This window comes from Haemaphysalis longicornis, unplaced genomic scaffold (assembly GCF_048455015.1).
Source record: "Haemaphysalis longicornis isolate Haplotype H1 unplaced genomic scaffold, Haemaphysalis longicornis Haplotype H1 scaffold_2, whole genome shotgun sequence".
Classification (NCBI taxonomy): domain Eukaryota; kingdom Metazoa; phylum Arthropoda; class Arachnida; order Ixodida; family Ixodidae; genus Haemaphysalis; species Haemaphysalis longicornis.
The window spans coordinates 55,615,063-55,733,225 of NW_027526295.1; the positions used below are offsets into that span (position 1 = coordinate 55,615,063).

The 118,163-nt window shown below is 45.7% G+C and overlaps 1 protein-coding gene, 1 long non-coding RNA gene and 1 pseudogene across 2 annotated transcripts; all 3 read right to left on the minus strand.

The window, feature by feature from the left end:
* Positions 1-41,536: 41,536 nt before the first annotated feature.
* Positions 41,537-47,374, minus strand: LOC144167120 (uncharacterized). The gene is made up of 3 exons (XR_013321850.1): positions 47,182-47,374; positions 46,494-46,580; positions 41,537-41,753 (listed from the first exon to the last, which is right to left on the minus strand). It is a non-coding gene; the product is annotated as an uncharacterized LOC144167120 (long non-coding RNA).
* Positions 47,375-49,900: 2,526 nt separating this feature from the next.
* LOC144167982 (ATP-dependent DNA helicase Pif1-like) lies at positions 49,901-53,543 on the minus strand (annotated as a pseudogene).
* Positions 53,544-60,231: 6,688 nt separating this feature from the next.
* On the minus strand, positions 60,232-93,902 carry LOC144167121 (uncharacterized). Its single transcript, XM_077696496.1, has 6 exons — positions 93,714-93,902; positions 91,677-91,779; positions 89,557-89,698; positions 87,341-87,483; positions 72,043-72,157; positions 60,232-61,480 (listed from the first exon to the last, which is right to left on the minus strand). The coding sequence occupies exons 2-6, from the start codon at positions 91,741-91,743 to the stop codon at positions 61,249-61,251; spliced, it is 699 nt and encodes a 232-aa protein (XP_077552622.1). The 5' UTR covers positions 91,744-91,779; positions 93,714-93,902; the 3' UTR covers positions 60,232-61,248.
* Between the last annotated feature and the right edge of the window lie 24,261 nt (positions 93,903-118,163).

Here is a 118,163-nt window from a genome sequence, read left to right on the forward strand (position 1 = left end):
ATCGTATCGCTTGTTAGTTCCTGATGAGGGCACTAAAAATTTTCTTCGAGCTCGCAATAAAACAAGCAAAAGGTTTTTTATACAGCGCCTACTTTTTTCTGTACAGATTTGTTGATATTTCTTTTCTGCCGAGTCTGTTTACTTTGAGTGTTTGGGGGAAAAGAAAAAAATATTTTAGCAACGCGAGTCGTGCACAACTACGACCGTTTCGGGCCCCTGAATTGAAAGTTGCCACGTCTTCGTCTAGTTTAAGTTTGAAGTTTGGTTCAGCGTGCGAAAAAGTAAAGAAAGGAGAATTCTGGAGGGAACGGTGATTGCTTTGTAGGTCACTAAACAATATCTTCGGGGAAAGGTGCAAGCTTATGTCCTGAGGCACTTCTATATAATGCAACGGACGTTTCAATGCGAACACGATAAGTGCTTCATTACGAGAAGAAACCTGCGCGCGGCGTCGGCGTGACAAAGAAATGGTCGTGAAATGGCCGACAGTGCAAGGATAATAGAAATAAAGGAAAAAACTTCAATTTTTCGGAATCTGACACTAACACGCCTCATGTGCAGAGGGGCCAATCCGTGGTCGCAGCTACCAAATGGCGGACCTAGTTAATCCGTTGTGGAGTTTGATTAAAAAACGTGCGAAACAGTCTTGCGTAGTCACCAGTTACTAGTAACGCGTTACCGGTAACTAGTTACTTTTTTCAGTAACTTGTAACTGTAACACTGTTCCTTTTTTGTGGAGTAACTGTAACGAGAAATATCGTTACAGTTACTTTATTTCTATGAAAAAAATATCCAACAGCAACACTCATTAACGGCCGACGTACAGTTTGCGCGTTTCACTTTTTCGGCCTTTTTTCCGCAGAACCTTCGTCTACTTCATCTATGCCAGCTCACTCCCTTCGCATGGGTGAAAAACATCTGGACTAGAAATGTATAGGCGTGCACGTGTGTGTGCTGTCTCACGCTGTCTACTAAGGGCTCGAAGTTTTTAAGTCTAAGCTGTAGTATTTCCCTCAGCAGCGCGACATCGCTCTCACCCAGGCCATAAATAACGCTGCGACACGCGTCTAAGCGCACGTGGATGCATGTTGACGCGCAAGAGCCTATTCGCAGCGAGCTCGACATGTAGGTGGCGACACCGTCGCGCTGCTAGTGTGGATGCTCCGCTGAGCGGCCCGTAAGAATGCACACTGTGGGCGCGCTTCGTGCTTTTTTCTCGCAGTATGTGCGCACGAAAGGCGCAAACAAGAGTGGTATGCTGTAGTTCGGTTCCTCAACGTTCAATGTATAGCATGGAAGCGGCAGTCAGTTTTCATTACTACGCCAAAAAAAGCGACGGCTCATCGGGAATCTCAGAATTGCCGTAATTGTGACAATGAACTTGTACGCTGTGGCTCGTAGCAACCTCGATATTTCCAGACTATGGCTTTGAGCCTTCAATAAAAGCATAAATAGAAACAAATCAGGAATCCTCGATCTCTGAAACTCAGTTTACAACGGCAATCTCAATCGCTTTCACTGGTAGCATAACGCATTCTTGCATTTGTGGGATGCCCTGAAATGGTAACACTACTTAACTGCCCCGAAATTCTTTCTAAGAGCTTACGATATTTTTTGTGTGTTCAAAAGGCAACATAAAATTACTGAATTTTGATCAGCGCAGAGATATAAATGTAACCAACGGGTCTTTTAAATTAAATTTTAGCGACTCTGAAGGAAGGTTTGATGAATAACAGTTTCACATCACTTATTTACGGCTTTCGTCGCGGGTGAACTTGCGAATTGAATTATCAACGCACACAGTACAATCAACATCTCATGTTTAGCTAGGTTTTAGCAAAGTGACAAGCAGGTTTACAGTGTGCAAACCAAGCTTCTGGGATCTCACAGTGAGCACAAGTTTTCTGTTACGGCTGCTCTTTTGACCATTTGCGTTCCTTTTAAAATCTAACAGGTGCCTGCAACAGCGACATGTGTTTGCATTCTTGCGTATAACGTCGCTTGCGAACCCTAAAGATGGCAATAAATGATCGAAGTTGCGCTGTTGCAGATGTAGTAAAACATTTCCTTTTTATTTCTCGTTGCGAATCAGCGCAACGGGTTCCCGGTAACTACTTTGTTTTGCAAACTGAATATCGCCTTTGTCTTGGCATTTAATTCTTGAGGATTGGTTATAAAATGAAATTCTGTGCATTTCCTTTTTTTTTTGGGAAGAGGGGGGGGGGGGTCCTGCCAACGTTGCAAGAGCAGAGAGAAGACAACGCATGTAACGCGAAAAGCCAAACTATGGTTATCAGTATTACTTACAATGGAAACTACACTGGGCGTTGTGTTCTGTAGCGGTGAAACAGCAGTACTTTAACACGTATTTTCAAAACTAATTAAGCCCCCTTTGGTCCGAGATTGTCCAGGAATTGTGGCTCGCCTTTTTCAAAAATGTATTGAAAGCAAGCATTGTGGGAAAAAAATTTAAAAAAATCAACGAGTCAAGGCACACGCTCCTCACACATGTGGGCAACAACGTGCATTATATTACACGTTTTCTCCTCTTTCTTTAAACTTAGGTCCAACTTAAGAGGTTAAGACGTGACCATATTAGGCATTTGGTTATGCTGAGTGAGAATTCTGGACAAGGTGATTCATGTCGGATTTGAAAATGATATATATGAAAATGACACACGAAATGCCACACGACAGACGCAAACTCACAACTTCTTAATTTTACCGAAAAATCCCCCTAAATACTCTTGCGCATCCATAGAAACGTATTTTAAATAATACGTAAAATTAGCAACTCGATACAGTTGAATAAATGTTTATTCCTCCTCCTCTGTATAAACAACGACTGTCCAAAAATGGTATTTATTTTAGAAAAGGTACGGTAAGGACACGATCACACAGGCGCTTGCTGGTGTAAAATACGTGTCCGGTAATGTATGGGCGATAGCTTAGGGGTCGTGTGCAGTGTAAATGTTTTTGTTTGTTTCTTCTTTCTGTAAGGACACAGCGCAGTTTTACAAGGGTGTGGAATTTGCACGCGTATGCACAGGTCTTGTCGCTTCTTACCCGTTTCGCGTACTAAACTTTTATCCTTTAAATAATCACCACGCCACCTTCAATAAGCACCCTTCGACGTTCCCGAAACGGCAGACGACTGCACTCAGCAATAGGAAAAGTGCAATGTGTGTAAGCAATGTTCACACTCAAGCGGTGACCACGGCGAAGATGTTTCGTGGAATTAAGCCAGCGCATTAACCCTCAACGGCCACTGATTATTGCGTTTCTAGAGGAAATGCGCAAGCAGAGGTAACTATGTCATTGCTTACTGCCAAACGAGCACACATATTGGTTGTTTTGTCGTGTGCAGCACGCGTCTTGCGCCGCACGCAATGTGAAAAAGCAGACGACGCGAGAGCGCCATCCACACTAGGAGCGGTTCGTCCCGCCGCCGCCAGGGGCCGACTCTGTTCGCGCTCGGGGCGAATAGGACGACGCGCGGCTGCACCATTTTCGCCTCCTCTGGGGCGCAGTAAAAGTGTTTGACACAAAGGCGAACACGAAAACAAACACCGACAAACGCCGTACAACGCACCTTTGCACTTCCGTGGAAGCCTGGAAAACTCCGGTCAGGGCATCGCTTTCTCATTAGCGACGTGGAGCCCCGTTTGTGGGGTCATAAAACGCCGCGGGAAGTCTCTCGGCGGCCTCAGGCTCATCCACCCCTGTGCGCACTGTAGAGTGTTCGATTCACAAGTCGCTGTTGCTTGCGACTATTGTGCTCTTTAGAGACGCCTGGCCGTATTTGGGACCACGCGTTTGGGACCCCTTGTATAGAGGCTTCATCGAGCTGTCAACAGTACTCGAAGGAGGTCGAGGAAGTAATCAATTTCGCGCCCCCCCCCCACACTTACGACGACCCCAAAGATGGCGGCCCCCGAGTGCCCTCACACCAGCCAGCATCTTGGACGGCAGACGTCTGACCACACGGCCACTGCACGAAGAAATGTTCTTGGAAAGCCTCGCGACTTCGTTTCGAGGGCTGTGGCCGAAACGAAAACAGTAGCTACATCTGATTCTGAATTTTGGGCGCAAGGAATACTTGGGCGAGGCTCGTTCGGCCTACGCCTTAAAGCAAATGAAGGGATGGGTCCCTGCGACCGGCGACGTGATTGCTGTGGAAGGCTGGGATTGTGAGAGCAGTGTTTCCCGGTCGAGGCGGCGAAATCCGCCTTTGTGAGGACAGGGGGGAGGAGGAGGAAGGGGAAACAGTAAAGCGTTCATTTCAGTTTCTATTCCTTTAGGAAATATCTTGCCTCATTCCGGGGATGGGGGTGGCTGGGGGTTGGGGCGGAAGAACAACTCCGAGGGCCCACAGAGAAACGTCGCTTCGGCAATGGCTCAAATTGGTCTCCGTCTCCAACCACAAGCACGAAATAAAAAGTTAACGAAGCGCATTTTCTGAGTATCTTTGAAAAACACCTCGACAACCGATGTACTCCCACGTCCGTTTCCCCAATCCTCCAAGGGCCTTCCGTCGATCCTCCACCTTCGCCCCCTTTTTCGCATACTCTCTAACTACGCGGGGCGGACAATAGACGGCATTGTTGGCGAAAATAAATTAAGTTCACATTGAAAGATTGTTTTGGCTGTGTTGTCATCCAGCTCAGTATAGTATAAGTTCGGCCTCTCTGATTCCAATTTAGAAAAACAACTAATTCTGTGCTACAATGATGTTTGCAAATGAATTACTTACAGCGAGAGTGCAGCAACCAAAAAATAAAGTTCCTTGTGATGGATAGCAAAACTTCCGTAATAAAAAAAATGAGGCGTACACAACTATTGTTGGTTTGGGCATGAGAGGGCATCATTTTAGGTGCCCCTCGTGTAGTCTTTACTACGTGTAATTTTTACTACCTGCATGCCATTGTGCGTTTCTGTTAAATAAGCCAAATCTTTTCAGTAACGGAAAAGTTACGACGTTACTTTTTTGCAGTAACTGCAACTGTAACTGGTTACTTTTGGAAAATTCGAAACTGTAACCGTAACAGAGTTACTTTTTTTGGGTTAGGTAACTGTAACTGTAACACTGTTGCTTTTTTTCGTTAACGTGCCCATGACTGGTGCAAATGCATGTAGTGAGGTGGCCAAAAAGAGAAACGGTGTGCACGCCAATTGCACAACTCTGCAAGCACGTTGACCTTATTATCGTAGAGGTAACAAGAGGGCGGTCAGCCATGCCTTTAATACATTTACCACATAGAAGACGAAAGCGAGGCAAATGGTGACGGATAATGACCGCGCCAATTTGCGAAGCACGCCGGAAGTAATGGCGCAATTGTCGTGAAACTCATTTTGACATCAAGTAGCTGCACAAGGACCTTATGAATGTTGAGCAAGTTTATAGGTTTTGGAAGACGGAAGAAGAAAACGTGGCGCAAATTAGACGTGGACGAAGAAAGCAAGGTAAGACATATACGTATATGCCTTACCTTTTTTAATCGTCTCCGTCTAGTTTGCGTGCGCCATGTTTTCTTCTTTCTTAAACTATGTACCAACTATCTCAGCAACAAGTTTTGGGAAGACGACTTATAGCTTGTACGAGAAGCTAATCTAGTGTCCCAATTCACATGCATGACTATCATAATTTCCCAATCATCGCCTTGCTTGCGGCTTTCGAGTGGTTACCTGGGCCTATGAGCACGAATAAATCGTTATTGGAACCATAGCTACCCCTCACTCTCCATTCCACACCTCACTGGGTTTGTTTAGGCGAGTTGAACTACAGTAAAAATTGTTAAGTTGCGTCTCCTTTCCGCTGTCGGTTCTGGCACAAAACGTCGTCTCACTGATACCATCCATAAGCAAATAAAACCGTCGGCTTTCCACATGTCTATACGTTCAAACCTTTGTGTTTGCAGAGGAGTGTTATCTTCCGCTCGTATCGGAGTACTGGCGACTTCGACTGCCATTGTAAATTATTATGTCGAAGTGTGAGTACCCAAATACCACGTGCTTGCACGAAACCGTGCCGAACGGTGGCCTCTGCCGCTTTAAAACTGCAGAAATTTTCGATTTCTTTGGTTGAACGCTCGGTTGAATTTTTTAGAACACTCAAATCTCCATCTGCTATGTTTCCGCAGCTTTGTTGTCTGCTGGAGTAATATTTCGTCACAAAAGTCACAGCCCCTTTATCAAGAGAAAGCTGGTTAAAACGTGACGCTTGCCCCCATGCAACCTGAGTCCAAGCACAAAATGTAAACAACTTCGACCGTGTCGGAATGGGTGAATCTGATAGGCGTCGGCTTCATAACGCGAGGGACCCATGTTCCTTTCCCACCATGGGAGGTGTAGTTTGCTTGAGGTGCTCGATGTGGCTTCGCTTATCATCATCATCATTTTGGGTAACCCACTGTGCAAAGTTGGTTTTCCTGCAGTGCGTTTTTCGTGGCATCGAACGCCATAAGAAAGACATACAAAGCTTCGCTTAAAAATGGCAGCGCAGTTTCGGCATTCGGCAGAAAGCAAGCTTATTGTAACTTTTGGAAGCGCTGCGGCTGATTGCTAACCAAGGCTCTATAGCCGTGCTGCATTGCACATGAAATGTTCTGGGCAGCTCTTGACTCATATAGTACCTTGTATGCCTCTTTACCGCGGAAACCGTTTTCGTTGGGGACATGCAATAGTAATGACAAAATTTTATTTGTGAGTTAAGCTTCGCAACAAACGAAGGAACCAATTACTGTGATGACACTTAGTCGGCAAGAAGTAGGGGCTTTAAAATCTTCCCCAAAAAAAACTAATTCACCAGTAGACGTCCACTCATGCGCACCTTTAGCTAAATCTGCACTGTTTCTGTTTATCTTCTCGCACTTCGACACTTAGAGCGGGCACAGCAGCTTTTTCATAGCGATGCATTACTGAGCATCTCAACCTGAGTCAATAGCATACAGCTGGTGCACGTGAAAAAACTGTGCTTGTGTATTGGAAGGTAATTTCTTCCGAATCGCTTCTCTTGAAGGACACCTGCTGGTCGTAGCACTCCCCGCCATAGAGAGACTAGTGATGGAAGTCCAGTACATAAGCAACCACTCAGTATTCTCGTTTACGGTGTACAGTACATTGAAAGCTCGTTCATTCGGATCGGTTGGGAGTAAAAAAAAATGTATCCAAATGTGGAATTATCGAAAGGACGACAAAAACAGCACACTTGCAATTCTTTTGTGAGTACAATTACTTCGCGAAGAAAGTCAGTAATGCTAATTCGTCTCTTGGCGGATACCTGGGCTTAAAGAACAAGTTTTGGGATGTGCGACAATCCGTGCAGAGCAAGAGTATTCCTGAACAGCGAGATCATCTGCCGCCTCTTACGCAGTACGACCGGCCGCGACTGTTTACAGTAGGGGTGTTTACAGGCCGCAACGTGCGGTGGCGTCCTACCTCCCGCAAGGGGGCAGAGAAGCGGGGGAGCGAAGGACGGCGTGCTGCGGCTCACTTTGCGAAGGCGTGTTGGTCCGAATTGAGCGGTGTGCCCGAAAATTTCCGCCGAAATGACGAAGATTCGTGGCCTTAGGGCACTGTGCATTTTTAAAAAGAGGGAGTAGGAGCCCCGAATTATCCGAATTTCCGAAGTAACGAGGGCCGATTTAAAGTGATTTCACTGTAAGGCGTTTTCGGTAGGGTATCCACGTATGGTGACAAAAGCGCCCGCATCATGAACTGTTTCAAAGAATATTACAGTCTCCTCAAAAAGGGCTTTGCAGTGACGTTTGATCGAACATGACCTAGGCTAACCAACGCAATGTTACCGACCGGAGAGTTCACCTTTGTGGGGGTCAGTTTCATCAATATTACCTACCCAAGTTCCGATCGGGCTACGTGTATTGATTTTTTGGTTAGCCTTCGCATGTTTTCTTTATGCTTCTAAATTATCACTGTGAACAAACCGATAAATATGATTTTCGATATGTCGACCTACTGCTTCCTAATTTTTTGTCAATATTCAAAATACCAAGCAGCTCCCTCTGAAGGAGAGAATGTGTTTACCGCCGATGGTGTTGTCACGGATAGACGAAGGGTTACAAGCTTGCGCTCGTGCTTATCCAATTCCGGAAGGGCTTGACCACACGATAAAGGCAGCGTTATCACTGAATGACCTTCGTACTGTTGCTTCTGGATGAATAAAACTTATTAATACTATTGCATTTACAGGGAACTGGCACAGGTATTGTTGGCGTATGAAAGTGGCCGACGAGACATGGAACCCCATTCGGTATACAATGACGCGAACACCGGGTGGTTATCTGCATAGAGAAAACTTCATAGCGCGTGGGGACGAGAAAAAGGACCGAAAGCAACCACCACGGAGCGCTGAGCGCTCCATGGTGTCTGTTCTCTTTTTTGCTCTTCGTCCGCTGGCGCTATGAATTGTTCTGGAATGCAACACCAACTCGCCCAGGAATCCGTTCTCGTATCTGCATACAGCCGCAGAAAATAAATCGGGTGCACTATATCAGATTTTGCTGCTTTAGGGTTCTTGTTTAACTCCTTACGAACGCCCACAATTAAAAAAAGGAGTTTAGGTCGAAACAAACCTCGTGAAATCAAGTGCCTTTAAAATTAATTCATTCATAGGCGTTCAGAGTGGGCTACTGCTAGTCAAAAAAAAAAAACATTGATGCACGTAAAAGTGCCTAACGAATAAAACCTTCAGCGTATTTAACTGAATAAACACCTGCCGAATAGAGGTTGGCAGTGTTCCAGAAACTAAAATTTACTTGTTGTTTCTAATCATTGCACGAAATGCCTGAAAGCAACTGACTGCTGTCTGGCTAAGATTGGCCCGGCAAACTGAACTATTTTAATCGTCAGTCAACCTGCTTACAAGCTCTTATCATTGCGCTGTGAATAGTTCGATCGTCACACTTGGACAACTTTAACAACCAATTTATACCAATTCAAAAAGCTTCTCCAAACGAGGCGGACAAAGCTAGTTGTAGAAGGCCCTCTATTTGTACCTACAAACCATAAGGAGTGTAATTTTTAGCCGCTGGCATACTTGTAGCGGAGCGATAGTGTGCCGAACCTGATGATTAAAACGGGTAGTCACAAATAGGGCTGTGCGGATAGGCAATACTGTCAATTATGAGCGGGTAAAACGAAGCGTATATATCGAAAGCGGCTGCCTGGTGCGATTCTGGAGAAGCATGATCATTTTATTGCAGTAGTTATCATAGCGAGTAAATGTTTTTATTAGAGTGAATTGGGACAATCTCTCTGGGCTTCCGGTTGTGATAATTAGGTTCTAAGAATAGCAGGAAATCAGTTGCTTCTTTTTATATCGTATGCAATCAGTTTTATGGAAACAGCACAAATTCGCTCAATTAAATCAATACATAATTCTCGGAGCAACATTCTGGTACTCAAGGAGCAACAAGAAACACGTGCTTTCTTTTCTTAAGCTGCCTGCGGCTTTATAACACAGTTTGTCGAACCGGAAAAATGTACGGGTTCGGTTACGATTCCGTTTCTGATAAATTCATTTACTTGCGGTTCAGTCCCGATTAGACTAAATGGCGTTCCGAGCCGGTTCGCGCAGTGGTTCGATGAGCTGAATTATCAGCCATGGGAAAAATGTTTCCAAGTTTAAAGCGACCGGGTAAAGAAAATACAAACAAAAAATTAAAACACTGCTTTTTCCTATAACAGTGGCGCGATTTAAAAAAAAAAACTTAAAGCAACTGGGCCAGACATTAGGGAAAACAGACGTAGTGATAATTCACCGCCCACTTTCTTGACCGGCCCCTTTATCCCACAACGAACTATTTTGGTTTTTTTTTTTCATGCCCGTTGACATAAAGTCAACGGGCTTGAAAGAGGCGGACACACTGCGTTTTACAGAGGTTTCGTTAAAAACTTCGAACTTCCCGCGAATCGTACAACGCGTCTGTGACCCGAGGTGGCTTTGAAATTGTTTCAGAAAGCGAAAGCATTTTTTTTTCCTTGTCAATTACCTTCAGATATTTTTTCCCTGTGGACAATGAGCTACATCAAAATCCCCCTTCCCCAAAATTAAAAATGGTGAATGAGCGCACGTGTCGCACTTCTCAAAAAAAAAACCAAAATAGTTCGTTGTGGGATAAAGGGGCCGGTCAAGAAAGTGGGCGGTGAAATTGAGGCCTTTGTGATTTCCCGACTGGCTTACACCCTTCCATATGCCATACTCAATAAGACTGAAACAGCTAAATTGGACGCATTAATCAGAAAGGCATATAAGCAGGCTCTGGGCCTCCCAGTAAGCACCTCGAATGAAAAACGTTTAAAACTGGGTATTCACAACACCGTGGCTGAAATCATCGAGGCTCATCTATCAAACCAGCGACAAAGATTGGGGTCAAGTATTACTGGGAGAAGCCTCTTAGGCAGACTAGGAATGACGTCCCCTGAAGAGGTACAGTATCGGGATATGCCAATCGAACTGCGAGAGAAGATTGCAGTAGCGCCAATACCGCGCAACATGCATCCAGTACATCATGCAGGCAGAAGAGAGGCAAGAGCTCGTGCAATCGGAAGGGTCAATGACAACAGGGCCAGCACGGTCTATACTGATGTGGCTGACTACGCCAGAAGGAGATCGATGACTGCTGTTGTGACAACCGCAACGTCGCATATTACCAGCATTACCCTACCCTGCACGACCACTGACCAAGCAGAAGAGGCTGCCATTGCCCTGGCCATCTCTCAGACCACCGCAGATACAGTTGTCACAGACTCCCAACAGGCATGCCGAAATTACCTGCATGGAAGAATATCCAAATGGGCCTTAAATATTCTTCTTCAACGTCCGCTTCACCGACGAGTCAAAATACTCTGGACTCCAGCCCATTCGATCCTCCAGGGCAACAACACCGCCCATAATACTGCCCGAGAGCTATCCCGCCGGGCACCACGAGGGATAGAGGCTGCGAGCCCATTGCTCACCTACCACGAGATCAGCCAGCATTACAGGCTCGAGCGCAGGATTTTCCCCCCGGCCCACGAATCCTTAACGAAAGCCCAGGAAAGAATACTTAGGCTGCTTCAAACGAATACGTTTCCCCACTTGACGAAATTGCGCCTAATGTACCCGACCCAGTACTCCTCTCTGTGTCAGTTTTGTGGCGAACCTGGCACGCTCTACCATATGGTGTGGGGTTGTCAGAAAAACGCCAAGTTGGACAGAATTCCTCGCTCGTCTTATGAGCAGTGGGAGAGCGTGTTGTCCAGTTCCAGTCCGGAAGAACAGCTTCGGTTGGTTGACAGGGCTGTCGCAGCTGGCACCACGAATGGGGTCCTGAAATGAGGACACCACTCCACATTTTTTTTTTTCTTTTTTTTGCTAATAAAGAAGTTTATTCTCTCTGTAAAACGCAACCTGTTCTAGCGATGGCGGCAGATGTTTTCTGTCGAGACTTTGCACATTTTGAAATGAGTTAGTGCATGTATTTTTGGCTTATAGAAAGAATGTTCTGCAATAAAAAATTACCTACATCTCATTTTCAACGATCGCCAAAATGTCAGGTCCTGTTTTTCATCAGCTGAACAAGCTAGAGGGCTCAATTTGTTTATTACTATTCGTCATCATTTTCTATTTTTCATGCAAATTTTACGTATTGTAACAAAAATGGTTCGATTGAAAAAATGAATTGCACTGCAGATAATCCTGGAATATGGCTCTAAATTGAAAGACAATATAAAAAGTCCCTCTTAGATTTTCTTTTCAAACTTTCACGAATCGAAGCAAAGGCTGTTATTTATCACAGGCTTCAAAAATATGTTCAATTATTTGTGTAACTCTGTAGCTACAAAGCACGAAAAATGGCCTTGCTTGCTGTATTGCGGTGACATACTCAAATGATTTGTAACAAACTTCTGACGTCAACGTAGCAAGAGAAATAGCTGGTACAAACCTCTCCGCTCCAGGTGCACTGAGAAACTAATATGTTAGGCATTGTAAGCAGCGATGGCAAGTTTAGTTATATGAGAGGAGGGACGTCAGAAAAAACAAATCTACTTCTTCGTTTTGGGTTTATCAGATGGCTGCAGACAGAGAAAGATAGCACACACTATTCGTGTTTGAACCGTTCGCGGAGTAATTTAAGCGTAGTAATGGACCTCGTCTTTTTGTTTTCCCGCGGAAACACACTCATAAAAAAAGACTGCCTTGTTTGATGCTCCGAAGTCGAGACGCACCGTATATTTCAGGAACGAATAAAAATTTTGGCCGGCAGTGAACGTTTAAAGAAAGTTAAACTATCGACAGTCAGTTATTTTCGTTTTTCGTCCATATCTGAGAAATGTCCGCCGGGGTCGTTGATGGAACATGCATCCTTTCCAGCAATTTAGCCACTAAGTCACTCCTGCGGATACCCATTCGTCAAGCATTTAAGATTTCCAGGTGAGCGATCTAATTAAGGAAGGAATGAAATACAACATAGATGCGCGTTCAAGGCGTGGACCTTTGCCGTTGTGCAGTACAGCAATTATGCAGCCTGAATGCTCCTGTACAATCGCAGTGAAAGAAGGGAAAGCTGGTGTTTCATATCGTGTGCAGGAGGCCCAAAGTGTGTAATTTCTTTTGATGAGCCTTCAACTCTGCACACGCGACCAGCAGCAACTTACGATTGCAACATCCGCTGTTGCGACCCCGTATGGAAAGTTGATGGCGTTGCAATTGTCTGGAAGCATAGAAGTACGGGAAAGGTTACGTAGTGGGTTTTACGTGGAAGAGAAACGCGCGAAGAAAATTTACTGGGCATTATACTAATAACAGCTGGTTGAATCGTTTGGTCCCGAACCGGGAACTGTTATATATTTTTTAGGTTCAGTAACGGTTCGGCATAAAATACAGTGCGGCAGGCGCAATAAATAACGCTTCAGGTTCGAATTCAGTTCAGGCAAGCATACCGGTTCCGTTCCGGTTTTTGGTTCGGTTCGGTTCCTGTTCCACACCCTGATATAAAGATTTTTATTAATTGTTGCTTCTCATTAACATCATTTAGTTTTCGCAGTTTTATTAGGTACGTATTGTACCCCAAGAATAATAACATCACTTATTAGTGAGAACTAGGCATGCATTTCGCCTATATCCGTCTGGAATTTTCTTTGTGGTGTTGAAGCATATTCATAAGCGCACGGGACCACGTTTTAGCCCCTTTGCTGCTCTTGTATCCTCAAAAGTGTTGTAGGTTGTTCTCAGGCTCAAGAAGGAAAGGGATCTCGCGTTTTATATATTTAAAATGTATGAGCAAAAATCGAGACGTTGTTTTCTAACGGCACGTCGCACGGACACCCTCATGTCTTCCGTTCGAAGCCGCTCACATTCTTTCATTCGTAATTAACTGTGGTGATTGACGTTAATGTGGTTTGTCGGAGGGGGAGAAGAGAACGTTTTGGAACAGTGCCAAGAACGGCGATAGCAATTTCGGACGAAGCAGCCTGTGGCCTTGAAGCTTGACAGTCGAGACAGCAGCCTTTTCCAGGCGTCAAGTCCGGTAGGCCAATCTATCGCATCACTTCAACCATGTTTCGTGTATCTTCTCCTATCGCCAGGTTACATATATATAGCAAAAACAACTTAGGTGCCTTTAAGTTATTTTTATCGTTGTAGTTTTATGCAAGCTGGGTCGTTTTCATATGCGAGATCTTACTTTTTATTATGGTATTTGAAGTATATTGTCCCTAAAAATTACCGCTTGTTGCTGAACCAGAAAGCACTCCTGTGAACACCATCACAATGCCATAAAATTCAAATACCCACGCTAAAGTTTATCGTCTTTTTTACCCGCTATATATTTTTTCAACTGCTGGTTTATATTTAGGAATGAACTTAAATCTCTGTATTGGGCTGGCCTTTTGATGAATACTTTGCAGCATCTCTCCTGGAAACTTTCTAATTTTTGTAGGATCTGTCTTTCGTGAGCAGCCGCTCGAGCGCTAAAGCATGTTGTTTTGGTAGACGGTAATGAAGGTGTTCATTATAGAAGTTTCGTGCCGACATGCGAACGAAGAACCTCTTCATCTCATCCGGGCATCCAGCAGACATTGTGTCACTCAAGCTGTCACTTAACGACACCGTCGTAGGAAGGGTCCGTTTTCCTGCCAGGCTCAGTCGACAGGCGACATGCCTCGGCATTCTTACAGTTCTGGAACTTGCTCGCAGTAGTTCCGTCAACTGGAGAACTCTAATACCTTTCACGTCAGCGTCGGCAACTTGCTGTTTAGTCTAAGAGCTACCAGTTTTCGCTATGTTTTATTCTCCTTGCCTCCGACAGAAGCGCAGTTTTGCTTCGACCAGCGACAAAGAGCGTATCCTGATCCCGCAAATGACAGCGGCCCCATAAATTTCTACTATAGAATAAAAATACTGAGTAGCTGCTAACTTTGGTTTTGTGGTAAACCTCAGAGGAAAAAAGTTGCTGAAAAAAGAGTGGGGCCTCTCTAATTAAAGAAAATGTATTGCAGAGTTAGCGACGTACAGACCTATGCAAACAAAAAATTCCCTCAGCTTTTTTTTTATTAGCGGACATTTTGAGATGTAAGCCCCTATGAAACCTTTGTTTTGTTTTTGAACGTGCTGAAATGTCGGTCTTCTCACATAAAAGTGAACTTGCTCGCGAACGTTCAGCTTAGTTGTGTAATAACCACAGATACTATTGCAAGGAAACGCTCTCACATAGTTTAATAATTAGACTGTGGAAAGCTTCAGACGTTAATATATTTGAGCTGTCAAGCCCACCATTACTCCAATGACGTGTCACAGTACCGAGTCAAAATATCGACTACATCGACTCTAGTATACCGGCCCCTCCTCTACAAGTGGCCGTGATTGTGGCCGCTATGAGTCACTCTATTGGTACAAGCTAAAATTAGTGAAATTCCTCTCCCCTTACATCGTGAGATCAGTAGCTCCATTGCCGTGTGTTAAGCAACTGTTAAATATTTGCGGTCTTTTACAGGTCCCAATTTACAGAGCACGAGGGTCCTTTTTTGACTTCTCGCAAGCCCATTGACAGGATATACCACCTGTGAAATACCTATGAAATACAGCAAAAACGGTTACAGAAACAGCACAGAGATCTAAACGGGGTCTTATTGAATCGTGATTTTGCGTCAGAGCCGCAGAGAAAACGCAATTAGATAAACTGGGAAAGGCGTGGATGGGCAGTAAATACTAACTGGTGTAATTGTATCCGGGACACGATATGCACTGCAAGCGTCGCACTTACGCAGATATCAGTTTCTAATCGCCATAATTATGATTGTCATAAACGGCCTTACTTTACGAATGGCCCACATCTTTCACCTAAGAAGCGTGTGTTCCATAATTCAAAACGCTAGTTCCTCACCTATAAAGCGTCCGTCCTGTCATCGTTCTTTCTCCTGTTCTTTAACCTCGTTCAAGTTTCCATTCGAGAAGATTGTCATTACACCAAATTCGTTTCGTATATGTCTTCTCCGCCATAGTACTTTGGTTATTTACTCATACTTTGGGGGATAGATAGGTCGAATATTTCATTGTTTTAAAGTAGTTGCGAAGTATGCGCGCCCGTACAAATTATATGCCGAATTTGTCTTTTGTGATCGAGACTAGCGCAGACAGCTTGTCGAACAAAATAGCATTGACTAAAATCCTAGCGAATTCTATTACCTGCGTTAACTTCCAAATCTGCATGTCTTGTTAACGTTCCATTCGATCTCTTCGGAGTCATCTTTAGCACCATGAGCGAGCTTTCTGAGCACAGTTATGGAAGAATTGGTTTTTATGTTTTGTTACGCGTTCCCCAGACACACTGAAATAAAAATTCAAATACCCTCCGCCTAATGACGACGATGGTTGAAACGTGAAGCTTCCTTGCGAGCAAAAAATCAAATGGCGAATATCCGAAATGAAAGCCGAGGCAAACAAAGTCAAAGTGTCAACGATCAAAGGTCAAACTGCCTGCGAGTCAAAGTCCAAACTCAGACGACATCAAACAAATCGTTCGCGAGGAAGCTGAACTCTGCCCTTCTCGTTCAATGTAAAGCGTTAAAGTTCGCTATTAAATAAAAACTGCTTCGACCATATCGGAATGGTGCAATAGAATAGACGTCGGCTTCATAACGCGAGGAGTTCGATTATTTCTTTTCTAGTCATTTATGTTTTTGCCACCACCATCATCATCATGAAAATGTGCACTTCCATTGTGTAAAGTTGACTTCCGTGGGGTGCGTTTCAGACAACGACACATCTATCATGAGACCAAACGGTACTTGCTGTAACCACAGAGTTCACTAATATCAAGTGGCTCAGATATCATTAATTCGCTTCTGTCCGTGACTTTTCACATTATCAAGTCTTCCCCGTAGCCGGAAATTTCAGGGGTCGCTCACTGGGTTAGCCTGTTGTCAGGATCATTGCCTGTCTTCGTTTGCGCTCAGTTATGTGTTTCTACCCACCCAGGTGTGGTTGCGTGCAGTTTTGACATAGCCAGAAGAACAAACCCATCACCCACTGGAAAACAGGAAAACATGCTGTGTAAACACAAACTTTTTTTTTACCTCATACAAAGCTGCATCTCGGAGAGAACACATGCGTGGGGCCACTCCTTCCAAGCACGGTCGGCGTTCAATGGATATGCTCAAATAGGTAACAAAATAACTTGCCCAATTTGTGCACCCTCTATATATTCGAACTTGATATCAAGTGCCTATCATTTGTCACTTGGCGCATTACAAGGGCGAAAACGTAATCACTAGTCATGTATACGTTACGAAAAAGTAAGTAAATCCTGTGATTCCGTATGGGTTCGTAGCGTAAGAGAGTGCAGGGCTCGTTACTTTGACAACCAAGTATCCAGCTGCAGCTGCTGGCAGATTGTTTTACAATGAGGCCTGCACTTCATTTACAGTGTAGCTTCCTCAGAGTTGTTATTGAGTCTCCTTGGTCTTTGGACGTAGAAAAGTAAAAAGCACTGCTGGAGCCGCAGACATCACGTGGATGATATTGCCAGCGAAACTACGACGTAGTTTGTCGTGATGTTTTGCGCTTCAGGTGACTGCCTCGTACTGTAGGCCGCTTCGTGAAATGTCACTTTCTTATTTTTTCGGCCCTCTGCTGCAAAGAAAGAGAGTGGTAGGCTACCGGAGGAAAAAGTGCTTCTGCAGCGAAGCAGGACGCGGTTCGTATAATCTGAGAAAATAGCGCGTTATTGACCGGGTTGGTTGTTTTGTAGCTTTTAATGTTCTTAACGCCGTATGCGGCATTTCAGATTCTATAATTTCATCTACTCGCTTCCGGTAAATCCGGCTGCATGTGGCGTATAGCAGTGACTATAAAAATATAAGAGGAACGACTCACATGCAAACAGGCCCGTTTCTCCTGTTTTTAATGAAACTAGGGTGCTGTGCGTTGCGTTATAGGGCGTCCCGTATGACCTTCTGCTCTCACATGGCAAGTTGGAGGCGTATTCTGGCGGAGGCTCTATCGCCTAGTGCAAAAGCAAGGCGGGGCACGTGGCCACCCACACAAAATTTTCGACCTTCGATCGGAGAGGGGGGAAGGAGAGTAGAGGGGAGTAAAGCCACTGATTGGACTTATCTTTTTCGAGCAATGGTTTAATAACCATAACCTGAAGCCGAACGTGGCGTGTGACGTTTCTGAGTACAAGATTAGGGATTAATTGGCGCCCTCGCACGCGGGCCTTAACATGCGAAGGAACCTCCTACACTCCGGCATTGTTGTTCTCAGCCGCCACTCAAACCAGCAATACAACCTGCGGCCTCATGCTACCTAACGCAACGCATTGAACCACTGTAGCAGGCGCGCACAAAACAGTGGCGCTATAAAGATTGGTCATTTTTCGCGTGTAGGTTTATAGCTAGAAAACTGAAATTGTTTTATTTATTAAAATGCTAATATAAATACTACTTTGGGATTGTAAGATGGGCGACAGTGGAGATCGCTAGCTTTATTGGCGATTATGAGAAGGATGAAGCAGCTCGAGCGAGCCGCCCGCGTGATGATTGGCACTGATGATGACGACGTCATCGGTGCAGCAGAGATGATGATACCAAAGTTCCTACCACTACAATAAAATTATAAAACAAGTGTTATAGCTGTATAAAAGAATTTATGCGGTTGGGAGGTTCAGCCGAAAAAACCTGCATTTTTACTAAGTGAAGGGTAAATATTGACCGAAACAAACAAGACGTATTTTGTCGGCGACAGTAAGCTACAGCGAATTGACTGGCATTAGTTTAAAGAGAATCGACAACTTTCAAAATAAGGCACAAACGTACAAGCTTTGAAGAAACATAGAGGATAAATGGAGGAAATCCGCCGCCTCGGATTTTACCTTCCGCACATCCGACGCCGCGTCCCCCGAACAAGTAGAAACAACTCTTCCAGCCGCCGCGAGGGGGAGCAACTGAAACGTTGTGGGGGCAAAGCGTGCTGTTAGCCTTTCCGTTGGTCCCATTCACGTCCACGGTGCAGTGTTTGGTCCTTTAAGTCTTCGCATGGCCTTAGCGTGCTTGGTCGTTTGGGTGAGTAAGCGTTCTTCGCGAGGCACTAATGGTGCAGTTGGTCTTACTTTTCACCAATTTGGCTGAGTGTACGGTCACGGTTAAAGTTGAGGAAACTTCATGGTTAGCATTAGGGCGTTGCAGGCAACGCCCTGCTGATTGCGCGTCAAGGTGCTCGTACCGGTGGGCGACTGTAAACCTAAGAGGGACGTTTGGAGTGAGCTCGGGCTGTTGCATTCCCGCGCCGCTCCTCCCGCTGCTGCGCATCAACCATTGCGGAAGCCAGACATTCGCTGGAACCAGATTGCGTGCCCATGTGCGTGCAAGCGCGTCATTTCCTCTGCACACCCAGCGCTATCTGCGGCTTCGCTTGGATCACTACTTGTATGCTTTTATGTAGCTGCTAAAAGAGCCCCGCTATTCTGCCTAAGTAGCGAGCAGAAACGCGGGTTTTGTAACGAACGCGCGGGTTCGAGCCCCAGCAATGTGAACATATTTTTCAAGACCAGTGATTTTTTTTGTTTAAAGCATTCGCCAATCCTAATTCTCTGCAATTATATGCTTAGTGAAAATTTACTAACCTTTTGCACCGCGCCGATGTGCCTGGCTTCTACCTATCTTGGAACGGTATATTGCTTCAATGAAAGATACGGGTGGGTAAACGTATGTTCCTACACAAATGGGTCATAGAAGTCCCCCGACACCGCCAAGACGTTGCTCATAACGCTCTCGCTCTGAGAGATGAAATCGATTTTATCCCGAGGGTCTATTTAGGAAGTGTGCAGAGTATTTAGGTGCTCATGAAGGTCAAAATCAATTATCACAGTCAACCATAGTTGCTGAATAGGGACGGATCTGAGTACCGGGAAAAGGTGACTTCAGCGCAAAATACCATAGGCAGGGAGCAAGCGTTCAGACTACCCCATAACAACGAATTCACGAGGCAAACTGGATATATAAAGGTAACGACGAAATTCTGAATGAAAACTGAACTGCGAATAGCATGAACTTACAAACAGCTGTAGAACCAACCGAACGCAAAAAAACTGTGTTATACAAAAACTTCATTAACGATTATCCTCATTAAAGAAGGGGGAGCAGCAAAACTGTGTCTACCTTCAATTTACGTAAATTTACCTCAGCTGTGTTTTACCTCAATTGACGCATCTACGCACGAAAAGAAGCACGCTTGTTTCTTATTTGCAATTGACGGTACTCCCTAGTTAATGGGCGGAATAAAGCTTGGAACAATTACACTTTTATACTACGAGTCAAACATGGGGCGTTCAGTTTTCCTCTCGTAGAAGCCCACGTGTTAAGAGCAGACGGCAATTACGCAATATTTACAACTTACCCGCAAACTGAAGAAAAGTAGACGTAAGTAGGCGTGCTGTTAAGTCACCTTAGTAGCTAATTGTTTTATAATTTACGTCAGGATAGTTTTGTAAAACAAGAATTACAGCCGTTTTCCACAACTATATTCCCTACATAGACGGCCAAGTATCGAAAGCATACGGGCATCCTGTGTTTTTTAGCTTCACTCTGAGATAAGTTACAATGAGAAGAAATAAAGCTTGTCGTATTCATACCGTAGTCTTAGCGAAAAATTTAAGTAAATTTATTTTTTGTATAGTTTTGACAAAAGAAGTGTTACGTCCGTTTCGCCTGTCTATACGCCGATGTTTCCGCGCACGCTATGTAAAACCAAGACGTATACAGCTTCGCTGTTAAACATTTTTTTCTGAAGCCGTCCTACAGCGCGAGCTTTACGAAAGAGGCGGCATGCTGCGACGCTCCTCTATTGAAACAACTAGGAATCTTACTGCTTTGTAGGTGTTCCAATGCGCGAGCTTACACTTACCAGTATTTAAAGCTGCTATTCCACGCCAGTGCACTACAGAGAAAGGGAGGGGAAGAACAGGCAGCAAAATTAACTGTCGCCAGAAACTCTCCATTGCAAGGGGAAAGGAAGCATCGGCACAACGCTGGGGGAGACAAGTCGATCTTATCCATGTGAAAACATGCAGGAGGATAGTAAAGGAAAAGCGTCTCAAGTATACGAAAGCAATGCGGAAGCATAGTTTCGGAGGCGTTGAAATGAACTTTCCCGTTAGGGCATTCACAATTCATTAAAAGTTGCCAGGCGTTATGAGATTTTTCCTGTTTCTTCCTGTGTGCAAACTCCGTGTGTTGGTTCTTTTATAAAGGCACGCTTTATGGTTGTGATTGAATTCACGCAAGCCCTGATACATTCGTCTACTCTGCGTGTATGCCGACGTTCTCCTTTTTTTCTTTTTTTTCGGTCTTGACAATAGAGCCGTATAGCCTTTTCATTTATGTAAACCCACATATGCGTTTTTTCCCATCGCCCCTTTCCGCCCAGCCGTCGTCTAGTCCAAGTGTTGTGTCCATATGGTTTCTATTTGCCCCGTGTAAATGTACGCTCTGTTATCGGTTTTATAGTTAAATCTGTTATGGCTCACATCGAATTTCTTGTGTACCTCTGAAATTTGTAATTGATGCGGGGAAACCTTTATTTGGGGTTTTCAATACCTGCCAACAGAAATTTGCACCACATGTTTCCCCCAGACGCTTATCTTTGAGCCAAAGGGGAACCTTTTGGCTCTACATAGGAACCTTTACTTTTGGGGGAAAACTTTTTAGCTATTGCTCTTCGCGGTGACAACTTTATTGGGTGTGCTCGTTGTTGCCACTTCTAATATGTTGGCACACAGCTCGTTCTTCTGGTCCCTATACTCGTCCATGCTTTCCCATCTCGGTTACATGAAATCCGCCTCGATTCATCAAACACTGGTATGTGCTCCAATCAAGCCACTGACTACCTACAAACGATGGCGCTGATGAACATATTGTATAGTGTTGCTCAGGTAGTGTACGTGAACTCAGCTATGTCACCGCTGTGCTCTGTAAAGCAATCATGCGACTCAGACCCGCCCCAATGCCCTAGACCGAGTAATTACGCAGCCCACAATGAAATTTCGTGCAATGCGCACGTCAAGCCCATTATGTGCCCTAAAATTTGGTCCACAATGTAGCACAATGCAATGGAAGCATTCCGGCCTTCATTTGACATTGTTACAGGGCCGACGACACTTTTAAGGCAAACGGCGTGAACGTTGGGGCCATTTGCGAATTTGCCCTGTCATTGGTAGAGGTCGGACTCTCGAGCGCACCACTGGAAGCCGACCACCGGATTGGCTTGGAAATTTCAGTGCTCTCCGAAGATTTCATGTGGCTGCATCGTTGGAGTGCACGCCAGTACTCTTGGAAGCGTGTCTCGGCACACTCACGGCTGCGCGAGGTCTCGCGCATCAGCGTTTGCTGCCGAGTACGCAATTTAAATAGTTATCTGAATCGTGCCACATAGTTCCTTAACCTTCTTCTGCATTCCTCGGGACGAGATCTTTGATCAACTCGGAATGTTGCCACTGCGCAAAATGTGCCTTCGAGCTCCCTTCTCAGCATTGCTCTTTCTTTGTCAGCACCCAATTTTTTTTTTTCGAATTTACCTATTGGGTATTGGTTTCTGTAACGGGGATTTTTGCCGCACCTATTACACAGTTTTTCTTACAAACTGGACTGGTGAAACATGGCTACATGTTGAGTTATTTATCCCAATCACCAACTGCTGCAAATTACCGTAAGGGTAAAAGCTCGTTGGATGTTTGCACAAATTTTCCTTGTGTTTATATTTCGTCTGTAAGATAATTTTGTTACTGGATGAAACAAATAAATGGGCTGAACACCAAAGAATGTGCTTACTCGACCAATTCCCACCGGTGCATACCCGTCATAGTTTTTATGCCACCACCATCGTCATCACGGCGCAGCATCGCAGCCAACGTGACCTGCGTTCCTTGTAAATCTGAGCGAACGCCACGGGCAAGCCACTTCAAGCCGATGGATTTTATCAGCCTCGACGTATAGGGTGCCACTTGGGCGCCGCATCCACATTCGACCAGATATAACAGTGCTGTCCTCGGGCGATCACCTACCAACGTGAGCCGTAGCTATTGCTGCCTTGATACTCGACGCGGCCTGCCAGGTGTTAATCATGCTCCCACCCAAGGATATACGGCGGCCGCTGCCATTTCCCAGTGGCTTTCAGGTTTGGCTCCTTTCTGAAGCAGGCCGCCACGTCAGTCCTATGCACCAGGGAATGCAACCACGAAAGGAATGTTCAAGCCCCACCGTGTCTTCAAATATCTCCACGGCGTGGGCCCTTAGGCATGGTTCACATCTCGTGGCTCACAATCCTAAGTTGAAACGACTTTAGGTTCCGCAGGGTGCAGCTGCCCTTGTGCCCAAAGCGAACACTCCGTGCGAGACGCCCCACCCGTCTGACTCATGATATCTTTTCCGATTAAAGAACGCCTGTTTTGGTTTCAGCGCTTAAAAAATCCTGTCCTATGTGAATAATAGCGAGACCTAAGCTAGTAAATACTGTGAGGACGAGCTTCGCCCTGGCCAATGGGAAGGTCCCATCTCAAGGACAATCGGATAGATCAGGCTTGGCTTTATTCGCCAACGAGCCGCCTGTCAAGCACAGGCAGCTGCAGAACATGGCAGCGGCACTATGTGTACGTTTTCTTTCGCGAAGAGTTTTCCGTTTACGCTATAACAATTCCTTTTCGCGCTGCATCAATTACATACCAACCCCTGTATTCAAACATCAAACTTATCTTATCCCTTAAGGACGCCTTTCGTATGTTCTCAAACGGGACCCGGATGACAAAAGGCCACCGCGCGTTTCAGAAGCCTGCCTTGAGGCGCCCTTACAAAATTCGCCCTTTTCGGATCATGCCAAGCTCCTGCGAACGAGGCTAGCCCGCGGCGCGCCAATCCATGAGCAGATTGTGGCCGGGACTTGACTCTTGCACCAATGGGGAAGGATGCTTCCGTGACGCCATCTTCGAAGCAGTCGGTAAGTCGGCTCCGTCGGTGGGCAGCCCCCGTAGAGAACTTTAGGCTTAACATCGCAGCCGATATTTGACGGCCGCTTGCCCTATACTGCCGCGCACGACCATCCTTTGTGTAAATTTTCACCGCAATATCCTCCCTCTTCTCGCATAAGTAACTTGGTTTGCCCGAAAGGTTGCATTCTGGCAAGCGACAAAAAACTGTTGCCGTACCTGCCCGCGTCGTTGTATGCGCGGAGGCAGCGCCATGGTATCGATGCTGGCCCCATCACGCGCCGGCAAGGCCGGTGGGCGGGTTGCGTACGGGCGGCAGGCGTTTACATGGAACATTTTTGCTCGCATAGAGCGCTTCATTCCTTACCGCTTTATCAATTTCTCCCGAAAGACGCGTGAAATGTAACACCTCAGCTAAAATATCGTCGTATTCTGCGTTGTTGGCCGGGAAAAGGCGCCCTTGCAGCATACGTTCAGTTGTTCAAACGCGTAAGTAGTCGACAAGCGTCGTGATGCCAAAGTGATACTTAAAGGGAAGCTGTAGCACTTTCCAAAAAAAAAAAAATAGTTATAAGCACGTTTATACAGTTTCTTGCGCGCTGACTCCGAATATCACATTGAATTTTATCGTACGTGAGTTCAACCAGCATTTATCTTGCAAAACGCGCGGTTCCGTTAGAAAGACGCGCGCTTTTGGCCTTTGACGCCTCTGATTGGTTGCGCCCGTCACGACGTCAAAGGAGGACACCCTTCGGCAGAGCGGGTTCTCGGAAGCATTGGGAACGATCGCATATAAGCGGCGCTTGGCTTTTCGGCTATTTAGCTTGGAGTTTAATGTTCGCACATGACTGGAAGTTTATTTCCCAACTTCCCGTGCTGTTGGTTCAAGTATCTTGGAGCTTAAATTTGCTTTACAGGACCGAGAACCCCAAAGCAGTGACTGTGGCGTCGTCTAGAGGGTTCCGTCAAAAAATATCTGAATTAGGCAACCAGTATAAGGGGTTTCTATTCCGGATGTTAATATTAGGTACTGTCTGCAATGTTCGTTACTATATACGAAACCATTTATGCCCAATATTAAGCGGCGTTTTACAAACAATCTACAAGAGAAAAGCACGTACGTGCACTGCGCGAAAAAATAGCGTTCACGCGCTGTAAACGTATATGCGAGACATATGTTGCCGGTACACGCATAAACCAACAAGGGGACTCTGCTTCCGAATTTCCTTTGTTCATTGTCGCCCACCCAACTCCCCTTACACATCCCCATAGACACACCCACACACACGCGCGCCATTTGGGGAGCGGCGCTAAGGCGCCTCCGCGATCGCCAGCGGTACTTCGATGAGTGGCGTCTTACTGCTTGACTAGCATTTATTCTGAAAACACTAGCATACTGGTGCCTCCGCAGCATTATCGGCTCTAGTAGGGATTGATTTTCGCGTGTGCGTTGCGCATTCTGCCACAATATTACGGCCACCTCGTTATAATTAATAGACCAGTCAGACAAGGCAGTTACGTTGTAGTTACGTTACTTTATGTAACAATCACCAAACATTTGTGATAATAAATCGTTGTCCTGTGTCAGCATTTTTAGATTCAAGCATTTACCGCGCTATTCGTAGAAAAGCCGTCTATTTACTCTTCCCTCTTACGTTTTTTCTGTCATTGTTATATATATCAAAGACTATCGCTAGAGCACAGTTTAGGTTCAGCGGCGACAAGTGCTTGCCAGGTTATAATATGCAGGCACACGCAATCTTGGGCAAAGAATTTGGCCCCGCAGTAACACAAATTATGGTACTGTGGTGGTTCGGAGCGGTGGTTTTTCATTCCAGACAAATATTACCTTATCGTGGCATGTATACTTGCAAAATAACTAATGTGGTGGTCTTGGTTCTTTTACTTTGTAAGAATACTGTTTATCTATTATCCGGGAGAGAACTTCTATCAGGATTGGCCCCTTGTTTTTGTTTCACCAAAAATTGGGTTTTTGAACACTGTTCTAAGCACATAGACAAAGAAAACCTACGCGTTTAACGAAACAGGTATTTCCTGAACAAATGTGACTTTATTTCTTGAACGTAACGAAACATCCCCAGCCGAAGTACAGCAGTATTTACCATCCTTCTTAAATCTAGCATCTAATTTACCATTCATGACCGTCGCATCAAAAAATTAAAAAAAAAATAGGAAAAACGCATTGGACCGTTTTACAAAGTATCTAACGTAGTGTACTATATTCTATGTCATCAAGCACAGCCGCCTCGCCTGTCGCTTCCGTATGTTATAAAGCATCCCGGCGTGGTATTGTCCTGCTTAGAAACGTGGCAGGGTAACGTGTGCCTCGTTTGGCGTTCGTTCATACTTTTTGAACACGAAAATTGTGCAAAAAAGTGCTATCAACAACAACAATAACAACAAGAATCATTCTTCCTGCGGCGGCCTCGACAGGAAACGCAGCGAAAAGAGCATGCCAGAGGCAGCCGATCCGGCCGTAAATCCAGATATGACGTCTTCGGGCCGGTTTTCGCCTAAGCTCTACGGTCTTCCGGTATCGCGCGCCGAGATGGGGGCGGGGCATCGGGCCACTTTTGTTTGCGCATTGCCCCGCTTCGATTGCATGTATTGAGAAAATATTTCGTACACGAGAAATATTCAATGTGTACTTGCTGCTAGTCAACGTTTCTTTTGATTCTAAAACCTCTTCACCTTCATTTTAAGTTAGGTATGTGAATAGGGGGGTACTTTTGTTTTCGATGAACTCAACAGCGGCTGACATTCCAAGTTTATATGTTTTTTGGAAGCATTTGTCAACAACAAAACACTGTTCGATAAATTAATAAAACTGGTAAATAACTGTTTACGTTCATGGCACCTGCAATCAGAAGCACAGAAGAATCCGGCAAGGTTTGCTTCCCTTTATTCAAAGGACGCAACAGTTGCCTACACAAGGATTGCAAGTCCATCTTCATTTTGTTTGGTCGAGGTAAGCAATTCCCAGTCTTCATCCGTACATTCTATGGCGTGTGAAAAGTACCTACGCACACCTACTTTTGCAACACGCTGTACACACATCTCTGAAGTCTGGCATTAGTGGATAGCAACCGCAGTTCATTTATACCCGTATATTTACAAATGTCCACTTTCACTGATGAGCACTCCCTTATAACTCCCCCGCATGTCACGCGAACGGTTCGGTCGGCTGGGTTGTCAAGGAGAGCCCAAAAAAACGCATTTGTAAAGAACCCTCGTGTATTTACAGGCAAATTACCAAGCAAGGCGCAGTAAAAGTATCTGCGAGGTATGTTGTTTACTCATTCAAATTCGATATTTGCCTCTTCTAAAACGTGCCGGTACTCTGGTATGGCTGTCAACGGTCGAGTATGTGAAAATCCTTCTCCGCCAACATGTAACCAAGTTTGTTTACTCGCACCTCCACGTGTAATTGCGTTCTTGCTAGTAGGGAGGATATACTTACACTCATTTGGTTCGTTTCGCCGCTCACGCAAGGGACCAGGTCAAGAAAATGCTCTTCGCCCCCATCCGAGAACAGGTATTTCTCCTGCCCACGCACACATTCGATGCTTCAACCCGAGCATCGCGAGGAACTTTTGTTGTCATTGCAAAATACGCACTGTAGAAATACCGAATCAGCTGCGGCGCTTGGAGGAAAGGCACACTTAACGCCGCTAATGATTTGAATTAACGTAGATCGAGAAACGTGCTTTTGCTGTGCGAGTGTGCATCCTTGTTTCTGGTAGCATAATTGAAGAAGTAGCAGTGGCTTTAATTCGAAACGGCGCCTGTCACTATTGCACTATTGCCACACGTAGCCTTACAGCAGTACCTGGGCAACATGCAGACTCAAGCCCGATTGGTACTCTGCTCGTTAACTTGTAGACGAGGCGACATTGGTGATTTTCTGAGACTATACTTTTATTTGCTACTCAACACGCACGTATGTCTTCCATGGCAATCTGAAATTCCCCAAAGGCGCCCCCCTGGGCATCAATCAGGTTCATACAGATTTCATTGGGAGCGTTATGCATCAAGTACTAGTACTAGTTGTTTTGAAAAGCGAAAAAGACCAGTTATTGACACACCTTTCGACAAAAGAGAGCGTCAGAAAAAGTAAACCAGCCCGCAATCTCTAGAAGCAATCTGAAAGAGGCTGAATGCCGCAATCAGCGCAGCACCCAAGACCAGATAGCGACGGCCTCGTTGTGAAGGGGACGAACATTTTGCGGCGCTGTGACATTCGCCAAAACGGGAGCAGAGCCAGCCGCGGTGAACCCGGCCGGAGCAAACACTTTGCAGTTCAAACACTCGCCGTACCGATGTATAAATAAGATGAATCAATACCCAGCCTTCATGGCTACATTACACACTAAACTTTTTTACACCCTTTTTGGCCGAAAAGGGTGTAAAAACCTTGTCCCATGGCTAACACCTTTAAAAGGTGTTTTCGCAAAAAAAGGGTGTACGGACGAAAAACGGGTGTAAGAACAAAAAAAAGGTATTGAGGATGCTCAACACCCTTATAACGTGGTGAGGACGCTCAACACCCTAAATAAAGGGTGTTGAGCATCCTCAAACCGTTATTTAAAGGTGATGGCATGCGCAGTACCATCGGGTTGCGCATGTCATCACCATAGCCTTGGAGGCTTGCGACCTATCACCATGGTGTCCTAATGCAATTCATGGCGACAGGTGTATGTCTGGAGGCTCTGTAAGTAAATGAAATGCAACAATTTATGACTAATGGCACAATTTTAAGTTATATATAAAGTGATCCCTCGTGGCATCAAACTCGGATATCTTGAAATATCGGTTAACTTGACATGACACACAAAAAAAAAACGTAGTAGTCTGAACCAAAAAAGAAGAAATAATAGAACTTCACAATTTCATGCACGTGACGATCACAACATTGGTGCACTAGAGGGACCACTGAAAACCGTTATCAGTGTGCTCACTACACATTAGCATTCAAGTGATACAACTAGACAGAACTGGACCCACACTACAATTGCAATCATGTTTTCTGGTGGTAGCTTCCAAAAACAATATCCCATGTGATGTGCACCCGTAGAGAACTTGTATTGGTATTTGTCGTCACAACTTTTTTAAAAGGCAGACAATCACATTTATAAGTTCTATTGACCATAAATTGCAAAATTTCTTTGTGTCAAAAATCTTGAGACTCACGCCGAATGAAACCACGTTTTCCGAACAAACTTTTACAATCGACAGTAAATGTTGCAACACAAAAAAAGAAACAAGAATGTTTGCAAAGTTCTGTGCATGAATCCTGAGACTAAAACTAATTCACAACCATAAACTATGATTGAGGTGTCTATTAATAAACATTTTGGCAACTTCCCTTAAAACTTTACAGCCAAGCACATACCAAATATTAAGATACAAGCAATTATGAACTTCCTTCCCTCCGAATGCAATGAGGTGGACACAGCAGTCTGAATTATAAAGAACATTTATCTTTGACCCATCCTATAGCCGGTATTCATTCAAAAGTTTAGCTGTCAATTTCTTCGTTTGGCAACACTGAAATAGCCACGAACATGGCTGATCGCGTGGCTCGTGCCACTGCGGCCGCACGCCGAAGAAAAATATAACACCGACGTGCGTCGCCTGCTCCGTTTCAACTGATTCTCAACAGTGGTGTCATCAAAGTTGTTATTAAAAGCACTCGCGTTGGAGTCAAGGCATTACTTTGCGTTCGGCGGGCTAGAGCTTGGAATGTCCAAACCATATCATGCGCTTAGCACGGACAAGTACCACCAGAATCCAAGCACACCCTTTAGGGTGCTTGGATTCTTTCTCCGCAGGAGCACCCTTTTCTGCCCAAAATATCATAGGTAGGAGCTTTTCCTGCAAAAGCACCCACCTAAAGGGGTACAAAAAGGGTGCATCATCCTCGGTTCACAAATGGCGCTGCAGGTGTGCAGCCACATATGGCACAGTATGACACACAATTACGGTATGAAACATTCGTGCTTTCCAAGCTCCGTTCTATGAGACATTCCATTAAAGCTCAATGTCAGCTGATAATTTACTTGAACTTTTTGACCCACCGATTTTTGAAACATCCATTTATAAAGTCTAATATTACAGCCAAATCGCAGTACAGAAGTTGTATCATTAGAGGATGTTGATTATTCGAAACGGTGTTAAAAATTCAATTTTATGTTCATTTTGCTAAACTGCAGCGCACATCCTTCGAGCTTCACTGCACAGCATAAACGTGTTATGCAGTGAAAGCAAGTAGGCGTGCAACAGATCAACTGCACAAAAGTTCTTCGAACCTTAAAACCCTTGGCTTCTCAGCATTGCATCAAACTTCCAATCACGGTAGCTACTCGCAATGTTTAGTGCCTTATTCTTGAGCTGAACAGAAAAGCTCAATATTAAGGCAGACCAAATACAATATGTATACTTCCCTACTTACTGTGGCTTTATTCTACCCATAAAAGTTGGGTCCCCACTGCCACTTATTTTATTTTACATTATTCTTTTTGCTTCATGAAAAATGACCCCACATAGTAATACCAAGAACTGTAAACATCACAGAACAATGCATATGAGTTCCCTGGTTGAAATGTGATGACATTGTTGTTATAGCAGTATTTTATCATGAGTCTAGCTTGTGCATGGTGCATTGCATTATGTCCCTGCTGGTGGATGTGGGGTCATTTTTCGATGCTGCAAATGAAAAGCCAACAGCCAGTGCCCATTAGTTTCGTGTAGTATTACGAGGTGCGTCATGGGAACCATCAAACCCGTCTATAGCCCTTTTTAGAGTTGACTAGAAGTAAAATCAGCAATATTATCGATAAAACGTTTAGCATCTTTTTATTAGTAGCTTTAGTGTTGCTACTTTCCATAGTTAGGTTTTTTTCTGCTTTTCTTAATGACATTTTTGTTTCGCTGAGAAGGTGCATAACCAATGAAAGCTTTTCTGTAAACCTTTGGTAGCTATGCAATTGTTAGAAAATATTTTACTAAATAAGGCAGCTTAAACTTAGAATACTTGCATTTAGAAACATTAAAATCAATTTAAATTGATCATACATTTCTGGCTGTTTTTACACAAAGCTGCACATGGGATATTAAGTGCACCACGAGGAGGGCTCTGGATTAGCTTTGGCAACTTTGGGATATTTATTGTGGACTTAAATCTCCACACATGGGCATTTTCACTTTCTGCCTCCACCAGGAAAATGGCCACCAATTTAGAGAGCTATTCTTACTAGTATTTGATGTACATTTTAAAATAATCTCAAGTATTATAGCCACAAAATTATTCTCTACAACAGCACCCAGCGGGTGCTGTTATAGAGAGATTGTGCACTACACCAGACAATGTACTACACTGTCGAGAGCTTTGACATCTACAAAGCAAGCTAATACTGGTAAAAAGTTTCATACCATAATTACTGTGTGTTCAAAGCTCACGTGTGAAGTACAGATACTGGTGCTTCAGCAAGAACCGAGGATGAGCACCCTTCCTGGTTCTGAAAAAAAAATAAACATGGAAAAATGCTTTAAGCAGGATTAAGAAACAGGGTTGAAAGAAAGTGAGCAAGCAATTCTTTCAAAATATGCAAAGCAATGCAAACAAATATTTATTTCAACTTCATGTCTACAAAAGACAATCTCATTAGGTCTTGGGTAAAAAAAAGAGCAGAGAGCACTTATATAAATGCTACAGGGAACCTTCAAGCCAAAAATTGCTTGAGCACTTAAACTGATCACTGTTCAACAAATTCATGAAAATTGAATGGATGAAAAACCAGCGGTAAACACAGGACACAGTTAAAAGAGAACAACGGGACAAGCTTATCCCGTCGTTCTCTTCCGTACCCTGTGTTTTCCGCTGGTTTTTCATCCATTCAAACATGTACCAACTAGCACAGTCCGATGCCTTGGTATCATAAAAAGACGAATTGTCACTCCTTACAGACAGTTAAAAAAAAAAAGTATAAAGCAGGTGACAAAATTAAAATGACAGCATATTGGTTAACTTTTAATTTTAAGTGATAATATAAAAAATAATAGCATGAATGAAAGTGAGCAGCAACCAAAGGACCATGATGCTAGGCCGACATTCCACTTTGAAGCAAAATATCCGCTTTCAACGCTACATAGGCCAAACATGCAATGAGGCAACCATTTAGGCCCACAAAAACATACCATATACTTTAAAAAAGCTACAATTTAGTTGAGAAAAACTGACCACAACAAATTGGAATTGACAACTAGAAACAGTTGTCACACCCAAGCAAGCCGGCGAAAGATGAACAGATATCTAGCTGTTCTACCCCCTATTTGTGCCCTAGCCTCTGATCCGCTGCCGCAAGCAAAAAAATTGTTTATATGTAGAACTACAGTCTACGCTCGTTACAGCGGATCCGGCAACAACAGACTTTCAGTTACAACAGACCATTTCTGTTGGTTTGTCTGGTACCCATGCATTTTAAATGGAGTCCACTCCGCTCACAACGGACCCGGCTAGAGCAGGCTATCGGCTACAACAGACTTAATTTTAGGCGAAAATTGTTTCGACTGAACGTTTATAGCGGACTTCCGCGGGGACGGCGCCCGGTGTGCTTTTTCATTTATTTTCGCAAGAAAACTATTATGTCTGGCAACATTGCTGGCAGCCGGGTCGTTGGCGCAGCCAAGCCAAGCCAGTGGCTTTTTTTTTTTGTGCGACCAGCGGCATGAGCGGCAGGGTAGCTGATTTCACTGTCGGGTACATTAATCGTAATTAACGCTGTTGAACACGAGGAAAAACAGGGTGACATCGCCAGAAGTACAAGCCTGTCTAAGCACAGTGTCCGCTGTACCGTCAAGAACAAGGCCGCTGCCGATAAACGCGACTCCGGTGAGATTGAACACAGGGCAATCGAATACTCGAAGTGGTGCACTCGGAGGCAAGTCTGCCCTTGTCAGTTTTTTTATGTAATAAAAAACTCGGGTTCAGTGAAGTTCGGCTTTTATTATTCCCACGCATGCACCGTTCCCGTTCCGTTCGGTGAAAAAGGTAAGAAATGCCTCAAGTAGGGGTTGTTCCCCATCCATTGTGTGCAATCTGCCGGTAACCGTGCGCAGTCCAACTGGTCTAACTTTCGATTTTACAGCTGACCGTCATCAGATTATTTCATTACATCTGTTTCAATGACCAGAATAAAATTGCTAAAAATGTGGAATCTGCCTTGAGGGAACGTCAGGCAGCGATCCGATTTGTTTGACGAACGGTTTCCGGAAAACCTGCCTCGTCGTGAGGGGATTTAAAAGAGCCTCGCCAATGCTGATGGGCACGACTGATGTTTTATAGCTGGTTTTTAATTGCGCCTAGTTATATTCTTGCGTTATTTGCTCAGCTCATCTTGCGTCTTTACACGCTTGACCACATGCGCTAGGCCTTTTCGAAGTGCCGGTGCTAAGTTTTGAAAACGGTGTTTACGCGATTCTTTGCCCTCGCGCGAACACTGTGCAGAGGTGCTGCAGGCATGTAGAAAGAACAAAGTGTATGTACTATGCATGCAATATCGGTCAAAGTACCCACTGTAGGGCTCATAGCCCCCCCCCCCCCCCCTTCACGTCGGATACTGCATACTTCGGCTACAGCGGACGTTTTTTTCTGGATTCAGAGGGTCCGTTGTAACTGGCGTAGACTGTATTACTCTTGGTCAAACATAGACAGTTCTAATGACGGAGCCAAGTAGGTTCCGAAACGGGGAACGCTTTGGATAAAGTCCTTGGTTAGAGTATTATATTTGTTTCCATCAAACACAAAAAAATGCATGGTAAAGCGCTGACATTAACTTTGTCTACTGCGGTTCCTTCATGGTGACATCACTACAGCAACCAAAAATACAATACAGTGCATTAAAGGGGCCATTGGGACAACATAGAATTTCGTTTCCTGTTTTATTAGTGCCCCCACCACTTGACCGGCGGCAAATGATGCTGCATTAACTGAGAAATTAATTTAGGTTAAAAGTCTGATTCTGCCACCATATCGTGTGTTTTTGGGATGTCAGCAATGAAGCCATAAGTGCTTGTAATCAAACAAACTACTGCGTCACTCGGGTCTGCAGCCTTGCTAGCCATCAGTCCTCCCAGTTGGAGCTACCATACTCATCCACGAACCGTTGTTTGCCATTGCTTTGTTTTTGACTGCGTCTGCACCTGGCAGGTTTTCGTTACTCTAGAAAGTAATGGTTTTGTGAAACATGGGGTATCCTCGACAAACAGGGTCACGTAAGACAACATCGCCTATGCCAATCGGCCAGTGCCGTGCAAGCCAACTCCAAAGCGGCGGAGTGCTGTCCAGCTAAAACAAGCATAGTGCACGCCGTACCAACAGCAGTGCACATCGATACTTGTTTGTTTACGCGTATTTTCGTAACTTTCATTGTTTACTGCACCATTTTTACGGCTGTAAAATGAATATGCATTACATTTAAGCGCAAATAGCTCATTCGGCATGTTTATAAGGCCTGCCCCATTTGCGGTTGCTTTTGCTGGCCTCAGCCAATCGTACAGCTGGGGACATATGCTGGGGACATATGACATCATAGATACTGCTGTGGGAAATGAGCTAGTGGGTCGCATGGCCATTCCCTTTTTCCTAATTATATAGCTTATTCGAGTGAAGTGCGCGTTAAAAATGGTGTCAGTATGATTCTAACGAGGCAATCTGTCGAATGAACGAAACTTGTGTGTTGTCTGCATGGCCCCTCTAAGCAAAAGCAAGGCAGCCAATTTTTTTTATTTAGGCTGCCTTCATGCACACATTACTGCTCTATTACTGCCAGAAACTCATTACGGGACTCCTGATATATTTACAGTTGCAATAAAAATCAGAAATAGAACGAAAAATCATTGGACACTCCACAATGTCCTAAAAACAAAGGAATAATGTGCGAGTGAGCTACCTAAAACACTGCGACAGAAGGTCATATTCATCAAGGCAACTAATAAAAACCATGGCTAGTGCATAGCCACCACACAGCTCATTTGTTAAGAGCTTATGTGCGTCCCCACAAGTTGGCTGTGTAAACCCACTGACACCTAACAGAGTCCAAGGTTCGACGAAAACTCGTCAGGGGAGGGTGAGTTATTGATGAAATACAAGCAGGCACTCGCCTGGTCAAAAACAAATAAACAAATAAAGACGTTTTGGGGCCCCTACTGGTCCCTTCATCACAATGAAACGGGGTGAAAGGTCGCGATTATTTATAGGTTCGGTGGCGCAGAGTGTGCATGTATATCTCGGGGAGATTACCCCGCGACCGGTTAATCACGCTTTTAGTTGGTTGAATATGCACTGATTCTAAAAGTAGTCGTGTCGACAGGCGCTTCTCTGATGTGATTATAGTTGCGGAATCCAAATCGATGACGTGGTCAGTAGCCAGGTGATGATCCGCCAAGGCATTTCAGCTTGCATTGCCTTTTTTTGACATCGTTCTGGTGCTATTGAATTCTTTTAAAAATTTTCAGTTTCACCTATGTAGGATTAGGAACGAAATAGGACGCCGACCAGTCCAAACAAAACGTACTGACGTTTCGGCTTCCAGCATGGAAGCCTTGTTCACAATAAATGCATCACCAGAAGTGGGTCGTTTAAGTGGGCTTGAATAATGGCTGCAAAGAGCGTGCGTAGATCGGGTTTAGATTTCAGTCGTTACGATGGACTGTGTTAGATGTGGTCTGAATGATTAGTGATTCCAGATGTAGCCGTGATGCGGTCACTTTTTCTGTAGCGACGATTCTTGCATTGTCCCAATCAATCTTGTGCTCACTCACGACGGCGTGTTTGGCTAAAGCATTGTTGCGGATGCTTTTATTCTTTGCGTGACGTGCATGCTGCTGCAGACGATTCTTATAATTTCCTGATTCCCCGATATACACGCCGCTGCAGTCTGCATAAGGTATCTCATATACCACACCGGGGAAGCGCTCCTTGGGCAAGCGGTCCTTGACTCTCACGAGCTCATGGCGCATCTTTTTGGCTGGAACGTGGGCCACCTGCACGTCATATTCCCGTAGGACACGTGCCAAACATTCACTTGTTCCTGGAAAGTAGGGCACAGGAGCTTGCTTCATCGGGGCAGGAGGCACGTCCAGTTGTCCCCGTCGGGTCAGTTGGCTTTCCGTTGCATTTATAAAGTGCCTCGGGTAACCGCAGCTAGCCAGGTCGTCCCACCCCTTTGCCGTGTCCATCGCCGCATCCTCGGGCTTCGAGCACAATCTTTTCGCACGCTGCAGTAGCGTGCTAACAACAGCCCTCTTGTGGGAAGCGGGGTGCACGGAGTTGAAGTTCAGGTAGCGGCCTGTGTGCGTTTCCTTGCGGTATACGCTGAAACGTAGCCTCTGGCCCTGCCGAGACACGAGGACGTCCAGGAAGGGAAGTTTGCCATCGGCCTCCTCTTCTGACGTGAACTGAATGGCACGTTCCATACTGTTGAGGTGGGCCAGCAAGCTGTTCGCCGCGTTTTTCTGAACGACGCAGAAACAATCGTCGACATAACGCAAGAACACTTTTGGTTGAGGGGCAAAGGAGGCTAGCACGCGTGCTTCCAGAGCTTCCATGGTCAGGTTCGCCGCCGTGACCGAAATAGCGGCACCCATTGGAGTCCCCTGCCTTTGCTTGTAAAAATGGCCCATAAAGACGAAGTACATATTGTTCAGGCAAAAATCTAGAAGCCTGCGTAGTTCTGGCACATCCATCGGTGATCTCCCGGGCAACGTCTCATCAGCCTCGAGAGCAGCGGTGCATACGTTGACAGCCAGGTCAATCGGAACGCTCGTGAAAAGGGACTTCACGTCGAAGGACACCATCAAGTCGTCTTTCTCGATCACGGTGTTGCGAGTCTTCTCAACAAAATCGAAAGAATAACGAACGTGAGTGGTCCCTTTACCGACAAGCGGAGCCATAACTTGGTGCAGGAACTTCGACAGGTGGCCCTCGTTCCAGCCAAAAAGATGCGCCATGAGCTCGTGAGAGTCAAGGACCGCTTGCCCAAGGAGCGCTTCCCCGGTGTGGTATACGAGATACCTTGTGCAGACTGCAGCGGCGTGTATATCAGGGAATCAGGAAATTATAAGAATCGTCTGCAGCAGCATGCACGTCACGTAAAGAATAAAAGCATCCGCAACAATGCTTTAGCCGAACACGCCGTCGTGAATGACCACAAAATTGATTGGGACAATGCAAGAATCGTCCCTACAGAAAAAGTGACCGCATCACGGCTACATTTGGAATCGCTAATCATTCAGACCACATCTAACACGGTCAATCGTAACGACTGAAATCTAAACCCGATCTACGCACGCTCTTTGCAGCCATTATTCAAGCCCACTTAAACGACCCACTTCTGGTGATGCATTTATTGTGAACAAGGCTTCCGTGCTGGAAGCCAAAACGTCAGTACGTTTTGTTTGGACTGGTCGGCGTCTCTTTTTCGTTCCTAATGTACCCTTCCGGCCAGACAGGATTCCGCCGTCATGATCTCGATTTTACCTATGTAGGATGCGTTGCAATCCTTGCATGGAATTTTGTAGGCAACTCTGGGAATCTTGATTTTTCTAAAGGGTCTTTCACGCATACCAGCTTCTGATTAAGCCTGTTCGTTGGCACGTGTGCAATTTTAACGCCATATGTGCCAAACACCCTTGCAAGAGCTTCACTGATGCCTTGCGTGTAGGGGACGGCAGCGCGGTTTTGCCTGTATTCTTCAGGAACCCTTTCGGGGGAGGCAACTGAAGCCCGCAATTGTTGCGTCCTCACAAGCTTTGAAGGGTAGCCGTTGCTTCGAAGGCCCTTCCTTACCACGGCTAGCTCTTGCTTGCACAGACCAGGCTCAGAGCAGATTCGTGATGCGCGTGAGAAGAGTGCAGCGGCGACAGAGCGTTTTTGGCATGCGCAGAGTCGAACCCCAGGTATACCCGTGTGGGTCGAGGAAGGCGATCTGTCCATTATTTTCTTGTTCCGTGGTGAACTGGATGCTTGGAAAACAAGTGTTTAGATGCTCAAATAAAGGCATTACGTCTCGGCGGTGGATCACACAAAAACAGTCGTCTACGTAGCAGACAAAGATCTTGGGGCCGTCTTGTACGAGCATAGCGCAGAATTTTCTATAGCCTCTAAGGCAATATTCGCACAGACTACTGAAATGGAAGCGCACATCGCTGTTCGAAACCGCTGCTTGTAATAGTGTCCGCTGAAAACAAAATATGTGTTCTGCAGGCCAAATTCCAGGAGACGATATAAGTCTTGCGTCTCAATTGTCGACCACGAAGGCCGAGATACATCGTTCTCGAGTAGATCCTTGAAACTCCGGACCGCGTAATTTTGCCTGGAATTTGGCCTGCAGAACACGTTTTGTTTTCAATGTACAATGTTACAAGCAGCAGTTTGGAACAGTGATGGGAGCTTCCGTTTCAGCAGTCTGTGCGAATATTGCCTTAGAGGCTCTAGAAAATTCTGCGCTATGCTTGTACAAGACGGCCGCAAGATTTTTGTCTGCTACGTAGACGACTGTTTTTGTGTGATCCACCGCCGAGACGTAATGCCTTTAATTGAGCATCTAAACTCTTGTGTTCCAAGCATCCAGTTTACCATGGAACAGGAAAATAATGGACAGATCGCCTTCCTCGACGTACTTCTGAAACGGTCGGCCAAAGGATTTACAACCAGTGTCTATCGAAAGCCGACCCACACGGGTAGATACCTGGGGTTCGACTATAGGTCAAAAACGCTCCGCCACCGCTGCACTCTTCTCACGCGCATCACGAATCTGCTCTGAGCCTGGTCTACGCAAGCAAGAGCTAGCCGTGGTAAGGAAGGACCTTCGCAGCAACGGCTACCTTTCAAAGCTTGTGAGGACGCAACAATTGCGGGCTTCAGTTGCTCCTCCGAAAGGGTTCGTCAAGAAGACAGGCAAAAACGCACTGCCGTCCCCTACACGCAAGGCATCAGTGAAGCTCTTGCAAGGGTGTTTGGCACATATGGCATTAAAATTGCACACGTGCCAACGAACAGGCTTAAGCAGAAGCTGGTATGCGTGAAGGACCCTTTAGAAAAATCAAGATTCCCCGGAGTTGCCTACAAAATTCCATGCAAGGATTGCAACGCATCCTACATAGGTGAAACTGGAAAATTTTAAAAGAAGAATTCAATAGCACCAGAACGATGTCAAAAAAGGCAATGCAAGCTGAAATGCCTTGGCGGATCATCACCTGGCTACTGACCATGTCATCGATTGGGATTCCGCATGCATAATCGCATCAGAGAAGCGCCTGTCGACACGACTGTTGTAAATAAATGAGATTGGCGCAGGCAGAGGGCGATAGGTGGGGAAAAGAAGAAGACAAAGCTGCGCCCACTGCCTCGCTCACAGTTTGTTCCATCGCTTACGAGAACGGGTGCTGGGTCGTGCTTCTCTCTTGGATCCTCCATATGCTGGTGCCGTGAAACCCGGGATTCGAGGCACGAGCGGACCTGACTTTGACGGCGCAGCGGCTGCGAGGCTCGCGGGGCCTGGAACCTTCGCGCGATTTGATCCAGGAGGCCTTGCCCTCGACCGCTGCCAATGATGGCTCGTGCCCAAGCCGACCCTTGTTTTTCTCCGCCACCCCTTCCATTGGAACGCCTGAAACTACGCCGCAGGCTCCTGCGAGAGAAAATCACAGGGCTCATTACGGCAATCGACGCCCTTCTCCAGGACCCGGCTACGCACGTGACCGATCTGACCGCCAACATATACCACTTCCACGACACGCCGAGCGAGATACGGGCCCTCGATGCTGCAATTCAAGGAAACCTGACCGGCGACAAGCTGAAGGAAGACATTGCCGTATCCCAGCATTTTGACGACAAAATGCGCTCGTGTAAAACGCGCGTGCTGCTCCACCCGGTTGGCAAAGCCGCTGTGAATTCAGCCGCCGGTGGCTACGTCCGAACCACCTGGAGGAGTGACAATCGAGAGCGCATGGGTGTTCCCATCGTACCGCAAAACACCCACTTTGTCTCTCTTCCGATGGTTCAGCCAGAGACGCGCCAACAGCAGCTCGAGCCCACCATACACGACGAACACGCAGCCAACATAAGTTCATCCATTTGGATGGCGCCTGGTGACTCTGCTGTCAACGCCACTCACAGTGAGTCTCCAGTAACGAAACCGTGCATATTGGAAGCAGAGGACCTCACCCAGCGCCAAATGACTGTCCCGATCTGCCCTCAGAGTACCAGCCTCACCGTCTTCCCCGACAGTGAGAGCACGCTGCTTTCGAGCGACTGGAATGAGGCGCTGGGTGACGATAAGGCAGACGCGTTCCTGCCGTCCCCTTGGAGAACTGACAGCCACACCCTCACCCCTTTTCGTGAGGCATATCCGCGTACGCACCAAATCAAGGAGCTCAGTGATTCTGGCGAGAGCAAGCACAGGGGGATTCCTTTCCAGCCCAAGATATCGTCGCCTGGTGACACGACCCTCATCATGCACCTAGATGACGCTCCTAAAGATCGTAAAACCACCCGTTTGGAGTCGCGAAGGAAGGAATTGAATCGATGCCCACCAACCAGAAGGAAGATGAGTAGCCACGCCTTGGGTCGTGTGGCGGATAACCGCGAACGCATCCCAGATAGCCACCGGATATTTCACCGCGTCTGCACATACCTGCCCCGGCCGGCATCCCACTTCCGAATCTGGCGCCTCCCCCGATGGTGTCGAATACGGCACAGCGCGAAATCACCATCAGTTCAACTACACAGCTTGAGAACCGGAGATGGCAGGCAGACCGACACCAAGAGTTATACTAGACTCCTTCTGTTTGTCACAGCCACAGTCGCTTGCCCACCGACCAAGCAGTGCACCTTCTGGAACGGGCTCGTTATCAAGAATCACATCAAGCCACCCAAACTGATCGGATTCCCTTACGACCCCGGCGGTTATCCCAAGACCTACGGTGCGAAGCGCGTGATCCTGATGTACAGGGAACATCACAGCAACTGGAGGACGCAACATCAGATGAGAATCATCGCTCAAAGTGCCGCCCGTGCGAGCAGTCCGACATCATTTATTTTCGCCTGATCACTGGGACAATATTCAGGCGCAGCATTAGAAGGCTCAGCTTGAAAGCCAGTCCTTGCCTTTCTGGCCGGGGGGGAGTGTGTTGTAAATAAATGAGATTGGCGCAGGCAGAGGGCGATAGGTGGGGAAAAGAAGAAGACAAAGCTGCGCCCACTGCCTCGCTCACAGTTTGTTCCATCGCTTACGAGAACGGGTGCTGGGTCGTGCTTCTCTCTTGGATCCTCCATAACGACTACTTTTAGAATCAGTGCATATTCAACCAACTAAAAACACGATTAACCGGTCGCGGGGTAATCTCCCCAAGATATACATGCGCACTCTGCGACACCGAACCTATAAATAATCGCTACCTTTCACCCCCCTTTCATTGTGATCAAGGGACCAGTAGGGGCCCCAAAACGTCTTTATTTGTTTATTTGTTTTTGACCAGGCGAGTGCCTGCTTGTATTTCATCAACACCGAACTAACCCGCCTGAATCACCACTTTATAGACATTGAGCAATTCTTTGAATTGGTTTATTGTAGCAAGCTGTCTTGTTTATTTCCTTATTTTTTGGCATTTCCTGTCTCATTTGAAATTGGGAGACCAGATAGCTTTTACTACGGGTCATGCACTGGTGAGAACAAATAATTGATTTCACTTTAAACAATTTTCAGTTCCGTTTTATTGCTCACCAGCCAATGACCTGAAATATCAGAGGCTCTTAAAACATATGCTGGCATTTTTTTCCTGCACTGTAGTACAACTAATCATGACTTTTATTATATTTTGTTCACAAATTGTAATATTTAGAAAGTATTCCGCTGAATGAAAATGTTATTTCAGAAGCATGCGCAATCAACAAGGCCTCAATGACTCTCACCACATGGTTCACTTGTTTCTGTCACAAATAACCTTATTGCAGCCACATTCCACCCAAGACGAAGGTAACATACCCTCTGGGATGATGAATATTTAAAATGCCTTACAAGTAAGTGCTCAGCACATGAAATTGTGGCATTAAAATTAAAACAGAAGATCCCTCTGCGGCATCCTTCACTTGGGGCAGCGCTTGATCACAAACTTCGAGAAGCTGAAAAATGCTCCATGCGCCGCTCCAGCCAGCAGAAACAATGCAGGACGCAAGTTGGTAGGTGGACCGTTGGCATCCTGCGATTGTGAAGATTTTTATTTAGTAGATGCTCTTCTTTTTGTACCACTGTTTATTTCTCCTTTAACAAGCAGCTGAACTCCTGCAGGTTCTACGAATCATACAAGCATAATAAAATGCAGCAATGCCGAGCAATTGGCAGGGTTACCTCAATTTTTCTTTTCTAGGAATGAAAACAATGCAGGTAATCTATGCACAACTACAATCAAACCTTTCAATTTTTACCTACTTCACTCCTAACAAGCACACATACACGTTAGACATGTGAGCAAGCTGCTAAATTAATGCCCACAAACTTAATCAGGCATCAGAAATCGGCAGAGAACGACGTATCACCTTTAAATGGCACTTTTTTCGTTCAAAACACGTAAATGGGTGAGAAAGATACATAATTATGAGTTGGTACCCTCATCTGGTATGGTTTTCAGGCAATGCTTACATCTCACTTCAGTACCTTCAGGTGGTGGAGATCTTCGAAAACTCATTGCGGGCAAGTGGGTTGTGTTCAAGCTCTCGTATCTTGCCAGCATATGCTGGATTCCAGCATTCCCAAATCAACGTGACGACCCGAATGTGGTGGATGCAAGAAAGAATAAGCACACGCCAAGGGCGTAGCCGAAGGTAGGGTAAGGGGAGGGGGGTGCGGTGCCCCTCCCATAATGTTTTATGCCAAGGCTGGGGTGCAGTTTAAGCAGCCTGAAAAACCGCCTAAAGTCACCTGCAGGCGCGGAACCTGCAGTTTTAAGGACATTCTTGCTGATATAAAGCTGACAACAAGGGCAATGTCAACGTCTGATCCATGCGCCCGTTCCAGATGCTGTACCTGTCGATATATACAGCCCGGCTGCATTTCGCGCCGGATACACCGACAAGCACCGGGAACCTGCCGCGAGCCGATCGAAACAGCCCCACTGTTTCACTGGCGGAACAGCATGGCCGGGGAATGGCAAAACAGCAGGAAAAGCCTCATATAGGCTTACATGTGGTCGGGAGCGTGTCATTCCTTATCTTTACACTGATACAAAGTATAATCACATGACAGAGCATGTCGCTGTATTTTGTTCACTCAACTATCAATCCTTGATATGTTTATTTTTCTACCGACATCGCATTTCATTGACTATCGCAGTTCCATAATTTCTGCTGCATAAAAAGCATTGCTCTGCCCATCTTGTATTTCCTCCACATCAACAAAACTACACAATTCTCCTTATTGCGGAGCTTTGTTTTTTTGGCACTATTCCACTGTTTCCTTGACCTCCCTTTAGAATCAGCATTCTGTATTTGCTTAACCGGAATTTTACTGAAGCCATGTCTGTTTCAATTTAACAGATAGAAATAACGAAATTTAATAAGAAACGTGCAACAAGCTCAACATTCAACAGCAGTGCAATAAGGTGTTCCGCTTAGCGCAAGTTCACTACTCACGTTACTAGCACAAAAAATAACAAAAGGCGATTACTTAAAGGAGCCATGAAGAGAAAACAAAAGTTTGTTTTATTCGAAAGATTAGGTGTTTCATAGTACCCCAAGCGCTTTTCCGGAAGCAAATGATGCTTTATTCACTGAGAAATAAGGCAATTTAAGCCAAAATTTTAAATCTCCCGCTAAAATTGCACATTTCGTCATGTGAACAATGGCGTCATACGAGCCGGTCCATGAAACATATACTTAATGTAGACTCCATATAGCACCCACACGTGGGAGTCGACAGAGACGGCGGCCATTTTAAAAATACTAGTAAAACCTAGTGCACCCGCAGCCCTAGTCATGGAATCGCCTGATCCGGAGAACAAAACTCTCGCCGAGGAGCTCGGGCTTGCATTTAACAACCTTACACCACTTGAACGCTCAATGCTTCTAAGTGCACGAGCGGCAAGAGTTGTGGGATACGCGGTGGACGGGAAAGCGACCATTCCGCGATAGCCACAACAGACGAACGCCCAGCCGTCGGCACCGCTGCCTCGTCAGCCCCGTCGCGACGGATGAATACAGACTGGTACGTATGTGCCGTATTTTCAATTTTAGTAGCAGTATCGCTTATGCCAGTTGGCCGGTGTCGTGCATGGAAAGCCGTTCGCTCGAGCTCTCTGCTCCGACCAGAAAGATTTGAGCGTCAATGCGCGGTGTGTACGGCAATTTTTTCCCCAAGGTCAGAGCGCTTTGGCGGCGATTTGACGAAGTCGGCGACGAGCGCCAGCATGTCCGGGTCCCTGCCGTAATCACTTCCTCGGAAATGAAGCGAGCACACTCGTACTTCCTTTAGCTCTCTTTCTCATCCGTTTGCAAAGTTCACAAAACATAGCCACTTGCTTCGCCGAGATTTGTCGTTGGGCAGCACATGAAAGGAGATCTCACCGGCGGGGATGTCGCACTCCCTCGACGATTTGCCCGTACTACATGGGCATTTCAATACACAGCAACGAAATTTCATTGTAAAGTGCTCGAACAAACTGAAGTTTTCAGTGGTTGTAAACTGTAAACGAGCTCGTAACGACAGCAGCAAGCCAACACGACCTCCATACCGAAACCTGTGCGACGACTGGCACTATCTCGTTGCTGCTGTGTGTTCCTTACTCCCCTTGTTTCTATTTTTACCTTTCCTAGTTGGCGATATGACGGCCAACCTCCTGTGAAGGAATTACGATACCAAGCAAGGTCACGGCTGTGCGTGCTGGGACGGTTCGTTGGCCCCGAAGAGCCTTGAACCCGAAAATTCGTCTGCGCGATGGTGGCGACGGCGAGATGTCGAGTTCGGCTGGCGGTAGTTTTGTACGCATTGGCATACACGCTTGCGTGTTCGTTCGGAACTTCAACCATTTACTCCACCGTTCTTTGTCATAAAAAGACTGTGCAGTATGTTTCACGGGCATTTAGCTCGCTATGCAAACTGTAAGCCCTGCCTAACATGCGTTTGCTTTTGCCGGCCTCCGCAAATTGCAGAGCATTCTCGAGTGACATCATAGGTTTGTTGCGGAAAATGAGCTGGTGGGTCGCGTGATCATTTCCTTTTTTCCTAATTATGTAGCTTATTTGAGCGAAGTTTGTGTTATAAGTGGTGTCGTTATGGTTCTAACGAGGCAATCTTTCGAATGAACCAAACTTGTGTTTTCTCTTCATGGCTCCTTTAAGGACGAAGACGCACGTTTGCTAGCTTCACCGCCATAATATACGAACGCGCCGCATGTACAGTCCACTGCGATTCGAAGGTTGTCGCGGGAAAGCTACTCTTTCAAACGAAGCAGAAAGAACACCAGCTTTAGCAAATATTCCATGCAAGTTTCGTTATCGTCGGCATAGATAAAGGGCAACCAAGTCCAAGTCTGGGCTTGATAACAACGAATGTACAGCTTGAAACCCAAAGGGTGGCAAGTCAGTCGTGCGGGCCATTGTTGTATCATGGAACAGCCAACAAGGGAGCAAAGAGTGCGAAATCTCGATTTTCATGGTTCCGAAACGAAACCATGGGCTGGTGGCCTGCTTGGCCGCTCGATGCTGGCGCGATAACCTTCAAATCGTGCTCGACTGTACTTCATAGCTGACAAGAAAACTTAATAGTCCCTTTTCTAAAGGAAAATCTAAAACACGAGAATCTTGATAGTAAACACCCAGTGTTGGCCTGCACTTCCGCCCGACGAACTTCAGGGACCGCGCGTCACTCACGAGTGCACTCATGATCACGCTCACGAGCGTGGGTCCGCCTAACCACCTGCTCTGCGGACGAATGAATCGCCCGTGGTGTGCCCACAGACCAGCGAACGGCAATTTCGGTGATCATCATGATCATCACCATCTAAGCTCATTAAGGTGGGCTTTACAGTTAGCATTGAGCATACACAAATCGCATGTTAAAGTCAGTTATTTCAAGCTTCGTTTCCAAAACAACGCGCAAGATGCCTTGCCTACATATTTCCCCGTCCCATCTTTTGGTCGACCACGGCCCCCCTCCACCCCCTCCCCCCCGAAAAAAATTCCTGGCTACGCGCCTGGCACATGCCCAATCAGGAGTACGTTCAGCATGCACGTCGGTTGTTTAAAAAAAAAGGGTGTAATGTATTGCTCAGAAGACTCAATGCTTGCACGCATCTTGGAGCAGCAACGGCCTTAGCAGATGTGTTTGAGTGGTTTTCCTCTCTCATAACATCCACAGTGCTTTCAGGAAAAGCCCCAGGCCTTGCAATTAGCATGTTCCAGTTCAGAATAATGCAGCTGATACTTTACACTTTCAAATCTTTTTCTTTGTGGAAGGATGTTTCTTTATTGGCAGTACAGCACTAGCGTGCGTAAATCGCAGCCTTCAGAACCCCAATCAGGCCTCTGTAAATGGTACAGGCAGTTACATTAACTATTTGAAAAAGTGGACTGCAAGGACTGTCAATTGACATGGTAAACATCCAGAAAATAGCTGAAAACAGAACTGGTAAGGCTTTATCGAAGACTAAACTACAAAGGTAATAACATTTTTGTGTCACCACCTAAGAAATATGGCTTCATCGTAAACATGACTAACACCAGGAAATTCGTATACATGGTGATTAACTGCTATGCCCACATTATGATTTTGGATGAAACTGAGTTTTCCGAAATTAACAATAAAGGTTGCCATTTAGCAGCTACATATTAGGTTATGCATGAAACACCAATAATTGTTACGGGGGCGAGAACTTGTACATTCAAGTGATCGAACATTATTCAAGTATGGTAGCCCACTGTGCTACCAAAACTGTTTGAAAACTTACGTTCTGGCGGCCAAACACTGTTGACAATGGTTGTGGCTCTTGTCCGGTTGAATGGAGGGACGTGATGTGCTCAGACCGCCCAGAGGTCTAAAACAGGATGACACATGATTACCACTCAGGCAAGAATGGAAATTATTGGGTGCACGAATGTTACAACTCGGGCAACACAACATTCAGCCAAAATCAATACCCGCGTACAGCGGCACCGTACACATGGTGAGGTGGCTCGCCGCAAACGCAACGAAGCTTGCGAGGCGCGCACATTCGCTCGCAAACGATTTTCCCTCGCCATTTACAACACGGCACAAACGACAGCGGTGATTAACGAAGCCGTAAACGCTGCGCCGCACAAGTAGCCGCCCGTGTTCTGATAAACTACGCGTAAGACGTGGTTCGCAGTGGTGAACTCTGAAGCTGTTCAATATAGTGGTGCGGAATGGGAAACGTTACTGAGTTACTGAGCGCCACTGCGTTACAGAGCGCCAGTGCGTTCAGCGCTCAATGCAAGCACCACAATGTTATTTCGCACATCGCCTTTCTAGAGACAAGCCCTCTAGGTTCAACCTAGCCAGTTCAGTTAAACAATTCACACACGCGGGCTCCTGTTAACGAATCCTTAAAGCGGCGATGACAGCTACAAACGACATCCAGTGACAAGAAAGGCGGCAAATGTGACGAGACAGCTTACCTGACAGAGACCACGCAGAGGAGCGAGCGACGTTCAGGGGCAAGCGCCAAACTTAATTAGCCGTCTTCAGGTGGCAAAGTTGTTCTCAAATACTTCATCGCGAAGTCGAACCCGACAGGCATCACCGAAGACGACGAGGTGTCCAATTAATCATAATAACTGCGCTTGTTTAACCGCACGGTCGCACACCACAGTAAACGATCTATGAAAGACGGGTCACGGGGTATCTGTTCCGGGATCCGGCCACGCCGCCGCGCGCCGTACTCAGGGTATCGGCCGTTGGCAGGGAGTTGCGTAAAGAAATTAAAACGACAATAAATAATTGCATCTTTTACTGAATATAACATAATCTTTAAGTTTATTATTTATTGTGTGTATTATAATAAAGAAGCTTAGATATTTAAAGTTTACAAACACAAAACGCGAACTGAAGCTTTTGGCGCTCGATTTGAACGTTAAAAAAAGCAGCCGATAGTAAGATAACACTGCGCAATGAAATTTGGCAGTGTTCTAGTGTAAGTAATCGTATTATTATTTGGCGTCTGTTTATTTAGCGCCCGATTTCATGCCCCCTCCCTCCCCAACTTTTGTTTTCTTTTGATATCTGCCTTGTTCTCCAAAGTTGTTTCTGCAGGAGAAACTAGGTGGTCTGTTTGTTGCATTTGTACACAATATTTACGGTCGCTAACAATAAGAATGGAATAAAATTGTAATTGCTAGTACGTTATAACTCCACTGAGCGACGAGAATGACTGTTGTCAGAGGGGGCTATGATTGTGCTGGTGGGGCAGGAGAAGAACAGGGAACGACGGAATGATGATACAGATGTCACAGTTCAAGGTTGTGCTGTGCTCCGTGGAAGGCTGCAGAAAACAAAAAGTGGGAGGGGTAGTGTTATTCTGTCGATGTCGTAATAAGCAAGGGCTGATATTTTTTCCTGTTTCAACGTCGGTGCTGCCGCTGCTTTTTATTGAATTTGGCAGCTTTTTTTTTTTTTGCTTCTGAACATTTTTGACGAGGCTGGGAGGATGGTGCAATGGGGTGTCTTTTTGAAATTATATTGCATGCATGGCCTCAATCAATGAAGAGCTGAACACCTTTTCCTCACCCTTTCAACACCCTTCCAAAAAAAAGGGTGTTGAGGTTGGTCAACACCCTTTTTTTCACGCGAAAAGGGTGGAGAGCTACGAAAAAGGGTGTGGAGATTCAAGAAAAATGGTGTAAGGGCCTCCCAACACCCTTTTTTCAATTATTGTACACCTTTTTTGGCCAAAAGGGTGTAAAAAAGTTTAGTGTGTATGTATGCACCCGTTTCGGTCCCTGGAAGTTTCTTCTCGTGCTGCTGAACTATACACGCGGTTTTTTATTTCCAAGAATGGATTCCATGAAAAGGGAGTCATGGCCTCCGGATGACCTTTCAAGGAGTGTTTGCTTTGTGCCAAGCAGCCCGATGCACGCAATCGTAAGAGCTCGGATGCTTCAGTATTGAACTGCATTCCCATGGTTCAGGGAGACGGTGTTCTGCTTGATGCAGCACCATCTCGACAAGTACGGCGAGCTTTCAATAAATGCCAGTGAGTATTTCGATATATGGGTGGAAGAACGAAATCCGGGCTTCTAGTTGCACTACCAGGCAGGTTTGCTACAGCCTACAAGGGATTCCTCAATGATAAAGAGCAAGCGCTCGGGATTGCCGATAAAGATTAAGTTTATTTGCCCATTTATATATTGACTAGCGGTAGTACCCGGCGATGCCCGGGAGTGCCCAGACATTTAGTCAGTCAGTCAGTCGGGCCCATGTCTTTATAGCCATAAATTGCGACAGTATGCCGCGTTGCCCGGATAGGGCAATATACTAATGGGTATATTTCATGTTGAATGAATTTTTATTCGCTTTTTGAGGTTTTATTGTTAGTTTTTAAAATACCCTATTACATCTATTTACACTAGTATGATAACGAAATCTGTCATTTTCTCCAATGTGGCCTATCTTGCCTATTCCATGGCTGGTGCCGTGAGATACTGGGGAATAAACGCTCACACCATGAAAAAGTAAATTTATTGCAATTTAATATCAACAACAAAAATATCAAAATCATAGGATTCTATGTACATTGTTGAACAAATACGTAAGAGCATAGAATTGAATTGCACGAGACCGTTTCCGTGACATCGCCACAGGTGTTCCAAAAAACGAAAGAAAGCAAACAACGGCACACACACATCACGAATCTGTGTGCTAATTACGCATAGAGAAATAGTTTGCCAGAAAGAGAGCTACACCTTTGTGCTGAAACAGTAGGTGCAGTCACTAAAACGTCAAAACACTTCAGAGTGAATTTTTAACACCGCCGCATAAAAGACAACACCCAAGATAACGTATGGACGGCTTGTCCTACTGTATAACACCGGTAAAACGGGTATTCACCAACGTTGGTAACTCTAGGCAGTGTAACAAAATTATACTGTGAAGTAATCAGTCGAAACCACATTTCTCAGGACATGCGTAAACTTCTACAAAGAACGAAAATCGACACAAAAACGAACAGAATGAAAACCGGTTTTGTGGGCGGCTCCGGGAGCGGAAACATGTTTCACAAACTATGAGTCAAGACTACATATACAAAAAAGGAAAATTGTACATGAAACGTACTTTTTCGATCTTAGTTACTACAGAGGATGTAGAATAATCATGTAGCGTCTCTTTTAGTCCCCATGGTCACTTCAGCACTTCTTTGTACACCACGTTTGCAGTTTTCCCTTCGGGTGCGAGTATCACAAGGCTGCTGGGTGAGCTCATTCGGGAGCAAGCCACATAGAACTGCCCATGAGAGAAGCAGTCATCTGTTAAGTCAATACCTGCTACCTTGAGAGACTGCCCCTGGGATTTGTTGATGGTCATAGCAAAGCAGAGCTTTACTGGAAACTGCAACCTCTTAAACTGGAAGGGGTACTCCGATGGTATCAGCGGTATGCGTGGTATGAAGACGGACTCCCCTCGAGCACAGCCGGTTAACACTGTGGCCTCGATTACGTTCCTGTAGAGGGCCGTCACTTTCAGCCTTGTACCATTGCACAGTTTATTTAGGAGAATTAAGGTTTCGTAGCAGCATGACTGGAGCTCCAACTTTGAGAATGAGCCTGTGGTCAGGGATCCCAGGAGGAGTAAGCGTGTTCAGGAACTCTACGGGGTAGTGAACCGCATCTTCTATTTGAATCAAAGAATCCACAGATCTGAACTCCATTTGTGGCCCTGCGAATGACTTTAGCAAGGTATCATTAATGAGGGCAGCCCTGTTGTTCTTGGGGGTGAGAATTGCGCGCTCGCACAGCCAGTCCATGGATTTCATGGTTATGTCTGCGATATCCGGGTATATCTTGGCCGTGAGCTGTGCTACGGTCGTCACCACTGAGGCGAGACCTACAGGAATTTGAACCTTACCACCGGATTTGGGGTACTCGCCGTCCCCTATTCTTAGTAACAGTTTGAAAAATGCATCAGCGGAGGCACCCCCGTTCAAGTGGACCCGCACATTTTTCTTGAGAGACAGTTTGCAGATGAGGGGCCATAGATAGGATGTCCTTATACATGCCTTCACCTGGTCCGCTCGAGTACCTCTTGGCACTACAGGAAGAGTCTGGCGAAAGTCTCCAGCCAGCAGCATAGTCACTCCGCCCATCAATCCATCATTCTCCCTGATGTCTTTGAGGGTTCTGCTCAGAGCTTCAAAACCTCCCTTATGCGCCATTGTGCTCTCATCCCAGACAATGAGCTTGCAATCTCGTAGCACTTGGCTCATGCTGCTGTGTTTCGATATGTAGCATAGAGGGGTTTCTACTTTGGTGAGGTTGAATGGGAGTTTGAATGCCGAATGGGCCGTCTTGCCGCCTTCCAGCAGTGTTGAAGCTATGCCGGACGATGCAGCAGCCAATGCGATTCCACCACCACTCCGTACCTTCGCCAGGAGCAAGTTGATGAGGAAGACTTTCCCAGTGCCACCAGGAGCATCCAAGACAAACACCTTCCCAGCAGCTGACTGCACGCTGGACAGAATCTGTTGGTAGACAGAGAGCTGCTCGTTCGTCAGTAAACGTTCGTTGCCTGACACTACCAGAGCCAAACCATTTGTGTCGTAGCTTGTCTCCCTGAGGTACTCTTTGTTTTTTAAGAAGTCTTCACCCCTTGTTGGATTAGGCAAGCCGTAAAGTGGCAGGCCCTGTCCTCCAAATTCCAGCACTGCGTCCTCGATGAGCCCAAGGCACCGGTTGTACACCTCGTCCATCACCTGCCTTGACCTGCACTGCACGTCCCTCTGCACCTGCCGCGCAATGTCCTCCGAGAGATTGTCTTTGTACTTTTGCCAAAGACTGAGTGGATCGGAGAGCTGGCAGAAAACCAACATCACAGTGAACAGCTCCCTCAACTTGAAAGGTGAGTCACACAGGGCAGCTTCCTGTAAAGTCAAGTCCCAATTTCCGTCCTCTTCAAGCAAGCCTCGTGCCTTGCATGCAGACTGGAATGTGGGATGGAGCACACCATCTACAGTCTTCAGATCTGCGAAATACGTGGGACCCCGCACCTCATGTAGGAGCAGGCTAAGATGATAACACTCTCTGTTGTATGGATGGACGGTGTACACTCTTCCCAGCGTGTTATCTTTCTTCACTCCTTCCCAACCGGCAACGTTCTTTCCCTGCTTCCTTCTCATGAACTTGGAGTTTTTCAACACAAAGTAAGAAGGGACCTCACAGTACAGTAAAGTTTTTGCAAAGGTGTCAGTTTTGCACAACTCAAAGAAAGACAACAGCGTTGTCTTCGGATGGTTACTAATTTTCTGCGCCAGATTATGGGAGTTGAAATACACACGCTGAGCATTCTCGAGGTGAACAGCGAGATGGAAGACAGAAGGAAGCCTCTCATGTATAGGGCATGCCAAGATTCTCCAAACCGCCTCCGAGGAGCTGATATACCGGCCACTCTCACACAATGTGACCTCATCCCGGTCATTTCCTAATGCAAAGGATGCTTGATCACTGCCTTTATTCACATACTTACAAACGTACTTGATAGACTTGACAGAGTTACAGTACTCCACATTGATGTGAGCATTGAAAGTACGTGACAGGACGGGGTTATAGGGCACCACCCACCGGTTGTCAAGTTCCATTCCTTTAATTTCGACGGTGAATGCACCGTCAGACGGGGTCCTTCTTCTGTACTGCGGGTACCCATCTTCTCCTGTCTGGGTGTCGTTAATAAATGGTCGGGGGTACCTCTTGCTGCAGCTTCCTCGCTTCATGCATGGAGATTCTTTGTTGATGGTGTCGCACGGGCCATGGATCATATTGGCTTTGACGATGTCATAGAGAAGGGGGTCTTGGTCAGGGTCAGGTATTTCAGCCGAAATTACCTGGTCAATTATTTCAGGAGAGATCCGGTGCTCCAGCCAGAGCAAAATGTGCACATGAGGAAGACCCCGCTTTTGCCACTCGACATAGAACATGAAGCACTGCAATGTCGCAAATAAAGCACCCTTTTGCAAGAGAGACATCATTTTTTTCACCTTCAGATGGAACACCCTGGCTACGATGTCGTGTCTGTCGTGAGACCTCTGGCCGGGTAGCAGTGCATCAGTGATGTCCTTCCATCGAGGGTTGCAGGTGAAAGTTATAAAGAGATCGGGACGTCCGTAGTGACGAACATATGTCATAGCATCTTGAGTCCGCTCATGCATGTAGCGAGGTCCACCAGTGAAGCTTGCGGGGAGAACCACCAAGTGGCCGAGCTGAGAAGCGCCTGCATCTTTTATTCCAACGGCGTCTTTTAGGTTAATGTAGCTGTCAGCCCTCAGCTGCGCCTGATTGTTCCTGATGAACATTAGCCTTTCAGACTCGATTTTAGCGTACATATACACCAAGTACTGACTGAAGAGCGACCGGAATTGCACCAGATGGTTTACCTCCGCTTGCCTGAACATGATTCGGTAGGAGTAGAAGCTCGCGGCAGAAACTGTCGTTTTTAGGGGCAACTTGGTCTTGGGGTCACGCTGGTGTAGGTCAATGGGTACCTCCCCACGACAAAAGAGTAGTGGGTACTGAAGGGCGTCATATGCTCTGTGAATTTCACTAATACGGAGCAGGGTGTTGTCGTGGCTGTGCAGCACGATGTCGCGGTGCTGAAATTGTTGACCAACCATGACCAGAGCCACCTCATTCGCCGTGGGTACGTGGAAGCGACCTTTGTGAGCGCCTGCGGGTTTGGTGTGTTCCAAAATTACGACGTCGAACGACTTACACGTCGGAGGCACTTTTTCCATGGTGGTCTTGAAGTCCTTGACGTAGCTGTTGACGTCGTGCAGCATTTTTTGCAGCTCTTTCACCAAAGGCTTTTTTACATCTGGAAAGTTGGCACATCTTAACCGCACTTCCCTATCGCCCTCGTCAACGAAATATATTTGCAAGAATTGCGCTTCTCGTTCAGGTTGCGGCAGAAGTCCTCCCACCAAGTGATATACTTGCCCCTGAACTTTGAATGTGGGCATGAAGCAATCTTCAGCAATCTGCTTGGCACCGAACGACGTCATTTGGAAGCACCCATTGTACTTCCGCACACGGTCTATGAAATGGCCATGTTGCGGGCGGGTGCTCATCAAGAGGCTGTTGAGAGGCTAGGGTAGGGGCTGAAAGAGCGGAAGCTGCACTTGGCCAGCGCTGCAGCACATGCTTAGGGCCTCATCCTTCCACTTGAATGCATTGCAAAAGTGGCACTTGTGGATCATGCTGCCTAAGGCTACTGTGCGTCCACCTCATAAGCCAGGTGGGGATCATAAGCCATGCCTGAGAAAGCTTTGACCTTCCACGGAAGCCCTCGCCCTTCCACTCGTCTTCCGGGATGTCTTTGCTCATACCGTGATTTGGCTGCTATCACCATCGCTGACTCATTTACTTGGTAGGAAGCCACCGATGCCCTGTGTAACTGAGGGTGATCTCGTTGGTACGTGGCCGCTGTTACTCTGTGTACCTCAGGGTGATCTCGTTGGCACGTGGCTGTTGCTCGTCTGTGTACTTCGGGATGATGTTGCTGGTACCTTTGCGCAGCAGAACGGTGCACCGCGGGATTACTTTGGGTATATTTTGTAGCCGCTTCTTTAAGTTGCTTTGTTCTTTGACGGTCAGTGTACCTGAGACGGCGTTTGCCCCTTGTACGACGTTTAGCCGGAGCTTTCTTGGGAGTGGAGGCAACAGATGGCTGTAATAGCATCAAGGGGCGGTCCGGCTCGGAATGGGGGGTCAGAGAAAGCACCTGCATAGGTTCTTGTGGTACGTACACATCAAAATGGCCGCTAGAGAGGTCCTACGTAAAACGTAGCCTTCTAACTGGGTGGTCTTCCACACCGAAACGCGCATACAGGTCACCATTACGGTAAACCTCAAACACGAAAGCGAAGAGTTCGCTAGCTGCCATCAGCTCACACAAACCACCATAAGTTGAGGCACGAGACATGTCAGCGAAGTACTCAGCTGAGCTGCTGTAGTTATCCCCTGAACTGTCATGTGACATAACAGAAAACTTCTCCCAGTTGTTCACCACGTGCCTGACGATTAACTCACGCACTTCTTGCGCCAATAGTTCCGCGTCATACATAAGGTAGGAAAGAGACCAGAACAGACAGGCTCCATCCCCTTTGATGGGAATGATGGAGTGCAGCACCTTCATACCATTAACGTTCAAAAATTGAAATTCCATTGTACGCAACACGTGAAATGCCGGGTGAAATGAAAATGTTGCAGCACGTGAAATCCGGAAAAATTATAAAACCACTGCAGACATGCAAAATTTTCAATGGAAGTGGTGAGCATGAGCCATTTTCCACACTAAGAAGCAAAAAGGAAACCCAAAGAATCAAAAGAACAAAATAACCGAAAGGTTTAAGGGGCATGGTTAGATATAAATAAAAAAAAAACATGTTGCTTGCTACCACGGATACATTTTTGCCATGCCAGGGCGCGCGTCAGACGGAAGATGCAAAATGGCGCATAACGGCAAGAAACAGAATGCACGTGAGAAAGGATCAAGCGCGGCTGCAGTAAAATATGGTGGAAAATTTGAAAAGTAACACTGCTTAAGAATCAGTTCATCTCTGGCATGCGAGGACAAGTAGATCACAAAGCCATTACCACGTAGATGTCACCAATCCCGGCTTCTTTGGAACATGTTGGCACCCTGGGTGCACGACGGGCACCTTCCGAGACGAAAGCTGCCGACCACAACGTCTCCTAGACACCGCGTGGCGTCCACACACAGCTGAATCACGTGGAACCGTAGATAGATTTTCTTTGAAAGTGCAGAAGCCGCGAAGAAGGCACAGTTGGAAAGGACGTTTGCAGCACTCAGTGGGCGGCGATCACACGAGTGAATTAAACAGACATCATTCAACGACAGCCACTGAACGAAAAAAAGCAGACGCACATGGCGAGCGAGCACTTGTTACATGCGTTTCTTCCGCCATTCGCTCATCGTGGTGCGCGTAAGGCACAGTAGCGTCGTGCGGTGGCCATGAGTGTCAATTGTAGGTGCGATAGAAAAGCATGGATCTGCGTTGTTTGATTAAAATAATATGGATTCCTAAAGGAGGCGTGTGGTTGCTGAAAGCTTAAAGAGATTGTGCGCGGCAATAAATAACATGGGTGCCTACGGTAGGCATGTCGTTGAAGAAAGATTTAAGAGATGGCGCGCGGGTTTCTAACGCGCGAAAATTCAACTGAATGCGACTTCCGGAGCGGTAGTATATAAAAAAGACTGCTGGTCTGGTAATATGAGTGTTAAGGCAAAACGTCCAAATTGGTTCTTGTGAAATGTATGCGCAGTGTTTATAAGAGAAAGGGAAGCGTCTAAAAAACGCATACACGCGCGTAAAAGCCACCTGCGTACAGGAGGCCAGAAAAGCTCTAAAACCGGAAGGGACAGGAGCAGACACTGTACCAATGAGCCTTAGCGCTTCTTAGCGGTCACCTCTTCTCTTTTACATTTATGATATATGACACCGGCTCCTACTGGAGGTGCGTAGTTGCCGAAGGTGCGTAGTTTACCCGCCGCGGTGGCTTAGTGGCTAAGGCGTTGCGCTGCTGAGCACGAGGTCGCGGCTTCGGTTCCCGGCCGCGGCGGCCGCTTTTCTGATGGAGGCGAAAAGCAAAAACGCCCGTGTGTTCGAGATTTCGGCGCACGTTAAAGATCCCCAGGTGGTCAAAATTATTCCGGAGCCCTCCACTAAGGCGCGCTTCATCGCCTACGTTGCGTCGGCGCGTTAAACCCTACAATCAATCAATCAGTTGCCGAAGATGCCTACAGATGGCGAGCGCTATGCGAACGCGGGAAAACTCAAGTGGAGTTTACGTGCAAAGGCATGCAAATTGAAAAATCTCGCTGTCCTTCTTGTCCGCATGTTAAGGCAAAATCCTGAAGTAGGTTTTTGAGCAAATAAATGGGCAGCATTTTCAAGAAAAAACGAATCATAGATATCAACTGGCTGCGTAGTTATTTGCGAATATGTAACAACACAGTCCTTTCCAGAAATCCTGCTTACCGGTATTGGGAGGGTGTCATTGAAAAATGTTGTATAACAGTGTTGAGATACGTCAGTAAGTTGCCTATCTCAATAAAAACCAGTTCGATATCTGAGATGGCGGGCGGTAAAAAAATTAATATGTGAAAAACTATTTTACCGCTTTTTACCGCTTTTCACTGCCTCCATGGTGGAATTTTTAAAATTTTAAGAAATATTGACCTCCAACACCGTAATCAGAATGTGCCCTTGCAATCTGTAGCCGTTTGAAAAAGCAGTTTCACTAGACGTGTACAGAACCTGTCAGGCCTTTTTGGCTCATCAGCCGTGTCATGTGTAAAAAACAAATTGACCCCTTTAGCGGTGTCGCAGAGCGAAATCCTTAAAAATGGTTCGGTATATTTGTATGAGTAACATATTCTAGCAAAAATCAGGTGGGTTACTGAATCGGTGAAAGATTTATTCGAGAATCTTTAGGAACACCGTTTTAGTTCCGGAATACGGTATCACCTCGCTGGTGTAGGTTAGGGCGAATTCCAAAAACTACTTTTTCGGTATTCTTAAGGGCTACTTATATCAGCAAAAAGCGCTTCGATATGTGGATGGGTGACCGAGAAAATCACGAATTCGCGAAACCACAATTTCGCCCTTTTCTTCAGCTAGGAGGGCAATTTCTGAAAAACCCGCCTAGTGAGCACCTACTCAATGACGCAAATAAACTCGTGAAATTTCAAGTCTCTAGGTCTAACAGTTTTGGCTGGGCGTTGATGAGTCAGTCAGTCAGTCAGTCGGGCACTTCTCTTTATAGGTAGAGATTGCGCCGTAAGCATTTTACTTTGGCCGGGTGGCTGAATCTAGTTGCAGACAGACAGACGGACAGACAGACATACATACAGACAAACCAAAATTTCTATCGTCTTTAAAATGCGCCCGCACAAGAAAGAAAGTGGCGCCTTCGAAATGACGCAGAAAGGCACTAGCAGCGCAAGAAAAAAATGACGCGTCCCAATTGACGCGTCCCAACAGTTCCAGCATACGAACTTGAAGCAAAACAAACAGTACAAAACTCCGGTTCGTGCAGTTTTAGGCAGAGGGCGCGCAGGCACTGCAAAGGCGGGAAATTGGAATTGCCTATTCATCAAAAGAGCAGTGAGGCAGGACAGCAAAGAGCGTAATGGGTGGCAGCAGTCAGCGGATAACGGCGCCACAACCGATTCTGGCAAATCACTGCTCTTTACTTCCGGCAGTTTTCACATTAAGTGGAACGGCTTCAAGTTTTTTAAATGCAGAGCATTTCAGTAACTCAGGATGTCACCCGCGTTTACGTCCGTAGTCGTAGTCCGCACCCCTCCCCTTACACTATATAAGAGGAAATACTATCCGGCACCAGGTTTCGATCCCTCGACCCTGCGGGCGGAACGCAATGTACATGGTGCTCTAACCACTGCGCCACAAAGCCGACACAGAATGGGACGCTACGGACGCGCCTTATATCGTTGACTCATTCAAATTACTGCTGACGAGCGCTCTCTCGTCAGCAGTTGCACAAGTGCAACAACATTAACGTAACGCAAACTACTTAACGTCGTGCGCCCCCGGAAATGCTCTACATTTCATCGTGCCCCTCGCGAGGGGGATGTTTCGCACTTGATCGCACTACCGCTGCTCTCTGCGCATGCGCCCCGTCGCTATAGCAACGGAGGCGCGTCGTCTGCTTCCAGGACGCCGCGGCGCCAAATTGAAACGGGTGGTGAGCGGTGGTGCCGCACGCCGCTCGTCGAAACGCGCCGTCGGAAGCGAGAAACGTCGTCGCCACATCTGCGATCGAGATAAATAAATGCAAACGTAAAGCGCCAGACATTCGGCGCATTTACCTCATCCTAGCCACGAACAGCTGATCCGACAATTCGTGTCCTGATATGCGCTGGCTTTGGCTAGGCTAATCGGCGCTAGCATACGAGTTTTTCTTTTTAAATGAGTACCTGTTCACTACATTCGTCCTGAAATCTTGGCGCAAGCCCTGGCATCGTATCATTATACTTTACATTACCATTTTGCGGCATGAGAGGTATTGCACTCCAGTTTCTACGGAGCCATGTGTCTAATCTCAAGCAGTTGGCGGTTCTTCAAAACATGTTTTCAGATACTAAATGTGCAAAATTTGGTGTGCAACAGGGATCAATATTAGGACGGGTGTTATTACTTGTGTGGGTCAATGACATTTTCTGTCCCATGAGCAGCGAAAATTGTGCTGTACGCACACGAAACGAATATCTTCTTTTCATCACTGAACTTATCATATTTTGTTCCATAACAAATTAATGGCCCTACAGCCCATCGCGATGGCGTAGTTGCAATCTGGTTCAGCTTAACATTAATAAAACAAAGTATGTAGTTATCTGCTGTATTAATAGAGCTGTTACTCTTACTGATACTCTTACACCGTAGTTAAATAGCACGTGAGTAGAACAGGTTATCGACCGCAGCGTAAAGCCATATACATATAAATTTATTTGCACAAAATGCAATCAGAGCAAATAGCCTTTTACTGGACAATAAATTAAGAAAAATTGCGAAATAACGCCAGGAAGATTGTGTATATATATAGAAAGTAGAAAGTTACAATAGGGTGTTCCCTGGGGAGCGCCAGTGGTGAGAAGCTAAGGCGCTGGCTACGGAAATGTTCTTTGTTACACGTCACAGAACTCTTAGACGAGGCATAAGCATGCAAAGATAAAAAAAAGAGAGCCATTCCACTTTGAGAACGTGGACGGCCAGCGGAACTGTAAATGGTGTACCGATGACCATCCATTCAAGAGGCAACGAGTAGAATGTGCCGAGCTCCTTGCTCAGCACTATTTGCTTTCTGGCTGCATTCACACGCATTGATAATTTGATCGTGGATCTTCACTAGTTGTAGCTGCCCCTTGCCGCGGTAGACATTACGTTGATTTCCGCTCCAGCGCTCCTGACTGACACGTTGCTGAGTTGTCGAAGTAATACTTGGCCTTCCCAGAACGTCAGCGCAACGCGCATTGAATTCCCTGCTGGGCAGCTCAGAGAGATTGCCTATTTTTCTCCGATGAGTCGGCGCACGTCGTCAAAGAATTGTCACAATAATTTCACTAGTTGAGTCTGAATCTCTTTAAATGAGACAAGTTATGATTATCCAGTAAAGCATATAAGAGGTTGGGAGAGGGGAGGCTGATATTCTCCGTGGGATACACGCGGTCATCCTCGATTTTTCACGTTTGATCGGTATCCATGTGCCAAGGATTGTTATTGTAAATGCAAACACAAGAAAAGCAATTTTGCCATGTTCGGCTTACACAGCTTCGTTTTAAAAAGCTCAATAAACGAAACGCACTCTTTTCTAGGCCATTCCAAAACAGCACGTCTTAAAACGTGCATTAAATGCCTTACCGTATACGCTAAATGTACGGTGAGCTTCAAACCAGCTGAAAATTATAACAAGCGACAACGCAACCAAGGACGCCTCTTTTATTGGCACGGCTTCAGTGATAAATGGAGTTTATTTCACGCTCTCGATGCAGTCAACGTGTCAGAAATGTAGCGGAGCTTCTGCTCGCATGCGCTGTTGGCCACGGTGACGGGTGCCCGCAATGAAGCGGAATTGCTCCACACCGGTCGACCGCCGTCAACGGCGACGGATCACCAAAACAATGCGTTACTTACGTTGTTTCTCTTTAAGGAAAATATCGAGAACTATAGGAACTATGGCAGCTATATACAGGGACTCTAGGAAAAAGAAGGTCCGAGCATTCCCGTGCCGGCGGAGGGAACTATGAAGTTATAATGCACGATTTTGCCATTGGTATATGCGGCGCCTATGGTAGATGCGTAACGACCTGTGCCTTGCTGCTACACTTACTGTCAGTTTCAGGGCCACATAAAGACTGAGTGGTGTAGTATAGGGGAAATTCTACGGATTATTAGACATTTGCGTTCGATACAGGTATGCATAATTCGCGCGGAGTGTTCCCGCGTGAAATCATAAACAAGATGAGTGCTACAGAAGACTCCACAAAGACTCGTGGTTGTGGTTCGAGTGCGGTGTCCGTTAGAAGAGGCGACGTGCACAAACATGTAATGGTTACGGTGGGGGGCGGCGAATATTTCTTAGTGCGAGTAAAGTAATTGCCAATCACAAAAATGTCAATTTGGACGCCGCCTAGAGTAGATAGAGCGTGCAAAATGTGTATTAGATCAAAGAAAGTATACAAGAAAAGGTAGGTGAAATTTTCTCAGTCCAGAAAGCAAAAAAATTTTTTGAAGTGCTTGCCACTGATTTTGTTTTCGAAAGAAAGAAAGGACACATCGATTCAAGCACCTAACTATTCTGTCACGGATATTTAGGTACACAAAAAACGACGAAGGTCGCGTCAACGCTAGTTTAGTCGGTAGACGTCGCGTTTAAACGCTCACTGGGTTTATGGTACACACGTATGCTATCTCAAGCGCTCACAATCGACGAAGAGATCACTTAGCGTAATACAAAGAGGCCAACGAATGGAATTAAGCCGGTTGTGATGGCCACGAGGGTTTCGCTTGCTATCGCACTACTGCCTCCGGAGCCGCAGAGGCGGCGAATGTTTGTGAAGGAGCCCTGAAGCCTGAAGAGTCCAACCGTGTCCGGCTTCTCCACGCACATGTGCAGGCGGCTATTGTCCTCTGGTAGGCACTCATGAAATGCAGACGCCAGGTCTCCTTGGGGCCTGCCAAACAGAAGAAAAGAGCGAGAACAGGAGAGTTACAACCTCACTTTTAAGGATGATGGTCTTACTTGGGCTAGTTAAACGCAGAAGTCTTGGTCTGTCTGTCTGTCTGTCTCTCTGTTTGTAACTCCATTAAGCCACCCGGCCAAAGTGAAACGAGCTGCGCAATAGTCTTACATACCCACAGCCAAATCTAAACGTCTAAGTGTGGTGTCAATGTTCATACTTGTCAATGTTGTTGAAGAAGAACCACACATTACGGGAAAATAATGCAGAAAATCAATACATTGGTTTTATTTGCAGTGTTCCTTTATTAAAAATTTTATGGATGCGTGGTTTTTTGCGATACCAAATGAAATACTACAGCAACAGAAGGAAACCGTCGCCTGCTGTTGCCCGCGCCACTATAGCTACTGGCGGAATTTAAGAAATCAAACGGCAACAGCAACGAAAAGTTTCACTATATAGGTTCCACGTTCCGCTTGAAACGGTCGTGGAGCAGGGCAACGTGGTTCTATAAACGTTGAAGTAACGTGACACGATTCACGCGCGTCTCCGCCGTACTGCAGCGCTGGCATCGAGGCACCAGACATGGAGCAGTAGAGCGCAGTAAATTTAAAATAACTAGAGTAAACCTCGAGCGTGTTTTCTTGGCGAAAACGAGACGGGAGAGAAACAGCATGAGAGGTGAGCGGGAAAAATTAGGGAGGCGCTTACTCGGCAGGGGCGCCAGTAGACTATCGTCTTTCGTCGACATTTGCAACGAAATATCCGATACGCGGCCATTTTTTAGTCCCACAAACTGAATTCAATAATTTACCTTCAAAATAAGTACATGGGGCAAATATATGGTTCTAGTAGTACTGAATGACACTAAGTAATGAAGAATTAATTAACCATTCAGCTGTAGTGAATGATATTCAATAATGAAACACAAAAACAGAATCAGCGGTGTTTTTATAAGAAGGCTATGGAATTCGTCAGTTCTTGGGTCACCCACGAAAACGCAATGTTGAAAATTCTAAGGGAGATATTACTGAGTGTTTTAAAAGCCGGCTAGAATTTCTATACTGCTTGTGCGACTAATTAATGAATGATTTTAATTTTTCAATATTTTTTGTTCATGTTTATGTTGAACATAAATTTTTATTGTGGTCATTCTGGACTTTTTTTACTGGCAAGGGGACAACCAATTTGTTTAAAATGTTGCGGACGCTAGCAAGCATTAGTCGGCGCATTTGTTGGCCACAAGCTCAATACGAGAAGGTGGTGATGATAGGCGTACAGTAAAGGCATTTCAAAACAGAGTTATTTATAGCAGGTCAGAAAAAAGAAAAACTCATATGCTAGCGCCGATTAGCCTAGCCAAAGCCAGCGCATATCGAGACACGAATTGTCGGATCAGCTGTTCGTGGCTAGGATGAGGTAAATGCGCCGAATGTCTGGCGCTTTACGTTTGCATTTATTTATCTCGGTCGTAGATGTGGCGACGGCGTTTCTCGCTCCCGACAGCGCGTTTCGACGAGCGGCGTGCGGCACCACAGCTCACCACCCGTTTCAATTTGGCGCCGCGGCGTCCTGGAAGCAGACGACGCGCCTCCGTTGCCATAGCGACGGGGCGCATGCGCAGAGAGCAGTGGAAGTGCGATCAAGTGCGAAACATCGTCCTCGCGAGGGGCACGATCAAATGCAGAGCATTTCCGGGGGCGCACGATGTTAAGTAGTTTGCGTTACGTTAATGTTGTTGCACTTGTGGCAACTGCTGACGAGAGAGCGCTTGTGAGCAGTAATTTGAATGAGTCAACGATATAGGGCGCGTTCATAGAGTCCCATTCTGTGTCGGCTTTGTGGCGCAGTGGGTAGAGCACCATGCACATTGCGTCCCGCCCGCAGGGTCGAGGGATCGAAACCTGGCGCCGGATAGTATTTTCTCCTATATAGTGTAGGGGGAGGAGTGCGGACTACGACTACGCACGTCAACGAGGGTGACATCGTGAGTTACTGAAATGATCTGCATTTAAAACGGTTCTGCTACGGTACGCGGTACTCATTACCGGGCCGTACCGGGAAGGCTCGTTTGAAGAGTTATAGCAGACCGTAACTACCAGACATGCTACCGTGACTACGAGCGACTTCGGTTGTACGTCGTTTGGCAATTCGTCGTGAGTCTCTGCGTTTCCTGTGCTGAAATATTAGTTTTCCGTTCTCAAAAGCGCTAAAGGCAGTTAAAAAAAAAAAAAAACATCCGGCACCCCTCCCACGGAGATTCGAACTAGCGACTGCGTGCATTTTACCTCTACCCCATCTCGACAGGTGGCGCCAGCAGGTAAAGCTGGGCTGTCAGTACATACGCTGGCTGCTTCTAGTTTTTCGTTGTATTTGATATCGCCTGTTCCTCACTCGCCGACTTGTAGACGGGACCCATGTTGCTGTTAATGCTATTTTTATTGCCGGATCGCCTTTATTTATCCTAAAAGAAGCGATCGTACATTCGTCGCTCGACGACACAAGCTCCACAGTTGGGTCGGGGCCGTGTTTTGATTGCTGCTTGAGCTGTCAAAATCGCGCGGATTTTACTTGTTGCACCCACATGTTTCTTAAACGATCTCATATTTACAATTCGTTCGAATAAGCGTGAGCTAAGCGTACGTCTACCAAACTCTTCCAAAGCGGCCGTTGTCTTTCGAACGATGGACACGTTACTTCTCGGTACCATCCGGCAAGTCGCTCCGGTTTACGGTAGGGTTCTGCGCATGCGCGGTGGCGTCGCGACGGTAGACGTTACCGTACCGGAACCGTTTTTCCGATCTGCTATAACTCTCTAATCTTTAGCGTCGGTTAGAAAACGGCCGCCGAGGAAGGAATCGAACCAGTGTCCTCGGCTTAGCATAACAACTATTTCGCCACTGAGCTCTCCCTGCGGAATACCAAAATGCGGAGGAAGTCATGACTGGATTGCGACATTGCAATATTGACATATGAGTCTGTTCCTAAGACAACCACCACAATATCGAAGGACAATAGTATTTTTGCTCTGTAGTGTTCTGATAAGAAAGACCGACCATTTTTGCAGCTGCCAACACCAGTGTTATGAATTTACGTCTTGCCGCCAACATACCGATGGCAAGGAACAGTCTACAAAGCAATACGAGTGCTCGCGTGGATTAACGAGGCTTTCTACAATCAAAAATCGCTTCAAGTTGATGCAGCTGTGTCCGCTAGTGTTTATAACGTTTTCAGGACATCTGGGCACAACAGGGCATTAGTAAATTCGGACATTACACGGGATGCCATTCCGAGACATCAAGTATAAAGAGAACTATTTTATACGTCTACGGGATTTCGTTATCTATAAGTAACGTTTTGCACTAAATGCCTTTTGTGTGATCTTGAGAATGCAGTGCACATCACCTGTGAGCAAATTTTTTTTTAATTTCTCGTTTTGGGGCATCATTTGCCGACACTGAGTGGATATTCAAAATACGCGCCACCTGGGACATTGCTGTTTTCGCAGTAGGCTACACGCACGCGACGCAACTGTGGTACCTACAAATACGGACATCGTGGACTTACGCAGGTGCAGCCGACTTACGGCAGTGGCTTTCGGTACAGATAAGTGTATATATAACGTGCAAACGGTATACGCTTCGGCTCAGTGGAAAAGATAGTGTAAGGTATCACCCGTTTATTCAGGCCAATTTTCCGTGGCAGCAGCTCACTTTGCTGTACCGGCGCTCCATTCTTTTTGCCCGTCTTCTCTCGCACCAGCTGCATCATGCACCGCTCGTCTGTGATTGATCGATACACAACTCACGTCATCCATCACGATACTGAAGGTCCCGAATAGAAGCGGGTGCTCACTTGGCTCATAGTTTGTACTTTACTTTTTGCACGAATGCCAACAAAAAGGGCAACTCTGGTATTGAGCTGAACACCCCTGAATAAATCGCCTGCCGGAGGATAGACGCATGCCTTGGCGGCCGAATTTCTCGAAGCCGGAGTTAGGCCGAAGATACCAGAAAACGCAGACGCTAAAATGCTTGCGCAGTCCAGAAGAATAATATGTGGGTGGATCCCCCTGTTGTAAAAGTCGAGAACACAGCCAATAGAGCGAGGAACTATTGTGAAACGATTGGCATGCGGCTGACGCCGCCGCATTCAGGAGTAAATTGTTAAACTACGAACAGTCTCTGCAACATCTGACCTGATGCTTCTTAAATATTGTCGAAGTCGAAGAAAATGATAAAGTGAAAAGAATGCACTGCCGCCGCCTTGAGTTAGGAAAGATCCCCGGAGAGGATGGCGAGAAAATAAAAAGCGAAGACAAAAAAAAACAGCGTTGAGGAAGACGAATGGCAAATCAAACTTTGCGCCAAACGCTAGGCTTTTACCACGGGGACATTGGCCGCGCAGTACTTTTATACGTTTCGGAGTGGGGTCGTAATATCCCCGTGAGTGAATACGAGCCATTTTTCTCACACCATCACCACGACCACAAGAAAATTATTCAAAGCTCAGCAGTAAATCGGGCAGCAACCACAAATGAAAGACGGACGCGTGTAGAAAAAAAAAGAGCGCCCTGTCACGACATCTCTCTCTGACCGGAGACCGGCATTTGAGCGAACAGCTCAAGGCTGCAAGGAAGGTGTGCATGATGCACAGCCATGAGCAGCACGGGTAGCCCGCAACGTCCGTGAAGAGCAAGCTCATGGTGATGCTGCTAGGGCATCGACGCCGCCACTCACGCCTGAGCGGAAGCGGTTAGATGACGCAACGGTTCCAGGCTACTTGTCACTTCAAGTGACAGTTGGAAATTCTGAGTCTTCTATGAAGTTTCTTTCCGAGAAGTACGACAGCGCGCTCGCTACGGTTGAAAATCAAGACTGTGAGATTGCTCCCCTGAAGAAACGTTCTCCCCACATTGAATCTGGTACCTCCCCCACGATCAGGCTAATCAAGTTAGAACAAAACGAGATACACCAAAACAGTCTTCAGATTCATGGGCTGTCTCCAGAAGAACATGAGGACTTGCTCGAAAAAGTAAATACCATGGCTCGTAGACTTGACTTTCACGAGGTAACAAATCTGACTTAAATCGGATGCACCATTTGCCAAAACGACCTGGCAAAGAAGGGTCTTTCATTGCACGGTTTATTTCATTTTCCTTGAAGCAAAAATGAATGTTGGCTCGCTCTCACCTAAGCATCAAAGAACCATAAAAGAGCTCTGGTAATCGTCGCACCTTAGAATAAGGGGCTATTGCGGCTAGCGCGAACCAGAGCAGAGGACGTGCGCTAGCGCTCTGCCTGGCAGAATAAGGGGCACATTTTGGTTCGAATGAACCTAGGTGATAAGGCGTTTGGGAAGAAGAGTGTGATCTGGAAAAATGAGAATTATGCGGCTGCACTAGCTGCATCTTGAATGGTCACGCACCTTCTGGCTGTGCTTAACGTGCTGTTTATTCACTCACTAATAATGTACGACGAAACAGAACTCGGCCAAACCGTTTTAAAGCAAACCTTTCTCCCTCTACGAGCTAACGGTTTCGTCCTATCGTGCGTGACAAGAAACTTCCAACGCGGCAGAGAAGGGAGTGTGCTTTTCACTCATGGTCATAGTGAAGATGGCGCAGCGAATTGGCGCTATTACCCAGCGTTTCCGGTGGTCACCCTGACGGGCGCGTCAGTGGGACCCTTCCATCGGCTTTGTCGTCTGTTTTAGCGACAGTTGTTTTGATCCTGTTTTGGCGCGGCTTCAGGTCCATTGCGCGCTTTTTAGCACGGCTTGATTGACTCGTTCGACAGCACCACCTGGGTGGGTAACCTGGACCCGACGGAATTAAGTGGTCGTACGGGAAAGATACTTTAAAAATTGGTTTACACGGCCGGGAAAACAAAATGTAGAGACCACACAGACATCTGGCCGATTGAGAAACGCTACCTTTTGCGCCCTGCTTGCCACGAATCAGACTCCGTTTTGTAAATTGGTGAATACTAATTCGGTTGTGTTTTAAGAGGTACTCCAAAGGGCGGATGTAGCAGCTGGTTCTCATAAGTAGCCCTTATATACGTTCCCTCCGATTTGTCGCGATGCTCAAACTTACTAAAGTAAGTAGTTTAAAATCGGTATCGTATAAACAGGTATCACTAAGCTGATATGCCGAATTTTTGCAGCGTCAGCGCTTGTATCTCCGCCGTAGTGTAGCCCCAAGCTAGCACATCTGGATGGCTGGATTCCGCCGTCTTAAACTTCGAAAGACGCTCCTCTCTGTTTTCTTTCTGCTGTCTGTCTTCTTTCTATGGCGCCGTCCGCCGCTCTAGCCCTGACGGTGCCGACGCTGCTGCGTTCGGGACGCCGCCTCCGCGAATCCCAGGTAACGCCTGGCAGAATCTCTGGCTTCATTTTTTGTGGAGTCACGTAGTGAAGTGATGTCGCATGAGAAATTGTGGTGGGCGTCATTTACAGCTTTGCTTTCCAACCACATTCACAGTATGAATTGGAGCCAATGTTATAGCTCTTTTACCTTAACCCTTTGCTGGACAGCGGGACATATACATCTCGGTTTCTATTTCACGTTCTTGGCACTGTTGCTCAAGCACTTTCGTAACGTTGCCACTGAATACAAGCACGCTGCAAGACAAGCAGTACGTCTTGGTTCTTGATGTGCATTTTTCAATTCCTTGCGTTTTTGTGTACTTTCAAGCAGCAAAAAGATTTTGGTAAGCGAATATTGTCTTTCTTGCACTGCAGCAACTACTTACAAATAAAAATTAGCTATATTTATTTTGTGGTATTTGAGCGTCTATTGAATAAAGAAATATATTTTAGGAGACCCAGTGCGATTCGCTTCGCGACAGAGCAGGGGCTGTTCATAGCGCACGGGTATTATTTTTCTATAAACGTCAGTAGATATGTCTCGCGGATGAAGAATCACCTTCACTGGAAGAACTTGACTGGGATGCGTTGACACTTAGCAGGCCTGCGGCCATGAATCGGAGCTTCACCTCCTGGTGGTTCCGATAGTTCTCAACCACCAAAAAACAAGACCACGCTAACTGCACATTGAATGCATGCAATGACCCGCTGTGTGTGAACTTATTCGCATCATGTCACTGGAAGAGGTATTTTCGGCAAGTAGACAACGGGACAAATGGTTCCCACTTGAGCAAAGGGACCGATCTGGACAGTAGGACATGCGGGTCCCACGTTTTCCTCAGCAAAAAAAAAAACGAAAAAACTCCTCAACCCTTCAATCTGTGTTGTCATAATCAGGAAGTGCTAAGCAGCTAAGCTGGAATTTTTTCAAGACGATAACTATTGTTCTCTTGTTGTTTCCACCAAACGGTTAACATACGCAGTTTTAGATACAAAGAACACCAAATAAGTATTTTTTGTCCTCCTGGGGCCATAGTTTCGACGTGTTGTTGTATAGCAAAACTTGGTACTCCGATGCTGCTAACGCTGTGGACATAAACTAGAAACTGATAACCGAAGAAGTAAAATAGGTGGAGGTGTCGCTCTATACGAAGGCGGATCTTTTGTACGACGTTGTTCGTAAACATACTGTGATGAATTCGGTTATTGAATCGCTCTTCATTGCCACACGTGCGCATGTTCTAGGCGTTATTGATCGACCTCCTTCCAGCCCCCTCGAATTGTTTTACGAAGCTTTCAATGCAATCTTCGAAGATCCTCAACTACATGTGGTAGTAATGGGCGACTTTGTTATCAATTATTCCAACTATCTGCTTTGAGCACTGAATTCCGAAATACAGCGCATGTCGATTGTTTTACAAACCTAATTGATATACCGACAAGGATTGCTTGTAGAATTGAAACGCTCTTAGATCTGTGTTCAGTAAATTGTAAAAAAGAAGCTACAATAGTTGGGGTGCTTACTCATAATATGAGTGACCGTGTACATTAGTTTTGCTATATTCAAAGACTGATCCAGCCCAAAACCCATTCTTTATGTTCACCTACAATCTTCAGGGAGATGGACGGTGGTAACTTGGAGCACTTGCCCTAGCTTGCGCCGTCCATTGATTGGAGCGGACTTTACACAACACCAAAGCTAATACTTTTTTGACGGGTTTATTAAAAAGGCCATTGAGGCCTGTATTAGTGAATTTTCTTTTATTACGGTGACTAAAGCCAAAAAGGCAAGAAAACCATCGATTAAATTACCCGCCGCGGTGGCTCAGTGGCTAAGGCGTTGCGCTGCTGAGCACGAGGTCGCGGGTTCGTTTCCCGGCCGCGGCGGCCGCTTTTCTGATGGAGGCGAAAAGCAAAAACGCCCGTGTGTACGAGATTTCGGCGAACGATAAAGATCCCCAGGTGGTCAAAATTAATCCGGAGCCCTCCACTACGGCGCGCCTCATCGCCTGCGTTGCGTCGGCGCGTTAAACCCCACAATCAATCAATCATCATCGATTACATTTGAATACTTAAAACAAATAAAAAAGGCACTGAGCTGTTTGAGAGATTCATAAAATGCAGGAATTTCACGACCCTCGCGGAATACGAAAAAATTACAAACAAATTAGAGGCGGGCATAAAGAGAGCGCGCCTTCAGTACTGCTTTCACAAATTTGTGAGCATTCAGTTTGATCACTCAAAAACGTAAGCGGTTGTAAACAATGTGCTTCGAAATTTAAATGTGTGTGTGCCTTCTGAAAAAAAATAGGGGAAAATATCGTAACTGGAAAAGCCCCTGCTAATCTGTTCAACCAACGCTTCTTGTCCTTCGGGGTGTCCACTTCACGTAGCTCGTATACAAGCACTTGTATAACTCAAAACGTGTGCAGCTACATGTTCCTCTATCCTTCTACTCCGTACGACTCAAATTATCAACGAGGTAAATTACACAAAAAATAATTGTTCTTTCTGCTTTTATGGGATTAAAGCCGCACGAGTCAAAGCTGTGATAGACCGGATTGGTGAGAGCCTTGTGTCACTTTGCAAATTTAATTCTGTCAACTAGAATCGTCCCGGATAACATAAAAACAGAAGAGCCCTTCTTTTACTTAAATGTGGTAGCAAGGATGACAATAATTACCGGCCAATTTCAAGGCTACCTAGGGGAATAACGTTAGGAATTCTACACTATCCAGTTACCTCCAAGAACTGAAATGAATTTGAGGAAATTATTGCAGATTTCAAAACAGAAAATCTATTGAACGTGCTTTAATTAACATCAGGGATAGCCTTACTTATAACATAGAATATAAACTATATTCTTTAGGAACCTAAATAAGACTTCTGGTTCCTCAAATACGCCGTTCGTTTTCCTAAACTGTCATATTATGGTATAAGAATTACTTCACTCCAGCTTTCAGAAGCTACCTATCAGACCGTGAGAAATTCCTCTCGGTTCATGGTTTGAATCCGACGAGCAATAATAACGTATAATGTACCACAGGTCGCTATGTTGGGGCCTATTCCATTTGTTGTATACATTATTGATATTGATTAAATTCCACTCACCCAGGATATTGTTCTTCTTGCCACTGATGATACGAATGTTTTTTTTTGTTTGTTTTTCGTCCACTGATTTGGCATATATTATCGCTACTGCTAACGCTTGGCTACAACAGCTTTCAATATCGCTGTATGGGAATGAACTACGGTGTAATGTTAAGAAGATAAACTGCATTGTTTTCAAGTCTAAGAATAGGCCTACGAAAATTCCTCGCCCTCTCACCTATTAATCATTTCCATTTGAAAGAGTTCAGGTACACATCCCGATTATCTTCGTTGGAATTACCATGTAGATTTTGTTAAACATAAGATCGCACAGCCTATTAGAGTGTTGAACAAACTGCGTCTTCTGTTACCAACACCTCTTAAGCGTCAACTACATTTTTTATTAGTTCATTCTCAATTGCAATCTTGTATGTTGCTTTGGTCCACCCAACCTGTATTTTCTCGTTTCGATTCAAAAAGGGTTATTCGTTTAATTAATAACTTACTTGTGGCCGCTGATGACTTGCTTATTTTGCCAAATACTCAATTATGAGTATCCAATATATGTACGAAGGTATATTGCCCCAGATAATATACTTGACATACGTTAGCGACTTCGAATCCTTTCTCTTAAAGTACACAGACTCTCAATAACACCGCTGCTTTCGGCATACTATTTTCAAGAAATTCAAGACCAGGACAAATTACGGTACCGAGTAGTTAGAATGGCATATAGCGAGTCTCTTAATCTGTCATTCCAACATAATAGGCCTTATTGATTGCTGTAGGTGTTTATATAAATTAAAAAAAACGAATTATGCTTCGCTTTATGAATTTATCAGCAATCGCGCTAAGGTGATGTGCTACCATCGTGCTGTAGCTGCGCCTGTTCACTTACTCTTTCAATTGAAAACTGTGTACCACCTCTTGTTTGTTGGTTATTTCTTGTCAAGTGTTGGCTATTGCATAATTTTGTGGTGCTATTACATGAACTTTGTTGTGCTATCTCGCGAATACTGCGTGCTTCTCTAGTGCTATATGGTGGTGTACCAGTACTCTTTGACAGTTAAAAGTAACCACATTCGCCGTTTCCTTACCCGCACAAATCGAGTGGATTGGGGAAGTAGTCGGCACCCTGCGACGCGATGTTCTTCTTCTTGATGCACTCGAAAAATCTGTGTCCCACCCAGCAGGAAAGACCGCCAACTATGTCTGTAAGGCAAAGGAGCATAAAGTCGCTAATTCAATTATTCTGCAGTCTTTCAAAAGCACTGACAATGGGCATTCAATAGAAACTACGAGAGAGCAGAACGACATGCGTAAAAGAAAAGCAAAGGCAACGCGTGTAACAAAGCGTTTCACTTTTGCATAAAAAGATGCCAAGGTTCGAACGAACAGATTTTGCGCTGAACGTGAGTGCGTGTAACAGCCTATCGCCAGTGTTATTGCTTAGAAATACTAAAAAAGGAACACAAATTTATGTAGATAGAAAGAGTAGTAGGCAACCCTACGCCTACATCTACTTCCGTTTTACCGGATCTTAAAAAGATATGAAAGGCGAACGTTTACTGCCGGTAAATACACGGCAAGCATAAATTGCTACATTTGGAAATAAGAAACAGAGGCATCGAGTGCCGCCTTTATACTCTTAAATATTCTTAGGTTAACCTCCGTTATAACAATGGAGCGAGGAATGCTGAGTTAGTGGGCGCCGATGTTTATGCGTTTGCTCTCGGCTTCGCGTTCTTACAAGACACAAATCCCAACAGCACCCCGAAATAATTGGTGTTTCATGGAGGACGAATCAAATACATTCAGTGAACGTGAGAAATAGTGATATGTACATCGGACCCCATTCATAGTACCTACACTCTACTTTTAAACTGAAAGAATCAGGCTAGTTCTTAAACCATAATGCTCACAGCCCATATACGGACAACGGACAGAGAAAAGCACCCCAAACAAGCGCTTACTTCCAACAAAATGATGAAAAAGAAACTGTATTACGGATTCGGACAAAACGTCACATCAGATAGGTTATCTCAATGAGATACTTTTAGGTGACGACACAGCTTGCAAAACAAACGTTTACTCGTCGTTCTCGAACAGACGCCACTGAGACCGTTAACTGCAGCGCCCCCCAGCACGAAAGAAAAGAAGCTGGCCAAGCGCTAGGTACTCGGAGCTGCTCGGATCTTTTCGGCTCCTCGTCGGTCCTTCACGCCAGCTTTTGTTACCGGTCGTCTACGCAGCGCGGCTCGCGGATACCAGCGGTTGCCGGAGCGGAAGATAATTTTGACAATGCCGTGCGAAGGCATTTGCGCTCGCCGCAGTGTTTCAACGTGATCTGAGAAGGTGTTGTGTGGCTCAGTAGCCGTTGAACACTCACGCCAGTGAGAATTCGTGATCGTGCAACAAAAAATGGTGCGGAAATGCTTTATAGAGGACTGCAACGCCGGTACGCGCAGCAGCGTTCCTATGAGATTGCGGTTGTTAGAAACGATATTGTAGGGGACGTACTACTGAACGTCAAAGAGGTGTGTGCTCGCAAGCGATGCAGTGCCGCTGATTTTACCGTTGGCTACAGCACTCCAGCTACTCAATACCAGCAACCGCGAAAAAGAAGCTTCGGCTGTCGGAACAGCGCCCCGAAATGCAAGAAAGGTACTTGAATTCCTCGAATGGATTAAACTAGCGGCGAAAACATTGATGTTTCTTCGCCGTGAATGAGGTTGCGCAACTTGGGTAAGTTCACGCACGAAGCAGCGGAGTCGAAACGATATTGTCGAAGTCGTCGAAGTCACTGGCTGGCGTTGCCCAATGTTGAGAGGAGCTTCGGCGCGGGACGCACACGTTCCCTCATCGTACTCAACTAATACATACACATCCATATCAATTCCACACACCCGACTGCCCCAAGTGCGGTCAGCTGGATACTCTGTATCACTCTCTTTGCGAATGTCCTGCTGACCCATATTCCCCACTCCCCTCCTCATTCCACTGGGAGCAGGCCCTGGGCAGCTCCGAGGAGTCCAGCCAAGTGCTGGTCACCTGCCGAGCTCTGGCGGTCGCGGCGGACCTCTGGTCCTCCGCCACGCCCCCTCGCTAACCCGGTTTTCTTTTCTTTTTAATAAAGTTTTGTTCTCTCTCTCTCTCTTTCGGCGCGGGTCTAAATGGACGTACGCCTCCCGCACTTTCGCATATTTTTTAACAATGCGGTAGAATCGCGCGTTCAGATCGCGTTTCGTGAGCTCGCACGGTGAGCTTACAACGTTGCTTTACTCGCATTCCGCTGGTGCATGCAAATCACTATGCTCGTGAAAGTTGTCAGTGAAAGTCTATGACGCTGCGAAGTTAACAGTTCTTCCGCCAGATAACCTCTCAATCGAAGGTCTACGCACGGCGCCACTGAGTTCATTTACAGCTTTTTTGGGCCTCGGTGTCCCCACGTAAAAGTATACGCCTCGAGCTTCGCGATCACTGCACCGCCTGCCGCCGCTTCTCCGCCGCCTTTAAGTGATGAGCGCTGGGGTGCTGATAAATGCAGATGCAGTGTTTTGGTTCTGTTTCGCTTCTTCTTCCCTTTCCGCGGCATACAAAAATTGTTATCGTCACGGCTGCAAGTAAATAGTACGCACAGGGCCCCTCAAAGAGCAGCTGCGCCTTGGTAGAGTGCTCGAGCGCTAACAAGGGCTATCCGGGACGCGGGTCTGCACGCGTCCTTCCCGCCCTTCCGGGCGTCGGCGACAGCAACGGCACATCATCACTGGCACGTCCGAATACTATGAATTCTATTGTTGCCATACAGGCATAATAAAGGCCAACTGCAACGACATTTTTAACCCCTAAATGCACGATTTTCTGGTAGAATTACTGGTAGCTTTCTGGTAGCAATTTGGAGGTCCAATATGCGTCACTTCATCGTAAACGAAGATCAAAAATTCCCGTTTCGAAACCGAAACTGGAGAAAGAAGGCCGGCCGGTCGCAAGTGATGTTACTCCCAGGAATTGACTGGGCGCAGCCGGCGGATTCTCCAACGGCTGCCGGCGAGAATAAGGCGCGCATTCAATGTGTTTCAGTGTCGTCCACTTCTACAAAAGCTTACAACATGCGCGAAAAGAGGTTGGGAAGTTCGTACAATCATTATTGCTTCGCTGTGAGCGGGTGAGACGCGCCTGTAGACGTGCGGTAAGAGGTAAACACAGGCATCGAGGGCCGTCGTGGCGAAGCTGGGTGCTAGGAAATAGGCACACGAAAGGCAGTGTAAAGCGCTACATGGGCGTTAGCCCAGCCAATATGACCTGAGCCGATCGAATCATCCTGCGTTTGTGAGACATAGAAAAAAACTTCCACCTCCCCTCGCGGGAACCCCTGTGTAGATGCGACGCATAGGCGGAGCGGCGAAGGGACCGCGTTTTATAGCGCGCATAACGTTGAGGGGACTGCGTAAGCCGGTCCCAGTCGATGACGACGTTGGCGTACTTGTAAAGCGGCGTGGACTCTAGGTGTTTGAGCCAAGCGTGGATGTTGCTTCGCCGGAGAACGGCACACCGGTTATATGCGCAGCGCGCCCGAAGGAGAGGAAACCGTGGAAGAGAGAGTACTGCACCTGCGCCGGCCCCAGCGCGTCTGCCGCGGCTATGACGCTAACGTGCCGCGGCTATGGCGCAACACAATCCAACACAACCCACTTTAATCCAATCCAAATCCAATGCAATCCAATCCAAGCCAATCTAATCCAAGCCAATCTAATCGAATCCAATCCAATGCCCCTCGCGAGAGAGTGTTCGCTATCGGAGAGGAGAGGGGGTGAGCGGCGGAGAGCGCAGCTGGCGCGGCGAGGAGAATGGGAGAGGGATGGACAACGCCGCCGCCGCCAACGACGACGACGCCGGAGGGACAAGGCGAGTGAATCAGATGCTCTGCATCTAAAAGAAAGCAACTTTGGGAGGAAAGCGCCGAAACATGCCGGCTAGCGTGCAAGAAGTCGGTTTTAACTCATATTATCAATGTTTAAATGCAGAATTTTATCATTTTTGTTTAGACGGACAGTTTTGTTCCTGTTAGCAGGGTTGCCGCGACATATCTTTAGATAATGATTCAAGGCAACGACAAAAGCCCTGTAGTGTCTTTCTGCGCTGGCGTCGTGAAACAGTGACCTTTGTCGAGACTCAATGCTGTCAAATGTGCCTCCCTCTCCTGTCTTTTTTTTTTCCTGACCGGTGAGAGAAGTGGTGCCAACAATGGCTAGACTTTATTTATTTTTTGGTGAAGTTGCTTGATCTGAATAGATTCCGTGCAGTGCGGCGCGTGCTGTACTTGGTCGCGCCCCGAGCGGCCGCGATAACCCTGACAACAGCGTATCGCCTCGCGCCGGCCGCTATCGTGCAGTGCGCCGCACAGCTATCTGGCAAACCCGTTCGCGCCCCGACCGGCAGCGACCATAGAGTTTCTTAGTAAGTATACTAGAAAGGAAACTGGGCCTGGGAATCCATGTCGTCGTGGGGGTTATGAAAAGACCCCCGCTTTTTACTTGCGCTTGGCCTGTCAATTGGATTCCTAAGCGGTTTGGGGGATTTTCTTTCTTCACTACGCATTAACACGTCTACGAAATACGAGGATGCCAAAATCCTGCCTTCTCTGTGGTAGCCGTGTTCGGCGAAACAGCAGGCAGTTCGTAATCGTACCCGAGGTTCGTCATGCTGCAGTCGAAGTACGTATGACTGAGCGGGTAATATGCGGCCGAGAAATTTGTTGCTGACGAAAAAAAGAAACAAAACATACTTCAACGAAGACAAGATACGACAGACACGAGCGCCTGCGGCCGTCCATATCTTGTATTCGCCCACGGGCCACGACTACTTAACGCCTCGTTTGCTTTTTTCTTCAAGTATCAACCAACTCGCTCAGCAGCAAGTTTTGTTAAACTGCAGCTGAAAATCGCTGCACCGGTTCGCTACGAAGACGACATTTTCGCAGGCACGCTCAAAAACCTTTCCAAGCTTTTCAAACAACTGATTGTTTGAAATAAAGGTAAAATTAATAAAATAAGTGTCTTCAATAAGTTTCCCACAAAGTAATAACCGCCAGCTTCGTCTGAAAAACAGTAGGCACAACCGTCCCGGCAAAGAATACGCTTTACATCCTTTTTCCTTAGTTTTAAAGCAGCCTATTTTTTTTTCCACTTACATAATTGCACACTCTTCGCGTTTTCGTGGCCTTTTGTTTAAATTTGCGGTCACTAGGACGTTTCAATCCATGCCAATGATGAAACAAAGGCGAGCGCATGACATAATGGCGGTCCACGACGACACAGACGGCCTTGATGTGAACCGCATGGACGCTAGCGCCAGATTCCTCTCTAGTGTGTACTTTAAGAAACTGGCCGCGACAACAGCATATCGTATCGCGTCGGCCGTTCGTGGAGCCGGCCGGTCGCGATCTTGCAGTGCGCGCCACACAGCCGCCGTACTCGTTCGCGCGCCGACACACCGACCAGCCGCTCCAACAACGTACCATCTTAATCACAGTTGGGGGGAATGCGGGTGGTGGTGGTGGTGAAATATATCCACCACCATTAATTAAAGGAGCCATGAAGAGAAAACACAAGTTTGGTTCATTCAAAAGATTGCCTCGTTAGAATCATACTGACACCACTTTTAACGTAAACTTCGCTCAAATAAGCTACATAATTAGGAAAAACGGGAATGGTCATGCGACCCACCAGCTCATTTCCAGCAACAGAACCTGTGATGTCACATGGGCTAAGCTCTGCGATTGGCGGAGGCTGGCAGAAGCAGACGCAAATTAGGTAGAGCTTACAAACTAGACGAACGAGCGATTTGCGCTTGAATTTAGGGCACATTCTTTACAAAGCAATAGGAATGATGGGACAAACAGTGGAAGTTACGAAAGCACATGTAAACATAGAAGTACTGATGCGTTCTGCTGTTCGTACTGCGCACAGCATGCTTTGGTTTAGCTGCACATCACTACGGGGCTTGGGGTTGTCTCAGACGACACTGGCCGATTGACGCAAGCAACGGTGTCTTACGTGACCCCATTTGTCGAGCGAGCACTGTTTCAGGGAACGAATATTTTCTCCCAGAACAAAAACAAGCCAGGTTTAAATGCGGGCAAAAACAAACCAAACGCTTGCCACGGTATGGTGGCGCCATCTAGGTTACAGAACGTAAAGAAACGCGGGAACAAAGTATTAACTCTATGGAACAAACCAACACCGCTACAGGGTGGAGACAACCTTTGAACGGTCCCGTGCCGCCGCAATTGGGCCAACGGGCTCAACGCGTTATTCTTTTCGTTTCCCACGAGACCTAGCAACGCGAAACAGACAATATGATTCAAACTTCTTCAGTAAACCGCGTTGCGGCGATAATTTTAGCGCGGTTTTGACACAATGACTTGCTTCGGCGGCGAGCGAGCAACCGAACATGGCGGCGCCAGCGTTACGTGTCTCTACCCTGTACGGCGGATGCGTGAATGAAGGTACTCTAGGCTGCAGAGCGGTCGGTTCCCGTGATGTCACTTGGGACCACGAAAACGCACGATTGAGCGGGAAAATCAAAATTTTAACCTAAATTGTTTAATTTCTCAGTGAATAAAGCACCGTTTGTATCCGGACAAGCGCTGGGGGCACTATAAAACACGAAATCTTTCGAATAAAACCAACTTGCATTTTCTCTTCATGGCTCCTTTAAGTAAAAATTGTGGAGGCAAATTTCGCGCATTACAAAAACATCCCCCTCGCGAGGGGCACGATCAAATGCAGACCATTTTCGCGGGGGGCGTGCCTGCAAGTCGTATGGATTACGTATTGGTTGTTGTTGTTGTAATTGTTGTCTTCCAGCGTAGACTTTGTCGATGAAGTCGATGGTGAAACGAGCCATGAACCCCCTGCCGCGGCTATGACGCAACGTGGAGGGGCTATGACGCAACGTGGCGCGGCTATGACGCAACACAATCCACTTTAATCCAATCCAACCCAAATCCAAACCAATCCAATCGAATCCAATCCAATGCCGCTCGCGAGAGAGTGTTATAGCGCCGAAATCGCGCCCCCACACGAACGCGTGATGTTGACGTCACGATCACGTCACAGATGTTAGCGACCGGAGCGCGCGCGAACGACATATGTGGTTTAAACGCGAACCGACCTCGGCGAGAGAGCGCGATGCGAGCGCGCACACCTGCTCTTACTAGCGAACCGACTGTTGCTCAGCGCGAACCCAACGCGGCGAGAGAGGGTGTTGCGCATGTCCCCACCTATTGTGCGCCCGAACCGAACGCGGCGAGAGAGCGTGTTGCGAGCGGAGAGAAGGCGAGGAGGACGCGGGGGAGAGGGCGCACCTGTGCCCGACGGTTGAATGAGTCAAGGATATAAGGCGCGTGCGTAACCTTCCATTCTGTGTCGGCTTTGTGGCACAGTCGGTAGAGCACCATGTACCTTGCGTTCCGCCCGCAGAGTCGTGGGATCGAAACCTGGCGTCGGTAAGAATTATTTCTTTATATAGTGTAGGGGGAGCGATGCGGACTACGGACGTCAACGCGGGTGACATCGTGAGTTACTGAAATGCTCTGCATTTAAAACATTTATGAAGACTTTATATGGAGCGCGTGCCATTCCATGCGCGGGAGCCGCCTGCCGGCGTTCCGTGTAACTTCGCGCGCATGCGCAGTTCGTTTGCAACGAAGGTATGTGTTCATCTCGCGCAACACGTCACCAAGATGCCGGCTTGTCGTCTGCTATGACGATTGACGTCTGCTCCCCGCTTTTTGCTTGCGTGAGCCGAGCATGCCGTTGCGTTGTGAAACTATTTCTAGGAGGCTGCGCTGAACTATTCGCTAGTTTCACCGCACCCCAATGTGATCAAGGTAGTACCGTCTCGCACAGGCCGTATTCGCGGATCGCGCGCTCTTTGAGTAGACCGAGAGCCGCCTGCGGCCGTCGCAACCACGAAAAAGCCGATGTGCAACTGTCGCACTCGCTCGCCGACGGCGTATCGTCTCACGTCGACCGTACCCGGCCCTTTTCGAATTGGCTCTTTTTGCCTCCGCAACCCAGAGCTCCTCCAGCTTCTTGCATTTCGAAAACGTGTGAAAGGAATTATTAATGAAGAGGCACGAACTACCCTGCGCACTCTCGTCACGCCGCACATGAAGGGCTGCTGAAGAGAGGCGACGGCAGCACGGGAGTCCTGAGTCTAACGTCACATCCGGATGTTCACCGCAGTGGGGGCAGTTGTGGCGACACTCCGCTAGGTGCACCGTCGGCTGAAGTGGCGCGTTTTCAAACGGTCTTAATAAAATCGAGGGTTGGACGGAAACCCGTCTGGTCAGGCAAACATATAAGAACGCATAAGACACAGAAAAATGTGTCTTCTAATGCTCTCGCTGAGCACGCAGAAGCAACTCACCATGACACAGTTTGGACCAATGCAAACATAATCGGAAAAGAGAAGAATTGCACCTCTCGGCTTTATCTTGAATCCCTGACAATCCATACCACGGAGCATACACTTAATCGCAATGACGGCAACTTCCCCCACGTGTACGCACGTTGCCTACGTCACATCTTGAAGCAAACTTAACCGGATCACTTCGCCCCCACTTTTCATTGTGAACAAGACACCCGTACGGGAGTCGAAACGTCTTTTTTGGATTTTAAATATCCTTGGTCGGTTTCGGTCTTAATAAAGATACTGCGCGCGCGTGGAGCATGAAATTAGGTCACAAGAGACTTTAGTGGTGGACACCACAGGTGGATGCAGAATTTTGGGAAGGTCAATTTTCGTGGCAGTTGGCCTTTAAGAGGTTGGTTTCGTTTTGCAGTGCGGGCAACGAATGCGGCTTTGTTTCGAATATATACGGCGCAGAAAAATATCTTTCGAAGATGTGATTTCTCAACACCTATCCAACTTAAGGCTTTTATGAGGATATAAGCCACGAAAAAATTTCAAGGATATTACAATGCTCAGCGTAGCCATAAAATATGTACCCACTCACGCTTTCTAGCAAGAACCAAGGAAAGTTACCAAATCCACGGAAAAATAAATTGTCTGCAAGTCGAAAAGAAACGTAATAGGGACCGGACGTCCAAGTTTTCCGGGTGAGCGAAGCACCAGCCGCGGCAGACCCGGGCAACTCTGAGTCGGTCCCGGCGCGTCGACCGGCTACAGCGCCTGTGAATGCACTTTCGCAAAAATGTGTGTCATAACGTGATTTGCGCGCACATCAACTACATACTGCAATGAAGTCATGAAGAAATGTAGAAGGGGTAAGCCTCCAAAGGAGACGGGGCGCTGATAGAATGCTGCCACTTTGCTGCCGCTTTGCTGCCGAGCCGTAAGTTGGCACCATTATGAAGCGTACGTTCACAGCTTTGCATTCTGCCGCATATTCTTCTGCTCTTTTCTTTCTTCTGCAGATGCGAAGCGGTGATTACTGCATCTTGAAAAACTCACACTAAGCAAGCGGATTACATGATGTTGGGATGCACGAGCAGCTTGTTGTGGACTGGTTAACAGGCTGGTTAGCAGGCGGTAAATACACATGGGTTCGCGTTAAATTTGTTAACAACGAGGGCAGCAAAACAGATAACAGTGTCATTTACCACCCAGCGGTTCGGCTTTTCGTTATCTAATATATGAAGTGCTTGTATTGCCGTATTAAATACATGTCCACATATGGGGTGGACGCCTAAGGCTTTATCGTTCCGAAATGCTTCGTCGGCTTTCGGACAACGTAAAATCATCGTCTCTTCTTGCAAAAGAAACTATGAAATGGTTGTCTAATCAACGGAAAAGCCGACAAAAAAACAGATATGACTTCCAGCAATAAAAGTTGCAAATACAGTACAATCTCGATAAACGGAAATCGCTTAAACGGAATTACCGCTTAAACGGAACAGTAGCCAGTAAGTTGGTTGGTTTTGCATTCAGGTAACGTAAAAAAACTCGCCATAATCGGAATTAAACTTTGCACGTCACCGTTTAAACGGAACCAGAAATGGAACTTCTTGTGAAACCATTTGGCATGAGAATCTGCTTTTTACGGTTCCGGTTGTTTCGTGATTGTTTTTTTCTCCTCCCTCCTCGTAAGCCTCGTCTCGTTAGTGGTCAGCCGTGTTAGCGCAACGAATGCAACATCGCAGTTCTTGTTCCAGTCGTATGGTCTCGATTTAAGACGCCGAGATTACGGGGCCCTGCTCCTATTGCCTCGTTCGTGCCATCGTGGTGCTATTCGCGCTTCATTACCGCGTTGCCGTCTTCTACATTCGGTGGCTCGTAAGCACTCGCGAAGTTGAGGCCTCTAGCATCCGTGAAGATGCCGTTGCAAGGACTCAAACGAACATATTTGATGCATTTGATGCTCAGGGACTCATTGTTGCCAAATTAACTTTGTGAGTGCTGTGCCTAAACCTCTTTTAGTTTTTATGCTTTCTGAAAAACTATCAGCTGCATTCACCTTCTGATGCTTCGAGTTCAATGAAATGGTATTGATAGTGTGTACGCACATAATTTTTTCGGTCCCTTGAAGTTCCGTTTATCGAGAGTGTACTGTATATGAACGCAGGACGAAATTCGTGTTCGGGTAGAGGGAGCCGGAAACCTTTACCTCATACGTTGGGATTGCGGTCACATCGGGCAAGTGAAGAGTGTACCCAGCGAACTAGATTTTTTCCCGTGCTTTATTGGCAAAGGTGTTGACGGTAATAACAGCGCTGCTACCTCTTTTTAACAGAGGTACCCGCCGGACCGGTTAGGGCACATAGAAAAAAGAGCACCCAATATGAATATTCTGTAATTACATACTCCGGTATGCCTACGTTAGGTTCTCTGCTTACCCCTACACCCGCCTCCTCCCCGCACAATGGAGTTTCTTTCATAGCCTTCACGTGAAGAGTTTTTTTTTTCGGGGCGTGCTTTTTTTTACAGCTGACGCGATGGACTACACCTGGAAGCCCAGAAAGTTTCTTGGCGGAGGGTGCAACATAGGCCTAAAGCTACCCATTTTTTCGTACCCGTAAGGATAGAAAGGGGGATATTATCTGTCTTGCATTGCTGTAGCATAACCGAACGAGGATACACAAAAAGCAGATGGCACGTTGTGCCTGATAAACCTTGCAATATTTTGTTGATGCTATGACTGAAGTCATAAATTCATATTCGGCATTGAATTTCCATCTATTCCTGGAGGCTTTGTAATCCATCGGAAGTTCCACTTATTGACGTCAGCGCTTCAGCTATAAGCAAGCAAAGGCGAACGGTTACATGTATGGAGTATCACATTCGGATAAAGACAAGGTGGTCTAGTTTTTAGTTCTGAGATCCCAAGTGTACTCACCTGGATGGAGTACCCCGCGCGGAAACATCGCCCAACGTGATATATTTGGAAGCAAAACCTCCTCTTTTGAGGCGTTTAAAAATATAAATTACGTTTTATTTTGTTGTAAAACATGCAAATCTTGAGAAAGTTGTGCCCGCAGGCAGGCAGGCTTTGCTAGCGTTTCTCTTCTGGTCGTCGCGCCCATACGGACTTTATTTGCCTTCCAACACGTGAATTGAACCAATGAAATCATTCTTCATTCACCTTCGCTGTGTGGCACAATTACATCAAAATCGCACACTTCATTTTAAACCGAAAGGGGCGACTAATATGCTAGATTCGCGCTCCAAAAACAGGAGCGCGTCCCAGCCACAAGCGGGCTGCTGTGAGGGGACCGACACAGTGTTACACATGTCTGGCGGCGGTGGCGCTTGATGTCGTGGGCTCCGTGTCACCCTCTCGGCGCTGTCCAGTGCCTATAGCTCGTATGGGAATGAAAAACGTAGTGCAGCTTCAGAAATGCTAGAGTCGTTTGTCTGAACTAAAGCCAGCTAGGACTCACCAGACCTATAAGATGCGAAATGCACTGCTATTTCATAAATTAAGGCGGGGGGAGGTAGGAGGACGTTTAATTATCGTTCTCTACGAATGCGAGACGAAATAAAGGAATTAACGTTTTAGTCGTTACACACACAAGCTGCGCGTTCACTTTCCCTTTGTTTATGGACTTCAACGAAAAACGCATCATTCGGCGGACACATTTTTTCAAGTGTACAGGGCACGGGGTTCTCAATCATTACAAAGTGTCGTTGGAAAAGTGTCGTGTCTGATAAGGCCGCCTGATCTCAGTTTGGGCTGCATGCTGCAGGATTCATGTCGAAACGTGACGGTGCAGAAGCATACAGTTGCGGAGGCGGATTAGTCTGAAGGCCCGTCTCCGCGATGCTCGCAGAGGATATACGCAGAAGATTAGGTTTGCGGGAGCTCACCTCACGACAAGACGAGCCAGTATTACATTTTATGTCCCCGAGTATAATTTTGCATTATCCATCGTACTTATTTCGTAGAATGTTCGTGAAATATATGTCACGCTGGCTTGTCAACGGTAGTAATCAATATCTCGATTATGATATTGGCAAGCGTAACTGGCGCGCTGTCAGGTATGAGTGCTCCACTAGATTATGCAAGCGCATAAAACCTAATCGTAGTGTACAGTCTTAGCATGACCATATGTGGAATCGATATTAATGGAGGCACTGTTAGTAAATTTAGGGCAGCGTAATTACAATCAGCTCTATGCATGCTTCGGTGTTGCGACGTCGGCCTGTGGCACACAGTCGCCGCTTACACAGACCGAATGTACCACGCTGAGATCGCGTCAGAAGCGTTTACACGTTCGTAAATACACCACATCTGCGAAGAAAGTCACAGCGCTACACTAATATGTATTTCCGACGCATACAAACGGTAAATCTCACTCGTGAACTCGCCGGAAAAGCAGCGGCGACAGTGGGGACCGGTAGGGATCCTCCCCCGGCTGCTTTCGAAACGGGCCGCTAGGCGGTTTCACTGGCACATCTACTGGCAGCTCATGAGGCGTATATCTTACACCGGGGATAGAAGTCAGGGATTGTTTGTTGTTCTTTTCTTTGTCCAGTGTCTGTTTATTGTGGTGTGAGCATTGTACTATCTGTGATATTTCGATGGTGAATAGGTTTACCAGCGGAGCTTTTTTCTTCCTGTCTTCTTCCTTTCACTGTCCGTGGGGACCGTTAACGCGCAATTCCACTTGGCGAAGTGGAGAGGGGGTAATGCTGCGCCAGGAAGCGTGAGGGCAACCGGACGGAAGCACTGGGCCCCTGAGCAGGTGTTGTGAGTGCGGGCCTCAAAAAGATAACGCTTCCCGTGTTCCCAATCGAACCTGGGTCCCTCCCTTTAGAAAGCGTTGTCCATCCAATTGCGCTTGATCTCATTCGGGGCCCACAGCATTTCTTTTAGGTTCGTAGCGCGGATGTTGGCTTCCCACTTTAGCTGAGTTGAAGTTCGAACTTTCGCAGTTCGTATTTTGGACTTTATGAGGGTGGATTATGTGCTTTGATTTCACACAGATTTCATGTTGAAAGCTTTTTGTTAGCATCTGTTTTTTAGAAACAGGCAGACCTCAAAAAGCAAAGTTTAATCGATTACCTCGGTTGTTTCCAGAGTTCTCGAATCTCAATTTTCAAGTTAGCAAAATTTTTTCGACTATATAAACAGAAACTTTTATCTATAGCTAACTACAAATATAGCAAAATATACCTAAAGTTCGACAACCAAGGTAATGATATTAGCTGCACGTACACTTGTACCTTTGATCGGCAAATGTTGGCTGTTGCTTGTCTGAGGTCTGAGGGATGAAGTAAAACTTCTAACATACGGTACCTCAGATCCTTGCTACCACAACTAAATATAACGAGAGGTTTTGTTCTCTGTAGCTATTAAGCGAACAAACAGTACATAAAAAACGGAGAAATTGAACGCTATCTTTTGTTTCGTTTTTGTGTTACAGTGCCTAGAACCGCATTTTTGGGGGGTGCTCCTAAACCTCAAAGCACGCAGTAGGGCACGTTACAATCGTCATCGCTCCTTTCGAATGGTGGATCGCTCTAAAAATTTTGTGGTGCGAAACATTTAATTTTTTCATAATGATTCTTTTAACTCTTTCATAATAACAACATAACGGTTTTTATACACGACACCGCCAACTCAGGACCCTGTGCCGGGTTATGCAGCCTTCTGTGTTAACACATTCATCAAATGGGAGAGCAGCCTTCAGCACGCATGCTGCCAACCGGCTAGCAGTATGCCACCAAACACCTATAATAAGATTTTGAAGGTACGTTGCGCTTGCTGTGAACACAGAGACTCGCACGGGAAAAAAAACGTAGGCTTTCACGGGAAGACGGCGCCGTCTTCTCGCGAAAGTCTGCGTTTTTTTCCCCGTGCAAGTCTCTGTGTTCACAGCAAGCGCAACGTACCTTCAAAACCATGTTACATCAACTAGCCCGACACCAAGCTTTACTGAACCTCTAATTAAAAAATAAAAAGTCAGGACGCCAGCTGCCAATTACAAAGAGTTAACGCTTTGTACCCGTAGCGGATGCATTGTAACAAAAACAAAGGAAAAAAATTTGTTTTATTACATGTCGATAAACGCTCTCGCAGAGCACTTTGATATCACGTCGCTCACTATCAACTTGGCAATGCCTGTGGCAGTGCAAAGGAAAACACTTTTTCCGGCTACAATGTAGAATCAATCCGCATAGAGACGTTGGAGCTCACGCTTACAGCAACGGCGGAAATCTACAGTTAGGAGCACTCGACGTGCCCGGTCTGTGCTATAATCCGTACCGAAGGTTCACATTTTTTATTTGTTTCGTTCGGACCAGGCTGCTGTAGCAGCGTTGAAGCGAGAAAATTTACAAAGTTTGCGGTGAGTAATCACGCCTTTCATTGGTAAATATGCATTCAAATTAGCAGGTTTTCTGTCATAGTATTTCAATTGAAACACAAGCTGCCGTGGAACGGGGTGTTAACTCTACCGGAGCTTTTGGGGACGGAACTCAGGGCGCAGTGCTTATAGTGGTAGTGACAGAGACGTCATAACGTGCAGTGAGAGCACCGTGTGGGTTACAGGAGGTAACTAATCCAGTACATTTCCATGTAATCATTATGCAGCCGACACCTATCGGGTATTTAAATGTTGGAGTAAATATCAGGCTGTGATTAAACGCAAGATCTCTGCCAATTTCGATTAAACAGTAGTGCACTCCCTCTTAAGAGCTAGCCATAGGTTACTCAGGGAAATTGAACTGTTTTCTCATGGACCTAGGCTGGCGCACATGCAAACACCCTAACAAAGATTCCCACTTTAAAGGGCCACACTTTCTGTTTTTTTCTTTTGCATTGTAAAAAATGGAAACAACTTCTCCTTCAGCCGCCAGAACCGGAGCGTTGCTTCTGCCCTCAAAGTTCATATTTTGATTTAAATGTTCATTTTTATTACTAACCATTCAGGAGGCTTGCGTTGTTTGCACACAGAAGTGCCGTCGCCGATGACACAGCATCCTCAAGATAAATAAGCGTCTGGTTCTCTAACAAAGAGCAATGCTGAACTTTGTGCTGATGCCTGCAGGCTGAGGCGCGGTCACCCCTGAAATTGAGCAACCGGTTGGGTGAGCGGATAGTTTTATTTAGTTGCTTAATTATTTGTCACGTTATGTTTCAACATTAGGTTCTTGAATTAGCAGCGATAGCTACACAGATGCTACCATTGCAAGTATCCTTCCAATACAGCCCTGACGGCAGGATGCCTTAGAAAGGCTTCAGAGGCTTCACTCCAGCAATGCCAAATTTATGTGTCAAAGCATTCTTTTGAAAGAACAACGTAATAAAATAAAAACACAAACGAGAGTTTTCCGTCCTTGAAAAGAGTGCGTGAAAAACATACAGAATGTAGGATTGCAAACTTTACACACAGAATGGAGTCTCTGTATCACTGAACAATATCAGCAGACGGCATGCTGTTTGCGCTGGAGAAACTGGGAAAAAAATTAATTAATTTTCAGCTACCTCAAAGACATCATTTGGTGGGATTTTACATAACAAATTGTTACAATGTTACATCATTACATCTAATTTTACATTATTGGTGAATGATTACATGAATGTTACATGATGACCATGTTGCAGTGTAACTTGAGGAGTTGTTACATAGCTCCCGTAGAGTTAACTCTGAAGGGCTCTTTAAAACTCTTAGTGTTATAAAGCATTTTTTTTGGAGGGATACGTACTGAATGTTGGCTTGTGCGTCTATTTGAACCCTTTTATTGCACAGCGCAGAAACAGTTATTCTCCCCAATAGCGCCACATTCATAGATTATGGAAAGGTCTGCGTGCGAGGCTCATTGGTGACATTACCCAGCTGGGGATCTACGGGTGAAGCTAGTTGACTTTTCGGTTCATTCCTTTTATACTTTTATTGAGTGTTGGCGGGCTTAATCCATCTGACGGCAGCATGCAATGGCGATACTAAAACCAAATAACAATATTTTCACTTCAGGGAAGACTGTACTACTGCTCCACACAGGTAGCTAAACATCTGTTGTTTTTTCAATGTAGGTATTATCTCGGGTTATTTTCAATATAATTCCTTAGAAGCAACGCAGCCTATTGAAGTCAGTACTCCCGAGAATCGCTAATTACTTTGTTACTTGGTTGCGCTGCGTCAATGTTGCTTTCCTCGGCATAACTGCCCTTATAAGTGCTTTTCTTTATTAAAATTCATTTTTCAGTCACGACAGCATCTCAGGCATTCTTCTGGCGGTGCTTTCTCTAGGACATGGTCTTTATATTTCCGATTTGGTCGAAATGAAGGAACACAGCCAGGAGGAGATCGAATATTGCAGGGTTGTGGTTAAAATAACTATTTGCAAGAATATGAAGAATGTGGGTGCGAGAACAGTGTTATGTCGGAGACCTAAAAGTGTTTAATTGACGCAAGAGCTTCCTGCTTTGAGGAATTTAGGCTTGTGCAAGTGAGGGTGTCTTGTGCCAAAGAAGTTTCATTTTAGCAAAACCCATTGGTTGTCTAAACAACTATTGCGGCTGTATAGGTACACGTGTTTTCACGTGGAAAAAATGTGGTGCCACGGAGGCGAAGTTTCTATACTATTTCTAATAACTGTATTAAAGTAAAGGTGGGCGCACAGTGAACCATTGTAAACGGAAGACTTACGCGCGGTTATTTTGTACTACGTAACTTCAAAACATTTTACCGATATATTTTATTTTTCTTTAAATGCACTGACGATTGTTGAGGCTTCATAAATTAGCTTGCACAACGACAACTGGCTACATTTTTGTTACTCTTGATCATGGCATGACAGTCCTCTAGAAATCTCATGCCTCTCCTGGCACCATACGAATACTGCACTCAAGTGACTCTTCCTTTTGTTGTTTCAATTATTTCGTGGTATTTTGGCTAGTTCCTCTAACTGCCCCAGGCTTTGCACTTTCTTTGGGAAGGTAACCTATACGCAAATGGTTTCGTCCCTCTTCAAAGATTCCGCTGTCAAGACAAAGCCACTTCACTATACATGCACCCAGGGTGTTCATAAGGAAGCGTGTTCTGCCTCCGTCTCTTGCGATTTTGCTATAGTTGTTCATAAAGCAAGTATATTAGCAAAGAATACAAAAAGGGTTGAAAGAAAAGAAACAAACTTACGTGCACATTTCTTCATGTGATAGCGAAAACTGTTTACGTTTGGCTGAAGGCGTTTCCAGTTTTTCCAAAAAGTCGGCTACGCCCCGCACGATGCAATTCGCCACTTGTGTGTTTTCGCACGGCTGTTCTGGGCTTGCCGCATCTAGATTGCCAAGAAAAAAAAACCGGGAGTTTTCAATGAAGTAATCTTTATGTCTGGTGGTTTATATTTTGTATCCGCGAATTTAGTTCAAAAGTGCACTACAGTGAACTAAATTTTGAAAATAGGTGTGAATAAAATATTTCTGCTTTAAAGTTTCCAGTTGTTGTCAGGTGCCCGCACACATGACGCGGCATATACGGCACATAATGTTTTTATATAAATTGTACCGGAAAATATGTAATCTGCCCTCAGTGCGAACTGCTGAAAGCATGTGAAATCTCACCACGACTGCATGCTGCGATGTCCCAGGTAGCAGTTTCACTTATTGTATACTGTTCTGAGTGAAACAAATCTTTGTCTTGTACCCAATATTTTCGAATAAGTTCTCACATCTGTATGAACAAACTGTTGTCAAAATATTAAGTGCAGAGCCCTTTAGGGGCCCGCCTTGTCGCCGTAGCTCATGCGCGGTCACGCATTCCAGCCACAGCAGTCACGCGGCATCACGCACCCAAACAGATGTTTCGAAAAGATACCCGCTTGTCCCTCGATTGACCCTTCTGGCCGAAAATTCATAGGATACTTGAATAAGAGGTTTCTATATGCAGAACCATTCGAAACTAACTCCTGGAACCGCTGGAACATGTCATACATGTGCCCGTTATGTAGCGAAAATAAAACTGCAGGTACATTTGACGCAAAATATAACTCACCGGCAGCCTCCGCGTCCATTTGGTTATAAGTGCACATTGGGTTGATTTTTATTAAAAGTCGCCGCCGAATAAAAAAAACGACGCATTAAAAACGACACAGAATGCCTCCAGCACGTGTGAGATGAAGTCAAGCTCGAGAAGAACAGAACCCCAGCTCGCGCTCTTTTATGCAGAACAAGAAACTAAACATAAATAAAAGGATGCGAGCTATATATGCCAGAGGAAGGCGGGCGAGCACTGCGAAGGCGGGAAAATTTAATTGCACTGAAGAAACCTTTGATCAATTCGTAAAGACAGGAGAGAGGCAGAGAGGTGAAGACCACGAGGCGTGGTAGCAAAGAGCGCGGAACAGCCCCACAGCCCCTCTGGCCAGTGAAAGCTCTGTACTTGTGACAGCTGTCAAGTTCAATGTAGCTGCATTACTTCTTTTAGTTTAATTTGCCTGAGAAAAGAATCTAACGAGGCATACTTATGTCATGGCAACTATAACAGAAAACAACCTGTAGTAAATTGAGGTTTCATAGGGAAAAAACAATGAATAAAGAGAAAGTTCTTTATGCACCGAGGCATTTTTTTAAATTACAGCTGATATGTTTCCAATGCCGCGCAGCAGAACTATAGCTCTCCTATTGTCTGACACATTTTGGTGTTGCTCTTCAATGACCATTTTTACTGCTTTTTGTACGTTTATGCACCGAGGCATTTTTTAAATTACAGGTGATATGTTTCCTATGCCGCGCAGCAGAACTATAGCTCTCCTATTGTATGACACATTTTGGTATCGCTTTTCAATGACCATTTTTACTGCTTTTTGTACGTTTATGCACCGAGGCATTTTTTAAATTACAGGTGATATGTTTCCTATGCCGCGCAGCAGAACTATAGCTCTCCTATTGTATGACACATTTTGGTCTCGCTTTTGAATGACCGTTTTTACTGCTTTTTCTATGTGTTCTTTTTTCCATCTCCCTTCTTATTCTTGTAATGTGTCGTATTTGTATAGAGTGATGCTATCAGCCGGACATAATATTTATGGTCCACTCTAATTTGAAAACATGCGACAAGGTAAGGTTGTTTGAATGACGTCATGCCTTCGGGCCTGAGGGGTGTCTTCCCAAAGAATGCCAGCTGAGAAACAAATAACCAGTGGGCTGGGCAGCAGCGTTAATTGCGCAAGCAATCTAGAGAATAATACAATGTTTCATGTCATGCATGTGTCAAAAAAAGGCTATTTATAACGACCATTTGTAAACAGTATAGCGTACCTGATTCGTTGAAGGCGATCTGCAGGAGCGTAAGTAGGAAGGCTGAGGAAACGTGAATTCTTTTCATTTCGGTTGCCAATTATTTCAGGCAGTCGAAGCGCTCCTGTGCACAGACATTGTACTGTTACCAGCCGTCTACGTGGTTGTACATGCGTTAAAAAAACCCTCATAGTGGTAAGAGGATCGGAATTTGGGCGAGTTGGTATTGGTTGAACATCTTCAAAAAACAGGATTTGGGTTGTGGTACTTACGTGGTGATGTGGTCTCAATAAAATTAGTTGTGAGTACAGCGTCGTCCTAACTTTTTCTTCCGCTGGTGTCTGTTTTTTACGCTATTTCTTGAAGATTTTTGGTAGAACTGTGGTTTTAATGTATTGTCTATATCGGCTGATTATTACTACAAAATCTGTACCACTGCTACACCTATAAATATTCATCGCGTTGCAAGTGACCTTCAGCCCCCGGTGAGCAAGCTGTGTCTTACTGCTTCACTCGTTCGGAGCTTTGGTGCTACGGCGTCATTTACTAGGCAAAGGGAAAACGGCGGCTTCACCAGCGTTTTATCGCTCAGCGCTGGCTAGGCCAACCTCTGCGTGCCCTTCGGCGCAACCGAACCACGTGACCACAGGATAGTGTAGTGGCTGCTTCGCCGGCGCTTCGTAGCGCAGTCTAGCCATCGGTGGCGCGCCGGCTTGGCCGTCTTAGCATGGCGTTCAGCGCAACCGAAAGGACGAATCCCGTCATTCCTTTGATAGAGCTACGAGCACGATGCAAAATCTCAAGCAAAGGAAAATTTTCATGAAACCATGCGTACGTAGACCTTGCCTTCACTCGTGATAATAAGCTTTAAAGAAGCTTAACCTGAGCCATTTTTTGTTAAATTTCCGGAGTTAAATTTCACAGATGGCTGAGAGTCGGTTGAGTAAACATTTTTTCCAGGGGTTGGGAGTTGCGTCTTCCCGCAAACAAACCTCTTGGGATTAAAGTGAGGCGCCAATGCTGGAACGTCCCGGGATTGTTAAATCACAGAAAACCGTGTTCGACCATTACACTAAATCACCGGATATGATTTATATAAAGGGATTGCGTTTAATGGTGAACACGAGAAAAGCGGAGCACACCAAGGAATAAAATGAACCATTTCAGCTTAAGTAAGGGCTGTTTCCTGATGAACCACGTATCGGGAACAATCGGTGCGCAGATATTAAAAATAACTGAGCAGTATTCATATTTTTGGCAAAAAGCATCACAAACATCTGCCAAAGTGTTACGAAATTTTATGGCCGGCACCCACGGTACCCAGATCGCTCCAGAGTTTAAACGCAGGGCGTTAAAACAAAACCTAAGAAAAAACACACAGAGTAGCCGATTTTAAATCTGGGGGCAGGGCTGCCGCAAGGCAAAGGATAAGCAATATTATTCTTGAAATCGTAGTGTATATAAAAAAAGCGTTCGGCATAATAGTTTTTCTTAGACAGAACTTTTTCATTCGGTGCTCTAAAGCATCCAGGCGTATAAAGATCAATGGGCTATGAAAGAAAACGGTAATTAAAAGTGCCAAAAGAGAGCCGTTCTTTCTTTTCGGACACCCACTCGAAGACGCAGCAGTACCCGAGGAACGCTACGCATAGTTTTACTAAAGCAGCTATACTGGCATGGCTACAATTTGTACGTCTTCCGGGGAATGTCGGATGGGAGCTAATGTTTTTGCCGCTGAAAGACAATGTGATACCGTCTAGAAGTACCAAAACCGTCTTGCTTGGTCGTTTTCGCTGACTGACCAGCTCTGAACTCCAGAAGCTGTGGAGAGATCTAGCAGTCGCAATCACACGTGCGCTCATAAACTAACAAAATAGGTTTCTCGCGTTTGTTAAATCTCACCGAAACAACCCACTTAAATATCCAAACGCCATGAGATCTGTTTCAATCACACCGAAACAAAAAGATTACGTGGAGTCGTCATTTTGCTCTTAACCTTGTGCGTGAATATTTATCTCACACCAGGATTTTCTAATAAAACAAAACAGTATTTCTTACCTCTGCGTACTTTCTCAAGCGCCTTAACCTGCTACGCTCTTTTTGCAGCTCGCAGGATTGTCGCAGCCGGAGAGATGGAAACGCCGAGCGCTATTTAGGAACCGCGAGAACAGACAGTTCGCACGACACGGTGCTACGAACGAAGTGGGTCTGTCTTGTGCCAGTCCCTTCCAAATGATTTATTCTCCACCCGTGCTTCGCGCATCGGGCGATTGTCCTCGCCGCAAGACGATCTCCACGGCGGATGCCGTGTTTCCGTTGCCTCCCCGTGGCTCGCGTTACCGTCACACCACGCACGGCGGGACTTCTTTCTGCCTCAGCTAGGAAACATAGTGCGTAACTGATAGATGAGTACTTGCAAACGAACGTGCTTACGTCAGTGCGAGTGATATAGGTGAGCAGGCAGTAAAGTCATTCAGGATACTGAATGACGTGGAATCTATTGGTAACGATGGGGTGGTGGTCCTGGTATTCCGAACTAGCAGTACTGAAGAAGCCTTTAATAGGATGTGTGCTTCGCAAAACAGAGAAGACTAACGCGTACAACAATACTTTTTCTTTTACAACATTACATCTTCGTTCGCCACTTTTGAAGCACACAGTCGCCGTTAACACTGGAACAAGCTTTCCATGGGCCCCAAAGGACCGCCGATACATGCCTTAAAAACAAAGACTGAAGGGATTAGGTTCAAATGGTATTGGTGGCTGCAGTGCGAACCTGTCCTTCTTTCGTCCTTTGCAAAACAGTTGCAATACAGCTAAGCGTAGTGTTCGTAAAATCTTTTTTTTAAAGAGGGGGGATAACGAAAACCGGAGTGTGCACAACGGTATACCGACAGAATAGCAGGCGACGAAAGGGCACACGGCAAGAGAGCACCGACATAACAGCACGGCGTCAAAAGGGCACGCGACAAAACAGCACGCCACAAAAGAGCCCTGCGTCAATGGGCACAGCGTCAAAAGCACACACGACAGAAAAGCACAGCGACAACATAGCGCAGCGACAAACGCGCTCGCGACAGAAGAACACGGCGACGAAACAGCGCACGAAAAAACAGCACACCGCAAGAGCAGAGCACTGAAACAGTTGGGTGGGGTGGCGTAGCTAGATAGTCTGGCATAGTGCACTCGCGGGCCGGGCTCGTAGCGGGTAGTATGCATTTTCTCGGGCCCGTGCTGCGCTCGGGCTTGAATCAAAATTTTTCCGGGACGTGCCGGCACGAGCCGGCTCGGGCAGTCCCTGAGTCTCGGCCATCCTGTGCCGCCCATTCTGTAATGTTGACAACAAAATGTTTTCTTTTGATCTTTCAGTTTAAGCGAAAACCACATGAAGCGACGTGAAAATTCACTACGGCACTGTTGAAAGATATGTTCAGTTTATTCAGTTTTCCCAGAAGCATCTGGACGACTTCCTGGCTAAAAGCTGCTCGAGCCGCTTGACAAAGGCGCAGGAAGCCGTTACAAGGCATGGAGGACGGACCACGTAACACACATGTAATCATAAGTAACAAAAAAACAAAAATAAAACACGATTCCAATTTAACAAATCAGTTCTACAAATTTCATCAAAGATAATCAAAATTAGATGAAGGAAACACAGATCAGAGAAACAGGCCACGAACAGAATGAATAGTTTACATTATCAATAGGAGATTCAAGCACACTGTAAATAAAAATTAAAAATAATACGCTGGAAATATGTAGGAAAAAACATGATTCAGAACACAGTGCATAATCAATTCCAAACACACAGTAAACGTACAATAGGACAGAAATACAGAAGTAAAAACAAGCTAGGTTCAGTTACGATTGCAGGATGTATGTTCGAAGTTGCTTTCTACTGTACCCAGAAGTATGTTGGTGTCTATTGGTTAAAAAGGTGATTAAAAAGGCGCTGTTGAAAAGGCGATTGCGCTTAGAGAGCCTTCACATCAATAAAAAACGCATGGGTCCCATCAGCATAGCGGGAGAGCGGGCAAGAAAACCAGGGCCCTTCAGCCACAGAGTACAAGATGATTGCCGTTTCCTTCTGCTTTTCACACTAAAACAAACAGAACAAACGTGACCTTGTCTTTTCACTGTGTGCAGAGTTTGAAGGACCGATTTTTGAAGCACAGCCCAGGATTTCTTCGTGTAAGAATTATTAAAACCGTCAATAAAAGCAAGAAGGAACAAAAACGTAGATAAAATGATGCTGCCAACGTAACCAGAGGGAAGGACAAAATGAAGTGGTGAATGCGGACGCATCGTCTGCTCAAAGTTCAGAAAGTAATAAAAAAGCGTATCTACCGAAGAATTGCAAAACTAAAAAAATCCACTTGATCAGAATCATTTAAGGTATCCTTGGTGCGCCTTGATTTCATTAAGTGCAAAATGGAGTTCCACGACTACCGAAAATACAGCTTCTAAGTGAGGATATTTAGGTTGTACATAGATCGGTGCAAGTTTAAAGGAAATTTAAATCCAAATTAGTCGTATTCGCTTGTGCATACGCTTTTTAAAATCAACAGCAGACTTCTACGAGTCCATCATTATAGCCTGTGGGGCTAGAGATGATATTTTACAACAGTCTCGCCGGCACGGGCTTATTTTATTAAATTCTGTCGGGCTCGCGCCGGGCTCACGCTCATATATTAGAAGTTGGTCGAGAGCGGGCCGTGCTTGTGCTCACATTTAAAAAAAAAATTTCTCTATCATGCCGGGTCATGCTGCGCCTACAAATTGTGGCCCGTGCAATGTTCTACCATCCAACGATTGCTGCCCTCTCCGACTCCGTCCGTCATGCAATCACACTGAGACGTCAAGAAAGTTGATTGTTTCAGCTGAATACTCGTGGGAGAAAGAAATGAGTGGGTGGCAGTTGTTAAAATCTGTGATGAATGAAAGAAGTTCTTTTTCGCCGTGTTGCCAAATCAGAAAAATATCGTCGATGAAGCGTTGTAATAGAAAGGTTTAAGTGACCGTTTGTCCAGAAATTCGGTTTCGTGAGAGCACATGAAAGTGTTAGCGTACCTTCATCCCACCCTCATGCCCATTGACGTTCCGCTGATCTGAATGTAGTGCATATCATCAAATTCGAAGTCATTAAGATCTAGAATTAGTTGCAGCAACGTTGTCAGTGTTTCACTGTCGATGGGACTAGATACGTGAAATGCGTCGTACGTTTCGACGAGAGCTCGGGCGCTAACGTCATGGGGGATATTGGTGTGCAGATAAGCGACGTCCAAAGTGATGAGCAGTGAGCCGAGCGTGACGCGAAGTTCAATTATATCACTCAAGAAATGGTTTGTGTCTTTTACAAAGGAAACTTAGTTGGTGTTTTGTTTATGAGCGCGTCCACATAAAAAGAGGGTTTTTCCGCTATCGTGCCGATGCCGGATAAGATAGGACGACCTGGAATATTCTGTAATGTATTTTGGGCAATAAATAAAAACTACCAGTGACCGGACTAAGAGGGACAAGTGATTTTACTGTATGAGCCGCTATGTTGTTTCCCTCTGCCAAGGTTAGAAGGGTTGCCTACATTAGAGGTTTAAACCGTTTTGTGGGATCATCATCGACGCGCTTATAAAAAAAGCTGTCTATCAATTGTCGGAGGGCTTCATTAACATAATAACTTCTATTCATAACCACTATTGCGCCTCTCTCATCGGCCTCCTTAATAACGATTTTACTTCGCGTCGCAAGACTTTTAATCGCATTGGTTTCTTCTGCGGAAAGGTTCTTTGGGTATGGGACCCGCTTATTATATATATTCAGAATGTCGCGCGTGACTGCCGAGATATAAATATCTCGGCATTTGTCGCGCTGAGTAGGGAGAGTCCAGTGTTTGTTGGAGGGCAAGGGGTCATGGGTGTCATTAGAGTGGGGATCATTATGAAAATATTTCCTCAGTCGCATATTACGGCAAAAGTTATCTAAGTCTTCAAAGAGTGCAAAATCATTGAAACCAGCTGTTGCTGGGCAAAAACTGAGACCACGAGATAGAAGACTGACTTCAGCAGTAAAAAGAGTGGCACTAGACAGGTTTACGATGCAAGATTCATCTGAATTGCCTAGATGCAGTGTTGAGTCGCGCCTTTCTACGACTTCAACGTCTTACCGCTGCTGAACATAGGTTGGTTGTAGAACAACATCACGGAATTTTTTTTATTTATTCAAGCCAATCTCGTGAACCGTTTTCAGAGATATCAAGTAATAAATACGGAATAAGCGAACTTTCAGGTCAGGTGCTCAAAGGAAAATTAAGTGACCGCATCTACACATGAAATAGATGATTCGCCTTAATTTTGTTCACTCATAGTCGCTGAAGGCGTCGAACGATGCGTCGCTGTCAGAGTTGAAGACGAGCTGCATCACTTCGCCCACCTTGCTGTCCCGAGCTTCGAGACCCTTGACCGGTTTAGTGCTAGCAGAGATCAGGCGTTGGTGTAACTCGTCTTCAGAACTTTCATGGCTTGTCTATAGATAACGCACCGCTTAAACAATGCCAAGACGGTATCTCCCTGCGCTTTTTTTCATCCCATCTACTACCTCTTCCTATTTGTGTCGTCTTGTTAACTGGACACGTTGTGTCTCTTTTGTTAGAAATCGATACGTCGAAGCTGTTCGCCGCGGAGGGTCATTTTCGCGGGTCCAGCTAGCCAGGATTTTGAAGGCGTCGAAGCTAGAGGGAGTGGACGATCTATCGGGTAATTTACGAAATTAAATATTGCACTGCTAAAGCGGGGTGGTCGATGTTTCGGGGGAGGGCGTTCTCTCGTAACTGTACGGCACGTGGATACTGCGCAGGTTCACGGCCCCCTGCACCTGAGAGAATGATTACATCCCCGTCTCAGTTCCTTCATGATAAAATAAATATTTATTCCCCCTTTAAACACATAATATTCCGCTCTGGACCATGTTTTGTTGAAAGGACAAAATTAAAAATATGATTGTACCAAGAATCGGCCAAATATACAATACATGCTTCCGAAAACGAAAGCAGTGACAGTAAGTTTTCACTTGGTAAAACATTAACATTTCTATTAGCACTGACCTCCTCGCATTGCGGCTTTCTCCTTGTCGAAGTATATCACTCTACCTTTTTTTAATCCCTTCCTTGCAGGTCCGAGGAACACATCTGGCAATAACGAGCTTACTTAACGTAAAAAAATACGGTTAACAAAAAGCTGCGACGAGACGCCACAAGGGGAAAATACAGCAGCGTATTTAGGGAACAGATGACACAAATGGGTCTATTTTTTTCATCCTTCAAGCATACCCTCACTTCGAAACAGCGGGTTGAATCTTAGTAAGTTACTTATACGAGTGCCTAAAAAAAAAAACCTGCGCTGTGCGATGAATAGCTTCTCGCCGGAGAAGTACTGTAAAAAATAATTGATCTGCCAGGGAAGCACAATACGATGCCCCAGGAGATGAACATGTTTATTCCCACGTTATTTTTTTTGTAACAAAAGAAGCGTGATTGACAAACGAGAGCCAGCTGAAAACACAGCGAAAAAAAGTATTACACCGACTTTGGTCGAAACGAGATGCGCGAAACAGTTCCACTTCCTGTGCACGAACACACAACAACAAGGCGTTGGATCCAGCCCTTATGTTGCAACAAAAAATGTTCATATTGTCACGAAACCAAAGACCGCGCCGTTGTCTTCCAGGAAAACAAGTTTATTGGAGCGAACTACTGCTCCACTAACAAATCAAACAATACACAGGTGGCAAAGCTTCAGTCAGCAAACTGACGTGCGCAAGCGAGCTTCGGTGCATCGAATATCGCGCAGTCTGCTCTGCAGGCTTTTATCTTTCGGCGCGAGAGTTTCTAGAACCGTCAATTCACATCCAGAACATCTAGATCGAAGAAGAATATTCTAGGCTAATAAAGTTAGGGCGCAACGCTCGCCGTATGAGAATGAGATCATCCGTGCGGCATTAAAATAGAGAATGAAACACGCGCTTCGCTTGGGACACAGATAACACAGCTTGGGGCGGCCGGGTAGTAAAAACAAAACATAAACAATCCCAATGCATGGTTCGCGGCAATATGAGCGCTGTAAACTCTACGGGTCGTTCGCTTCGTTCTGAGCACTTTGTAGGTACGGCGCACTTATTTTGGTGCGCTTAGTAATCGAATAAAAAGCAGAAGACGACCACAGCATATTCCGAAGCAGTAACCGCGAAAAACCTTTTCTAAATCTTCCGTTCCAATTTTATCCTGGCGAACTGCAACTGGCGTGTATTCCCATAAGGACTGGCGTAGTCTTTTCTGAAGCAACAATGTTTATTGCAGAACTTGTGTCGTAAGTTGTAGCCAACCCGTCCACACAGCGATTCGACAGGTCAAGCGCACACTTCAATGCAGAAGAATACATGATTATGGCTGCCCGCGGGAGCGTCGGCAGGAGTTTGTCTTGAGGTGGGCAAACACGTTGCATTGGGGAGCGAGATGTAGATGGCTGAGGAAGGGGCAGTTGTGCTGGTCCGGCTTAGGGGGGGGGGGCAATAACCATTTGCTCTCCACTGCCGACGGACATGTCTGTGAGGTAGCGGCAAAAATTGGGTGCCGTTTTATGCAGAAATTTCACACGATGAGAAGACTTTCTTCCCATCAATACTTTTTAAGCTAAGCTTTAACCCCCAGGATTTTGAATTTTATGGCATCCGTGAGCGCACGGTAACACACAGTACTGAAAAGCCAGCCCACAAAAAGCAAACATACAAAAGCCAGCGCATATCGCCGCTTGCGTCGGAGCTAACACTCGTAGCTAATACATGAGGGTGAAAGAACAAGAAAAAAATGAAATGCAAACCAAACACTCGCATTGTTGCTATATGTCTCTGCGAACGTATGAAATTATGCGTGACGTAGTGTGCGTCAGGGAAGACAACCAGGTCCGTGGTATTGGGCCTCGCCAGTTTCTCAGTCCTGGACTGTCCTCGGGCAGTCCGAGAACTGCGTTCGGACCAGGAGCCCTATTCGCCCCGAGCGCGAACACAGTCGGCCCCTGGCGGCGGCAGGACGAACTGCTCCTAGTGTGGATGGCGCTCTCGTGTCGTCTGCTTTTAAGTGCGAATAAGCGACCCCAAGCCATCCACCGCCGGCGGCGTCGGCGTCCGCAGTGCTCCTCTATATTTAAAGAAGAAACAGCATCCGGCGCCAGGTTTCGATCCGAGGACTTTGCGGGCCGCAGCCCGACGCTCTACCGAATAAGCCACGGACGCGACGCTGATATTGTCAGTAACGCGCCTTATATCTTTAACGCATTCAAACTACGTCGTCAGCGGCGTGCGTTGGCGACTCAGCGGCGTTATAGCGGCTTGATAACTGCGTGGTGTACACGTGATACTACTACAAACCCGATGGAAGAGATGGAAGAGAAGGCGGCGAGGCGGTGGGCTGCGGGGGCCGAGCGCAAGCGCCGCAAGCGGGCCGACAACCGTGCATTCGCACTTTCACATTCTCCCCCTCGGGGAAATGCGGGGGAATTTTTTTCACGTTGCGTGCGGCGCAAGACGCGTGCTGCACACGACAAAACAACCAATGTGTGTGCTCGTTTGGCAGTACGCAATGACATAGTTACCTCTGCTTGCGCATTTCCTCTAGAAACGCAATAATCAGCGGCCGTTGCGGGTTAATGCGCTGGTTTAATTCCACGAAACATCTTCGCCCTGGTCACCGCTTGAGTGTGAAACGTGTTATAAACATTGCTGCCACACATTGCACTTTTCTTATTGCTGAGTGCAGTCGTCTGCCGTTTCGGGAACGTCGAAGGGTGCTTTTTGAAGGTGGCGTGGTGATTATTTAAAGGATAAAAGTTTAGTACGCGAAACGGGTAAGAAGCGACAAGACCTGTCCATGCGCGTGCGAATTCCACGCCCTTGTAAAATTGCGCTGTGTCCTTATAGAAAGCAGAAATAAACAAAAACATTTACACTGCACACGACCCGTGCGCTATCGCCCATACATTACCGGACACGTATTTTACACCCGCAAGCGCCTGCACACTAAACTTTTTAACACCCTTAAAGGTGCTAAAAGGGTGCACTCAACATTTTGCACCCTTTTTGCACCTTTTAAGGACTAAAACATTGCTCCGGCACCCAATCATGAGAGTGCCACATATTAAGGGGTGTAAATCTTAACATTTTTACACCCTTTAAGGTGCAAGGAGGGTGTACTGAACATTTTGCACCCTTTTTGCACCTTTCAAGCACCCAAATATTGCTCGGGCACCCCACCTCGAGGGTGCCAAAATTCAGGGGTGTAATCAACAGTTTCATAGGGTGCTACGACCGTTAAAGGGGTGCTAAAAAGTATTTCTTCTCGATTGGGGTGTTACCACGGCACCTTATCGTTAGGGTGCCTAAAAGAACGGTGTGTGAATGCAAGCATGCGAAATTGCACAAAAACAGGCTGAATGTTTAAACCGCACATTGCACTATTTCACCGCCCGTTGAGAGAATAAATATGAACTCTCCACATAGACCAGGGGAAAGGCTCTAAAATTGCTGTTCGTAAATTGAACAAAACGTGCTGAATGTTTAAATTCCACTCTGCACTAATCTACTGCTTCGAGTGTATCACAAGGTTCGTTTCGATGTCCAGGTGCACGGGAAGGAAAGGCTACAAAATGCCTCTTGTAGTCCTATAAATAAAACTTTTACGCGAGGCATCGGTGTCCTCAACGAAATCGAATTTACCGAAGAATGTGTTCCCGTATTATTATGCCCCGGGCAAAAATTCCAACAAGACTTTCTTGTTGGGCTCACAGCACGCCTGTGGGGCCAATACGAAGTTCTGTCGGCACTCTATCGTTCCAATAGCCTTGTCTTCCAACAGGGAGTTTAACCTTGATGGCGTTTGTGGGGCCAATAAGAAGCTCTGTCGGCACTCTATCGTCCCAACAGCGTAGTCTTCCAACAGGGAGTTTAACCGTGATGGCGTTTACCGGCTCGCCAACACGATAAGTCAACGCCAACAGACGCCTCGTTCGTAATCAGCGGCGCGAGCGCGCCATCAGACAGAACCGACAGACGCCCTGAAGGTGGTTTTTAGGGCCTAAACAGCAGCGTCTATGTCTGGCATAGACGCTAGACGTCAACGTTTGTGTTCTGAATTTTCCCTTCAGTAAGTAACAGTCAGACGGACGATAACATAACAATGTGAAGATATGCTTTGGCTCATACCACGGCAAGCGCAATCGTTTGTGGCTGCAGCCTCGGTTGCTCTTCGTCCACAACAAACTGAATCGGCTGTACAGCTTTCTTCGAGGGCGTGTATGCAGGGGTTCTATCTTCCTTTTTTGCGCAGGCCGACGGGGGCGGTCGTGTAAAATCATTTTCGCTCGTCGCTGACGTAGGGTTGCCACCTTCCTGGTTTTAGACCGGCCCGACCGGTTTTTTAAACAGCGGGGCGGTTGCCGGTCCATATCTAAAAAAAGCCGTCATCAGCCGGTTTTTTGGCTTTTGTGCCTTGATTATACCCGTTTTGGCGTTTTATAAGCGTCAATTCAACAACTAAGACGATAAATACGTGTCGACAAGCATAGGCGTGCGCACAGGGGGGGGGGGGGGGGGGCAGGGGGGGCGGCCGCCCCCCCTAATCATCTGAAGGGGGCGCCAAATTTGCCCCATGCCTTGCCGATGTAACACATGAAAGTAAAATTTCTGCTCAGAAATATTTTGTGTGTGTTGCAATTCCATCACATTGAAATAAAAATTTTATAACCATCCCTGTTTGCACTGCGTTCGCACCGCAAGGCCTTCAGTGAGAAGAGGTCGGGAGTTGCTATGGGGGGGGGGGGGGGGCGCAGCGTTAAGACTTTGCCCCCCCAAATTGAGAACTCTGCGCACGCCTATGTCGACAAGCTGCGCAAAGACACGCGAGCAGAGAAAATACGCGGGCGAGCGCGCTGCCTCAGATGGAGGGGGACCTAAGGGAAGAACAAAATAACGAAATTCTACCGCCGCGGTCAGCAATTGCGGTTACTTTTCAGTGAAGCACATGCAGAGCGATTAATATTCGTTGACAACTTACGTAAGTATAGAGTTGTTTTAGGCGCCTCGAACACCTCCCGCCGACATAACTGTTTGTTAACGCGTCCGTTTACTGTTTTGTAGGTCAATGGTTCGATTCCTCGTCGAAAGTGTTTTTTTTTTTTTTTTACGTGAGGGTTTCATTAGCTCCTTTTTTAACGGCCAGGGTAAGCACCTGTTCCTTGCTTTCTATCACGCCGACATTTACCGCCCTCTTCCTAAACCCAAAGTAGCTCGTTTTCTCGCACGTTCTCTCTTGAGAAGCCCGCCGTGAAAACAAAACCAAAACAAACGTCAAACCTCTTTACAATATCAGTATATATGTCAATTACTTTATGTGTATTCACTTTCGTGTTTAAAAACCTTAAATTTAAGTTATAAACACATTTCCGACTTTGAAAGCAGAAAGATAATTACCAACATTACAGTAGTAACACAATTTTCGTCAAACATAGAGGTGCTGCATTTGAAGTCTGGCAACTGTCTTTCACTTTTGTGTGTCTTTTTTTATGGCGTTTTGTGCCGAGTGGTTGGTGGCGTGATTTAATCTGTTTTATCTATTTCAAGCTTAAATCATAGTTATAGAAGCTTTATGGGTGATGTCTACCCTTCCAACCTACGCGTGTGTTGAACATGGGGACCCCGGAAGAACGATCATCGCCGGATAAAATACTGCGCGTCAAAAGTGGATGACATTGCATCAGAACAAAGCGTGTTCGTGTGTCCGCGAGATGAAGACGGCAGTGAAGGAGAATTGTACGTTGGAAACATCGTTTTTGCTCGGGTCAGTACGCATTTTTTATTATTCTGTATTTGGTTGGAACGAGTTCTGGTGTTTATGGGTCAGTAATTCGCTAGACCCCCATCTCGTTTGCTCTGAGAGCCTACGTGAGTTAGTATACTTGTTTGGCGCCCAGTCCACCGTTTCCGCAGAAGTCAGCATCAATTTACGCTGAAGCTAGACCTTGGCTACGATGCTCGCGCTATGGTACACGGCTGCTAATAATTTCACATCACGCAAGGCTCTTTAACACCGGGGCGTTTGTTTATGTGTCTCTCAAACAGTGCCTTTGCGGTTGCAGATCGCAGTCGCAATTTCGCGTGAGTGGCACAACGCTGTGATTAGTCCTCCCTCGTGAATACCCGCGGTATACCAAGAAATAACATGAACAGGAGGTTCCCTGGAAGTGCATGTGAAAACGCGTACACGTGATTCCATGGCTGGCGTCTCGTAGGTGTTGTGAAGTCTCCCCCCCCCCCACGAATTCCGTGCAGTGCGCTTCGCAGCTATTGCGCTCGCGAGACCGGCGACCGTACGCCTCGCGGTCTTCGGGCCGCGATATGTGTGCTGTTCTCGTGAAGCTCGACAACAGCGAAATTGCCGTACTCGCTCGCCAACGCGCCCCGACAGCGTACGCGTCGACCGGGTGCTGACGGAGTTGTGCTGGAAGAAAAGTAGGCAAGAGATGAGGGCGCACGAGGTGTAGTTAAACATGAGAATTTACAAAGTGCAAGGTGGAGAAAATAGTATGCAAGGGCCGGAAACGGTGAGAGAGTTCGGGCCGCGCACCAGCGAGCGAGTGCGGTAATTTACGTTGCCGAGCTTCACGAGTCCGGCACGAATATGACGACGCCCGTCTGAGAGTTCATAGAGGTATAGAATTCACATACGTGCAAATTGAAGGTGAAATGCGCGCATGTGGCCTCGCAGGGAGTTAGCATAGTCTCGGGGTAGTGGGGGAGATTTCACAACGCCTACGAGGCGCCTGCCGATTCTGTCAGAGTAGCTCTCGGGAAGTCTGGGGCTTGATATCAGAGGCATATGTATTGTTTAAATTAGTGCAGAAAATTGAGCCAATTCGCAAGTTCTCATTTTAGCAAAACCGCAGGCCATACAGAGACTAACAAGAAAGCTGTAGGCACTCACTCAACTCGATTTATATTGGAGAATTGAACGTGCAGATACAAGTCGGACATTGAAATGGAGGAGCCTCAACTATCACACACCAGTTCAGATTGAAAGCAAGGGATACAGATGAGCTGCTAGCATGCGTTCCATGCAAATTAGCTCAGTAGCTAGCTTTGCATATATCATGCATACCCCACTCACAGTACCTGCGGGTCTAATAAATACATTCTTACTGTGACCTAAATTTCACTTGGGGTGTTCCGGGAATGTTCTTATTAGTGCCTTGGAGGTTACTGTCTTTAAACGATTAAAAATCTACTTGATGTAAGCATTCGTGCTTTGTGTGTGCTCTTCTTGTATTTCAACAAGTGTCAGCACACTCACAGATTATGCACCTGCAGGCGCTGCTGCTGGCTGTCCTGGGTCAGCTGCCTTCCAGTCCAGTTTCAAAGGCTTTGCCAGGGCCTCCCTTGGCCAACCGACACTGCACCTGCTGTACCCAAGTACTGCCTGGCCTTTCGTTGGTGCTCCGTACGCTTTGCCGCCAGGAATGGTCATTCATCCATCATCTGGCCGCTTGGACCACCCGTTCAGAAGTCAGCGCATTTGCTCGACACATCGGTCCAGGCACCATATCGGTGCACCCACCGATTATGTACTTTCAGGTTAGTTATTGCATGTTGTGGAACTTGCCATGATGTATACCTGTTAGCAGTGCTGTGGCCTCTGATTATTTGAAACATTTTCATGAAGCAGTGCTGTGCGTATGGAGCGTGTCATTGCTTAGCAGAGATATTGAAGAGAATCTGGGGCTCTAAAGGGCAAGAAGAGAAATTGAACTGACTTTGAAGCAAGTATTCGTATGTAATCAAGCCAAGCAAACATTTAGGATCTTTCGATATGGTTTCAAACTTGCAATACAAACTGGTCTACTTCAGATCATACTGGTAATAATCATACTATACCGAAAAGTACATCCCGCAGTCTGTAGAATTCTGACAGCGCTTTTTTCGCAGTCTCTCATGACAGGCACTAATCTCAATGGTTGGAAGATAGTCGAGGTAGCACCAGTCTTTAAATCAGGAGACGGTACTTCACCATTAAATTTCCCTAACAAGCACCATATGCAAGGTCAGGAAACATTTCATCCACTCTCAGGTCGCTAATTATTTATAAAATCACAATATCACATTCGAGTATCACCACGGTTTTCACAAGGGTTACTTGAGAAACACAACTTTCAGGATTTGTTCACGATCTACATTGATCCATTGACACAGGCTTACAAACTGCGGTAGTTTTTCTCGATTTTTCTAAAGCATTCAATCGCATTGCACACCACAGACTACTTCTCAAACTTCACCCTAATGTCCTCACTTGAGCAAAAGATTTTCATTCTTCTCAAATGCAGTTTACTTCTAATAACTATATACTTCTTTTGCTCGTGCCACTTTGTTGTCCCCCCAGGCAGGTTGCTTGGTGTATCTTCCATGTTGCATATCCTCCCATGTAGGTCTATTTGCAGATGATGTTGTAATTTATCACACAATTTCTTTCAACTACTACCGTCAATGCTTTCAATCTGATCTTAACACAATTAACTCCTGGTGCTGCAAATGGCTAATGTCGCTTATCTCTCAAACAAAGTGCATGACTTTAACGGTGGCAAGTCTCGGATTGTAAATACTTACTTCATTAACAACAGCCTGATTACCTCTTGAGACAAAGGTGTTTTGGTAGGCCGGTAGGGGAGGGGGGATTGCGTGGTGGATTTCAAAAGGTACATCGATTGGGAAAATAAGACGTGTGATTAATATTTTCATTTGCACTCCAAAACTCGCTTTATTTCATATGTTTAACCCACTGCCGTGGCTAGGGTGGTGTGCTGTGGAGGCGAATGTCGGTTAGATACCGCTTGGTGTAGCCGCTTTTCAGATGGAGGCAACACGTAAAGACGCCCGTGTTTGGAGATTTCGATGCGCACAAAAATACCCAGATGGTCAAAATTAATGCGAAGCCCTCCCCTACAGTGCTCCCCATATCCCAAGTGTAGCTTTGGCGTGTTAAACCACCGTTTTTTTTTCATGTTTTTGGTATAGTACCAGCTGCTGTAGCAGGTGCAACTTAAAGGTAAAATTATACATAATGTTTCCAAGAGCTAAATATAAAGGCCATATTGAAGTGCGTTTATGGGTCTATCTCATAGCAGTAGTGAAAGGTTATATACTCTGGTGCAGGTTAAGAACGCCAATGGCTCGTGTGGTGTAGTCCAGTGTTTGACGGAATGCCGTGTAGGCAGGTAAAAGCATTATTGCAGTGATGAAACGTAGGTCACTGACCAAGTCAAGAAAGCCATTTAACGGTTTGTTGCTTGTTCACGGTGAGCATGTGTCGTGGTAAACGAAGCTATATATTGGGCATTACGCGGCGCAATGAGTTTGCATAGATATGGTGCAGATTGCCATCCATTATGTTGATAATGTTGGGCGTCGTCTGAACAATGAGGGACTCAAGCAGTAATCGAGAAGATAGATTGCACTCAGTTGTCAGTAATTTTGTCTTGTTCCAGTCAACCACGTGTCCCGTCCTCTCACGGTGCTCTGCCAGTGGACTTGTTTTTGCATGGCCCTTGTTCACTTCGTTCCAGTGCTGCATTAATCTTCTGTGCAGATTGCCCGTTTCGCCAATGTACACTGATTTGCATTCAGCGCATGGAATCTAATAAACAATACTCGGAAGCTTGGAGCATGAGAGGGGGTCTCTCACGCTGACAATGTCAGAACGCAGCTTGCTAGTGGGCACATGCACAATGTATGCACTGCGTGTCTTGAAAATGTGTGCGAGAGTTTCACCGATGTGTGGGACGTAGGTAATTGCTGCACGTTTTGATGCAGTCGTTGTCCTGAATATAATGCCTAAAGCATTATATTCAGAAAGAAGCGAAGAGGGCGACTAGCAAGAATCCACATTGACATTAGCAGGCAGAAGCGTCCACAAGGCCTGTGTCAAAACGTGCTGCAATTCTCGTCCTACACATCAATCAAACTTTCGCACGCATTTTCAAGAAACACATTGTGCACATCGTGCAGGTGCCCACTAGCAAGCTATGTTCTGACATTGTCAGCGTGAAAGACCCCCTATCACGCTTCAAGCTTCCAGGTGTTGTTTATGTTTTGAACAAAAAAGTGCCATTTAAACGTGACACCTCCTTCCTTGCCGATTTCTGATGCCTGATTGTTCAGTTTGTGGGGATACGTTTAGCAGATTGCTCACATGTCTAACCTGTATTTGTGCTTGAGCAGTCAAACACTGATGTTAGCAGTGAAGTAGGTGAAAATTGTAGTTTGATTGTAGTTGTGTGCAGATTACCTACATTGTGTTAATTCGTAGAAAAGCAAAATTGAGGTAACCCTGCTAACTGTTCCGCATTGCAGCATTTTATTATGCGAACGTTAAGGAGTTCCGCTGCTTGTTAAAGGTGAAATAAACAGTGGTACAAAAAGAAGAGCATCTACTAAACAGAAATATCTTCACAATCGCAGGATGCCAACGGTCCGCCTACCAACTTGTGTCCTGCATCGTTTCTGCTGGCTGGAGCGGTTCATGGAGCATTTTCCAGCTTCTCAAAGTTTGTGGTCAAGCGCTCCTCCAAGTGAAAGATGCCGCAGAGGGATCTTTTGTTTTAATGCCACAATTTCACGTGCTCAGCAGCAAATTTACTCGTAAGGCTTTTTAAATATTCATCACCCAAGAGGGCATGTTACCTTCGTCTTCGGTGGAATGTGTCTGCACTCAGGTTATTTGTGACAGAAACAAGTGGACCACGTCATGAGAGTCATTGAGGCCTTGTTGATTGTGCATGCTTCTGAAATGACATTTTCATTAAGCTGAATACTTTCCACATATTACGATTTCTGAACAAATTATGGTAAAAGTCATGATTAGTTGTACTACACTGCAGGAAGGAAATGCCAACATACGTTTTAAGCGCCTCTGATATTTCAGATCGTTGGCTGGTGAGCAATAAAACAAAACTGAATTTTTTTAAAAGTAAAATCAAATATTCGTTGTCACCAGTGCATGACCATAGTAAAAGCTATCTAGTCACCAAATTTAGAATTAGACGCGAAATGCCAAGAAAAATAGGGAAATAAACTAGACAGCTGGCTACAATAAACCAATTCATAAAATTCCTCAATGTCTATCAAGTGATGATTCAGGCGGGTTAGTTAAGATGTCAGTGGGTTTACACACCCAACTTGCAGGGAAGCACATGAGCTCCCAATATTAACATGTTTTTAGTGAAGACCGTCTTCCTTCATTAAGCTGCTTTGCACATTGATGCCAGTCTGATAAATGTCCTGAATTTTTGTTATGATCAATCTTTGTATGGGAACCATATATTTTTATATGATGTCGCTGTGTATTTGTGAAACTGTATCTAGTCACTAATTCCAATTTGTCGTGGTCAGGTTTTTTCAACTAATTCGTAGCTTTTTTAACAATTATGGTATATTTTGTGTGCCTAAAGGAATGCCTCATTGCATGTTTAGCCTATGTAGTGTTGAAAGCCGACATTTTGCTTCAAAGTGGAATGTCGGGCTAGCAACAAGGTACTTCGCGTGCTGCTGACTTTCATTCATGCCATTATTTTTTATATTATCATTTAAAATTAAAAGCCAACCAATTTGCTGTCGTTTTAATTTTGTCACCTACTTTATACTTTCTTTTTTTTTCAACTTTGTGTAAGGATTGACTATCCATATTTTTATGATACCAAGGCGTTGGACTGGGCTAGCTGGTACATGTTTGAATGGATGAAAAACCAAAGGAAAACCCAGGACACAGAAGAGAACGACGGGACAAACTTGTGCCGTCATTCTGTTTTAACTGTTTCCTGTGTTTACCACTGGTTTTTTATGCATTCAAACATTTTTTATGAGTTTGTTGAACAGTGATTAGTTTAGGTGTGTTCAAACAATTGTTGGCTGCGAAGGCTCCCTGTAGCATTTGTATAAGTGCTCTCTGCTTTTTTTTTGAGCCAATACCCCGCCACCAGTCTTCATGAGGTGGTCTTTTGTAGAAATAAGTTGAAATAAATATTTGTTTGCATTGCTTTACATGTTTTGAAAGAATTTCTTGTTCATTCTTGTTTCATTCAACCCCGTTTTAGAATCCTGCTTAAGGCATTTCCTCTGTTATTTTTTTTTCAGAACCAGGAAGGGTGCTCATCCTCGGTTCTTGCTGAAGCAGCAGTATCCATACTTCACACGTGAGCTCTGAACACACAGTAATTATGGTATGAAACATTCTACCAGTATAAGCCTGCTTTGTAGACGTCATTGTAGATGTCAAAGCTCTTGACAGTGTAGTTCAATGTCTGGTGTAACGGGCAATGTCTACAACTTGTAAAAATTAATTTTGTGGCTATAATGTTTGTGATTATTTTAAAATGCACGTCAACTACTATTTAGAATCGCTGTCTAAATTGGCAGCCATTTTCCTGGTGGATACAGAAAGTGAAAAAGCGCATGTGTAGAGATTTCACTGCACCTTAAATGTCCCAAATTTGCTAAAGCTAATCCAAAGCCCTCCTTGTGGTGCACTTCATATCCCATGTACAGTTTTGCGTAAAAACAGCTAAAAATTTATGATCAATTTAAACTTATTTTAATGTTTTTAAATGCAAATATTCTCAATTGAAGCTGCCATATTTAGAGTAAAATATTTTGTAACAATTATATAGCTACCAAAGGTTTACAGAAAAGCTTTTTGCTTTTGGTTGTGCACCTTCTTATCAAAAGAAAAATGTTGTTAAGAAAGGCAGAAGAAACCCAACTATGGAAATTAGCAAACCCTAAAGCTGCGGATAGAATGAATGTTTTGTAGAGAATCTTTTGCTGATTTCAGTTCTAGTCAACTCTAAAAAAGTCTATCGACGTAGAATGCTTACCGTGAGGCATCTCGTAATACTAGCCAAAACTAATGGGCCCTGGCTGTTGGCTTTTCATTTGCAACAGTGACAAATGACCCCACATCCACCGGCAGGGACATAATGCAAGGCACCATGTACAAGCTAGCCTCATGATAAAATAATGTTTTCTGAACAATGGCATTACATTTCAACCATGGGCTTCACCAGGGAACTTGTATGCATTGTTCTGTGATGTTTGCAGTTCTTGTTATTGCTATGTGGGGTCATTTAGTCTAAAGGTATGTTTATAAAACTCCAAATACCACCAAACCTTGCAAGTGCTGTACCATATGAATATTTTTCCGTAAAGCAAAAAGAATAATGCAAACAAAAATAAATGGCTTGGGTACCCAACTTTTATAAGTAGATTATGAGCCGCAGTACGGAGGGAACTACCGTATAAACCGGATTATAGGTCGACCCGGTATATAGGTCGACCCCCTGCCTTGAGGTGGGAAAAGTTGACAAAAAAAATAATTCGGCACACAAGCGCACTCACAATGTCTATATTTATTTCCGACGCCCGTCCGTCACTGCCACTAACTATGCCTGCCGAAGTCACTCGTCCGAGCTCTCAGAGTCGTCCGAGGATGACTGCTTCGCACTGTCATCTTCCATGCCATCAGGCGCATTGCTGATGGAGCACTTCCTGAACGCTCGTGTAACCATGTCGTCGGGCAGCGACTGCCCAGAGAAGGACACCCAGCTTGACACGGTCGCAACCGGCCTGTATAGGTCTTTTTGTTGTCGCCGGCTATCCACTCATTGTACAGTTCGCGGAGCCGGTCCGCGCATGGCATCCGGAGCGATCATGAGCGAAGTTCCCGGATGAAGTTCCCGGACGAAGTCCGCCACTTTGTTCTCCAACTCGGGGTGCACCGCTTGACGTCCACGGAACGATCGGTTTCGGGGGTTGCACGCGCACAGCTTAGCTTTCTGGGTCCGCCAGTACCGCACACTTTTCTCCGAAACGCCTAACTGGCGTTGCACCGCCATATCGCCATATTTCCATTCTGCTCGGTGACTCAATCGCCGTCAGCTTAAATGCCGCGGTGAACTGGCGTCGGCTGCCGCCACTCATCTCGGAACAGAGACGTACAGAAATGTACGCACGCACGCACGCACAATAGACGAGTAAAAGACGAAAAACTAGAGAAAAGCGAAATCAAATAAAAGCCTGATAGTGCGAGAGAGTAGTCCGACACAAATGGCAATGGCGACGGACTACGCTTGCACATTGTTGCCAGACAACGATATAAATTCTGCCAATGACCGCTATATAAGACGAGGGGTGACTTTTGTGCGGATTTTTTTGGAAAAAAACTCGACCTATATTCCGGTTTATACGGTATATTATGAGCCGCATTACGGAGGAAACTATACATTTTGCATTTGGTCTTCCTTGATATTGAACCTTCCTGCTCAGCTCAAGAATAAGGCACTAAACATTGCAGGTAGCTACCTTGATTGGAAGTTTGATGCAATACTAAGAAGCCAAGGGTTTTAAGGTTCAAGGAAGTTTTGTGTGGTTGAAGTGTTGCACACCTAATTGCTTTCACTGCACAGCATGGTTAGGCTCTGCAGTGAATCTCGAAGGATGTGTACTGCAGTTCGGCAAAGTGAACATATAATTGGTGTTTTACGAAGTTTTGGGTAATCAACTACCTTTAAAGTTATAACTGTACTGAGATGTGGCTCCTGACTTTTTAAATTGATGTTTTAACAATCGGTGACACAAGTTCAAGGAAATTATCAGCTGATGTTGAGCTTCAATGGAATGTCTCACAGAACCGAGCTTGGAAAGCACGAATGTTTCATACCATAATCGTGTGATATTGTGCAATATGTGGTCTCACACCTGCTGCACCTGTGAACCGAGGATGACGCACCCGTTTTGTACCCCTTTAGCTGGGTGCTTTTGCAGAAGATGCTCCTACAGATTGGGGTGCTAAGTAGCACCCTAGGATACTTTTAGGCGGAAAAGGGTGTTATAAGGCACCTGTCTTCTGGGGTGCTTCACCGAGGGTGCTCCTGCGGCGACAAAATCCAAGCACCCTAAAGGGCGTAAAATATTCAGTTTTTAGGGTGCTCCTGCGGCGACAAGCTGAAGCACCCATTTGGGCGTAAAAATTTTTAGTGTGTGTGTGATCGTGACCGTCCCGTGCCTTTTCTAAAATAAATACCATTTTTGGACAGTCGTTGTTTATACTAAGGAGGAGGAATAAACATTTATTCAACTCTATCGAATTGCTAATTTTACGTATTCTTTAAAATGCGTTTCTATGGACGCGCAAGAGTATTTAGGGGGATTTTTCGGTAAATTAAGCAGTTGTGAGTTTGCGTCTGTCATGTGGCATCCCGTGTGTCATTTTCATATACCGACATCAATCACCTTGTCCAGAAACGTGTCTCAGCATAACCAAATGCCTAATATGGTCACGTCTTAGCCGCTTAAGGTGGACCTAAGTTTAAAGAAAGAGGAGAAAACGCGTAATATATTAATGCACGTTGTTGCCCACATGGGTGAGGGGTGTGTGCCATGACTCACTGTTTTTTTTTTTTAATTTTCTCCCACAATGCTTGCTTTCAATACAATTTTGAAAAAGGCGAGCCACAATTCCTGGACAATCTCGGACCAAAGGGGGGTTAATCAGTTTTGAAAATACGTGTTAAAATACTGCTTTTTCACCGCTACAGAACACGACGCCTACTGTAGTTTCGATTGTAAGTAATAGTGATAACCATAGTTTGGCTTTTCGCGTTACATGCATTCTTTTCTCGCTGCTCTTGCAACGTTGGCAGGACCCCCCCCCCCTTTCCCGAAAAAAAAAACGAAATGCACAAAATTTTATTTTTTAACCAATCCTCAAGAAGTAAATGCCAAGTCAAAGGCGATATTCAGTTTACAAAACAAAGTAATTACCGGGAACCCGTTGCGCTGATTCGCAACGAGAAATAAAAAGGAAATGTTTTACTACATCTGCAACAGCGCAACTTCATTTATTGACATCTTTAGGGTTCGTAAGCGACCTTATACGCAAGAATGCAAACACATCTCGCTGTTGCAGGCACCTGTTAGATTTTAAAAGGAACGCAAATGGTCAACAGAACAGCCGTAACAGAAAATTTATGCTCACTGTGAGGTCCCAGAAGCTTGGTTTGCACACTGTAAACCTGCTTGTCACTTTGCGAAAACCTAGCTAAACATGAGATGTTGATTGTACTGCATGCGTTGACAATTCAATTCGCCAGTTCACTTGCGACGAAAGCCGTAAATAAGTGATCCGAAACCGTTATTCATCAAACCTTCCTTCAGAGTCGCTAAAATTTCATTTAAAAGACCCGTTAGAGCGGTTACATTTATATATCTGCACTGATCAAAATTCAGTAATCTTATGTTGCCTTTTGAACACGCAAAAAATATCGTAAGCTCTTAGAAAGAATTTCGGTGCAGTTAAGTAGTGTTACCATTTCAGGGCATCCCACAAATGCAAGAATGCGTCATGCTACCAGTGAAAGCGATTGAGATTGCCGTTGTAAACTGAATTTCAGAGGTCGAGGCTTCCTGGTTTGTTTCTATTTATGCTTTTATTGAAGGCTCAAAGCCATAGTCTGGAAAGATCGAGCTTGCTACGAGCCACAGCGTACAAGTTCATTGTCACAATTACGGCCATTCTGAGATTCCCGATGAATCGTCGCTTTTTTGGCGTAGTAATGAAAACTAACTGCCGCTTCCATGCTATACATTGAACGTTGAGGAGCCGAACTACAGCATATACCACTCTTGTTTGCACCTTTCGTGCGCACATACGGCGAGAAAAAGGCACGAAGCGCGCCCACAGTGTGCATTCTTACGGGCCGCTCAGCGGAGCATCCACACTAGCAGCGCGACGCTGTCGCCACCTACATGTCGAGCTCGCGGCGAATAGGAATGCATGTGAAAATCGAGCGCCGGATTGCGTCTAGGGCAGTCCGCGGACGATCCGGCGCTGCTAATTGAGGAGGCCTATTGTAAAACAAACCTCCCCGTGTATACGCTAATAGAACGCGATCTCCACTAAAGAGGCACGCCGTTCAAATGGTTCGGGCCTCAGGATTATACGTATCAATACATATGCGATTGGAGGGGAGAAGTTATCATTTTAGGCAGCTTTTTCAGGAAGCATGTGTCTCCTTTTATACCATGGAAAAACTGTGTTTACCTTTTACCATTTCCATGTGGCTATGTGCATATTGGACAGACAAGTCGGTGTATTAATGTCAGGTTGTTAGAACGTAAAAGGTTTTTAGCAGGGGACACCTGCTCGCACGTGGCTCACTACGTTTCTAAGTGCATATGCGAGCCTGCGTTCCAGGAAACGGTGATATTATCAGTGCACAGGAACGGGTTCACACGCGAGATTATTGAGGCATATAATATAAGAAAAAAGGGGGAGTGATGTTGTAGTGTACCGTCTATACATTTACATGAGAGTGAGTTTGAATTTTTATATCGCTCTGGAACGCAAATATATCAACCGCGCCTTCATGCACACAGTTTGTTCATGCCTGTCACGTTTTAGAATAAACACGCTTGATTGTGACGTATGTATGATGCGTGGTCAAATGGCTTTAGGTTGAAGTATTTAAATGTGCGTCTGTTCTAATAAAAATCAGTTGTGAGCCAGCGCTGGTGTTTGCCGTCTGTGTGCCTAGTGTCCGCGTCTAAGTGCGTTACCTTCAAGATGTCCAATTTTTTTCGCTCGGCAGAGTGAAAGTAAGGGTGTATGCGGTTTGATATGTGTCGTTTTAAGGGATGATTACCGTTAACGGTAGAGAGCAATAGGAGAAAAGAGAATCCATGTCACGTCTATATCTCTGGTTACCCTTTCAGAGGAACGTATTGGGGAGGTAGGTTTCTATTGATACCATTACTGCCGCTGGTAACAAAACCGTTCAGCTCAGCTAACCGAGCATCGAAAACAAAAACATGGTGAGATTCCAACCAAAAGGCAGCTAGGAGTAACTAAAGCTGAATAAAACTAGTGCACGTAGAAGCACCTACATCATACAGCACAGTGAAAAGACGCGCTCTTCTCCTAATATTAAAGTGTGACTATGCCCTTATTTCATGCGCTTTAGAGTAATCGATCTAGATAATGAAATGAACCTTCCACCACTTTCCCTTTGCAACTTTCTGCCGTCAGTTCCTTACAGCTGCCGAGCACACGGCCACGGCTGCGGGCAGGTCAGCGATACATCAGAGGGTGCTACGAATCTGTGGGTTTAGACAGGCCGCCATTGGAGCTTCAACCTGGCACGTTCAACGTAAGTACACTGTTCATATCAAGGGAAGCTTAGCTGCGCTACTAGAGGATCTCTCGTACATTAAGTAGGATATTATAGGTTTATGAGAGAAAATGCTACAGAAATTCATAGAATTTTCAACTAATGTGTAGCATTCTGATGCCGTGAGTGTGAATGCTTTACAGCCAAGAACTCCTGTGCGACCAATTGTCTCTGTTTCGCCTACTATAACGTATACAGATGGAACTTCCATGGAATCTGCATTATTATGGAAATGCAGCGGGTTGTACGGTTGGCAGTTGTATGTTTTTATATTTTTATCTTAATTTCTCAAAATTTTGTTCCACCGATTATCTCCATTTACGATATTTCAACAATTACATTCAGAACTTTAGCGAAACCTGAATTATTGTGGAAGTGTAGGGTGATACATGGTTCTTGATTCTCCGTAGCTTTTTTATATTTTTCCTATTCTAGTAGTTTTTCGAAATTTCGTTCTACCAATTATCTCCATTTACGCTTTTATAACGACTACAGCTATAAAGTTCGCAAAATCTGCATAATTGTGAAAATGCAGGACGTTACGCGGTTTGCCATTTTCTGTAAATATTTTAGTTCTTTTATTTAGTTTCTCAAAATTTATTTACTTATCTCCATTTAATAATATATTGCGGAAAGGGAGGGCGTGGTAAGGTGTGCGATTACACGCTTTTCTTCAATAGTTTTGTTATTTTTTATTTTTCAAAATTTAGTTAGAAGAGTTATCTCTATTAACGCTATTTTAACGATTACATTTGGAACTTTGCGAAATCGGAAACATTGTGGAAATTCAGGGCGTTACATATTCGCTATTTGCCGTAATTTGTTTATTTATTTTGTATTTTTTTTAATTCTCAAAATTTTCTTCGACCAAATATATCCTTTTACGCTATCATAACGGTTACAGCTGCAACTTCCTCGAAGTACGCATTGTTGTGGAAACGCAGGGTGCTGTTCAGTTTGACATTTACTGTCTTTTATATTTTTGTTAATAATTTGCTCAAAATTTCCGCCAACCGTAATCTGCATTTACCGAATTCTAACGATTATAAGGTGCAACTTCTGGGATAACTTCAGTTCTGTGGAAATTCGGAGCATTGCACGGTCCTGGTTGTTGGGGCACTCGGCAAGGAATGCCACGCATTAATAGAAGAACCGCTGAACGCGTCATGGAGCTCACTAGTCAGGACATTATGCGCTACTGAGG

Bases quoted from the DNA above. Each gene is read 5' to 3' on its own strand.
- LOC144167121 (XM_077696496.1), bottom strand. From the start codon at position 91,743: ATGAAAAGAATTCACGTTTCCTCAGCCTTCCTACTTACGCTCCTGCAG. The intron at 87,484-89,556 runs GTAAGTTTGTTT...GCTCAATTTCAG, and splicing joins TCACATGAAGAAATGTGCAC to GGGTGACCGCGCCTCAGCCT. The intron at 61,481-72,042 runs GTAAGGAAACGG...TCTGTTTGGCAG, and splicing joins AATCCACTCGATTTGTGCGG to GCCCCAAGGAGACCTGGCGT.